General features: G+C 45.8%; 2 protein-coding genes and 1 pseudogene across 9 annotated transcripts; 1 reads left to right on the forward strand and 2 right to left on the reverse strand.

Annotated features, from left to right (window-relative positions):
- The first annotated feature begins 10,020 nt into the window (after positions 1-10,020).
- LOC103650670 (calcineurin B-like protein 6) lies at positions 10,021-54,783 on the forward strand (annotated as a pseudogene).
- Positions 54,784-102,577: 47,794 nt separating this feature from the next.
- Positions 102,578-103,430, reverse strand: LOC100278342 (uncharacterized). The gene is made up of 3 exons (NM_001398305.1): positions 103,177-103,430; positions 102,849-103,028; positions 102,578-102,725 (listed from the first exon to the last, which is right to left on the reverse strand). Exons 1-3 carry the CDS (start codon positions 103,385-103,387, stop codon positions 102,622-102,624), a joined length of 495 nt encoding a protein of 164 aa, NP_001385234.1. The 5' UTR covers positions 103,388-103,430; the 3' UTR covers positions 102,578-102,621.
- A 15,081-nt stretch (positions 103,431-118,511) lies between these two features.
- On the reverse strand, positions 118,512-129,645 carry LOC100274145 (uncharacterized). Of its 8 annotated transcripts, none has more exons than XR_002267810.3 (6): positions 129,461-129,637; positions 121,164-123,344; positions 120,958-121,088; positions 119,483-120,875; positions 119,222-119,335; positions 118,512-119,104 (listed from the first exon to the last, which is right to left on the reverse strand). XR_002267810.3 is itself a non-coding variant. In XM_008674291.3 (6 exons), the coding sequence occupies exons 3-6, from the start codon at positions 123,340-123,342 to the stop codon at positions 119,042-119,044; spliced, it is 2,454 nt and encodes an 817-aa protein (XP_008672513.1). In that variant the 5' UTR covers positions 123,343-123,344; positions 126,430-126,700; positions 129,461-129,645; the 3' UTR covers positions 118,512-119,041.
- Positions 129,646-144,179: the final 14,534 nt, after the last annotated feature.

The following is a 144,179-nucleotide window of genomic DNA, read 5'->3' on the forward strand; positions in this document are numbered from 1 at the left end:
AATATAGTTCTCTTCTTGCAACATGAATACTGTATCCTTAGACCTGAGATTGTCGCATGTTCTCAAGATGTGAATTGACTTACTTAGGGACTATCAAACGCTATCCCGTAACTGGGTAGTTATAAAGGTAGTTTTGGGTTTGTCAGGAAGCATGCTGTGAGGCATGGTCAGTCAAGATGGAATTTGTCCCTCTCTTTGTGAGAGAGATATCTCTGGGCCCCTCGAGTGATTGGATCAAGAAATGCATGGCCGTGCTAGGGTTAAGAGTTAACCATTGAAAGGATTCCAATTCACAGTATCGAGAAAGAGAGGTCAGCTTAGAGCCAGACCAAATATCATGAGACAAAGGGAACAACATGTACGTAATGTCGCAATGGTTTGTCTGATATGATCTTTACGTACACATAGGAGTTGACATGTCTTGCTAGAGGCCACTGTCAATTATTGGGCCAAGTAAGAGTACTCGGGCTATGTCTATTTGTACGTGAACCTATAGGGTCACACACTTAAGGGGAAGGAAGCCTAATTCGGATTAGATCCAAAATTAGACTGGGCTTTAGGGTTAATGATGGGCCTCGGCGTCAGAAGCCCACCATAACGCCTATATAATGAGGGGCGGGGACGCGGTTAAGACATAACCTAATTCGCCACCTGCAAACCAGCAGCCGCCGCTCGCCTCTCGCCCTCGCCAAGCCGCCGTCGCGAACCTAGCAGTTCGGTACGCGGCGCTTCCTCCCTGTACGTGTGGATACCTCGGAGGTGCTGCATCTGGAGCACTTGGACGAACCGTGCGAGGACGTGAAGGACGCCGGCGACTGCACGTCACTGCTCGACGTGTTCGTCTACATCGAGACGTCTTCCGCTGCTCTGCGCGTCTAGTGGTAATTCCATGACCTATAACCGCAGTAGTTCTTGGTATTATGGGGTTGAAAATTTTGATTTGCGCTAGTGTAGCCTCCCCGTATTCCTACACACTATTGCCACCTACTCATATAGGAAGCCAGCAACTAGAGGGGCGCCAGCACCCCCAACAGCAACGCGACTTCAGGGAGGAGTCCAAAGCTCGTACAGTTAACATCACTGTACCAGAATCGAAGCACATATACTTAGGAATATCCTACTTGTAAAGTATTTTTATCTTTTATGCCATTTTACTTTCTGTTTGAGAAACAAGTAATGAAAAACTCAATTTCAATTTCTTGTAATAATTCTGCCTACACAAGAATGAAATATATCTTCTTCATAGATTTATGAAGCTCGAAAGACGACTCTTAAAGGAACAAAGTAGATTTCGAAGCTCAGAAGTGTTCCTAAGGGAATGCAGAGCCAAAATTGACGAAGCTACAAAAAGTCGTTCCTAAGGGAGTGCAGCGTAAGTTTTCAGGTCAAAACTCGTTCCTAAGGGAATGCAGAGCCAAAATTGACGAAGCTACAAAAAGTCGTTCCTAAGGGAGCGCGGTGTAAGTTTTCTGCTCAAAAGTCGTTCCAAAGGGAATGCAAAGCCAAATACCGCCGAAATATAAGGCAAAGAAGTTCAAAAGTCATTCCTAAGGGGACGCAAAACTTATACCGCCGAAATATAAGGCGAAGAAGTTCAAAAGTCGTTCCTAAATCCTAAGGGGATGCAGAACTTATACCACCGAAATAGAAGGTGATGAAGCTCAAAAGTCGTTCCTAAGGGGATGCAGAGCTTAGACTCAAAAGACGTTCCTAAGGGGATGCAGAGTCTTCCATGTACCAGTGTGGGTGTATGTGTGGGAGTTAAAGCATCATCATATTGCATCATATCATCGCATCATTTAGCATAGCATCACATTATACATCATATCGCATCAACAGAAAGACTGAATACGAAGAAAATCTTTGGAAATACTTCGATGGAATGAAAATGTGCTAAGGCACGAAGCAAGCTTCGGGTGACAATTCTATCAGATCTTCCCTAGAAGGGGCTTCCTTCTTTATGAAGCATGAAAAGAAGGAAAGGTGTTTTTTACGTCGAAGGCTCAAAAAGCGGTATGTGTTTCATGCATCGCAAAGAAATAAACTACAACAACTTATATATTCAGTTCAATGTTACATACATCAAATGTTACATAGTTTTGTTACAATAGATGCCTAATCTTCCTTCAATTGTTCCATACATCAAGCATTAGAAAATTATCACAATAAAATCTATTCTTCTCTAAGGACTTTTTCTGCGACTTCAGTTAATAGTTTATCGACGACTTCGTCGATAATGGAGTTTGCCATGCTTATAATGTCCAGTGCTTCCTTCATTTCTGGATCAGCTAGGGGATCGTATGGCTCCGGTGGTGGGGATAGTTCAGCTATAGTAGGTAAACTATTAATTCGAAGCCACAAAGCAATTATTGAAGCTAAAAAAATCAAAAACAGTACCTATGCACCTTTCTCGTTCAGCAGCCTCTTCACCTCGCTTTGCTTCTTCATGGGTGTCGTGGGTGTCTTTTTCATTCTTTTTTATAATTTTGCTGGCCAGCTCTCGGCCACCGTTCACCCAGACATCAGAATAAAACTCCCCGCCCACTGAAGTTGCTTCGGCTGAAGGATCCTTCGTATCGTCTAAGGAGAAGGTAGCTTTAGCCTGGGCTATGGCCTTGACGTGATCACATCCGGCCCTCTCCAGAATAGCTGAGATTCCCCGAGCGCCGGAAAAAGCACAAATATCCCCTCGATCATTCAAGATTTCCTCGAAGGCTTCGACTTCTCCACTTATCCATTCAATAACGCCCTCGGGGTCGCCTTAGATAAAATTTTCTTCAGAAGAATAGGTGCCTACTTTGGAGAAGCTAGTTTTTAATTTCTTCACGCAATCCAAGGATTTTTCAAAACACTTTTCCTTGGATTCGCGAAGTTCTTCAACATTTTTCTCTAGTTTATTCTTCCAATATTCACTAATCTCTTGGTTAGCCTGTGCGAGAGCGCAGTTCTCGTTAGCTTCGGCTAGTTGTCTCCGAAGGTCTTCAACCTCGGCTTTTTGGGCTTCGGCCTGAGCATTATACTTAGCTTCGTCTTCTTTTATTTTACTCACCAATGAAATCAAAATTTTGTCTTTCTCTAGACCTTCGTTTCTCAGTTGAATCACCTCTAAGTGAAGGTTGTTAAGAGCCATTGTACAACCTTCATCTTCGGCGCTCTTTTGTGCCCTCAAGGCATTACTAAGAATTAAGCCGTGCAAAGAATAAGAAAGAATTGAGCATGGCAATAAAATACTTCATTTTCCAACTTCAAAGTTAACTTCTATACCTTTATACTATTGTATGCGAGGCTATTAGCAAGATCATCCTTCGACATAACCGAAAGGCCTTCTTCAAGCTTCGGAAATCCCATACTTTTAGCTATCTCCCGGCAAACAGATATTTCTTTGCTGTCCGAGAGAGAGTACAGGAAATCATCTTCGTTAGTGCCGTTAAACACTAGGGCTCCCTTCGGATATTTCAATTTTTGGGCATAGTGTCTGGCTTCCAGTATTTCTTCTTCGGATATTTTTTCCCCGAAGCATGTCGATAAATGTAATCAACTAGAGCTTCAAGGGCAGAAGATTTTGCTTTTTCTGCCATACCTTGCCCTGCTGTCATGCCGGTATCTAAAGTTTGCTGATCAGCCTTGTCCTCAGGCGCGATGGCCTTCGTCTCAATGGGCACTGTAGGCTCAACTTAGGCTTCGGCCTGGCCCTTGGCAACTTCGGCAACCTTCTTAATAGGAGCAGGGGTCAAGGCCTTTGTAGTCTCCATAACAGCGTCTAGTACGCTGGCCATCTTCCTCCTCTTGGGAGTTGCAGCAGGAGTTTTTTGCATCTTCGACAAATTTGCCTCTGCCGATAGGCTCAGGATTTCTGGCATTTTTACTGTTTCTTCCACCTTTGGCTCTTCGGCCGTATCATCCTTAGCTTCGGCTGGCCCGACTGTAGGCACCTTCGGCACTACAATCGGCTCTTTAGCGCTCTACACAATCGAAGCAGCTTGTTTTGCTTCGGCAGCTGAAGAGGTCCCTTCGCCAAATTCAGGCACTACGACCGGTTCAATATATCGCGACCGGTGGGTCAGAACCTTCACTTTTTTGCCCTCGGCACAGCTGTGGTTGCCGAAGCGCCAGTCTTTCTCTTCTTTCCCTGCCTTCATAGCGGGTAGAGATAATCAGGGTATATGAAGCCAATCGCATCAAATACCCTGTTCAATCTTTTCTTCCCCCGGCCCCCGATGGCTGCAGACAAGGCATCATCTTCGGCCTTGGAATATGTCCCAAGCAGCTCGTCACTGGTAGTTTCAATACATTTCAACCAGTCATCATTTGGTTCGTCAAACTTCTCTCTAAACCCGAAGGTATATTTCAATCGAACCAGGCCACCTTCACTGGATTCGGCAGTAGTTTCCTTCGGCATATCCCAGCTCTCCACAAGTGGCCACACCCTAAAGGATATGTGCTCTCGTGCCAATGAAGGCGCAAACAGTACTAAAAGCCTTCTGGTAGGCTTCAACATCGCTGTCAATTTCCACCTTCGGCCTTCGAATGCCGAAGCGAGACCAGATGGGGCGCTGGATAATTTCCTTGATGTCTTCTCTTTTAATCAGATCATATTTAACATAAAACCACTCCTCCATCCAGGCCCCGAGCCATCTTTTCCGGTATGTTGGCACCAGGTAACTTGCATTAGAGCGGGCAATGAACCCGTAGCAGCCGAAGTTGTTGTGGTATTGCTCTTTGCCAATAGCCTTCGTCTCGTATAAAAGCTCGTGCATACTGCAGAAGCACTTCGCGCTCGGCTCCAGCCCCTGGCTTCTTATAGCCTAGACAAACATCCCCATCCTAATTATTGCTTCGGGGGTAATCTGATGAAGAAAAATCTGAAAAATCTTTAATACCTCAACCACAAATTTGCTTAGTGGGAACCGAAGGCCTGCCTTCAAGAAGCTTCGGTAAATAACAACTTCGTTTTCCTCAGGAGCAGGGGCAGTGCTATCTCCTCCAACTCTGACAATAGACATGTCGCGAAAATACCTCCCTCTCATGACATCAATATGACTTTGTTTGATAGTCGATTTTCCAAAAATAGTATGGCTTGGCCGCCAGGGCCGATCCCTAGAATCTTCATCCCCACTTTCCACGTCATAACTATCACTGTCATCAGAATCTTCAGACAAACCCTCCATGATCTCCTTAGTAATTTTATCTGTGTTCGTTTTTGCCATAGACTCATAAAACCCAGCGATGAAAGGATCCACAACTTTCTTCTCGTCATACAACTTCTTCTCCTCGGTTATTTTCTTCTCTTTAGTCATCTTCTTCTCCTCAAATTTGGAGCAAGCACGCCTTTAAACCGAAGCTCTAAAAGCTAAAAAACAGACAAGAGCTATTGAGCAATAGCTAGAAATTTGAGAAAATAACGCAAATAGCAGAAATAGCGTATCAAATGATGTCGCTGTGGGTTCATATTTATACGCCTAGTGCTTTGCAACTTGGCGGGCCCCGTCTGTCATTGACTATCGCTATTCTAGCGAAGGGAAGGTGTTTTTTCGGACCTTCGGCTTAAGGCCTTCGTTCACGTCGCAGTCTAAATCTGTTGTTATAACAAATTAACACTGCGAGGGGCTACTGTTGGGTTCCTTTGTCTTTCGAAGGTCCTCGAAAACACGACTAACATGTTTCCCAAGTATAATATATGTACAGGAACCTTCGGACATGGGATAAAGTTGTACATGATATGAAGAGCGCGGTTCGGGAGAAGGATGAACCAGTGCCGAAGCTACCCGTGAAAAAGCTTCGGCTTAGTGGTGGAAAATGAAACCGACTTAAAGGGGAAAAGGCTGTCTAGTCCTCGATAGATTATCCCTAAGTCAATAGTAAATGTCAAGGGCATGAATGTAATTCTACACAGGCTGCGTCCTGTGCCTATAAATAGATGAACAGTGATATCGTACTGTTCACGCTGACTTGTATTCACTCGCACGTCACGCTTGGATTTTTGCCTTCTGTCAAGCCGAAGGTATAAATGTAATTTGATAATGTTCATGTTTATTTAGGATAATATAATAAAAATGTTCTGATGATGTCATATGATTACTCATGTTACTTTCCATCTTTCATATGCTTCTACTTTCATTATTATATGCCGAGATGATGAAGGTACGTCCTTCATGACCTTCGTCTGAAGATCATTATATCCTAAAGGAGATAATGCTTTGAAGGACGAAGGCCTTTAATCATTAACATTTTGTGTTGCCTTGTTCTTAATTCATAGCATTTGAGAACAAGTCCCCAACAGATCTAATTGCGTATTCTGATACCGATTATGCCGGATGTAAAATTGACATGAAGAGCACATCAGGGACTTGTCAGTTTCTGGGAAGATCCCTGGTGTCTTGGGCTTCAAAGAAACAAAATTCAGTAGCTCTATCCACCACCGAAGCCACGTATATTGCTGCGGGACACCGTTGTGCACAATTACTATAGATGAGGCAAACACTTAGGGACTATGGCTACAAATTGAGCAAAATCCCTCTCCTATGTGATAATGAGAGTGCAATCTGCATGGCAGATAATCCCGTTGAACACAGCCGCACTAAGCACATAGTCATCTGGTATCAATTTTTGAGAGATCACCAAAAAAGGGGATATCAAAATTGCTTATGTTAACACTCACAAACCAATTAGTCGATATCTTTACCAAGCCCCTAGATAAAAAGACTTTTAGCAAGCTTAGGAATGAGCTAAATATCCTAGATTCTCGGAACTTTGATTGAAACATTGCACATAGCTCATTTATATACCTTTGATTGTGTCTCCTTTATTTGGTACAAATGCATATTTCTTATTCTTCTTGTGCCAAAGCTAAGACTAATATGCTTCCATGAGTATCTCTATGCATAGTCTTAAATTGAAAGTGAAATGGAGGATTCGGTAAATGCAAGGCTTCCACTCAACTCTGTCGGTATCATTTATCCTTTGCCCTCCTCATATACTTTCATTCATATTCAATGGGGGAAAATTAATAGGCCTCTCAAGTTCTTTGTTTTTGGCGATTAATGCCAAAGGGGGAGAACTAAAGCCCAAAGCAAAAGGACCGCACCACTACTCCATTTTCAAAATATTCAAAAACTATTTTCTCAAAAGGGAACAAACTATTTCAATTACAAAAACCCCCTTGACAGGTAAGGGGAGAACTTCTTCAGGAGGAGCCTTTATTTAGCCAAAGGAAAAGCATCTGAAACAGGGGGAGAATTTTCAAAATCTTGAAAATGCCTTTTAAAATCATATTCTTATACAATTGGCTATTTGCAAAAGAATTTGAAAAGACTTTTCCAAAAGATTTGCAAAAACAACCCAAGTGGTGCAAATGTGGTCCAAAATGTTAAAATAGAAGAAAGCAATCATATATACTTAGAAATTTTTTCGGTTGGTTTAAATTCAAAAGTAACTTATGCACAACTATCAAAATTGCAAACTAGTTACATTTATACTCAAGATATTTAATTTGGTTTGTGTTGGCATCAATCACCAAAAAGGGGGAGATTGAAAGGGAAATGGGCTTATACATTTCCTATAATCAATTTTGGTGTTTGATGTCCATCACAAACCACATGGACTAACTAGTTTCCCGAGTTGTCATTTATCTCAGGTGCATAAAGTTCAACATAAACCAACAAATAAAATAAGTTGGGGACTCTACAAAGTTTGGAGCAAAGACAAGTAGAGGTGCTGCTAGTGGCGCACCAGACACTGTCCAGTGCCCAGGCCAAGGCACCTACGAACTGGCCGCTCTTAGGTTTTTCTAGAGTCGCTCCACTATAATTCACCGGACTCTCCGGTGTGCACCGGACATGTCTGGTGAGCCAACAGAGCAACGGTCAACTACGCCCAATGGTCGACTGTGATGTCAAATGAATAGTGAACAGTGTGCAAGTCAGAAGTCAAAGCAGCAAAGTTAGAACGCACCGGACTGTCCAGTGCCCCAAGAGGACAAAGGACTTCAACGATCAACCGCTCCAAACCCCAACGGTGTGCTGATGTGGCATGCATCGGACAGTGAACAGTGCCATGTCTGGTGCACCACCAGACTATTCAGTGTGCCATCGACAACAACCGCTAGAATAGTGGTTGGGGCTATAAATACCCCAACCACCACCATTCAAGCCATCCAAGTGTTTTGAATTCAACATTCAATACAAGAGCAAAAGCATACACTCCAAGACACATCCAAAATATCAAATCCTCTCCAAGCCTCAAAATCAACTCATTTGCTTAGTGACTTGAGAGAGGGTGTTTAGTGTTTCTTTTGTTGCTCTTGTTGCTTGGATTGCTTTCTCCTTCTCATTCTAATTCGTCTTAGTGCTTTGTAAAGCTAGCAAGAGACACATAAGTGTGTGGTGATCCTTGCATGGTCTTAGTGGCCCAAGTGATTAAGGAGAAGCACTCGACCGGTCTGTGTGACCGATTGAGAGAGGGAAAGGGTTGGAATAGACCCGGTCTTTATGGCCTCCTCAACGGGGACTAGGTTTTTTGGAACCGAACCTCAGTAAACAAATCGTCATGGTCATTTGTGTTGATCTACACTCGATTTGTTTCCCCTCCCTTCCTCTCTCTAAAAGTTCCCTTGCTCATATTGATTTGAGTTTGCTCCCAAAGTTATCCGCATTGATTGAGCAACTCATAGTTAGGAGAACTATCTTCCACACTCCAAATTATTTCTAACACTAACTCTAGTCATAGTGTGTGTTAAAGTTTATAACTTTTAGGTTTCCCCTATTCACCCCCTCTAGGCGACTTTTAGATCCAGGGTGAGTTTAGACTCCGCTCAACATGGTCTTCGCTCTACGATCGAGGCTGTGTTCGGTCTCCTCCCTAACACACCTTAAAACAGGGGCACTAACACAATTGCCCCATATGTATTTTCATTAGTTGGATACAAAATTACAACCTACACCTTATTAGAGCCACTTCAATAGTTTTCTAAAAGACTCCTTAAATCAATAATTTAGATAGTTAATCTAAAAACTTCTCTCTAACAACTCTTTAAATGAACTTCTTAAGTTTAGCTATATCTCATCTAACCCCATTTCCTCTCTATATTTGGTAACCATTTACCAGCTCCATAAACAAAAAAAACTGGTTGTATTATATAGGTAATGGAGGTGATTTTTTTACTTGCATAGATTAAAAACAAAACTACAACCTATACTTAGAGAGCTATTGGAGATAACACAATTTTGACTTCCAATGTCATTTAGTAACTCTTTAAAGTTGTGATTTGGAGAGCTAAAATTTACATAACTATTGGATCTGCTCTAAGAGGATGTTTGGTTTCCCTGACTCAAAGTTTAGTCTATCACATCATATGTTTGAATATTAATTGTAAGTATTAAATATAGCCTTTTTAATAAATATATGTTTAATAAATTTGTCTCGCTGTGTGTAATTAATTTTATAATTAGACTATATTTAATACTCGTAATTATCCTTCGAACATCTAATATGATATGGACTAAACTTTAGTTCAGAAAACCAAATGCCCTTCACGGCTAGTTTGGATCCCAAATCCCCTCCAGGATCCCTATCATTTCTCTGAGTAGTAATTTAGTTATTTATTTGGATTTTTCCTTCGGCTTTGTTTAGATACTCTCGTATCCACTTCAATTCGTATTTATTGAGGTGGATTATAATATAAATTAGTTTAAGTTACAGTCTAATCCAGCTCAATATATATAGATTGAAATGAAAACGAGAATTCCAAACAAGACCTTCCTGAGTTTGCCCCCTTCTCTCAAACTAGCTCTCATTGTCACCTAGCAACAACATCCCTATATTTATAGGGAAAAATTCTCTGTATCCTAGATACAAAACCACACATTTAGAACCCATCACATCCATCATTTAGTGAAGTGGTTGTCTTTAATTTCTTTTGTTTAAGCCTACAGATATAAAATTAAGGGCTGCAAAGGTGTGGTTTTGTCTTCCATTTCTAGAACCGCTGACGTGGCACCCCTCCTCCGATGATTCGCTCCTCCGCGTCACGCAACCTCTCACCGCCGTCCGGCCCTCTGTCTCTCCCCACCACAAACAACTCGACTCCATCCACGAGGAGGATCCCGATGAGGTGAGGCCTGCTACGCTTCCGATCTCTTCTTGTGCACGAATTCCATCGCGGCCCGCCCCTACCCGGGAACTCCGATGCGGCGGGAACCCATGGATGCGCCGCTCGCGCATAGAAGCCGGGAGCCGTGGAGATAACGGTGGTTCATGCTTACGACGACGTTTGGGCCTCCAGCTGAGCTGTGATCCGGTGGTCCTTGGCGGGGAGCCAGGGAAGTGGATGGTTTCCTATATTTATGGGATTTTGCTCCAATCGGAAGGGGCAACTTTGTGGGTGGTGTCATTCGGGTCGTGCAAATTGCTCGTGCGTTGTGGTCTTTGGGCAACTTTGTGGGTGGTGTCATCCGGCCGACCGGCCGGGTCGTGCAATTTGCTCGTGCGCTGTGGTCGTCGGTCCTGATCCACTTCTTGGTCTTTTGCAGCTTGGAGGCGTGTTGATTTGGATAGCTATTCGTAGAGTGCGCAATGGTGGAATTTGTTCGACGACTCGCCTCTGCCCTGCTCAAGTGCTGTGATCTTGACATACCCAATCGGCCAAGGGGCCTCGAGGACCCCGAACGTGTAAGGCCTAAAATTGGTAGAAAAAATATATCACAAAATAAAAAAATTAAAGAAATAAAAGTTACATGATAGTGTTTTTAAGAATTTTTGAAACCTTTGAAATTTAGCAGGACATTTTCTTTTCATAATCAATTAAGGGTACTAAACTAGTTAAGTAACCAATAATTAGGTAAGGAAAGGTTGATCTCTTGCCAATGGTTTTGTGGCAACACATTTTATTGAAAACATAAATCAGACCTCCAATTTTAATGAAAACATAAAAATAGAAAATGAGAAAGGGAATTTCAATGAAACCATTTATTCCTCCCATAAATAAATGACAAGGAAAATAATAAATAATAATATTGGAAATAGTAGATGTTATATCTTTGTATAGGGATATGTTCGATATTTGGAAACTGGGGAGTTCAAAACATGAGTTGAATTTGAATTAAATGTAAAGTGAGGAATTAGAATGAGAAAAGAATATAGAAAAGAAAAAGAGAGAAAACTCGGCTAGGCCGTTTTCCTCCTGGCCGACCCACTCACAACCTCTCCGTCGGCCCATATGCTTCTCACGCGCCAGCCGGCCCACCCTGCCTACTCGTTATTCTTTTCCTTATGTGAATGACGTGTGGGGCCCATTCCCCAGCTTCTTTCCCCTCACATGTCCGCACGGGAACCGCTGCTAGGTGGGGCCCAATGGTCAGGATCGTCACCATCCTCGTGTACGAATGAAGATCCCGCGTGCAGGTTATGCAACAACTCTCCATGGATCTAGGAACTTGTTGGTAAGCCTAACAAACCCGCGTATAGAACCCGGAGCCACCCCTCGGCCATCCACAAGCATAAATACAGGGCCCGACTGCCCCCCTCCTCAACCATCATATCACTTGTGCCACCTTTGCGTGCGGTCAAAGACGGAGAGAGAGAGAGACGAGACCGCTAGGGGAAAAGCTCTAGCCACCACCATCCACCAGCGAGGTATGAGTCCCTTCCAAGGTTTCGTCGTGTTCCCCGCTCCTCATAACAGTGTTTTGGTCGGAGTTAGCTCCCCTGGGTGTGGTCAGGGATCTCATCCATGGCGCCCCTATGGCGGGTCGGCCACCGCCGTCTTGGCCTAGAGTCTGATGATGGAGGGGAAACAACAGTGAACCGTTGGATCTTGGAATTGTGGCTCCGATCGGATCTGGCGATGGTTGACGTGGGCCGTTGATCTCGGGCTGATCGGTCTGGATTAGATTAGGATGCCGCTTGGTCAGTGGTCGTAGATCTACTGATGAACGCGCAGGGTTAGGGTTTCAGCGTACCCCTTCGCTCGGTGGATTGAGATCATGTGATGTTGATCCAATGGGTCTGTGAGCATACTCCCCGCGTGGGTTAATGTCAGCCATGGATCATCGATCAGAGGATCCTGACCGAATACCAACTCATGTGTGGGACGATCTAATCAAAGCCCTTGATTTTGAATCTAATGAACGAAAGCTATCGACACCCCTTCGCTGAAGCCGTTTTACAAAAGAGACCCCATATTTGTATCAAATCAACTCGCCATCCATACCTGTTGGAAAACAGTTACATCCGAGCCCTGGAATTTGCAAATTTTCCCCTAGGTTCTTTTGTATTCGTGGCCGCAGTCCAGACAATTAAGAAATCAGTTAAATTAAATGCAGAAATCATTTTAGAGCTATATACCATGTTTGTTTGTATTGCTATGAATAGCAGTGAGGTCACAAGAATATGAAGATCATCCTGGTACCTGGAATCTCGAGTCCCAGGCAAGTTGTGCCCTTGATCACTTCTTTTTAGCTAATAATGTTCGATGTTAATTACTGTGACATGCTTAGGTTAATTTGATGGGACCTAATAGGTTTCCCTAGCATTGTTTATCCCTCACCTTGCAGACAGATGAATTATTGGGTAGATTTGCTATTGCTCTACCTAATTTTGGGAAACTAATGTTTTATTATGATCATGTTCTAATTATGTTGTTTAATTATTGTTCATGATAAGATCATATTGTTAATTGGAACATGGAGAACCACCCGGGAATACAGTCCTACCACAAGGGTGGTATGGGATGCCCTTGGCCGACTAATTAGGAAAGCTAGTGGAGGACTACCTTACTCTAAGGGGCAAGCGCAGTAGGGGAGTGGCTGGTGTAGGGAGGTTCTCGGGCTGATTTTGCTGCGATGGTGGTTAGACGGGGGATCCCTACATTGGGGCTTCCTAGAAACTGTAGCGGGTTTTCTGAAGCTAGTGGAACTTTGTAGAAGCCTCGTAGTGGTACCCTGTCTCGCTTCCTTGGTAATGGTGTATGGGGTCTGATCAACTCCGTGGCAAATGGGTAACATGATATGTGGGTAAAGATGTGCAACCTCTGTAGAGTGTAAAACTGGTATATCAGTGGTGCTCACGGTCATGAGCAGCTCGGACACTTTCATGATTAATTTATGGAACTAAACTTAATTTATCATATGCATTGCATTGTGGGTGTTGATATTAATTTGATCTCTTACTTATTTGGATCGATATCTACTTATACTTAGTAACTGCTAATAAAATTTTGACCAATTATAAAAGCAATGCTCAGCTTTAACCATCCGCTTTGGTAAGCCTTACACTTCACATTATGGAAGATTAGAATTTGGGGCAATTGGCCACACCTCAATTGGAGGGGCGCCTTCTATTATATAGGGCCGGCTAGCCTTGTTTTACAAGGCAAGGATAATTTCCTTGATTTACATCTGCTAACTATAGCAACTAATCCCTGATTTACATCTACTGATTATGGCAACTAATCCCTGATTTGCATGTGCTAACTATAGTAACTAATCTGTTGATTATGGCTATGATATGCCGCAGCATATGGTAAGGAGCTGCGACATATTCTATTTCCTAACACCCGCCCACAGTCGAAGCGGGAGGCTCCCGGACGCAAAGGCTAGATCGAAATTCTCAAAAGAGTGCTGTCGGAAGCCCTTTAGTCATGATGTTGGCGAATTGGAGAGAGGAGGGCACATGGAGAACCCGAATCTCACCAAGGGCCACCTTTTCGCGGACGAAGTGAATGTCGATCTCGATGTGCTTCGTTCGCTTGTGGTGGACGGGGTTGGCCGTCATGTAGACTACAATGACGTTGTCGTAGAAGACAACAGTCGCGGAGGGTAGTTGGATGTGGAGCTCCTGGAGTAACTGTCGAAGCCAGCAGCACTCAGCCACAACATGAGCCACGACCTGATATTCTGCCTCGGCACTAGAGCGGGACACCATGGTCTGGCGCTTGGAGGACCAGGAAACCAGATTGTCACCGAGATAGATGCAGAAGCCGAAGGTGGATCATCGAGAGTCTAGACAACCTGCCCAGTCAGCGTTAGAGTAGGCAGTCATCGTGTCAACAGATCCGGTGCCAATATGAATACCTGAGGAGAGAGTCCCCTGGACGAAGCGTAGGATGCGCTTGATAAGCGCATGGTGAGGCTCGCGTGGGTCGAGCATGAAGAGGCACACCTGCTGAACAACATAGGCCATATCAGGACGAGTCAGCGTCAGGTACTGAAGAGCCCCCGCCAGGCTCCTGTACTCAAATGTGTCCTTCTCTCACAGAAGAACCCCGTCGGTCGCGGATAGCTTGGCGTGAGTGTCAACTGGTGTCAGTGTCGGATGACACTCAGCCATCCCCGCGTGTTGAAGAAGCTTGACAACGTACTGTTGCTGGGAGAGGAAGAGGCCATCTGAGGAGCATGTGACAACGATGCCGAGGAAGTGGTGGAGGGCACCAAGATCCGTCATGGCGAACTCGGAGCTTAGCCGAGCCATAATGCGTTGAAGGAGGGCTGAGGACGAGGCGGTGAGAACGATGTCGTCGACGTACAACAGTAGGTAGGCGAGGCTCGTCCCCTCTCGGAAAATGAAAAGGGACGTGTCAGAGGTGGAAGCGACAAAGCTGAGCTACCGAATGAAGGTGGCGAAGCGCTGGTACTAGGCCCGCGGAGCTTTCTTCAGTCCATACAAGGACTTCTGCATACGACAGACGTGGTCTGGGGCACCAGGGTCGACGAATCCTGGCGGCTGCTGACAATAGATGGTCTCCTCGAGGTGGCCGTGAAGAAAGGCGTTCTTCACGTCCAGTTGGTCAATCGGCCAGGTGTGGGACACGGCGATGCTGAGTACAGACCGTATGGTGGCCGGTTTGACGACCGGACTGAAGGTCTTGTCGTAGTCAACGCCCTCACGCTGGGAGAAGCCTCGGACAACCCAAACCAGCCTTGTGGCGAGCGAGGGACCCATCGGCATGGAACTTGTGCCGAAAGATCCATTTCCCCGTCACGATGTTAGCGCGGGTGGGGGGGACGAGTTGCCAGGTGTTGTTTTCGACGAGGGCCTGATACTCATCCATCATCGCGATACGCCAGTTAGCGTCGATCAGCGCGCTGCGATAGTTCATCGGAATCGGCGATGGTGAGGATGATGTAGTGGCCGCCAGCCCTTCATAGCAAACGCAAGGGATGGCACCCGTCATGGTGCGGGTGGTGCGTGGCGGCAGTGGTGGTGGCGGAGCAGGCGATGCCGCCGGTGCCGGTGAGGGCACCGTTAGTGGTGTTGGGGCGTCAGGAGGGCGGCAGACGTAGACTCGTGGTAAATGGACCACACTGGGTCCAGGCAGGGCAGGTGACCATGCCCGCCTAGCGTCGAAGGAGGCGATCCATGTGATGTCACAACGTCGGGGGGTGGCTGGTCATCACCGAGTGGGATGGAGTGACCATGGGTGGCGAGGAGGAAGTCCCACCTGCAACAATAGTAGAGCAAGGCACCGAAACCATATCCTCGTCGAGGAGAAAGTCATGGGAGGCATGGGAGGAGGCATCTGAGGTGGCTGCAAAGGGGAAAGCGGTCTCGTCGAATATGACATGGCGCGAGATGATGATGCGACGTGTTGATAGGTCGAGGCAGTGATAACCTTTGTGCGAGGGGGGATATCCGAGGAAGATGCATGCCGTGGAGTGAGGGGCGAGCTTATGTTTGGAGGTTGCTTGCATGTTGGGGTAACAGAGGCACCCAAAAAACACGCAGATGGTTATAGGTTGGCGACTGATTATGCAGATGTGTATGGAATGTCATGCTAAATGGAGGAGGATGGGCGTCTATTATAGAGGTAGCAGGCCGTCAGGAGTCCCTCGGCCCAATATGCGGGGGGGGGGGGGGGGGGTAGGGAGGCATGGAGAAGCATGGTGCGAATGGAATTGTTGAGTGTACAGATGATGCGTTCGACTTTGCCATTTTGGGGTGATGTGTAGGGACAGGAGGAGCGGAGGTGAGTGCCTTGAGCAGCGAAGAATTTGGTGGTGGCAGTGTTGATGAATTCAGCCCCGTTGTCAGCCTGAAAACAATTTATGGGAGAGCTGAATTGTGTTTTGGCGAGCGCAGCAAGCTCAACTAAGTGTTGGTGGACCTCTGGTTTTTTAAGCGGAAAACCCAACAGTAGTGGCTATAATCATCCAAACATACCAAGTAATATGAAAAACTAGATAGACTATTGATGGGTGAAGTCCAAACATCACAGTGAACCAGTTCGAAAGGAGCATGAGTTATGGACTACGAAGCGCTGAAAGGTAGACGTGTATGCTTGCCTATCTGACACGAGTGACATAGGGAGCGGTCCACTTTATTACAGGAAACAACATGCAGTTTATTAAGGCGTTCTAGAGTGGCGGGTGCAGGGTGACCGAGACGTTGATGCCACAAAGAGGAGGATGCAGCCAGGAGAGCATGAGGTGGAGCGACAGCTGTGGAGGCAGGCAGGGTGTATAGGTCCCCGTCGCAGTTACAACGAAGAATCACGCGTCCTATCCTGAGATCCTTGACAGAAAAACCATGTGCGTCAAATTCAAAGGAACAACTATTGTCGCGAGTGAATTGACGGACGGATAGCAGGTTGCGGACTATGGATGGTGTGACAAGAATATTATTAAGAGCGAAATTTGTGGTAGGTGTAGGAAGGACGGAGTGACCTCTAGACGTAACAGGAATACTGGTGCCATTACCTACTGTTATTGAGGAGATGGAGGGGGGAAGGTGTTGGGTAAGCATACCAGCCGAGGATGTCATGTGCGTGGAGGTGCTGGAGTCAACAATCTAGTCGCCCTGCAATTCCATGTTCTGCAGAGCAGCGATGAGGCCGGCTGCATTCCAGGTGCTGGTGGAGGTGTTGGAGCCATAAGAGGAGGCCTGGAGCGGAGCGAAGGCGGTATTGACCTGCGGGGAAGGCCCTAGTATACCCGGGTTGCGTCCAGCCTGGGCACCAGGACCTCCAGGGGCACCAACACTCCCCTGATGGTGCTGACCAGGAGGGCTGACGCGCTCTCCAAGGGCCACACGTTCGTCGGTCCAGGGATTGAAGCCCCAGGGAATGCATTTGTAGGTGCTGGTGCTGCTGGAGGTGCCGCCAGAGGAGTTGGGGAAGGGCTGGTGGCCACTCTTCTTGGTGTTAGGACGTTGGCCGCCCTGCAGCTGCCGCTGTTTTTGACCGCCAAGAGAGGAGGCAGCAGCCAGGAGAGCGGTGGTGGCGCGCACTTTTTCCTTGTTTTTCAGGCACAGTTCTTTGAGGAGGAGCTGGTGCCGGGCAGCATCGAGGGTGAGGGGCTGCGTCCTGACAATGTTGTCGGTGACGTTGGAGTAGACCTCGTTGAGCCCTCGCAGCAGGTTGAGGATGAGGTTGGCTTCAGAGACGGGCTGCCCAACATCGCGCAGTTCGTCAGCCTTCTCCTTCATGCGAACGCAGTAGGCGTCAATGGACAGATCCCCTTGAGTCATCGAGTGGAACTCGTGATTCAAGAAGATGGCACGAGGAGCTTTATTCGCCTGGATCACCTCGCCGATGGCCGAGGTTGAGGATGGCGTCGGAGACGGTGCTGTACATCCATCCAAGGACGCAGAAGTCAGCCTACAGCCAGGTCTCGTCGGAGTTTGAGGTGGTGGCGGTGGCGAGATGATGTAGCAGCACAAATTTCCCACAGGTGGCCTGGAACGCCGTCGACCACTTGGTGAAGTTAGAGGGCTTCAACTCAAGGGTCATGGGGACGTGGAGCTTGATGTTGATGGTGGCGAAGGGGCAAATCACGGGGGCAGGGGCTGATTTGGTTGCCATGGGGAGGGGAGGGAGCTGAGGGGAGAGATCGCGAGATTAGATCGGGATCGGGACCTGAGCTCTTGGTACCATGTGTAGAAGATTAGAATTTGGGGCAATTGGCCACACCTCAATTGGAGGGGGGCGCCTTCTATTATATAGGGCCGACTTGCCTTGTTTTACAAGGCAAGGATAATTTCCTTGATTTACATCTGCTAACTATAGCAACTAATCCTTGATTTACATCTGCTGATTATGGCAACTAATCCTTGATTTGCATCTGCTAACTATAGTAACTAATCTGCTGATTATGGCTATGATATGCCGCATCATATGGTAAGGAGCTGCGACATATTCTATTTCCTAACACACATGAGCTCCCACATTTGGTGAGTTCATGCACATTATTCCCCACAACTTGTTGAGCGATGAGCGTTTGTGAGCTCACCCTTACTGTCTCACCCCCACAGGTCAAGAACAGGTACCGCAGGATGAGGCGCATGGAGGATGGTGTGATGAGTTCATAAGAGGTCTAGGCCGTTGTCTCCCAGTCAACTATGTGTTGCTGGATCGTTAATGTTCAGCTTTAACCATCATCTTTGGTAAGCCTTACACTTCACATGAGCTTCCACCTTTGGTGAGTTCATGCACATTATTCCCCACAACTTGTTCAACGATGAACGTATGTGAGCTCACCCTTGCTGTCTCACCCCCATAGGTCAAGAACAGATACCGCAGGATGAGGCACATGGAGGATGTTGTGATGAGTTCGTGAGAGGTGTAGGCCATCGTCTCCTAGTCAACTTTGTGTTGCTAGATCGTTGTCTTCATATGATGTAATTATTTAACTATTTTGTACCATGAGTCATCATATGTGTAAGACTTGGTCCTAGCACACCTAGTGATTATTTTCGCGCCTAGTTCTTGGTGTTCCCGAAACTCGGGTGTGACAGAAGTGGACAAAACCTAGATAGAACTGGATAACACTTACCTACTTACCTTTGCTACTATGATTCTTTCTAAACTTTTCTTAATATTTTCTCATCTACTGCTTCTTTACTGTGATTACTCTTACCTTTTTGCATCTGCATATACATATAGGCATAAAAATGTCCACAATTTCATCTGCATATACATATAGGCATAAAAATGTTTATAAAATAAATAGACAACCTATATTATCTCACCATTAGAATACAACTAGTATCACATATCTATCTCATCTTGACATATTCTATCTTACCTTTGGATATTTACCTTATAAGCCGAGTTATCCCAATTTAGGCATAAAAAACCAACAGATCAAGCCTCACCATGATCCTTTAGTTTAGGACCAGCTACTAGCCTATATGTTTTGCCTGCTTAATTGTTCCCCTTGCAAACTATCTTACCATATGTCTCTAACCCAGATGGTTAATACCAGGAGGGGAGGTGGAATCGATCTACCTGCCAACCACCACAGCAAGAAGATTGCTAACCAACCACGACCAGAAAGGAATCCTCCGAATCCTCCACCGCCTAGGACAGATCCAGTGGTTGCCGCTCAGATGTAGATGATGCAACAGATGACAAACACGATGAATGAAATGCAAGCTCAGATGAGGCAAGAACGCCAGGAAATGCGTCAGGAACGGCTGGAAATGCGTCAAGAGATGAGGCAAGAATGGTTGGAACGATAGCAACAACCACCACTACCTCCACCACCACCACCAGCTCCGCCCAGGGATAAGCACCAGGAGTTTATGAGTCACAAGCCACCTACATTCTCTAACTCCATGGACCCACTACAAGCTGATGACTGCTTAACATAGCTCAGTGCTCTGACAGAGAGAGGGTGCTATATGCATTGGGTCGCCTTACCGGACCCGCTGCGGATTGGTGGGATGCATACGGCGCTGCCCATGCTGTTGTCAACACCATTACCTGGGCAAAATTCTCCACTCAATTTAGGAATTACCATATTCCTGCTAGACTTATGAAGATTAAAAAGAAGGAGTTTCTATTCTTCAAGCAAGGAGGTATGTCCGTAAGCGAATATAGAGACAAATTTATCCAGCTATCTCAATATGCTCCTAGGAAAGTTGAGGATGATGAGAAGAAGCAGGAGCTCTTTCTGGAAGGTTTGATCAGACCACTACAATACCAGCTAATATTACACACATTCCCATCCTTCCAAAGACTACTAGACAAAGCTATTGCTATGGAAAACAAGAGGGTTGAGTTTGGAGAGAAGAGAAGGGCTGCTAACCAGGGACAGGCTGGAAGTAGTACCCGTCCCCGTTATACTACTACAAGTACACATACTCGTGGCAGTTCTGGGCAACAAACTCAACAAACCCAATCTGCTCCTCCTCAAGCAAGCACCCCAGCGGGACCTGTTGCTCCTAATACATCCACAAATAGGTCATGCTTCAAGTGTGGACAATCTAGACACTACGCCAACTACTGTCCCAACAGGGCTTCTTATACTACTCCGGCTCTGATGAAGCAAGGTCAAGCCTCGGCAGGCAAGAGTCAGCCCCTATCTGTTAATCGGGGTCAGGTCAACCATGCAGAAGTAGAAGCTGAACCTGGTGAACCTGAAAACCGAGAAGAAGTGTTGGTCGAAGGTGAAGAAGTTGATTAAGAAGGCAATGAACCACAAGATTAGAGTATATATATATATATTATAGACATATATATAGAAAGTAGTAATTGTAAGACCTAAATGATACCTTAGGTAGTAGCTAGTATTTTACTATTCTAGGAATAATAATAAGGTCTATTTGTCCCTATGTTTTGCTAATAAGTTATGCATCATGCCGAGATTTTTGTTTGTGCATATGTTTTGAGACAAAAAGAGATACATCCTTTTTCTTACTAATCTCAAGGACAAGATTTCTTTTAAGGGGGTAGGATTTGTAAGGCCTAAAATTGGTAGAAAAAATATATTATAAAATAATAAAATAAAGAAATAAAAATATACATGATAGTGTTTCTAAGAATTTTTGAAACCTTTGGAATTTAGCAGGACATTTTCTTTTCATAATTAATTAAGGGTACTAAACTAGTTAAGTAACCAATAAATAAGGAAGGAAAGGTTGATCTCTTGCCAATGGTTTTGTGGCAACACATTTTATTGAAAACATGAATCAGACCTCCAATTTTAATGAAAACATAAAAATAGAAAATGAGAAAGGGAATTTCAATGAAACCATTTATTCCTCCCATAAATAAATGACAAGGAAAATAATAAATAATAATATTGGAAATAGTAGATGTTATATCTTTGTATAGGGATATGTTCGATATTTGGAAACCGAGGAGTTCAAAACATGAGTTGAATTTGAATTGAACGTAAAGTGAGGAAATAATAGATGAATTATTGGGTAGATTTGCTATTGCTCTACCTGGTTTTTGGAAACTAATGTTTTATTATGATCATGTTCCAATTATGTTGTTTAATTATTGTTCATGATAAGATCATATTGTTAATTGGAACATGGAGAAACACCCGAGAAAATAGTGCTACCACTAGGGTGGTATGGGACGCCCTTGGCCTCGCTTCCTTGGTAGAGGTGTATGGGGTCTGATCAACTCCGTGACAAATGGGTAACACGACTTGTGGGTAAAGATGCGTAACCTCTGCAGAGTGTAAAACCGGTATATCAGCCGTGCTCACGGTCATGAGCACCTCAGACACTCACATGACTAATTTATGGAACTAAACTTAATTTGTCATATGCATTGCATTGCGGGTGTTGATATTAATTTGATCTCTTACTTATTTGGATCGATATCTACTTATACTTAGTAACTGCTAATAAAATTTTGACCAATTTTAAAAGCAATGCTTAGCTTTAACCATCCTCTTTGTTAAGCCTTACACTTCACATGAGCTCCCACCTTTGGTGAGTTCATGCACATTATTCCCCACAACTTGTTGAGGGACATACGTATGTGAGCTCACCCTTGCTGTCTCACACCCCCCACAGGTCAAGAACAGGTACCGCAGGATGAGGCGCATGGAGGATGATGTGATGACTTTGTGATAGGTTTAGGGCATCGTTTCCCAGTCAACTTTGTGTTGCTGGATCGTTGTCTTCATATAATATAATTATTTAACTATTTTGTGCAGAACTCCGTTATATATTAATGTTGTGACATTCGTTCCTGTACCATGAGTCATCATATGCGTAAGACTTGGTCCTAGCACACCTAATGATTATGTTCGCACCCGGGTCTTGGTGTTTCCGAAACCCGGGTGTGACTGATCTCCTAGCTAGAGAGACTGTTTGTATGCTCTTTTTACTGAGGCTTGCTCCTACGGAATCAGACTATATGTTCTGCTTCTTGTTTCATATCTGTTGTCGTTCATTTAGCAGTGGATTTTCTGTATTTTGCAGTTATTGTGAATGAAATCGAGGCTGTATATGAGCTATTCAAGAAGAATAGCAGCGCTGTGGTTGATGACGGCTTGATTAACAAGGTCTATAAGTTCTACTAATTTCTTTGAATGTGAAGTGGCAGTGGATGTCAATTTTTTCCATGAAGCCATGGTGTCTGATCACTCCTTGGGGCTTTGGTGTATTATCTGCAGGAAGGATTCCAATTAGCTCTATTTAAGACCAACAGAAAGGATAACATGTTTGCCGACCGGGTATGTCCACTGCATCCTTACATACATTTTGCAGTGAAAACTTTGTTGTCATGATTCCAATGCTCACTACTGAAAACTTCACGTTATTCAGTCTGTTCTTTCCCAATTATTTTGTTCTTTTTGTTTTTTGTCACATTATTTTTCTAGTTGTGCTAGAAAAGGATTAACAGTACAATATTTGTTTTATGAACATTGAGATCAATCACATTATGCCAAGTTGTCTAGGCAAGTTGTAGGACAGCATAGTCCCTAAGCTTTTTAATTTTCTGCCATATGCTCACACTCATGTTTCTGTGGGCATGCATTAAGCTGTTAACACATATTTCGATGTGTCTGCATGTGTAATCACCCACCTGCAATCATTGAAAAGGGGTGCTCAATGTGAACTGTCTTTTTGTTACAAATTCATTTGATTTAAAAAATATGCATATTTTTTGGGGTCGACCTGAAACAAACACTAAGGTATCCTGTTTTTGATTGATTGACTTAGGTGTTTGACTTGTTTGACACGAAACACAATGGAATTCTTGAATTTGAGGAATTTGCTCGAGCCCTTTCTGTATTCCATCCGAGTGCACCAATGGATGACAAAATTGATTGTGAGCCTTCGTGCTTAACTTTTCTCATTCATTTATTTATTCTTGATAATGCTACATAAATGATTGAGTCTCTAGTTACGCCTTTAATATGTGATAATAGTTCAAGATAAGATGTTGAGTAATTAGTTCTTACTAAATATTCATGAAAACACTTCTGGTCATGATAGGCAGTTGGGACTGCAATGCATGTTATGCTGGACATCTTTACAAGAGAATTAACATTGAAACAATCAAAATAGGCATTCATTCCTGATGTGGTACATGGGCTAAATGGATTGCCACTAACTCCTTTTTGTTGTGACTATCAAATAGTTTGTTTGATTTCATTACCTGCTAAGGTTCTCTATGGAGGGAGAAGCTAGTAGACAGAGTATATTAGTGTGAGGCATGCAACCTGCATCTTTATCATGTTGTATGCAAATACAAAATCTTTAGGTTTGGGAAGTTTTCTATGATGAACTATGTAGAATGAGTTTGTAGTTAACCTATTCAGTTTATTCTACTTTTGGAAATTATGCTTGTGTCATACTAATCATTCACTCTCGTGATCTTGTTTTCTATCAACTTGCAGTTGCTTTCAAACTGTATGATCTCAAACAATAAGGTTTCATTGAAAAGCAGGAGGTACCTTCCACTTGCTTATATTCTTAAGAAATCACTTCTTCCGTGCCTGCTCTGCATGTTCCATATTGCACCTATTTTTCTTGCATGTGCTACGCTAGCATGTGCATGGTGCAATCATTCGCCCTCTCAAGTCATGTTCCAATCTAGCATATGATTTTATGGTTGGTGGAAATTTATTTCTCAAGTTGAATTGAACTAAGCTGATGATGTTGAACATCTATGGGTATAAACTGAGGGCCTTGTACACAACCCTTTTGAGGATTGTTCTTATACTTGCTTGGACAAAAGTATATCCCATTTGACATCAAATGCAGCCATTCGCAATGGAAATGTTGTTGTGTTCCTTATTGATTGTCAGGTCAAGAAAATGGTGGTTGCAACACTTGCTGAATCAGGAATGAACCTTTCAGATGATATTGTTGAAGGCATTATTGATAAGGTATATCGAGTATATGTATTTCTGTATAGTGTATATATCTATCAAAATTATGATCAGTTGGTCATATCTTTTGATGTTGCATGTTGCTAGACATTTGAGGAAGCATATACAAAGCATGACGGGAAAGTTGACAAAGAAGAATGGCATAGCCTTGTCTTGAGGCATCCATCTCTGTTAAAAAACATGACCCTCCCATATCTCTGGTCAGTACTCTTGATGAGTTTGCCCTTTTCTTAACAGTTTGAGTTTCTTTCCTGAACTTCTACTTGGCTTCCTATGTGAAGCTCACTAGCTTAGTGTTGCAAACTATATTTGTTTGTTAAACACATAACATACAACATCTGCTCATATTTGTCCATGGTCTAGGAATATGTTGGTTCCTTAGTGGGTGAAAACTATTTTGTTCTATTGCAAATTTTCATGTTATGCTGTACATGACAGGCATGGGATACAATTTTTGTTTCCAACAAGCTTTAATTCAACTTCTGTTATCCACGTGTCTGAATCTTGATTTGCAACTTCTGTTGAGTTTCAGTTCTAGCCTATCTTAACTTGCTTGGTATACTCCATCCCTTTAGGACTTCTTTTACTCCCTCTTTCTATATTGACTTCGGTTTTCTACCTCTACTCTCATTGCTATCACACCTTAGCTCCCACTATGCACTAGTGTATCTAGAGATCTCCGTTGGACATGTCCACGTCATCTCAACTAGGGGTGAATCTAAAGGGGGAGGGGGGCTCCAGCCCCCCCTCCATGAAACTCTAGTGGAGAAAGAGGTGGAGGGTAGATGAGAAGGGAGGAGGAAAAAGAAGAGAAAAAAATTAGCCCCCTACTAGCTTATGTTGCCTCTGTGAGTGGTCACTGTAAAATCAGCCCCCTTTTAGACGTAAGTCCTTTCTTGGATCTGCCACTGATCTCAAATGATGTTGGATAAGCTTTTCTTCAATTGGTGCTATACCTAGCTTATCATTGGACTCGTTCTCTTCTTGTATGGCCACAATCGAACGCAATATACACATTCTAGAACACTTAGTTGCTAAACATGTCTTTTTATAGGCCAACATTCTACCTTACAACATAGCAGGTCTAACCGTCAACCAATAAAACTTGCTTTTTAGTTTCTGTGGTACCCTCTTGTTATATAAAATGCCAGATGCGCACTTGTTATATAAAACGATAGAAGATTGACACCACTTTATCTGCCTACTTCGATTCTATGGCTAACGTCTTCACTAGTATCCCCGTCTCTATATAGCATTGATCCTAAATTTGGGAAGTATCCTTCCTAGGTACTACTTGGCCTTTCAAATTAACATCTCCTTATGTGAGTGTGTCGAAGTCATATCTCATATATTCGGTTTTAGTTCTACTAAGTCTAAAACCTTGAAACTTTAGAGTTTTCTACCACAACTCTAGTTTCCTATTTGCACATGCCCAACTTTCATCTACATCGTCCGTAAAAACATACAAAGGATATCTCTTTATAGACAACATATTATGTGCACCCATGTCAACCTGTGCAACCATGCATCAAGACGTTCAGTGCCGTCCTATTCGTATCCAACGCACATCAGCGAAGGAGTTTTTTTTGGCAAAAACACTCATCTGGTGATTTAACATATATTTTGCAGAAAACCACATGTGTCAGATGTGAATCGGATGGCTCTGAATGTCTGAATGTATGATTGCATAGGTTGACATAGGTGCACATGATATGTTGTGCTCCTTATGTCCCTTGTGACCTTATCCATTATCAAGGCAAAAAAGGTTCAAAGCTGATTTTCGATGTAGTCCTATTCTAATCGGAAAGTTGTTCGTGCTTCAATCACTTGTTCAAATAGTAGTCACAACAATATTGTACATGTTCTTAAGGAGTCCGACATACTTCACTAAAACTTTATATTTGTCCAAAGTCCACATAACATTTTTTTGGTATTACTTCTCTAAGTCAATGAAAACCATGTGTAGGTCCTTTTGCTCAAAAAATGCTCCATCATTTTTCCTATTAAGAAAATGGCTTCCATGGTTGGTTTTCGAGCATGAAACTAAATTGGATCGTAGAGATCCTCGTTATTTCTCTCAGACGATGCTCGACAACTCTCTCCATAACTTCATAGTATAGCTCATCAACTTAATTCTATAGTAATTAGTATAACTTTGAATATCTTCCTTATTCTTGCAAATCAATATCGATATATTTCTCATCTACTCGTTAATTTTTTTGTTCAACCAGAAGATTTGTTGAACAACTTGGTTAGCCATACCATAGCTATGTCCTTGGGCATCTCCTTTTCTCAATTGGGATACCATTAGAGCCTATTACCTTACCTCTTTCATCCTTTGCAATGCCTCTCTAACCTCAGACTTTAGATTTTTGGATGAGTAAAATGCATGAGCAGTCCTCGAATCCCAAACTCAGAAAACTAGGAAAACATGTCTCAAACTTGGCCGACCTGATTCAAAAGCGAATTTGCTCATGACGTGGCGTGCCACGCTAGAGCCTTCCCACACACGTCGTGTGCTGCATGGTACATGCAAGTTCCTGAACTTGGCATGTTGTGTCACTTAAGTCCCCAAACTTTTATTAGTACGCTTAAACGTGGCATGCCACAACGACATTTAGTTTGAGCAAACCTGGTTTTGGGCGATTTTGCACGGGCGACAAAGTTTGGGACTCGTTTTCTGAGTTCTGGGACCCAAGTGACAGGACCGATGATGCATTTTACTTATTTTTGGATCATATGCACAAAGAATCTATTGGTCATTAAAAGAGTCATCCAATAATTGTGTCCTCATTTTTTCCTATTGAACAATTTGTTAAAATGCTCTTGTCATCTATGTCTGTTCTCATCCTCTTTCAGCAAGAGATGCTATGTTTCATTCTTAATGCACTTAACTTGGTTGAAGTTTTTTTGTCTTCTTCGCATAGACCCTAGCCATTCTATATATGTCTTTCTGTCACACCCGGTTTTGGAAGGCAAACCGAATGCGAACCATGTACGTGCCAGGATCAGAAATTCACATACACATCGATTACATAATTGGACATCATCACACAATGGTTGAATTAAATAGCGGAAAGGTACTTGATTACATCAAGATGCCCAAGACATCCACAGAGTCTATTACATAACCATTGTTCAACATAATTATCAAAGTGCGGAATTACGAAACGTAGAAGCTAAGCCTACACAGGCAGCTGACTGGGGGTTTGCCACTAAGAAAGAACTAGAACTCGTCATATTCCTGGAACTCCTCGAAATCATCCATGTTGCCAGCATCACCTCCTAAGCACTGAGAACAGTGGGGACAACCTGGGCTGGGGGTGGTGTGTAAAGCAAGGGTGAGTACACATCAACGTACTCAGCAAATGTCCCGTTTGGCTAAGGTGGACTAGCTGTATATGGAGTTGAGGTCAAGCAGTTGCTTTTAGTTGGTCAAATATTTATAATTATTAGCACAGCCAAGTTTTAGTAATAAACCCAGTTATTACCCAGAAGTACCTCCTCAAAAGAGGAAATACCAGAGATCAGATTTTATAACATCATTGTTAATCATCAACATAATAGTATCCAAAGTTCTTCTAATCAAAGAGGATCTCAAGGCTGCTCTTAACCGTGAGCTCGGCTGATATACCAGTTTTTAACACTCTGTAGAGGTTGTACACTTTACCCACAAGTCGTGATCCCTTTCCAGCCTGGGTTGTACAGACCCGATCTTCACTACCAAGGTGAATGGCCAGGGATACACTACGTAGCCTTTACAAAGACTCCCCTGGTGCATAGCTGCTCGTTAGGTTTCGCCAGTCGTACAAACGTAGTACACCTCCCCAAGGTGGGTGACTAACAAAACCAAATCGAAAGAACCTCTGCACCCCAACCTTGGCAGAGCGAGCACTACGCCCCGGCCCCCATTGACGGCCCTCCGGCAAAGCCAACTACACCCCAGGTTCATCTAATTAATCAGCTAAGGGCGTCCCATTCCACCCTCATGGTTGTACTGTTATCTCGGGTGGTCACTCCACAAACAGGTCCTTACAGAGAGGTACTCAGGAAAAAGGCCTGAGCCCCCTAAGGTATCACAAGATCATCCACATAATCAGGATAACAATATCGTATCATAAATGTTCACATCATGTTCATTGATTAAGTTAAGGCAGTAGCAACATGCTAACCATGATAACCCCAAAAGGTAAACAAGGATAAGTGAATAGAAAGCTAGTCAATCCTTAGGTTTCATAAAGTAATGCGGGACAGTGAATTATAAAATATGTAGGACATAATAGGTCAGAGGACACTTGCCTTCACCAGGTTGTTGCTCAGGGAGGTCTCCAACAACACACTCAGGAATCCCGGACTGCTCGTTGTCTAAATAAAGCGAGCATGCATTCAATACATTTGGAAAGTGCAAATGAACATCACACCAAACATGTACAAACGTTGGAGCACATCTTAAGAAGACATAATACTACATAAGGGATAATGAATTCAAAGTATAACATGAACTACAACATAACCTAACTTCATTTTGGAAATTGATTATTATTTCTCTAAGTGTTACTCACATATACATAACATAGTTCAATTTATTTTATTGTGACCTAAAATTTAGAACAGCGATGAACTTATGTAATACATATTATTAATCTCCCAAGCTTAAACAAGTTTAAATCTCTAAGGTTCTCCTTTTATTTATTTTATTAAATAAATAAAACTACATCTACATTAGTTCTTTTTTAATCAAAGAAATTAGAATGTGCAGATAGTAAATGAAACCATTTTATTTAGATGGAGAATAATTCTATGAACATTTTGCAATTTGGATCACTAAAATTGGAGTTCATATGCAATAGTTATGAAATAAACAAGTTTGGGAATTCAAAATATGAAATTAGGGCTAATTCTGTGATTAAATAAAAGTCCAGGGCTAAGTCTGCAAGATTACAGGGGCCTGCGCGCGAAAACCAGGGACGGTGGGTTGATTTCCAATAAACCGAGGGTCTCTTTAAGAAAACTTCCGCGCGAAGGGGTATCGGGTGAATCTAACCGTTGGATCAGAAACCGACGGTCGAGATTAGATCTGTGGCCGACGGCGCGCGGGGGGGGGGGGGGGGGGGGGCGAGCGCTGACATGTGGGACAGGGAGTGTCAGCGACAGAGGGGGAGAGCGCGCTGACCGAGCGGGCCCAGCGCCAGAGGGAAAACAGACGGCTACAGGGGTCCGAGGGGGTCCGAGCCGTTCGATCAAGATCGAACGGGGAGGGGTCCGAACCATTCAATCAAGATCGGACGGGGAAAATCAGACTGGGAAGGATGAGCGGCTGCGGATGGCGCTGACAGGCGGGCCAGGGCGTCAGGCGCGCGTGCGTGAAGCGGTATCCCGCGGTCTGGGCCGTTCGATCTAAATCAGACGGAGGGGATCAGACCAGGGAAATAGATGGCTGCGGGCGGCGCTGCTCCTCTCCGCGGCGGTGAGGTCGCCGGAGTTGAGGCAGGCGCGAGCTAGGGTGGCTCCAGGGTCGCCGGAGTAGGGCAGAAAGGACGAGGGTGCCACGATGAACTCAATGGCGGGGAAAAGGCCACAAATCCACGGGCAGAGAGGGGAGAACGGCGGTGAGAAGGCCTCGGGCGGGCCGGAGAAACTCCAGTGAGTGATTCCGGCCACAGGGAGAGGACTTAAGGCACGCTAAGGCCTTGGCTGGCTTCAGCAGAGACAGGGGTGACACAGGGAACTACTCCGGTGAACTAGACCGGGCTAAATCGGCTGACCACCACGCGAGCACGGCGGACCGCCGCGGTCAAGCACCAACGAAGGCGAAATTGGACGAACACATGGCGCAATAAGGGAAATTGGGCACGAGAACGGGTGTCTCACCTCGAGGCGGAGCTCGGGGAGGCTTGGGGTGATCTCCGGCGAGCTGGATGGCTGGGAACGCGGGCGCGGGTCTCCAGCGGCGGCTGGCGGCGAGGGCAGAGCGCGAGAGAGGGTGAAGCCGAGCGAAATGAGGTGAGGGGTGTGTGTGGGGCACTGGCGGGGCTCTAAAAAGGGAGCTGGGCGCGTGGGCGGGCGTCGTGGCCGAGAAACCCGGCGACGTGCGCGAGTGCGCACACGCTGGTCCACGGCGGGCGCGGGGAAGGCGGATGTGACACGGAGGGTCCATGGCGCAGAGAGAGAAAAGGGGACGCGCGGGGGCAACGGCTCGGCAGCTGGCGAATCGGGCCCGAGAGACTGAGAGAGAGAGCGAACGGGCGAAGGAAGCTGGCGCCAACAGGTTGGTCCCACTGGGCAGCGAGCGAGAGAGGGAGGGCGCGCGAGAGGAAAACGGCCGCTGACAGACGGGGTCCGCCTGTCAGGCGGCGCGGGCGCGCGGCCTAGCTGGGCTTAGTGGGTTGACTGGGCTGCTTTCTCCTTTTCTTTTTCTCTGGATTTTCTAATTCCTTTTCTATTTCTTTTTCTATAGGGTTTTCAAATCCAAATTCAAACTAGGTTTCAATTTCAAATAAATTCAAAGTTGTGCAACACTTCAAAGAATATTTTAAACTCTGCATGATGCAACATGTCATGACTCATAAGGTTTTGGCAAAAATAAATAATTAACCTCCACTAGTTTAAGCTATTTCTAATCAAAAGGGAAAAAGAGCGAAACAATCTAGAGAGAGAGGAAGCCTAGAGTGAGAAAAGGAAGAGTAACACATGATTTTGGGTGATAATTAGAAAGAAATTTTATACCCCAAAATCAGGGTGTTACAGACCTATCCCCCTTAAAAGAATCTCGCCCTCGAGATTCAGGGTGTAACACCCCTGGTGTTACTATAACTAAAACTTGAGCATGGCATCATGAGCATTGGCATTGCATATGTTTGACACACCTAGAGTGCATTCACTAGGCAAAAATTTCAAACAAGTTGTATTGTTTTAAGTGTTTTGCAAATAGAACCTTGGTTAAGGAACTTAACCCTAAATAGGGATTATAGGGGTAAAACTTAACCCAAGTTAAGAAAACCCAAAGACTTTAGGGTAAAAGTCATAAAATGACCCTAAGAATAAACTTGAATCACTTTTATACCCCTGGGATACCAGAAACCCTAATTGGAACCCTGGAAAACCCTGAAACCAAACCCTAGGGGCTTATATGCAAAATTGGTCCACTTTTGGACTAAAGTGCAAAAACCAAGCCAAATAAGTATCTTAAGTCCTTTGGTTCACAAATATGTGGACTTGAAAGCAAAACCCTAAGTTTTGGGTTTATTTGCAAAAAGTACCACTTGACCTCTATATAGCCTAAGTCTGAAATCAGTGTTGTGAGCACAACTTTGAGCCCTTGTAACTTTCAAAGCATAGGGTTTTTGCCCTAGGTCACCACATCAAAGTTGAAGGCCAAACATAGGAGAACAACTTTGCTTAAAGGTGTGGGCATTGTTGTTAAGGAAAAGCTGAAGAAAATCTCAACCTAAGTTGGACTGTCAGGCTGGATTCATTCTGAAACTCAGCTTTTCAGTGTAACAGGGTCGACTTTGAGCATAAATTCAACCTTGATTTAGTACCCAAATGTGTTCAAGTCCTATAGTCGAGTTGTAGCTGGTATGTAGCACTACAACGTTGATGCAGAGCCTTGGATGAGTTGCTAAGGAAAATAGAGAGAAAATGTGACTTGAACTTGCTCTGTCAGTTGCTCTTTGAAGCGTTCACCATGGTACAGTGTCACGACTGAAACAGATCAGACCGCCCGCGCCCAAAAGATCTCGCCGCCGGTGGCCGTCGCCGTTGATTGCCGTTCGCCGTGATTCGTGCGCCGTGGACACCAGATAAGCATCACCCAGTAAGAATCTTCACCGCTGTGAGCTGGACTCCACTCCGGTGACCCCTCCCGTGCCTCCCCCTCTGCTTTGCGGTGGAGCGATAGGCTCGCCGGAGAACCGCCGCTTCCCGGCATTACGCCGTGTGGCCTAGCTTTCTACCGTGTCACCGTGACTCTCTTGGGCCGTCCCATCGTCGTCGGGGAGCTTGCCACGGCAGTAGCCACGTATTCACCGCGCCACCTTCGTCTTTACCTCCGGCCGCCAGCTCGTCGCGGTCAAATTGAGAGCCACCGCTCTCGGAGTCTATAAATTGAGCCCCCCCTCGGCTTCGCCATGTACTCTACTACCTGTCGCACCCGCTTGCATCCCAAGTCTCCCACCAGAGAGCTTGAATTTGGAATTTTCCCCAAATCCGATTTCCGCCACCGTGAAACCGAGCTCACCGTCGCCAGCCCAATTCCGGTCAGTCCCCGTCCCCTGCTTTCTCGTTTGTGCACTCTCCCATCGTTGTGATGCCTGCCAAACCCTTAATTTGCACGGAGTAGCCTCTGGTCGCCGGGAACGCGTCGGTCTTGCCGCGCTGCTCACGGCCAACGTGGCCAGAGCTCCATAGTTGATAAAGAGCCAAATTAAGTTGGGGGAAACAGTCGTGGGGACTCGAATTTGGTCTCGGCCGTAGCTTAGCGCCGGTCTTAGCCTCAATCGGCCGGTCTGCTAGCTCGCCGGAGCACGGCGGTGCGCGAGCGCCGTCGTGGACTTCAAATTGTGAATAGATAGAAACCGGAGGGTCTTTTTGTGAATCGTCAGTGACTCAGAAAAACAGTAACTGAACCCATCTTCAGTTAGCCAAAACGCCGAGGGCCTCTGCGCAAACTCGCCCCGCGGGCGCGGACACGCGCGCGATTTCGCGCGGATCTGGGCCGCCTGGGCTGAATCCGGCCCAGTTCTATTTAATTCTTTTCCTTTTTCTTTTTCAGGAAAACTTTAGAAATGTGTAGAAAATTGTAGAAAAATGCTAAAATTGTGAAACTAATTTTCCTAGGCTTGTTATTTTCCCTAGAATTTAATAAAAATAAGTTTGTGATTTTTAGTGAAAGTAAGAAATTTTAGGGTATTTAAAGTAGTTAAAAGTCTTGGTTATAGATTTTTAGAAAATAATTGGTAAGTCCTAAAATGCCCAAAATTTTTATATGAGTGTTATACAATATTTAGAAGCCTTGGATAAAGTTTGAATTGATTTGGACCTTGTTTGATCACCAAACCCCAAAACACCCCCCTGCCCTATGAACTCCTTTACCGACTCCGGAAACCCTAAGTTCCCGGAACTCCGTGAAGGAAAGTTGTATTCAAGACATAAATAATAAGTTTATGTTATCTTCGCATCCTCATGAGCATCCCATGGCATCCATTCTTATACATATGTATGGTTATGATTAGAACGTGAGGAAGAAATCGAAGTTACCGAAGAGGAGACACCACCACCTTCGGAGTCTCAGGCCGGGAATCATTTCTACTTTGATATCTGTGGATTTGAGCCTGACTCACCTACTAACGAAGGCAAGCCCCGGTGCATGCAACCCCTTTCCTTATGTTTTAAATACTTTTTGCACACTTAAGTCTAGTGAAATGTGCATTAGGTTCATAGGAGTTACTTGAAACCCTTTGATGCATTGCTTTTCCTTGATATCCTTACCTTTTATAGATACTTCGGTGAAGTATCAAAATATGATTTACAAAAATGCTTAGCCTTGCTTAGATCTTGTGGATAGAGGTTGTCCTCAATTTAACCATGGAGAGGATGGCTTCTACCTGCAAGAATATTTTCATTTAGAGCAAGAGTGGGATCTTACTGCAAAGTTCCCTGTGATGCTCTTTCATCCTAAGGAACAGACACAATCCTAAGGATGGAAATACTTAAATTGAGACTTGGGTTAGGAACAGGTGATGTTCTACCCAGGTTGGTTAAGGACTAACGCGTATGTAGGCGTGCTGACCGAGGACCCTTTAACTGGTCACATGCCTCGTCATGGGTAAGCCTTGCCTCGGGTAGACTAAGGCCGGAATAAGATAACACGAAATGGGCGTGGAGCGGTGGCGAGAGTAGCGTGTACCCTCCGTGGCAAGAGGCTGGACGGTGGTGTAGCTGTGCTCTCGGTTTGCGTGAACCTGATCCGGTCTTAAGAACCCCGGTGGCGGGTTGACATATGCAAAGGTTAAGTGCTACATATGTCGTGTGATTGGAGATCCTCAGCTGAGTATAATCGATTCGGATCGCCGTACCTTCGCGGTTATGAAGACTTGGTCACTTCCCTGCAACCTAAAGTCAGGATGTGAACACGATGGATAAAAATAATGTTGTCTTGATGTGATGTGAAATTAGACTAAATGCAAATGGAGTCTATTAATACTTAATATGACGTTAAAAGATTGAAAGTAAGGACTCACTTTAGTAAGCTACTTCTGCAAAAGTATAAGTTGATTTTTGCTAAAGCCTCTCCTTGACTCCTATTTATCCAGCATACCCTTGAGAGTCTTTTCTTTAGTCGGGTAAGACTTGCTGAGTATTCCATACTCAGGGTTTATCCCTTTGTTGTTTTTAGGTGAGGAAGCGACAAACTTTTGTTGCTTTTGCTCCAAGGTGGTACCAAACGAGGAAAAACAAGACTGAAGTGCGGGAGGACTCGGTCCTCCACTTAGGATCTTTTATTTATTAAACTTATCGGGAGGAGTTTGTGCCTCCCTGGTTTGTATAATATTACTTCTATGCACTCACTTTTAGTCTGGTCTGTAATAACATAACTCAAGCTTGCTTTTGAAATAAATGTAAGATTATGTAATTCGCTTCCGCATTTCTTTATCTCCAATGTTCTGTAATGTCTGCAAGACGGGTGAGACGTTCCTGGTAAGGTACGGAAAGATACCGAACTTGTCAAGTAGTCAGGGGCAGCTACAGGGTTGTCTAAAGTCCGTTGGACAAGGACAACTGTAGGTGGGCCTAATTACTTGGGAGGTTCCGTCACAGCTGGTATCGGAGTGTAGCCCTTCTTTGCAGATATTATGAGGCATCTTCAAAAGAATTTTCAAAAAGTCTTACCTAAAAAATTCTTTTCTCTTCTTTCCTAAGTATTCTGAAGAGTCTGTTTTAAAGACCAGATAGGAAGAGTGCAACGTATAGAAGGTTGAATCGACTAAGGTTGATTCTGTAATTATACATGCATCATGCTAAGAATCTTACTAATAACATTTTTCCCCCTTAGAAAAGATGCCGCCACGTACCAGGCTAACGGCACGCAAGTCTACGGGACCAATTGGGGTGCCTCGGCATCAATTGGCTCCCCGACATGAAAGCAGCAGCAGTGGAAGTAACGACCCCATCGGAGACCTTGAAGCCCGTGTGAGTCGACTTCAAGCAGCGCTGCAACATAGGACTGATGCTTGGGTCGCCGACGGAGATAGAATCAACGAACTGAGAAGGGACATCCGACACTTGCAGGATCAACTCGCTGATCGAGACTTAGCACTTGACTGGGCCGTACAGTCTCGTTTGCTAATGTGTGCTAAGGAAGCAAGGGCTCAGGCCCGAGTTAAAGAACTTAGCTCGACTGTTGATAACCTGCAGGTTTACTGCAATACGTTGCACGAGGAAGTCCATATACTATACTCACAACTACACCCAAGTGAGCCTGCACAACCTGCTGAGGCGGAAGCTGGACCATCTCACGTTGCGGGACGTGCGCTGGGTGGGGAGTTAGACCTTTTTGAGCCCCCTCCTTCTTTGAGGTTGGTTGATGTCTGGACTCCCACACCTGACGATGAAGCCGCCAAGACTACTGGCAAGCAGGAATAAAGGTGTAATAGAAGTAGAGTAGTGTATGGTAGGGTATTGTAGGGTGTACTGTTGTATAATGGGTATTGTATCCTGTTATGTAATATCGAGTCTGTATCATTACTTTTTATAGTAATGTAAAATGGAAGGTTTTCTCTGGCACATTATGTTTACTTCAAATGTTCTTTGCCACAGATGCCGACCAGGACTCGAGGACAGGACGCAGCAGGAACTTCTGGGGGACGGGATGTTACCCCAAACCCACCTCCAGTTCCTCCCATGTTAGCCGAGGCGATTGCCGCCTTGGTGAATGCCACCGCCGATAATACCCGCTTCCTTAGGGAAATGGCGGGTCAGCAGCAGTTCCAGCAGCAAGCAGCAAGAGGTTTTCAGCAAGGTCCCCGTGAGACCACCTATTTGGACTTCTCTGAAACCCGTCCACCTGTATTCGTCAAGGCAGAAGATCCCCTAGAAGCTGACGAGTGGATTCGGGTTATCGAGCAAAAGTTTGGTCTTCTTCGTTGCTCAGAGACGCAGAAGCCGTTGTTCGCCGCACAACAACTCCGTGGTCCTGCCAGTACCTGGTGGGGAAATTTTGTGGCTATCCAACCAGTCAACCATCAAGTCACCTAGGATGAGTTTAAAGCAGCCTTCCGTGAACACTACATCCCCGAAGGAGTGCTGCATATGAAACAAGAGAAATTTATGAAGTTACAACAAGGTGGAGATACCGTCAACCAATATCTCAACAAATTTAATCACCTGTCGCAGTATGCCATCGACCAGGTGAATACGGATTTAAAGAAGAAGAATTGTTTTATGCGGGGACTGAATGATCGGCTACAAAGGAAAATGGCCACATGTATAGATCTCACATATGGAAAGGCTGTCAGCACAGCCTTATCTGTTGAAGCCAAGTACACAAATTCTGGGAAGAATAAGGGATTCGGTGGTGAGAGGCCTAATCAGGGCCAGGCGAAGAAGCAACGGTTTGTGATTCGACCCTCAAACCAAAATCGCACTTTTTCTCGTCCACCTTCATTTCCCTTCAAACAGCCTATCATTATCCGCCCCAACAATACTCCCACTACCCCAAAACAGCCGGGTGCCCCAGGCACTCGATTTCCTGCCTTGCCTAGTTCTTCAACTGGGTGCTTTAATTGCGGCAAATCGGGACATTTTATCAAGGACTGCCCATATCCTAGGCAAAATCAATCTAATGCTTCGCAAGGATCTGGGAAATCAGCTCAGCCTAAAGGAAATGCTGTGGGGAAGAATACAAGGAAGACGGGGCGTGTATATTACACTCAAGTGGCTACCACACCGGAAGGAGAGCCGGTGATGATGGGTACGTTTCCCGTGGCCAGTCACCCAGCAATTATTCTTTTTGATTCTGGTGCTTCACATACATTCATTAGCAAGAAGTTTGTGGAACAACATCATATTGCATACCATGAATCAAAGGAGGGATTTAAAATTCATTCACCTGGGGGACATATTTTTACTAAAGAAGTGGCCTATGGAGTGCCAATAACAATGGCCGGACGGAACTTTCCTGCTAACATGATTGTTCTGAAAGGCCAGGATATAGATGTAATATTGGGTATGAATTGGTTAACCCAACACAAGGCAATTCTCAATACTGAACTCAGAACCGTCAGGTTGAGCTATAACCAAGAAGAGATTCTTTTGACTCTCCCCGCAACCAATCCAGCCAAAGCTTCTGGTAGAGTCTATGAAGCCATTGTACCGGAGATCAAGAATATTCCGGTAGTATGTGAGTTTCCAGATGTATTTCCGGAAGATTTGCCTGGACTGCCCCCTGAAAGAGATGTAGAATTCGTAATTGAGCTAAAGCCCGGTACGGCTCCCATCTCCCGAAGATCGTACCGCATGCCCCCTAATGAGTTGGCGGAACTGAAGATTCAATTACAAGATCTACTGAATAAGGGATTCATCCGGCCAAGCTCGTCCCCATGGGGTTGTCCCGCCATTTTTATTAAGAAGAAGGATCAAACCTTGAGAATGTGCGTGGATTATCGACCCCTAAATGAGGTCACTATCAAGAATAAGTACCCCCTTCCCAGGATCGACATCTTATTTGATCAACTGACTGGGGCGAGGGTATTTTCCAAAATTGATCTCAGGTCGGGCTATCATCAAATCCGTATTCGGCCTGAGGATATACCGAAGACCGCGTTTACTACGCGATATGGATTGTTTGAATACTTGGTAATGTCTTTCGGGCTCACAAATGCTCCTGCCCACTTCACCTATCTAATGAACTCGGTGTTCATGCCCGAGTTGGACAAATTCGTGGTAGTCTTCATCGACGATATCTTGATATATTCTAAGAATGAAGAGGACCATGTTCAGCATCTACGGATTGTATTGACGCGCCTCAGGGAACATCAGCTTTATGCCAAGTTCAGCAAGTGCACGTTCTGGCTGGAAGAAATTCAATTTTTGGGGCACGTTTTATCGGCTAAAGGAATTGCGGTAGATCCTAGCAAGGTCAAAGATATTCTAGAGTGGAAACCCCCAACAACTGTTCACCAAGTCCGGAGTTTTCTTGGACTAGCTGGGTATTATCGCAGATTCATACCAGATTTTTCTAAGCTTGTGAAGCCAATCACGAGTTTGTTGAAGAATGACATTAAGTTCAATTGGTCTTCTAAGTGCAATGAAGCCTTTGAGCAACTGAAAACACTATTGACCACTGCTCCAGTATTGGCTCAACCGGACATCACTAAGCCTTTTGATGTATATTGTGATGCGTCTGGCAGTGGGCTCGGCTGTGTACTGATGCAAAAGGGCCGAGTAATTGCGTATGCTTCAAGGCAGTTGCGCTGGCATGAGGAGCATTATCCAACTCATGATCTGGAGCTAGCTGCTGTGGTTCATGCCCTAAAGATTTGGCGTCACTATCTGCTGGGTAATATCTGTCACATATATACAGATCATAAAAGTTTGAAGTACATTTTCACCCAGTCAGAATTAAATATGAGGCAAAGAAGATGGCTTGAGCTCATTAAAGACTATGAACTGGAGATCCATTATCACCCAGGCAAGGCCAATGTGGTGGAAGATGCATTGAGTCGTAAGACTTCCTGCCACTGTCTTATGGCGAATACCTTCGAGAACACTTTGTGTCAAGAAATGGAAAAGCTAAACCTGGGGATCATCCAACAAGGGACTCTAAATCAGTTAAAGCTTGAGTCAATCATTTTGCAAAGGATAATTGATGCTCAAAAAGATAATCTGGGTATGAAGCACATTCAAGAGAAGATAAAGGCTGGAGTAGCCAAGTGTTTCAAGGAAGACGATCAAGGTGTGATATGGTTTAAAAACCGCATAGTAGTGCCAAAGAACGAAGAACTCCGCCAGCAAATTCTTGATGAAGCACATCTTAGTCGCTATTCTATTCATCCCGGAAGCACTAAGATGTATCAAGACTTAAAGCAACATTATTGGTGGACGAAGATGAAAATCGAAATTGCACGCTATGTAGCTAAGTGTGACACTTGCAGACGTGTCAAGGCCATACACATGAAAACTGCTGGTCCATTGCAATCTTTGCCAATCCCAACATGGAAATGGGAAGACATCAGTATGGACTTTATTGTGGGACTGCCCAGGACGGCCAAAGGGTATGATTCTATTTGGGTTATCGTTGATCGGCTCACAAAGATTGCCCACTTTTTACCTGTCAGGGCCAAATATACAGTAGCCACTTTTTATCAGCCGTATTCTCAGTTTGCATGGTATTCCAAAGACCATAGTGTCGGATCGTGGACCTCAGTTCGTATCCAAGTTTTGGGAAGAACTTCATAAATCCTTGGGTACCAAATTGCTCCACAGTTCAGCCTATCATCCTCAAACCAGTGGATAGACTGAGAGAGTGAACCAGATACTCGAGGATATGCTGCGGGCATGTGTCCTGGACTTCTCACCAAAATGGGATGAATGTTTGCCCCTAGCGGAGTTTTCATACAATAACAGTTATCAAGAAAGTATCAAGATGGCACCTTTTGAAGCTTTATATGGACGACGGTGTCGAACTCCGCTAAATTGGTCTGAACCTGGAGAAAGATACTTCTTTAGGCCTGATATGGTGAAAGAGGTCGAAGAAAAGGTTCAGAGAATTATTCATAATATGAAGAAAGCTCAGGCTCGACAAAAGAGTTATGCAGACCGACGACGACAACCCTTATGCTTTCTGGTAGACGATTATGTCTACTTAAAAGTTTCACCAATGAAGGGTGTATCGCGTTTCGGGGTAAAAGGGAAACTTGCACCCAGATACATTGGTCCATTCCTGGTGCTTGAGCAATGTGGACCAGTGGCATACCGACTCCAATTACCCGAAACATTGTCTGCTGTGCATAATGTGTTCCACGTGTCACAACTGAAGAAGTGTCTTCGGGTTCCTGATCGAACCATTGAAGTGACTGATGTTGTCCTGGAACCAGATTGAACATACTCGGAGCATCCTATTCGAGTTCTGGATCAAAAGGACAGGGTCACCCAAAGAAAGACTCTCAAGTTCTACAAGATACAGTGGAACCAGCATTCGGAAGATGAGGCTACATGGGAAACCCAAGACTTTTTAAATAAGAATTTCCCAGGCTTTCTAGCCTCATGTAAATTGTAAAGCCTGTATAGCTGTTGTAATAAAGAAGTAACCCCCACATTACCCCTGCCTTGTACCAAAATTAAGGAAATAAAAATGTGATGTGTTTCCTTTACCATTACCTACCCTAGGATTTTAATCTCGGGACGAGATTCTTTTATGGGGGGAAGGATGTAACACCCCTGGTGTTACTATAACTAAAACTTGAGCATGGCATCATGAGCATTGGCATTGCATATGTTTGACACACCTAGAGTGCATTCACTAGGCAAAAATTTCAAACAAGTTGTATTGTTTTAAGTGTTTTGCAAATAGAACCCTGGTTAAGGAACTTAACCCTAAATAGGGATTATAGGGGTAAAACTTAACCCAAGTTAAGAAAACCCAAAGACTTTAGGGTAAAAGTCATAAAATGACCCTAATAATAAACTTGAATCACTTTTATACCCCTGGGATACCAGAAACCCTAATTGGAACCCTGGAAAACCCTGAAACCAAACCCTAGGGGCTTATATGCAAAATTGGTCCACTTTTGGACTAAAGTGCAAAATCCAAGCCAAATAAGTATCTTAAGTCCTTTGGTTCACAAATATGTGGACTTGAAAGCAAAACCCTAAGTTTTGGGTTTATTTGCAAAAAGTACCACTTGACCTCTATATAGCCTAAGTCTGAAATCAGTGTTGTGAGCACAACTTTGAGCCCTTGTAACTTTCAAAGCATAGGGTTTTTGCCCTAGGTCACCACATCAAAGTTGAAGGCCAAACATAGGAGAACAACTTTGCTTAAAGGTGTGGGCATTGTTGTTAAGGAAAAGCTGAAGAAAATCTCAACCTAAGTTGGACTGTCAGGCTGGATTCATTCTGAAACTCAGCTTTTCAGTGTAACAGGGTCGACTTTGAGCATAAATTCAACCTTGATTTAGTACCCAAATGTGTTCAAGTCCTATAGTCGAGTTGTAGCTGGTATGTAGCACTACAACTTTGATGCAGAGCCTTGGATGAGTTGCTAAGGAAAATAGAGAGAAAATGTGACTTGAACTTGCTCTGTTAGTTGCTCTTTGAAGCGTTCACCATGGTACAGTGTCACGACTGAAACAGATCAGACCGCCCGCGCCCAAAAGATCTCGCCGCCGGTGGCCGTCGCCGTTGATTGCCGTTCGCCGTGATTCGTGCGCCGTGGACACCAGATAAGCATCACCCAGTAAGAATCTTCACCGCCGTGAGCTGGACTCCACTCCGGTGACCCCTCCCGTGCCTCCCCCTCTGCTTTGAGGTGGAGCGATAGGCTCGCCGGAGAACCGCCGCTTCCCGGCATTACGCCGCGTGGCCTAGCTTTCTACCGTGTCACCGTGACTCTCTTGGGCCGTCCCATCGTCGTCGGGGACCTTGCCACGGCAGTAGCCACGTATTCACCGCGCCACCTTCGTCTTTACCTCCGGTCGCCAGCTCGTCGCGGTCAAATTGAGAGCCATCGCTCTCGGAGTCTATAAATTGAGCCCCCCCTCGGCTTCGCCATGTACTCTACTACCTGTCGCACCCGCTTGCATCCCAAGTCTCCCACCAGAGAGCTTGAATTTGGAATTTTCCCCAAATCCGATTTCCGCCACCGTGAAACCGAGCTCACCGTCGCCAGCCCAATTCCGGTCAGTCCCCGTCCCCTGCTTTCTCGTTTGTGCACTCTCCCATCGTTGTGATGCCTGCCAAACCCTTAATTTGCACGGAGTAGCCTCTGGTCGCCGGGAACGCGTCGGTCTTGCCGCGCTGCTCACGGCCAACGTGGCCAGAGCTCCATAGTTGATAAAGAGCCAAATTAAGTTGGGGGAAACAGTCGTGGGGACTCGAATTTGGTCTCGGCCGTAGCTTAGCGCCGGTCTTAGCCTCAATCGGCCGGTCTGCTAGCTCGCCGGAGCACGGCGGTGCGCGAGCGCCGTCGTGGACTTCAAATTGTGAATAGATAGAAACCGGAGGGTCTTTTTGTGAATCGTCAGTGACTCAGAAAAACAGTAACTGAACCCATCTTCAGTTAGCCAAAACGCCGAGGACCTCTGCGCAAACTCGCCCCGCGGGCGCGGACACGCGCGCGATTTCGCGCGGATCTGGGCCGCCTGGGCTGAATCCGGCCCAGTTCTATTTAATTCTTTTCCTTTTTCTTTTTCAGGAAAACTTTAGAAATGTGTAGAAAATTGTAGAAAAATGCTAAAATTGTGAAACTAATTTTCCTAGGCTTGTTATTTTCCCTAGAATTTAATAAAAATAAGTTTGTGATTTTTAGTGAAAGTAAGAAATTTTAGGGTATTTAAAGTAGTTAAAAGTCTTGGTTATAGATTTTTAGAAAATAATTGGTAAGTCCTAAAATGCCCAAAATTTTTATATGAGTGTTATACAATATTTAGAAGCCTTGGATAAAGTTTGAATTGATTTGGACCTTGTTTGATCACCAAACCCCAAAACACCCCCCTGCCCTATGAACTCCTTTACCGACTCCGGAAACCCTAAGTTCCCGGAACTCCGTGAAGGAAAGTTGTATTCAAGACATAAATAATAAGTTTATGTTATCTTCGCATCCTCATGAGCATCCCATGGCATCCATTCTTATACATATGTATGGTTATGATTAGAACGTGAGGAAGAAATCGAAGTTATCGAAGAGGAGACACCACCACCTTCGGAGTCTGAGGCCGAGAATCATTTCTACTTTGATATCTGTGGATCTGAGCCTGACTCACCTACTAACAAAGGCAAGCCCCGGTGCATGCAACCCCTTTCCTTATGTTTTAAATACTTTTTGCACACTTAAGTCTAGTGAAATGTGCATTAGGTTCATAGGAGTTACTTGAAACCCTTTGATGCATTGCTTTTCCTTGATATCCATACCTTTTATAGATACTTCGGTGAAGTATCAAAATATGATTTACAAAAATGCTTAGCCTTGCTTAGATCTTGTGGATAGAGGTTGTCCTCAATTTAACCATGGAGAGGATGGCTTCTACCTGCAAGAATATTTTCATTTAGAGCAAGAGTGGGATCTTACTGCAAAGTTCCCTGTGATGCTCTTTCATCCTAAGGAACAGACACAATCCTAAGGATGGAAATACTTAAATTGAGACTTGGGTTAGGAACAGGTGATGTTCTACCCAGGTTGGTTAAGGACTAACGCGTATGTAGGCGTGCTGACCGAGGACCCTTAAACTGGTCACATGCCTCGTCATGGGTAAGCCTTGCCTCGGGTAGACTAAGGCCGGAATAAGATAACACGAAATGGGCGTGGAGCGGTGGCGAGAGTAGCGTGTACCCTCCGTGGCAAGAGGCTGGACGGTGGTGTAGCTGTGCTCTCGGTTTGCGTGAACCTGATCCGGTCTTAAGAACCCCGGTGGCGGGTTGACATATGCAAGGGTTAAGTGCTACATATGTCGTGTGATTGGAGATCCTCAGCTGAGTATAATCGATTCGGATCGCCGTACCTTCGCGGTTATGAAGACTTGGTCACTTCCCTGCAACCTAAAGTTAGGATGTGAACACGATGGATAAAAATAATGTTGTCTTGATGTGATGTGAAATTAGACTAAATGCAAATGGAGTCTATTAATACTTAATATGGCGTTAAAAGATTGAAAGTAAGGACTCACTTTAGTAAGCTACTTCTGCAAAAGTATAAGTTGATTTTTGCTAAAGCCTCTCCTTGACTCCTATTTATCCAGCATACCCTTGAGAGTCTTTTCTTTAGTAGGGTAAGACTTGCTGAGTATTCCATACTCAGGGTTTATCCCTTTGTTGTTTTTAGGTGAGGAAGCGACAAACTTTTGTTGCTTTTGCTCCAAGGTGGTACCAAACGAGGAAAAACAAGACTGAAGTGCGGGAGGACTCGGTCCTCCACTTAGGATCTTTTATTTATTAAACTTATCGGGAGGAGTTTGTGCCTCCCTGGTTTGTATAATATTACTTCTATGCACTCACTTTTAGTCTGGTCTGTAATAACATAACTCAAGCTTGCTTTTGAAATAAATGTAAGATTATGTAATTCGCTTCCGCATTTCTTTATCTCCAATGTTCTGTAATGTCTGCAAGACGGGTGAGACGTTCCTGGTAAGGTACGGAAAGATACCGAACTTGTCAAGTAGTCAGGGGCACCTACAGGGTTGTCTAAAGTCCGTTGGACAAGGACAACTGTAGGTGGGCCTAATTACTTGGGAGGTTCCGTCACACAGGGCTGGCTAGAAAAGAGTTCAGCGTACTTGGCTTTCAAATCATCTTCTCTTTCCTAGGTTGCTCCTTCTTCTGAGTGGTGGCCCCATTTGACTTTGCACATCCTGATGGTACTTCTCCGAGTGACTTGGTCTACTGTCTCCAGAATTTGAGTTGGCTTCTCAATATAAGTCAGATCTTCTCGAACTTCAAGATCCTCCGCTGGCAACTGCTCTTCTGGCACCCTCAAGCATTTCTTCAACTGAGACACATGGAACACATCGTGCACAGCTGACAGATTCTCCGGTAAGCTGAGTTGATAAGCCACTTCTCCACGTCTTGCTTGAATCTGATACGGGCCGATATATCGGGGTGCTAGCTTGCCTTTGACTCCGAACCTCTTAGTTCTTCTGATGAGTGACACCTTCAAATAGACATAATCTCCCACTTCAAAACTAAGTTCTCTTCTTCGAGTGTCAGCATAACTTCGCTGTCTGGACTGTGTTGCCTTTAAATTCTCTCGGACCATTCTGACATTCTCTTCGGCTTCAAGCAAAATATCTGGTTCGAACACCTGTCTTTCACCAGGTTGGTCCCAATGCAATGGAGTTCTACAATTCCTCCCATAGAGCGCTTCGAATGGTGACATCTTCAAACTGGCTTGGTAGCTGTTGTTGTAAGAGAATTCTGCATATGGTAATCTCTTGTCCCAACCTATCTTATCTTGCAAAGCACAAGCTCTCAACATATCTTCCAGAATCTGATTGGTTCTCTCTGTTTGACCATCTGTCTATGGGTGGTAAGCTGAGCTGAACTTCAAGTGTGTGCCCAAAGCTTCATGCAACTGCTGGCAAAAATGAGAGGTGAACTGAGTGCCTCTATCTGATACTATCTTCTTTGGAACGCCATGCAAGCACACAATCCGAGCCATGTATAGTTCGGCTAACACTGCACTGTTATAGGTGGTCTTGACTGGTATGAAATGGGCCGCCTTTGTCAAACGGTCCACTACTACCCAGATGGAGTCATAACCAGTACGGGTGCGGGGCAAACCGACTATGAAATCCATTCCGATCTCATCCCATTTCCACTGAGGAATTTGCAATGGTTGCAACAAACCTGCAGGTCTCTGATGTTCTGCTTTAATCCTTTGACAACTGTCACATACAGCCACATACTCTGCTATCTCTCTTTTCATATTGTACCACCAGAATCTTTTCTTTAGGTCTTGGTACATCTTCTCACTACTAGGGTGTATAGAGTATGCTGTCTCATGGGCTTCCTTGAGAATCAGTTCCCGGATTGATTTGATGTCGGGAACACACAGTCTGTCCTTGAACCATACCACTCCTTCTGCATCTTCATGAAAATCCTTGCCTTTCCCATCTATGATCAGCTGTCGGATCTCATTGATCTTCTCATCATCCTTCTAACCTTTCCTGATGTCTTTCTCCAGAGTGGGTTCCAACTCAATTGTCACTCATTGAGTGTTGTTCAGAAATCCGAGACTCAATCTATCGAACTCCTTCGCTAGCTCATATGGCATCGGGTGAGCGACCAACATATTGACTTGACTTTTTCTACTAAGAGCATCTGCAACTATGTTTGCTTTGCCTGGGTGATAATGAATCTCCAGCTCATAATCTTTGATCAATTCTAGCCATCTTCGCTGCCTCATGTTTAACTCTGACTGAGTGAATATGTACTTGAGGCTCTTGTGATCCGTGTAGATATCACACTTCTGCCCATAAAGATAATGTCTCCAGGTCTTCAATGCATCAACCACGGCTGCTAATTCCAGATCATGAGTAGGATAATTCTTCTCATAAGTCTTCAACTATCGGGACGAGTATGCCAGTACTCTACCTTCCTGCATTAACACACATCCTAGTCCGGTATACGAAGCATCACAATATACTGAGAATGGCTTGTGAACATCTGGCAGGATCAGTACTGGTGTCGTTGTCAACTTCTCCTTCAATGTCTCAAAGGACTTCTGGCATGCTGGGGTCCACTTGAACTCAACCTTCTTTGCCAATAAGGCTGTCATTGGCCTAGCAATCTTGGAGAAACCTTCAATGAAACATCGATAATAACCGACCATTCCGATGAAACTCTTGATTCCTCGGACATCTTTTGGTGCTTTCCAGTCCAAGATAGCTGTTACCTTCTTTGGATCTACAGCCAATCCTTCTCAGTTTATAATGTGACCCAAGAATAGGATTTCACTGATCCAGAACTCGCACTTGCTAAGCTTGGCATATAGCTGACAATCTCGTAGCCTTTGAAGTACTTTCCTCAAATGCTCCTCATGCTCTTGCTCATTCCGAGAATATATAAGAATATCATCAATGAACACCACTATGAACTTGTCGAGGTAGTCCATGAACACACTATTCATCAAGTACATGAAGTAAGTTGGCGCATTCGTCAAACCGAATGACATGACCGTGAACTCATATAGTCCATACTTAGTGATGAATGCTGTCTTTGGTATATCTGAGGGTCGGATTCTGAGCTGATGGTAGCCTGACCTCAGATCTATCTTTGAGAACACACTGGCTCCTCTCAACTGATCGAATAAATCTTCAATTCTGGGCAGGGGGACTTGTTCTTGATAGTAACCTCATTCAAGGATCTGTAGTCAATGCACATCCTCTTTGTCCATCCTTTTTCTCCACAAATAGCACTGGGGCTGCCCAAGGCGAGGTACTCGGTCTGATGTAGCCTTTCTCTAACAACTCATCAATTTGCTTCTTGAGTTCCACCAACTCTGGTTCGGACACTCGATAGGCTCTCTTGGAAATAGGGGCGGTGCCTGGAATAAGCTCTATGGCGAATTCAACCTTCCTTTCAGGTGGCATACCTCGTAACTCCTTGGGAAACACATCTCGGAAATCTGATACTACACTGATAGCCTCTGATGGTTTAATCTCCTCAATATGAGCGGTGACTTGGTGACAACTCCCTTTCCTTGGTCCTGACAAGACCAACTCTACTAACACTTCTTCTCCTGATAGGGATACTAACTTCACCATTCTCTTATCAAAACTAAGACTGACTTGATACTTGGTTAACCAATTCATCCCTAGGATGACATCTATAGTTGTATCCTAGTTTCCCATAACTATTAAATCGGCGGGGAACTCTATCCCCCTTATTTGAACCTTTGCACTAGGGCAAAATCTATCAGTTTGGGTCCTTCCACCAACTGAACTCTCATAGGTGGATACATGTGTGCTACTAGTATATTATGTGATTCTACCCATGATGCAGCCACAAAAGAATGCGTTGATCCAGTATTAAATAAGACATTTGCAGAATGGTACTCGACTAAAAACGTTCCTAGTGCCACTCCTGGAGTCTCTTGGACTGTGTCAGCCTCCAAGTGGTTCACCTTTTCCATACTGGGCACGAGGTTGCCCATGGTTGTTGCCTCCTGGCTGTATTGCATTATGCCTGACTGGGGCATTGGGAGCTGGTTGTTGTTGAGCTGCTTTCTTTGGGCAATGATTCGCCCAGTGGCCTTGTTCACCACAGTGGAAACATGCACGACTTCCTCCTTGAGCTGCTTGATTGTTCTGGTTGGTTGCTGGGACAGGAAGATGGGTTGCCTGGTTGCTCTGACGCTGGTATTGACGTCCTCCTTCCTGGTTGTTCTGACGGTACTGCTGCTGCTGAGGAAACTGCCTCTGGTACTGCTGCTGCTGGTTTTGCGCTGATGCTGGTGCTGGTGACCTTGCTTGAATTGCTGAGGTGGGTTGCCTGAGTAGCGAGGACGACTGCTACTCCCAACCTGAGGTCCACCAATCTTGCGTTTCCTTTCCTCCATCTCCCGACACTTCCTTTCTGTCATGATTGCTCTGTCTATCAGATGCTGGAAGGTAGGGAAGGTGTGGTTCATTAGCTGATAGTGGAGGGAATCAACCAATCCTCTCAAGAAGCGGTACTGTCTCTTGGCATCCGTGTTGACATCCTTTGGAGCATAACACGACAGCTACCGAAATTTGTCCTTGTACTCACTGACGGACAGGGGACCTTGCTTCAAGGCGAGAAACTCCTCCTTCCTCACTATCATCAGTCCCTCGGGCACATGGTAGCGACGGAAGTTATCCCTGAACTCCTCCCAAGTGATAGCTTCAGGGTTGGCATGGGTGGCGAGGTAGGACTCCCACCAAGACTGTGTTGCTCCCCTCAGCTGTCGGGGACCATACAGCACCTTCTCACAATCATTGCACTAGGCAGTGTGCAACTCACGCTCCACGGTACACAGCCAATCTTTGGCGTCCATGGGATCAGCAGAGTGGGCAAAGACTGGGGGATGGCCTCTCATGAACTTTGCCCGCTTGTCTCTCGGCACTTGTGGCATCTGGACTTGCACTGGAGGCTGAGGCGGTGGTGGCTGCTGCTGCACTTGCTGCATCGCTGCTAATGTCTGACCAATTGCCTGAACTGCCTGGGTCTGCATCAAGAACATCTGCTCAATAGTCATCAGGGGTGGCGGTGGCAAATGCTGCTGCGGAGCTGCCTCCTCTTGGGGTGCCTGCTGCTCTGGCTGTGCACGCCTCGCACCTCTGCGCCTGTTCTCAGACATCTGTAGAAATCACACACATATATCAAATCTGACTCTGCAGTCTTTCAGCATAAGAAAAGATGTATAGAAAATCTTCATGGCACTGAACAAAGGACCATCTTCACTGATAGCTTCTTAGATAAAGAGGAAAGTGGAAATAAATGGATTACCCAACTAAATAACTGACTTTATTAATAACTACACCAAGTTGCAGGGGATACCCACCCATTGGTGACAATCATTACAAAGATCCAACTTCATTACATGTCCATCATAACAAGCATCCAACATAAGGTAAGCAAATTCACTCTAACTAAGACTGACTAGACTGAGACACTTAACTAAGAATTATTACAGACTCCGACTCCATCGATCTAGGGATCTAAATCTATGCGGGTCCTATAGTCTAGGTACCATAGTCGAAGCGACCATGGGGCGGTGAACGGTAAGGGTGCTGAATCCTGACAGGGGCGGGAGAACCACCATCCAGATAGTGGTGCGCCGCGCATTCAGCACGCAATTCCGCAACCTCCGCCCGAACCTTGCCCAACTCGTCGAGGGCGTGGTCCAACTCTGTGTTGAGCATGGAAACCAAGTTGACCATGCTGATCAGCCTGGGATTGCCCTCACCAACTGGCGAGACAATCACACCTCCAGCACTGCCGGTCGAACGACGAGGATAGTACTTCAGGTCAAGGCCATCAGCTACCCCGCTGAACAACGAGCAATACTGAGAAAGTGCACGTCGTGCTGCATCTTGCATGGCTGCCTCGACAGTATCCCTCTCAGTGATAGAATAGTGCTCTAAGAAGGCTTCTGCACCCCAGAGATCATAGATGGACAGCGCACCAAGCAAGTAGCCTCCCATTGGTCCCGGTATAGCCCACGACGATGCTAGTAGACTACACAATGGTACTCGATAGACCATGTGTGTCGGTCGAAGGCCCGATGCAGCAGAGTATCGAGAGCGTCGTGGAAGTGACACCCGCGAGCGGCGTAACGAGTGATGGGTCTAGCGATCCATCCATCCGGCTCCGGCTCCTCCGAAAGCTCCGTGTCGTGGCTCGAACTGCCCCTGCGTCGTCGTCTCCGTCAGGGTCTCCTCCAGCAGCCGGGATGTCCTATGGTGGTGCAGGGGGCATCTCTGGCTGAGGTGCAGGGGAAGGAGGCCTCTCAAACTCCACCTCCCGCTGAGGCGAGTGGGAAGAGTCCTGCTGCTCCTGCTCCTAGCGTCGGCGCTCCTGCTCCTCGTGCAGGTAACGATGCAGTCTCTCCAGGTGACTGGACTGACCTGACACCGTGCGACGCAGGGGACGCTCTACCAGTCGAGAAGGTAAAAAGGGATCACAGACTTACGTGCAGTGCACTTGATACGAGCCATCTACAGAAGACGTCGTAAGCACAAGAGTAAGAGTAGAACTATGAGACCAGAAAGTAAGCAGAAAGAAAAGTGAGACAAAACTTTTTGAGATAAGTAAATAACATAGAGTTGGTCAAGATAACCAACTTTTGAAAAGACACTAAGGTCAAGGTAAGAGTAGAGGTCTATAGTCCTTAGGTCGACCATTCTAGTCTAGGTTAGCGGTCCTACAGTCAGCAAGGCTTTGATACCACTTATGTCACACCTGGTTTTGGAAGGCAAACCGAATGCGAACCATGTACGTGCCAGGATCAAAAATTCACGTACACAGCGATTACATAATTGGACATCATCACACAGTGCTTGAATTAAATAGCGGAAAGTTACTTGATTACATCAAGATGCCCAAGACATCCACAGAGTCTATTACATAACCATTGTTCAACATAATTATCAAAGTGCGGAATTACGAAACGTAGAAGCTAAGCCTACACAGGCAGCTGACTGGGGGTTTGCCACTAAGAAAGAACTAGAACTCGTCATATTCCTGGAACTCCTCGAAATCATCCATGTTGCCAGCATCACCTCCTGAGCACTGAGAATAGTGGGGACAACCTGGGGTGGGGGTGGTGTGTAAAGCAAGGGTGAGTACACATCAACGTACTCAGCAAATGTCCCGTTTGGCTAAGGTGGACTAGCTGTATATGGAGTTGAGGTCAAGCAGTTGCTTTTAGTTGGTCAAATATTTATCATTATTAGTAGAGCCAAGTTTTAGTAATAAACCCAGTTATTACCCAGAAGTACCTCCTCAAAAGAGGAAATACCAGAGATCAGATTTTATAACATCATTGTTAATCATCAACATAATAGTATCCAAAGTTCTTCTAATCAAAGAGGATCCCAAGGCTGCTCTTAATTGTGAGCTCGGCTGATATACCAGTTTTTAATACTCTGCAGAGATTGTACACTTTACCCATAAGTCGTGATCCCTTTCCAGCCTGGGTTGTACAGACCCGATCTTCACTACCAAGGTGAATGGCCAGGGATACACTACGTAGCCTTTACAAAGACTCCCCTGGTGCATAGCTGCTCGTTAGGTTTCGCCAGTCGTACAAACGCAGTACACCTCCCCAAGGTGGGTCACTAACAAAACTAAATCGAAAGAACCTCTGCACCCCAACCTTGGCAGAGCGAGCACTACGCCCCGGCCCCCATTGACGGCCCTCCGGCAAAGCCAACTACACCCCAGGTTCATCTAATTAATCAGCTAAGGGCATCCCATTCCACCCTCATGGTTGTACTGTTATCCTGGGTGGTCACTCCACGAATAGGTCCTTACGGAGAGGTACTCAGGAAAAAGGCCTGAGCCCCCTAAGGTATCACAAGATCATCCACATAATCAGGATAACAGTATCGTATCATAAATGTTCACATCATGTTCATTGATTACGTTAAGGCAGTAGCAACATGCTAACCATGATAACCCCAAAAGGTAAACAAGGATAAGTGAATAGAAAGCTAGCCAATCCTTAGGTTTCATAAAGTAATGCGGGACAGTGAATTATAAAGTATGTAGGACATAATAGTTCAGAGGACACTTGCCTTCACCAGGTTGTTGCTCAGGGAGGTCTCCAACAACACACTCAGGAATCTCGGACTGCTCGTTGTCTAAATAAAGCGAGCATGCATTCAATACATTTGGAAAGTGCAAATGAACATCACACCAAACATGTACAAACATTGTAGCACATCTTAAGAAGACATAATACTACATAAGGGATAATGAATTCAAAGTATAACATGAACTACAACATAACCTAACTTCATTTGGAAATTGATTATTATTTCTCTAAGAGTTACTCACATATACATAACATAGTTCAATTTATTTTATTGTGACCTAAAATTTAGAACAGAGATGAACTTATGTAATACATATTATTAATCTTCCAAGCTTAAACAAGTTTAAATCTCTAAGGTTCTCCTTTTATTTATTTTATTAAATAAATAAAACAACATCTACATTAGTTCATATTTAATCAAAGAAATTAGAATGTGCAGACAGTAAATGAAACCATTTTATTTAGACGGAGAATAATTCTATGAACATTTTGCAATTTGGGTCACTAAATTTGGAGTTCATATGCAAAAGTTATGAATAAACAAGTTTGGGAATTCAAAATATGAAATTAGGGCTAATTCTGTGATTAAATAAAAGTCCAGGGCTAAGTCTGCAAGATTACAGGGGCCTGCGCGCGAAAACCAGGGAAGGCGGGTTGATTTCCAATAAACCGAGGGTCTCTTTAAGAAAACTTCCGCGCGAAGGGGTATCGGGTGAATCTAACCGTTGGATCAGAAACCGATGGCCGAGATTAGATCTGCGGCCGAGGGCGCGCGCGTGGGCGGGCAAGCGCTGACAGGTGGGACAGGGAGTGTCAACGACAGAGGGGGAGAGCGTGCTGACCGAGCGGGCCCAGCGCTAGAGGCGAAACGGACGGCTACAAGGGTCCGAGGGGGTCCGAGCCGTTCGATCAAGATCGGACGGGGAGGGGTCCGAACCGTTCGATCAAGATCGGACGGGGAAAATCAGACCGGGAAGGATGAGCGGCTGCGGGTGGCGCTGACAGGCGGGCTAGGGCGTCAGGCGCGCGTGCGCGAAGCGGTATGTCGTGGTCCGGGCCGTTCGATCTGAACCGGACGGAGGGGATCAGACCGGAGAAACAGACGGCTGCGGGTGGCGCTACTCCTCTCCGCGGCGGTGAGGTCGCCGGAGTTGAGGCAGGCGCGAGCTAGGGTGGCTCTGGGGTCGCCGAAGTAGGGCAGAAAGGACGAGGGTGCCACAGCGAACTCAATGGCGGGGAAGAGGCCACGAATCCACGGGCAGAGAGGGGAGAACGGCGGTGAGAAGGCCTCAGGCGGGCCAGAGAAACTCCGGTGAGTGATTCCGGCCACGGGGAGGGGACTTAAGGCGCGCTAAGGCCTTGGTTGGCTTCATCAGAGACAGGGGTGACACAGGGAACTACTCCGGTGAACTAGACCGGGCTAAATCGGCCGGCCACCGCGTGAGCATGGCGGACCGCCGCAGTCGAGCACCGACGAAGGCGAAATTGGACGAACACATGACGCAATAAGGGAAATTGGGCACAGGGACGGGTGTCTCACCTTGGGGCGGAGCTCAGGGAGGCTTGGAGCGGTCTCCAGCGAGCTGGATGGCCGGGAACACGGGCGCGGGTCTCCGGCGGCGGCTGGCGGTGCGGGCAGAGCGCGAGAGAGGGTGAAGCCGAGCGAATTGAGGTGAGGGGTGTGCGCGGGGCACTGACGGGGCTTTAAAAAGGGAGCTGGGCGCGTGGGCGGGTGTCGTGGCTGAGAAACCCGGCGACGTGCGCGAGTGCGCACGCGCTGGTCCACGACGGGCGCGGGGAAGGCGGATCTGACAGGGAGGGTCCATGGCGCAGTGAGAGAAAATGGGACGCGCGGGGGCAATGGCTCGGCGGCTGGCGAACCGGGCCCATGAGACAGAGAGAGAGAGAACGGGCGAAGGAAGCTGGCGCCGACAGGTTGGTCCCACTGGGCAGCGAGCGAGAGAGGGAGGGCGCGCGAGAGGAAAACGGTCGCCGCCTGTCATGCGGCGTGGGCGCGCGGCCTGGCTAGGCTTAGTGGGCCGACTGGGCTGCTTTCTCCTTTTATTTTTCTCTGGATCTTCTAATTCCTTTTCTATTTCTTTTTCTATATGGTTTTCAAATCCAAATTCAAACTAGGTTTCAATTTCAAATAAATTCAAACTTGTGCAACACTTCAAAGAATATTTTAAACTCCGCATGATGCAACATGTCATGACTAATAAGGTTTTGGCAAAAATAAATAATTAACCTCCACTAGTTTAAGCTATTTCTAATAAAAAGGAAAAAGAGCGAAAGAATCTAGAGAGAGAGGAAGCCTAGAGTGAGAAAAGGAAGAGTAACACATGATTTTGGGTGATAATTAGAAAGAAATTTTATACCCAAAATCAGGGTGTTACACTTTCTTTCATTCTATATATGTCTTTCTTTCCTAGTACGGTCATAAAGATCCTCGTACGTCCTACCCTTTGTCACACTTAATACACTTATAACTAATTTTGGTCTTCTTTGCTACCCTTTTCTTATTGAAACTTGGACAAAAAATACAGTTCAATCTTTTCTTTTTTGCTTTGCTGTTTTAACTGAATCTGTGTATGTTTGATGTAGCGACAACATTTATTGAAATATTTATCGTATCATGGATTATTATTATTTTTGAACATGGATATCACCACAACGTTTCCAAGCTTTGTGTTCAACTCTCAAGTAGAGGATGCGTGAGGTCCCAGCGTCCAAGGCACCATTCAAGCCCCTGGGCCACCACAGATTAGGTTCTGTGGGGGCGCTAGTGTGTTTTTTGTTTTCTTTAAAATGTAAATTTCATGTGGTGGCATGCGCTGCTTTTGTTTGTATAGTGAGTATTGCTATTGTGTACATAATTGCAGCAAGAGACGTTTCTTGTCATGTGTTTATAAAACGTTCTTCAAACATATTGTTCATCAGAAACTACTCAAAGTAACGACTGAATTGAGTATAAGTGATACCGCAAAAGATGGAGATGCCCTTTGGCGGGATGAGCTCAGTAGCCAAATCTTGGTCAGAAGTAAACAACCTTCTTTGTTGTCCTTAAACGGAGTTCACAAGCTCCAAGCTGTCTAGGTGAGAACCAATAACGAAATCAGCTCGCATCAATAAGGAGATCAGCTCTTCCAAATGCTAGTGTATGAGAGTGGAGTCTTAGCAAGAGCTCTAATGCGTGTAGAATTGTTTCTGCAAGAGAGCTCCCCACGAGTAGCCACCCTCATATTCGGTTTGCACTAGAGTTTTATCACCGAGGAAATTGCAACCTGAGAAATTATGTACAGAACACCCAAACTATGTACAAAAACACCCTTATGGAGACAGTTATCAAAGAGTTTCAAAGGTTTGTGACGTGTTTTTTCTTTTCTTTCAAAACACCACTTGATTCTAAATGCAATAAACCTCTTGTTGGGGCCTTCCTCCTCCGAAGGTCCTAAAAAACGTAACTGACCAGTGACCATATGTCTTCAGCATGACATAGATTATTGTACGAGGCTTCAGCTTCAGAATAGAGATCTTTTGTGACAAGAGTAGAGGTGTAACCCAAAGGTGATAAAAATGGGAGACGAAGCTATAGTCAAGGGACTTAGGCTCGGGTTGATGACGAAGACCAAATTCAACAGTGAGCAAAAAAGGATAAAGACTATTTAGTCCTTAATGTTTCGTATTATAATTGTAGACGGATGGCAAGGACATAAATGTACTTTTACTCGGGTTGCGTCTCGTGCCTATAAATACAAGAACAGTAGCACCGTACTGTTCACGCTGAATTGTAATCACTCTCTCGCATCCTTGCCTTCGAGCAAACCGAAGGTATCACTGTAACGTCTATATTGTAAAGTACTCATTTATATTTTATGGAACACAAATATAAATGAATCAATGAAGATTCAGTTTTCATCTTTACCCTTTCGCATTCCCATTCATATATTAAATAACGAATGTTTGTCTTTTGCGATCTTCGTCAAATGAATATTATCTTCATGTGGAGATAATGCTTCGGAAGACGAAGATCCTTAATCCTTAACGACTGTGTTGCCTTATTCTCAATTCATAGCATTTGAGAACGAGTGGCCAACACCTCTGTCGGAACATGCCTTTCAGGACAGGTAGATCCAACGGGAAATGGGGAAAAGGATTTGTAATGCTAACACGGGGTGTCAAAGCCACAATATTTTCTCTCTGCGCTTTGGCACAGTACGGGGGTATTTATAGGTAATCGAAGGACTGCACAACCCTATCAAGGACATTTAGACCCTCGATTACCTAGTTTATCCCCAAAATATTTCCATGAGGGGAGGTTACAACGAGTCATTACGACATACTTTATTACAGACACGGCCCAACCCACACTGCCCATGTGGCGTCCGGACGCGTGGCCCTGCTACATGGGCTGAATTGCACAGGGGCCTCTCCCTGCTCTGGACGGTGTCCTTGGTCTGTCCGGCGGGGCCTGCAGACACGGACTTCGTCCGTGCAGCGCGAGGTAGATGTCGTCGAGCGAAGGGTGGCGTGTTCGCCTTCGCGCCAACATTTGCCCTCCGAGGGGCCAGTTCGACCAAGTCAGCTGGTGCCAAAGACCACCGTGAGATGGTGAAGACGATGCTCTCGCTCAAAGTGGCCCCGCGGGGGGTTTTTTGAAATGTGAGCATTGATGGACGCATTACTGTTGGACTGTGGGTTTCCCGAGGTGTCGCGTCGCAACTATAAAAAGCCGACCTCGGCTGAGACCGCTGCTTGCTTGCATTTGCGCTGCAGAATCCCTATCTTTTATAGCTGCTCGCCTGCCCTCCTTGCTCGTTCTGCGCTGGAAATATGGCCCGTATCAAGCAGACCACGCGCCACCGTCGACGGTACGTTGCAATGTCTTCTTCCTCATCCGCTGCGAGCGCATCGCCGGCCGCCGTCGTCCGAGGAGACCTTGAGTGACTTGGCGGTGGTTGAGTTGCAGCCCGGCCACACCGTGGAGTTTGGGACCTCAAGAATTTTCTTGGGTCACGTGCTGGAGATGCAGCGACTTGGTTACTTTGGTAACGGTGTCGGGCGGGCCCCCTGTGCAGAAAAGGTCCCCGAGCCTGAGGGCAAGTTGATAGTTTTTGAGGCCTTTTTCGCTGTCGGTCTTCGCCTCCCAACGCATCGATTCGTGGTGGAGGTGTTACGAAGGTTTGAGGTGCAAGTCCACTAGTTGACGCCGAACACAGTGGTGGCATTTGCGAAGTACGTCTGGGCAGTCTCTTCCTACGGCGGACAGCCGGCTATGGAGGTCTTCACCAAAAATTATTGCCTGCATTGGCAGAAGAGGAAGATAGGGGATAAGATAGCCCAATTTAGATCGTGCACCTTCACGCCAAGGACTGGGAAGACTTTGACTGAGGTTGTGGAGATAGTCCTCTGTGCTAGGAACAAGTGGGGTAACTGGTGGGACTTTTGGTTCTATGTGGCTCCCGGGGATGTCGAAGGCTTGTTGAGTCTGCCTCTGGCCATCCTGTGCTCACATTGCTATGTGGCATTTCCTCGATTCGAGGTGGCGAAAGAAGACGAAGGGGCCCTCCGATATGCTGCCCGCCTGAGTGGCGGGCGCGACCTGGTGGAGGAGTTTATTGCCTATGGGGTGTGGCCCTTGGCACATGGTTGGGCGTTGGGCGAAGTGACCCCCCCCGTCGGATGCCTACCCTGGGCGGCCAGATGGTGCGAAGTCCAGCCTTCACAGTGGATCTACGTGGTCCCGATGCAGCCGCGTTTGTGCGTGAAGTCGAGGCCGAGGCCATGAAAATTGTATGGAAGTATGTGCCGAAGACGGATACATTAAGTAGTTGGGACATTCGCGGTTCAAACGTTAAGCTGAACCGTGTTTTTGAGTGAAACCATTTGCCGTATGGTGGTTACCCGGGGGGACTATGCCGACGTTGTTGGCCGCCGGGGGAAACAGGCAATGTCAACGGCCGACGAGGGCCCCTCATAGGACAAGGCTCCAGGTGCGGTCGCTAGGAAAAGGAAATTAGGTACAAATGAGGGGTTGAGGGCTTCCGATTATTTTGTTGTGGATTTGTTGGAGACGTGTGTGGCTCCCGGGGAGACGATGTCTTCACCCGAGCTCCGGGAATCTTCTGCGCGAATGCTGAAGGTTACCGGGGGTCGCTGGCCTAGGAATGTTCTGATACCCCGGGCAGCCGGCGAGGACAAATTTACGTCTCGATTACCTCGTGACATGAAGATTTTGCCTTACGGAAGAATTGTTGGTGCTGTTGTATCGGTAGTGATGGAGAAGGATCACCAAGATGCGTCGCGGAAGCGCCGGGCTTACGTCAGGTTGGCGGACCCGAGGCGCGGGGCAAAGGTGGCGCGGCCCTGTGCGAAGCCTGCTGCCTCGGGTGCCAGTATGCCTCCGCCCGCCGCGCCTACCAGTGAGTGAAGGCCTCCCTCGCCACTAGGCGCTGCTGAGACAGCGGTGGCGAGCACCGAAGTCTCCATGGATCTTTCTGTGGACGACTACCTAGTGGGCGGGGTCGCTATGTTCGATGCCCATTCGGGGCTGGCTCCCGCTAGTGAGTTTTTTATGAGGTCTGCGTTTCCGACTTGACCATGGTGTAGGGGCGGAGTCCGGGCAACTAGCTGTTGTTCCAGCAGCGGTGTCAGCCGTCCCGGTGGCCGCGACGACAGTGGCGAAGGGTGATGTGGGGGGCCCGGAGGACCCGTGGTCCAAGTTCTGCTCCAGCGGCGAGATTGCCTCGGCTGCCGCTGCGAAGGGCATGGCCGCATCAGTTGCGTAGCAGCTGAAATATGTGAGTGTGACTAGTGCTTGCAGTTGTATCGTTTTCGTAGTTCTGGTTTGACAGTCTTTGTGACAGGCGGCTGCCTTCGCTGAACACATTGCTTGAGGGGCGCTGCCTCGGAGTTTTCTGCCGAGAGGCGACAACTTGAGGGGAGAATCGAGCACCTCTGGACGCTACATATGGAGGCAGTCAGGGACAAGTCGGCGGCGGAGAACAAGAGCCGCAACCTGCTTGAGAAGCTGACGGCGACGAAGACGGAGAAAGAAGACCTCAGCCGTCGGCTTGCGGAGGAGAGGGAGGGCACGGAAAAGGCCCGCACAGAGGCCCAGGCTGCCCGTGCTGAGGCTGACGCTGCGCGCGCTGAGGCCAGCCTTGCCCTCAAGCGCACCGCCGACGCGGAGTCGAGGCTAAAGAGCTTGCGCAGCTACACCGAGAAGACAGAGGCCTCCACCCGCGCTGGGGTTGAACGGGCGCACGCGCTTTTCGTGGATGCGTACCGCGAGCTCGGTGCATGAACCATCCCTTTTGACAAGTCTAGCAAGGAGGTGGGCCTTCGCTTTCTCGGGTGGCTGCAAGAGGAGCTAGAGTCGCTCCCGTCTATCGCGACGGGCCTCATGTCCTACGCCTCGCTCGTTACCTGCGAGGTGGCGGTGAATGCCTCATCCCGTGAGGGGTGTAGGCATTTCAAAGTCTTCGATCGGGTAACCGAGGACTTCGACCGTGGAATCTTCCAGGTCAGAGATGAGGTGCTAAAGCGGTCTGCTAGGGCGCTTTACGATAGGATGTGGGGCCCTCACGGCCGTGACACTGTCTGGGAGAGGGCCGACCGAGCATTGACATAGGTATTGTTGTCTCTCTATGCAGTTTTTCATCATTTTTTTTGAAAATTTTTGTTGTCTTTGTAGATGATGAATGATGAGGAAGTCGAGGACTTCAGCGGCCTTGAAAGCTCGATGACACGGGCAAAGGGCGTGTAGACGGGGGTTGAAGGCACTCAGCACCTCAAGCCGGCCCTGGCGAAGACTCTACAGCGGCGGCTGCTCCGGCATAGGTGGCAGGGTCGCATTAGGGTTGTTGGGTTTTGGGTTTCTTTTTGTGATACTGAAGATCGGTTGCTGCTCAGGTTCCAACGTCCGGGCCTGCGCAAGCAACCCCCGCTGATGTTGATACTAGTATTTTGGCGGCTTCGAATGCAACACCCTTTAATGGAAATGTGTCTGAGGGTTCTGAAACTGAGTCGTGGTCCTCGTACGGGGATGATTTTGGGAGCCCTCTTTCATGGATTGAGGAGTCTTAGACTACTTCGCTGCGTTGGATTTGGCCGCATCGGAGTCCCCATCGCAATCTGATGAGCGCGAAGAGTCTGCTCCCCTGGCCAGGGCGATAGCCAAAGATCACCACAGGCGAAAAGTGGTGTCGAAGCACAACGTTGGTGGGATGTCACGAAGTGGGAGACGTCGTCGGATGGGTATGGAGCGATCCCGTCTTCGACTAGATCAGGGTAGTCAACGCGATCTATTGTCCTCGACGTCCGGGACGTATATTGGGGAGGGGGACTTGTGGAATCTATTTGAGGGCGAAGAGTTGAGGATGATGTTGTTTAATTTTCGAGAGGCGGGTCTTATTCCGAAGGCGGAGCCGATGTAACATTGTTGTTGTCCACGCTCTCGTGTTGTGATAGTGAGTGAAAACGCTGCCCTCCCCCGCTTCGCAATAGAGAGGGAGGGTGACAAAATATGATTTGTATTATTCGTGCGATGTGGCCGATGGGCCTTTCGTTTTATGTATGTAAACTACGATGGCATATCGCGTGCTGCATTTATTGCGAGATTGTTTCGATTTGTAATCGTGTTGGCACGACACTTTGGTGGGATAAAGACTTCACTTCCTACGGGTGATGTCGTGCGCTTCTTGCGCATGCCCGGCTGCACCCTTAGGTGGCTTTTGCTCGGACGTGTTTTATAGTAAAGACTTCGCACCCTGTGGGTGATGTAGCGCACTTATTGTGCATGCCTGGTTGCACCCTTAGGCGGCTTTTGCTCGGATGTGTCTTATAGTAAAGACTTCGCACCCTGTGCATGATGTCGCACACTTATAGTGCATGCCCGGCTGCACCCTTAGGTGGCTTTTGCTCGGACTTGTCTTATAGTAAAGACTTCGCACCCTGTGGGTGATGTCGTGCACTTATTGTGCATGCCCGGCTGCACCCTTAGGCGGCTTTTGCTCAGACGTGTCGCACGCGAGGGCAGTCTAGGCTGTCTCTTGCGGTGACTATTTTGTGCGTCGAATGTCGAAGACCATTGCCGCGGTCGTTTTTGATACCCATGACCATGACACTGGCTGGATTGTTTGTGTGGGGGCTTTTCGATATTATATTACATGCCTCCGCCTCGTTAAAAACCTCACCCCCTGGAGGAAAAGAGTGCGGGCCTGAGCGACATTGTTTGAAGAATTACAAAGGCACTTGGGCCCTGGATCTTAAATAAAGAATTTACGTAGGTTATCTATATTCCATGAATGCTCTAGGTCTTCGCCAGATGATGTGGCTAGCCTGTAAGCGTTTGGTGATGCTTTTGTCTTGACTATGTATGGCCCTTCCCACTTTGGCTCGAGCTTGCCTTGGGACTCTATTTTGATGGTTGTTGTGAGTACTAGGTCCCCTTCGTTGAATTCTCTTGGGACAACATTGTTGTCACGCCATGCCTTAGTCTGAGCTTGATACTTATTCAGGGCCTGCAAGGCGAGGACACGGCCTCCGTTGATAAGATCTTTAGAAGTTGATTCGTCGACGTCAGGGATGGCTAATTGATTTGTTCATGGGGATCCATGCTTTAACTCTTGCGGTGTCATTGCCTCGGATCCGTACATCAGATGGAAGGGTGTGAACTCGGTTGCTTGGCACTCTGTTGTGTTCAGTGCCCGTATGACTTTGAGTAGTTGGTCTGCCCATTTGCCCTTTTTGTCGTTGAGGAGCCTTTTCTTGATAGCGCTAAAGATCTTGCCATTGGCACGTTCGACGACACCGTTAGACTGTGGGTGGTAGACAGAGGCGAACACTGCCTTGGTGCCGATGGAGCTGCAGAATTCTCGGAAGTCCTGCTTGTCAAACTGCTTGCCGTTGTCGACTGTCAGCTCGGATGGGACTCCGAACCGGCAGATGATGTTCTGCCAGAAGTATTTCTGCATGGTCTTTGCTATTATTGTGGAGACTACTCTGCCCTCGATCCATTTGGTAAAATATTCGACGACGACGAAGGTGAATTTTAGGTTCCCTTGTGCCGTAGGCAGTGGTCCGAAAATGTCTAGCCCCCTTCGCTGAAGCGATCAGGTGTGGGCAATGAGCTTAGTGAATTGCGAAGGGGCGCCTGAGCGAGGAGAGAATTTCTGGCATGCTTTGCATGATCTAGTGACTCGGTTGGCCGTGCATATTAATGTGGGCCAATAGAATCCCTGACGAATTACCTTGGCTACGAGGGCCCTTGGTCCTGAGTGTGACCCACAGGCTCCGCCGTGGACTTCGCGAAGGATCTCTCGGCCTTCGGTTTCAGTTATGCATTTCAGCATAGGCTGGCTGATTCCCTTTTTTGTAAAGTTGGCCTTCGACTATTGCGAAGTCTCTGCTCCTGTGTTGCAGCCTTTTGGCCTCGTTGCAATCGAATGGGTGGTAATGGCCCTAGAGGTACAGTGTTATTGGGGCCCGCCAGTCTTCGGCTATTATAAGATTGACGATCCGGTGGTCGTCGTCGTCTTGCGTTATTTGCAAGCCTTCGAGATTATGACGGCTGGTGTGCTGATGACATGGTAGAACACGTCGGAGAGCAGGGCCTCGCCTTTGGCTGCTGCTTTGGCCAATGCGTCGGCCTCTTCGTTTTTGTTTTGCTCAACGTGTTGTAGAGTGAAACCCTTGAACTGATTTTCGAGGCCGGACAACGGTGAGGTATTGCATCAGCACGGGCTCTTTGGCTAAGTATTCTTTTTCGATTTGACCGGCAATGACCTTGGAATCTGTTCTAATGATGCATGTGGTGACGCCGAGGGCCCGCAGTTTGCGAAGACCGAGGATGACAGCTTTGTATTCTGCTATGTTATTGGTGCACCTGTCGCACTCTAGAGCGAAGCTGAGGCGTGCAACGTATCTGTATTTGACTCCGGCGGGTGATGTGATGATCGCCGGGGCGCCTGCCCCCGTGTGGCACCATGCGCCATCGCAGTGGAAAGTCCAGACTGTTTCTGAGTGCTCTTGTTGCGGCCCCACGGGTCCTATCCAGTCTACGATGAAGTCTGCCAAGACTTGCGACTTGATTGCTGTTCTGGGCTCGAAAATGATGTTGTACCCTAACAGTTACGCTGCCCATTTTGCAATTTTGGTGGATTCCTCTCGGTTCCTGAACAGTTCTCCCAGACCTCTGTCCGAAGTGACTCGTACTTTGAATGCCTCGAAATAGTGTCGTAGCTTGCGCGAAGCCATGACCACTGCATATGAAATCTTCTCGAGCTCAGGCATGTTGCATTTGGGAGTTGTGAGGACTTCGAAGACGTAGTATACCGGGCATCGCTGATTTTTGCCATCCCTGTCCTGCTCTTGGACTAGTGCTGCGCTGACTGCGTAGTGCGAGGCCGCGATGTAGAGAAGTAGTGGGAGCGAGGGGTCTGGACTTGTCAAGATTGCTAAGTCAGACATGTGTTGTTTGAGCGACTCGAAGGCCACTGCCTACTTTAGGCCCCAGACGAAGTCTTTCGCGCCGCGCGATGTTTTGAGGAATGGCAGGCTTCGTTCGGTGGACTTGGAGATGAATCTATTCAGGGCCACTGGTCTTCCTGTTAGTCGCTGGACGTCTTTGGTGGATTGCGGTGGTGCCATGTCCATGATTGCTTGGATTTTGGTTGGATTGGCTTCGATCCCTCGGTGCGATACCAAGTAGCCAAGTATTTTTCCCTGACGTACCCCGAAGACACACTTCTCTGGGTTGAGTCGTAGTCTTGCGTCGCGCATGTTGGCGAATGTCTTTGCGAGGTCGGTCAGGTGGTCCTCTTTGCTTTTACTTGCTACGACAATGCCGTCCACATAGGTGAAGATGTTGCGGCCTACTTGGTTTTCGATGACCTTCTTGGTGAGGCGAGAAAAAGTTGAGCCGGCGTTCTTGAGTTCCTCAGGCATCCGTGCGAAGCAGTACGTGCTGAAGGGTGTGATGAAGCTAGTACTGGCCTTATCCTCCTCTTTCATGTAGATCTGGTGGTAGCCTGAGAAGCAATCTAGGAGGGACATGACTTCGTAGCCTGCTGCGCTGTCGACAATTTTGTCGATTCGCAGTAGAGGGAAGTTGTCCTTGGGGCATGCCTTGTTGAGGCTCATGAAGTCGATGCACATGCGCCATTTGCCGCTCTTCTTCTGCACCATTACAACATTGGCGAGCCATGTCGGGTAAGCGATTGGTTTGATGAATCTTGCTTCCAATAGGCGATGCACTTCGGCCTTGGCTGCCTCCGTTTTTTCGTCGGACATTTTCCGCAGCCACTGCTTTTTTGGGCACACCGAGGGGTCGATGCCCAGACTATGATCGATGATGGAGCGGCTGACCCTGACTAGATCTAGGGCGAACCAGGCGAAGACATCCTTGTTACGAGTGAGATAGGAAAGGAGTTTTCCTCGTCTCGCGATGTCAGGTCTTCGCTGATTATGACTGTTTGCTTCGAGGTTGCTGAATCGAGGGGTGTTGTCTTCGTTCCATCGTTACTCTGTAACTGGGCGTTGACTTTTTTGCCTTTGACTGGGCGCTGGCTCTTGATGCCTTCGCGCTCTGCTGTGAGGCAGTGAACGTTTCGTTGCCCTGGGACGAAGTCTCTCTCAATGTTGCGTGCTGTCTGTTGGTCGCCGTAGATAGTGATCATGCCCTGTGGGCCTGGGATTTTCATGCAGAGGTAGAGCCCATGAATGGCTGCCTCAAATTTGTAGATCGAGCCACGCCCTATTATTGCATTGTACGGGTAGACCATGTCGACAATGTCGAACGTGACTTGCTCACTACGCGCATTAGGCGCTACACCGAATGACAAGGGGAGCTCTATCTTGCCGACAGGGAATGTGCCCTTGCCGCTGAATCCGTAGAGAGGATTATCTGCGGGCTTGAGGAGGCTATGGTTGATTCCCATATGATCGAAGGCGTGCAGAAAAATGATGTCGGCCTGACTGCCGTTGTCGACCAGCACTTTGTGCAGATCCCATCCTGCTACCGTGCAGTTGATTACCATGGCATATGCGTGTGGAGCGCTGCGCAAGTCGACATTCCTGGCGTCGAAGGTGAGCGGTACATGGGAACACTTCGTTTGCACCACTGGGCCAGTGAGAGCGACCTGGTTCACACTTTGATAGTGGTCCTTTTTCTGTCGCTTAGTGTCAAAGTCCACGCTGGATCCGCCATTGATCATGTGGATGACTCCGCGGTATGGTGGCTCGGCAAAGTCTTCTTGTTTGGGTGCTGGCATTGGGGGGTTGTGACGTGGAGGATTTGGGTGGTGTGGAGGCGGTGGTGGTAGAACCTGCACCTCATGATGGTGATGGTAAGAATGATTGGGTTGGTGCTAGATTTGCTCATTATGGTAGGGTTGTTGGTGGTGTTGTTGGGGGTGGTAAGTGTGCGTGATGACCCGCTGGTTGTCAACTGGTTGAGCTCTGGCCATTCTGTCCTTGGTGGCCTTAGTCTCCGGACAATCCCTTATTGGATGCGCGCAGTCTTCGCCATGAAACAAGCAATATAATCATAGCGGCTGGTAGGTCTGTCCTTTGCCCCTTCCTCTTGCGATGTTGCCACGGCCTTGAGGGGGGTATTCCTGACGGCATGTGGGCTCTTCGTCTGGGTGCTGATTGGCTATGGTGTGCACCTGTTGCTGGTTGTGATTGTCCCTACTGGAGTCTGACTGTGCCGATCGGACCCAAGTTCTGCTGGACTGCGGAGGGTCCTTGGGTTTCCGCTGAGATTCGACTTTGCGCTGATGGGGCTCCTCAGACCTGGCGTACTTCTCAAATAGTTGGTAGAGCTCCTATAGGTGCTTGGGTGGACCCCTGATACAATGACTGTACAGGACACCAGCCCGAAGACCGTTGATGGCGTAATGGATTGTTATATGATCGTCAACTGATGGCAGTTGCGATTTAAGCGTCAAGAATTTTCTGTAGTATTCGCGGAGGGTTTCCTTTTCTTGCTGCTTGCAGAGGGATAACTCGGCCAGTGCATCTGTGTCGGGCCGGTATCCTTGGAAATTGAGCAGGAACTTGTCGCGAAGTCCCTTCTAGGACTCGATTAACAATGGCGGTAGCCTGGTATACCAAGTTAAGGACGGGCCTTCGAGTGCGATGATGAAGGACTTGGCTATAGTGGCGTTGTCCCCTCCGGATGATGCAACGACGACTTGGTAGCTCATGATGTACTGAGCCGAGTCGGTGCTGCCATTGTATTTGGGGTAAGTACCGGCCCTAAAGTTGGTAGGCCAGGGTGATGCTTGGAGCTGCGGAGCCAGAGGACTTCGCTCGTCGAGATAGTTGATTCCCTAGAAAGCGGCAGCTGGGGGATGATGGGGCCACGCTGTGGGTGGAATGGGTCTCCGGCCTGTGTGTTGTGCTGGAAAGCCACTGGCGGTACGAGGGGGCTGCGTTGCAGGTTGTGTGGGCCTTCGCCTTGCATGAGTGCGATCTCTTGTTCTAGCTCCCGAGCTCTCTGCTCCTAATCTAGTATCATCTGTCGCACTTTGGCTTGCATAGTGACTCGTTGACGCTTGGCTTCAAGTATTTCTTTTTGCTTCTACAGGTGGTTGTTTTTGATGCGCGGGGCTCGCAACTTTAGCTGGTCTTCGGCTGAGATGCCTATGACTTCTCCATCCTCTAAGGTGTCTTCGCCTTCTGGGGAAGCGAAGCCTGGTGGTGGTGCTTGCGGTGCGCCCTCGGAACTGCAAGTGCGCACAATGCCATCGGGGGTGGGGTTATCCTGGCGCTGTCTCTTGCTGTTGACAGCTTCATCTTCGAAGGCCTCCTGGGGGCATTGTCCGCGAGGGCTTTGCCTTTCTTCTCCGCCAAGAGTGCTACCTTCGCCGCGTCGTCGATGGGTGCGGCGACCTTCGAGGTTGCTCTCTTGGGGGCCATCTGTAACACTATAAAAACTATCAACTAAAACTATGCATTTAGTTATTCATGGTAATTAGGATAATAATTTTTTTGTTCAAGTGTTTGTTATTTATTTGCATTTTGAATAATTTTTGATTGCGCATGATTGATTATTGCATGTTTAATAACATTTCTTCTTATAGCAAAATCCTAGTAAATAATATAATAATTATTAATCTAAAAATAAATATTTTATTTATAAATAGTTTTGGTATTATTATTATTAACTTTAGGGTTATTTAAAAATGTATTTCGAATTTAGAAAAAAACAAAACAGCTAACCTAACCCTAGGCCCACTAGGGGCCCAACTAAACTACGAGCCGCGCCCCCCTTCTGGCTCCTCCCCAAGCCGCCGCCGCCAGCCTCCGTTCTCCCTCTCTCCTCTCATCTCTCTCTCTCCTCCCTTCTCTTCCCTCTCCCTGCTCTCACCCACGCGCCAGGGAGCCGCCCCGACGCGCCCAGCCCCGACCGGCCGCGTGCCCCGCGCCCTCGCAACCCCGACCGACCCGCGCGCCGCTCCAGCCGTGCGTCCCCAGCCCCGACGCGCCTAGCCGAGCGCGCCGAGGTCCACGCCCATCCTGCACCCCGCGCCTCGGGCCGACGCCGTGACCCGACCGAGCGAAGCCGTGCCCAGGCCAACCTGCCCAGCTCTCGCCCGGATCATGATGTGCTCGACCGTTTCCCTTTCTCTCGCTCGTTGCAACGTAATTCCACGGTTGAAGACCGCCATTAATGGAGGATTGAAGGTGTCGTTCAATGGGCATTCATGCCGGCTACGTCTCTCCCCATCCCTCTCCACCTATAAAAGGATCGGTTGGCCGAACTTCCTCCTCGCCCCTGCTCATTCTTCTCCCCTGCTCACCGCTCTATTGTCGTGCTCGCCATCCTGTCCGCCGCTGTTCATCGACGCCAAGACGCTCCTGCCATCCCTCGCCGCTGGAGCCGTTCACCGTCGACTGGAACTCCGAAGCCGACGCCCCGTCCCGGCCGAACCTCCCTGTCGCTGAGCCCCTGCTCGCCGACCTCCCTCTCTCTGTACACGAAGACCCGAGGTAGAAGAAAGTAATTTAACATTTTAGTCCCCGCCTAAGTGTAAATCGCGCTCAAGTTTTCTGCAGTGCAAATAACTTCAATCTAGGTCCCTAAAATCTTATGTGCTACCCTTTAGTGTCTACGTTTAATTTGAAATTAGCCCCTGCAGCAACAGCTTGGATACGCATTGTATTCTTCGAGTATAAATAAATATTTTAGACTTTGTTAACTCCATAATTAAGTACTAAAAAGCTTTACGTTAGTTTCTATGATTCACACGTTATTTAGCATTATTACTAGTAATTGTTAAATGTGGTTTTGCGAAAGAAGAAATTAAAAATAAAAAATATACATCTCGTATTCCTAACCAAAAGATATGTGATCATTTATCTTTTCTCACAAAACTGATTTAGGTATATATATATATCCAAGATTTATATGTGTATACGCAAGTCTATATTGTTTATGCATACTAAGAAATAATAGAACTTCCAATCGATGTTGAAATGTTATAGTTGTGATCATGTCTACTATAGTCTAAAAAGTAGTTTAATGAATCACATGTTACTTATCTTATAAATAAACATCATATTGTTTTAATATAAATTTTGAGATAAATAGTAAAGGAAAATATAACCCACATCCTTTCCGGTAGAAACACAATAATTAATTGGTTAATTTTCTAGATTCTATAAAGTTTGAATTAGCGTCATATTTATGTATTTTTAAATGAATCCATATAGTATATACTTCCATACTCAATTTGCCATATAGATTCCTCTAGTGTATTCTCGAAACTAAATTATTAGTATTTTACCACATAGCAAATGAGATGATCGTCGATATGTATATACTTATATTATAGTTACAAATCAAGTTTTATTTTTAAATGTCTTCTTTTATAAGTATGATTTGTAAAGTGTATGTTTTATTGTTTGTTGAATGGTGTATGTTTATTTATTGGTGTATGCTTTCTTTTTGTATTGCGACATGCGACATTATTAGAAGTTGATTGTGTGATAGAGGATCCGAATTCGTTTGAGGATGATCCGCAGGACACTTTTGAGCAAGGCAAGTGGATTCTCCCTCTGCATATTCTATTTGTACCCATTTAATGCATATAATAATGTTTACTTTTTGGATATACTGCATAATTTGATGAGATTTACCTAATTAAGGATTTCCTAGATTTACCAACTGTATTCCTCGGAAGTGAATATGGGTCTGATCAACCTAGGCTAGAAGGGAATCGCGACTCATGGGTAAAGATGTGCCACCTCTGCAAAGTGTAAAACTAATATATCAGCCGTGCTCCCAGTTAAGAGCAGCCTGGACTCCTCACATGATAATTGAACTTGAAGATGGAAATAAATCGAGATCCGATGATCTGCCAACGGTTTGCTTAAGTGGTTTCACTTAAGTGTTTTTGATATACTCTTATACTTTTGTATAAATGGGATACTTGGAATACACTTTTATTAGTAAAGTCAGGTGTTGCTAATAAAATATTGACCACTAAAATGCTTACTGCTCAACCTTATCCTCACCTTGTTAAACTTGCATTAATTTTTCCCCCACTTGTTGAGCCCCGACCATAAGTGAGCTCACCCTTGCTAATATTTTGATCAGAGGGTGAGGATGAAGACTTTGATGGAGATTTCGATGATGAACTCTAAGTCTAACGATGTGTCGGTCATCTTCCTGTGGGAGATTACCCATGTTTTTTAATTCCTCCTTACTTTGATGTTGATACTTGTTAAAGATACAATGATTCAGATGATGTAATAAAGTACTCTACTCTCTTTACGCCTTTATTGAATTGTCTTTTGATATATTACACTTGTGATGTCAACATATGTGTGGAAATGGATCTTGGCACACATATGGTATGCGCTCGGTTCTGCCCTTGGAACCGGGTGTGACAGAAGTGGTATCAAAGCATATGCTGACCCTAGGTCGTTAGAATAGTTAGAAATGGAAAGCCTAGTTTGTTCAAAACTTGCTAATTTCATTCTTATAAAATTATTTTATCAGCCTTACCTCTTTAAAATTCAACTGAGTTGACACTTTCTCTTGTAGATGGTTCGTACCCTCCAAACCACCCGGGTTAACACCAGCTACGCCCCTCCACCACGACAAATCCATGTCTACCTAGTGGTAGTAGAGGAAGTTCCGGTGGATCTCCCTCACATTCGAGTGGAGCATGGAGTCATCCTGGAGGACAGCTCGAAGGAACAGCTGTCGATGCCCACCCCGTTGGCAGAGTCACTGGCCTTCGCAGCTAGGTCATCGACCTCGGCACCGCCTGCACCAGTCGTTCAAGCTCCTGCACCCGGAGGTGACGACCCAAATGACTCTAGAGACGACGATGATGAGGATGACGACGACAACGAGGACGAAGAAGAACAAGTCAACGAGGAAGCCAACTACACCCAGCAGGACTACTTCATGGGGTTTGGGCCTATCGTTGAACATTACACATTAATGTTCGAGACAGGGCACTTTCCCAACCTACTGCAAGACGTGCTGCACGCGCTACGAACCTGCGTCCTCCCCTTGTACGAAACAAGGCGAGTGAGCGAGCCTCCCCGGGCTTGCTACTACATTACTCACATCCACGTCAGGGTGATGGATGGAGGGGATAGGGGATTCAGGACTCTGTCTGCTCATGAGTCCCTGACACCGCTATCCACCTACGCTGCTTCGGTCAGCGATGCTGCCAGACGGACCCTGTGGTCTCTCAGCCACACCTACCGGCAACAGCTGCATAACACGAGGTTCAGGCATCTTCCTCTGCGTCTGAGTGGAGGAAGCCAGACCAGCATTGTTCCAGGTGGAGCTGGTGAGGATCGCCTCAACACCCTAGCTGGTGTAGTGGCCGGACTCAACACCGACCTGGACAGTGCCACCCTGGATCTCTCTAGGGTGCATTTGGAGCTGGAGGATGCCCATGCCAGAATTGCAGCCCTGGAAGCCCTACTTCAAGGACGGGATACTCCGGAAGCTCAGGTCCCCGCCATGGCGTTGTCTCCTCCCCGCAAGAGGCTTCGCTATGGGGAGCCCAGATCCATCACTAGGCTACTTTAAATATTTTTTAGTATGATGTAATAAGTTAGTTCTCGTGTTAGATGACGAGTACTCATTTTTAAGTTATCTCTATAATAATAACAACCATGTGATGGTGTTGGATGCTAAGTTTGATTTGGATTTTTGTTTGAGTGCAATGGTCTTATGGAATGATTGCCATAAGAGCATATAAAAAACATAAACTTAAGATATTCCCCTCTAGAATCTTTTCTACTCCCCACTTCTCTAAGAGGTTCACTTTCTAACCAATCAGATGGTGAACGCTCGCCAAGGACCCAACAACAACCGGAACCAGCGTGGTCAACAGATACCACCACCACCACTGAACCCTAACATGGAACAATTCATCGCCGCTCAGATGCAGCTTCTACAGGGACTCACTACATCTGTGCAACAGATTCAACAAAAATCAGCAGAATCAGCAACACCAGCAGCAACAGTAGTATGCACCCCCGGATAGAGATAAGCACCGAGATTTTATGAGCCATCACCCGCCAACATTCTCTTATGCGGTTGATCCTTTGGATGCCGATGACTGGCTCAAGGTCATTGGAAAGAAGTTGGATATCACCCAATGCAACGACCGGGAGAAGGTCTTGTACGCCTCGGGAAGACTTGAGGGTTCCACGTCCGATTGGTGGGATGCCTTCACAGCGGCACACCCCAATGCAGATATTATAACCTGGCAGAAGTTCCAAGGGAACTTCCGTGCTCATCATATTCCCTCAGGAATTATGAAGCTGAAGAAGGAGTTCCTTTCCCTTACTCAAGGGAATATGACTATCAATGAGTACCGTGATCGCTTCACTCAGCTTTCACGCTACGCCCTAGAGGAAGTGGATATAGATGAGAAGCGCCAAGAGCATTTCTTGGAAGGACTGATTGGACCTCTGAACTATCAGCTGCGGAGTCATACCTTCCCTAACTTCCAGACAGTGTTGAACAAGGCAATTGGCCTTGAAAGTAAAAGAAGGGAACTGTCTGACCACAAAAGGAAGTTCCAAGGTCAGTCCAGTAGGAACACCCGCCCGAACAACGCTCAAGGTTTGCAGTTCCGCTCTGGAAATCAGGGTGGAAATAACTATTAGATGCAACGCTCTGGACAACAAGGCCAGAGGAACAATCAAAGTCAGAACCAGCAAAGGAACAACTCTCAGACCAACTAGAGGTCTGGTAGGAGTTCACAGAATCGTCAAGGTGGCGCCGTGAACACGCAGGCCAGAAGCAACAACGCACCAGTCCAACCCAATGGTTGTTTCAAGTGCGGTGAGCTTGGCCATTATGCTAACAACTACCCTAGGCGCAACCAGTAGACACCTCAAAAGGGCAACAATCAGAGGAATGACCAGAACACCCCTGCTCGTGGATCTACTCAGAACAAAGCTCCACAGAACCAGAGTAGAGGAAGGGTCAATCACGTCACAACAGAATCAGTGCATGAGGATGCCGACGTGGTGTATGGTATGTTCCTTGTTAACTCCATACCTGCATCAGTTTTATTTGACTCTAGAGCATCACATTCATTTATAACTGAGTCATTAGAGGAAAAGCATAACTTACCAAAGCACCCTCTTAAGAAGATGTTACACATTAGTTCACCAGGAGGTGACATGAAGGCCACACACTCATGCCTCCATGTTAATCTCAAGATTCAAGGAATAGATTTTTCAGTCAACCTAGTGGTCTTAGGATCCAACGGTATTGATGTGATTCTTGGATGCGACTGGTTGAAAAGTTGTGATGGAGTAATACAATGTGCCAACGGAACAATTATGTTGACAAGTCCTCAAGGTGAAAGAATCCAAGTTAGCATAGACAAGTCAACAAATGCAAAAGGAAATATAGTGGTGAATCATTTGGAAGAAAAGCCCCTGGAAAATATCAAGGTAGTGTGTGAATACCCAGACGTATTTCCGGAGGAATTACTAGGTATGCCACCTGAGCGTGATATAGAGTTTTCTATTGAATTATTACTCGGAACCGCACCTATCTCAAAAAGACCTTATAGAATGGATGTCAAAGATTTAGTAGAACTGAAGAAACAAATAGAAGAATTACTAGAAAAAGGTTTCATTCGCCCAAGTTCATCCCCTTGGGGAGCCCCAGTTCTATTTGTGAACAAGAAAGATGGTTCGAGGAGAATGTGTGTTGATTATAGAAGTTTGAATGAAGTAACTATCAAGAATAAATACTCATTACCTCGGATTGAAGATTTATTTGATCAGATGAAGGGAGCTAAGATATTCTCGAAGATAGATCTGAGATCGGGATATCATCAGTTAAAAATTCGAGCAGAAGATGTACCCAAGACAACCTTCACTACGAGATATGGATTATATGAGTTTTTGGTCATGTTGTTCGGACTGACTAATGCACCGGCATACTTTATGAACTTGATTAATAAAGTATTCATGGAATATCTGGATCAGTTTGTGGTCGTATTCATTGACGACATACTGATATATTCTCCGAATGAAGAAACACATGAAGATCATCTAAGGCTAGTCCTACAAAAGCTTCGTGACAACCAATTGTATGCAAAGTTCTCAAAGTGTGATTTTTGGTTGAAGGAAGTTGCTTTCTTAGGACATATTGTTACTGATGGTGGAATTAAAGTGGACCCAGGAAAGATAAGTGAGATACTAAATTAGAAGTAACCAAAGGATGCGTCCAAGATCAGAAGTTTTCTTAGATTGGCAGGATACTACATAAGATTTATTGAAGGTTTTTCCAAGTTAGTGAAACCCCTTACCTCACTACTGGAGAAAGGTAAAGAGTTCAAGTGGGATGAAGCATGCCAGAATTGTTTTGAGGAACTCAAGAAAAGGTTAACCACCGCACCTATACTGGTAATGCCAGACATTCGCAAGGGATTTGATGTCTATTGTGATGCATCACACCTTGGACTTGGATGTGTGCTAATGCAAGAAGGAAAAGTAATAGCTATGCCTCAAGACAGTTGAGGAAGCATGAGAAAAATTATCCTACGCATGATCTGGAAATAGGTGTCGTAGTGCATGCTTTGAAAATTTGGAGACACTATATGATCGGAAACAAGTGCAAAATCTTCACGGATCACAAAAGCTTGAAATATATATTCACTCAGAAAGAACTCAACCTCAGACAGAGAAGATGGCTTGAGATGATCAAAGACTATGATTTGGAAATACAATATCACCCAGGAAAAGCAAATGTAGTGGCTGATGCTTTGAGCCGTAAGGGTCAAGTGAACAACATCACTACTCATTTGATGTCACGGGAATTATGCTGGGAAATGGAACAACTCAACCTTGGTATGCTCAATAACGTAGAAGCAACGGTTATGGAAGTTGAATCTACGTTGGAACAAGAGATTCGTAAAGGACAAGAATCTGATGAGAAGATTAAAGAAATTAAAACTTTGATTGGGTTGGGTAAAGCTCTAGATTTCACGGAAGATGATCAAGGCACAGTATGGTTTAAAAAGAGAATATGTGTACCAGAAATTGAACACCTACGCCAACTTATTTTGATAGAAGCTCATGATTCAGCTTACTCTATTCACCCTGGTAGTTCAAAGATGTACCAGGATTTGAAGGAAAAGTATTGGTGGTACGGTTTGAAAAGAGATGTTGCTACTCATGTTGCATTGTGCGACGTGTGTCAGCGAGTTAAAGCTGAACACCAAAGACCAGCAGGATTGCTACAACCTCTTAAGGTACCGGAATGGAAATGGGAAGAAAACGGTATGGATTTCATAATTGGACTACCCCGTACTCGGGATGGCTATGATTCAATATGGGTCATAGTAGATAGGTTGACTAAAGTGGCACACTTTATACCTGTGAAGACAACTTACTCTGGAGCCTAGTTAGCAGAATTATACATGTCGAGGATTGTTTGTCTGCATGGAGTACCGAAGAAGATCGTATCGGATCGTGGAACCCAGTTCACCTCGCGCTTTTGGAAAAGACTACATGAGTCCATGGATACCAAGCTAAACTTTAGTTCAGCTTATCATCCGCAAACGGATGGGCAAACGGAAAGAACAAACCAAGTGTTGGAAGATATGCTAAGAGCTTGCGCTTTAAAGCATGGTAGAAGCTGGGATAAAAGATTGCCTTATGCAGAATTCTTGTATAACAATAGTTATCAAGCAAGTCTCAAAATGGCACCATTTGAAGCACTTTATGGACAAAAGTGTAGAACACCGCTTTATTGGAATCAGACCGGAGAAAGTCAAGTATTTGGTCCAGAAATTCTCCAAGAAGCGGAAAAGCAAGTGCAGATTATCAGAGAGAATCTGAAGACAGCACAGTCAAGAAAGAAAAGCTATGCTGACAATAGAAGAAGAGAATTGATATTCGAAGTAGGAGACTTCGTATACCTTAAAGTTTCACCGATGAGAGGAATGAAAAGATTTATGGTTAAGGGAAAATTATCTCCTCGCTATATTGGCCCATTCAAGATTTTGGAAAGAAAAGGTGAAGTAGCCTACCAGTTAGAGCTACCCGATAGTTTATCAGATGTGCATGACGTATTTCACGTATCACAACTCATGAAGTGCTTGAGAGTACCAGAGGAACAGTTACCCATGGAAGAACTGAATGTTAATGGGGATTTGAGTTATTCGGAGTACCCTGTCAGAATTTTGGAAACATCTCGCAGAATTACACGGAGTAAAGTCATTAACATGTGCAAGGTTCAGTGGAGTCATCATTCGAAAGATGAGGCCACTTGGGAAAGAGAAGATGAACTCAGAGCGGAATTTCCCCAGTTATTCTCGGAAGTTTCTTAATCTCAAGGACAAGATTCTTTTAATAGGGGTAGGTTTGTAACACTATAAAAACCATCAACTAAAAATATACATTTAGTTATTCATGGTAATTAGGATAATAAATTTTTTATTCAAGTGTTTGTTATTTATTTGCATTTTGAATAAATTTTGATTGCGCGTGATTGATTATTGGATGTTTAATAGCATTTCTTCTTATAGGAAAATCCTAGTAAATAATATAATAATTAAATAATATAATAATTATTAGTCTAAAAATAAATATTTTATTTATAAATAGTTTTGGTATAATTATTATTAATTTTAGAGTTATTTAAAAATGTATTTCGAATTTATAAAAAAAGAAAAAACAAAAGACCTAACCTAACCCTAGGCCCACTAGGGGCCCAACTAAACTACCAGCCGCACCCCCCTTCTGGCTCCTCCCCAAGCCGCCGCCGCCAGCCTCCGTTCTCCCTCTCTCCTCTCATCTCTCTCTCTCCTCCCTTCTCTTCCCTCTCCCTGCTCTCACCCACGCGCCCAGCCCCGACCGGCCGCGCGCCGCTCCAGCCGTGCGTCCCCAGCCCCGACGCGCCTAGCCGAGTGCGCTGAGGTCCACGCCCGTCCTGCACCCCGCGCCTCGGGCCGACGCCGCGACCCGACCGAGTGAAGCCGCGCCTAGGCCGACCTGCCCAGCTCTCGCCCGGATCATGATGTGCCCGACCGTTTCCCTTTCTCTCACTCGTTGCAGCGTAATTCCACGGTTGAAGACCGCCATTAATGGAGGATTGAAGGTGTCGTTCAATGGGCATTCATGTCGGCTGCGTCTCTCCCCATCCCTCTCCGCCTATAAAAGGATCGGTCGGCCGAACTTCCTCCTCGGCCCTGCTCATTCTTCTCCCTTGCTCACCGCTCTATTGTCGTGCTCGCCATCCTGTCCGCTGTTGTTCATCGACGCCAAGACGCTCCTGCCATCCCTCGCCGCTGGAGCCGTTCACCGTCGACAAGAACTCCGAAGCCGACGCCCCGTCCCGGCCGAATCTCCCTGTCGCTGAGCCCCTACTCGCCGACCTCCCTCTCTCTATACGCGAAGATCCGAGGTAGAAGAAAGTGATTTAACATTTTAGTCCCCGCCTAAGTGTAAATCGCGCTCAAGTTTTCTGCAGTGCAAATAACTTCAATCTAGGTCCCTAAAATCTTACGTGCTACCCTCTAGTGTCTACGTTTAATTTGAAATTAGCCCTGCAGCAACAGTTTGGATACGCAATGTATTCTTCGAGTATAAATAAATATTTTAGACTTTGTTAACTCCATAATTAAGTACTAAAAAGATTTACGTTAGTTCCTATGATTCACACGTTATTTAGCATTATTACTAGTAATTGTTTAAATGTGGTTTTGCAAAAGAAGAAATTAAAAATAAAAAATATATACATCTCGTATTCCTAACCAAAAGATATGTGATCATTTATCTTTTCTCAAAAAAGTGATTTAGGTATATATATATCCAAGATTTATATGTGTATACGCATGTCTATATTGTTTATGCATACTAAGAAATAATAAAACTTCCAATAAATGTTGAAATGTTATAGTTGTGATCATGTCTACTATAGTCTAAAAAGTAGTTTAATGAATCACATGCTACTTATCTTATGAATAAACATCATATTGTTTTAATATAAATTTTGAGATAAATAGTAAAGGAAAATATAACCCACATCCTTTCCGGTAGAACCACAATTAATTGGTTAATTTTCTAGATTCCATAAAGTTTGAATTAGCGCCATATTTATGTATTTTTAAATGAACCCATATAGTATATACTTCCATAGTCAATTTGCCATATAGATTCCTCTAGTGTATTCTCGAAACTAAATTATTAGTATTTTACCACATAGCAAATGAGATGATCGTCGATATGGATAGACTTATATTATAGTTACAAATCAAGTTTTATTTTTAAATTTCTTCCTTTTATAAGTATGATTTGTAAAGTGTATGTTTCATTGTTTGTTGAATGGTGTATGTTTATTTATTGGTGTATGCTTTCTTTTTGTATTGCGACGTGCGACGTTATTAGAAGCTGATTGTGTGGTAGAGGATCCGAATTCGTTCGAGGACGATCCGCAGAACACTTTTGAGCAAGGCAAGTGGATTCTCCCTCTGCATATTCTATTTGTACCCAATTAATGCATATAATAATGTTTACTTTTTGGATATACTGCATAATTTGATGGGATTTACCTAATTAAGGATTTCCTAGATTTACCAACTGTATTCCTTGATTACCCTGGGAAAATACTCTGCTTTGCAAATCGATGCTACCGCTCAACTTAATAATTGTTATGTCACTCCTATTTATGATATTAATGTTCCATAAATGAAATTTGTATTATAATGTTAACCCGATGGTTAAACAAGATTATTGCATATTAATTGGAACATGGAGTGACCATCCAGGAAAACAGTGCTACCATGAGAACTATCATGGCTCTAGTCTTGGCTAAATAACTAGGGAAGTCTTATGTTGTGTGGTGGTCGTGGTCGACCGGAACGGGGGCATCTGGCAAGCGCTTATAGTTCCGGCTCAGGCAGATTGGATACGGACATAGTTCCCAATGCTTTACCCTGTAGCCTGGACTATAAAATGGGTACATTAGGTGTGCTCTATGCAGTTTGAACATTTCCAGCATTTGTGTAATGAGGACTCTAGGGAGAAGCCTCGTAGTGAGACCCTGGCCATTCACCTCGGAAGTAAATATGGGTCTGATCAACCTAGGCTAGAAGGGAATCACGACTCATGGGTAAAGATGCGCCACCTCTGCAAAGTGTAAAACTGATATATCAGCCGTGCTCCCAGTTAAGAGCAGCCTGGAGTCCTCACATGATAATTGAACTTGAAGATAGAAATAAATCGAGATCCGATGATCTGCCAATGGTTTGCTTAAGTGGTTTCACTTAAGTGTTTTTGATACACTCTTATACTTTTGTATAAATGGGATACTTGGAGTACACTCTTATTAGTAAAGACAGGTGTTGCTAATAAAATATTGACCAACTAAAATGCTTACTGCACAACCTTAGCCTCACCTTGTTAAACTTGAATTAATTTTCCCCCACTTGCTGAGCCCCGACCATAAGTGAGCTCACCCTTGCTAATATTTTGATCAGAGGGTGAGGATGAAGACTTTGATGGAGATTTCGACGATGAACTCTAAGTCTAATGATGCGCCGGTCATATTTCTGTGGGAGATTACCCATGTTATTTAATTCTGCCTTACTTTGATGTTGATACTTGTTAAAGATACAATGATTCAGATGATGTAATAAAGTACTCTACTCTCTTTACGCCTTTATTGCATTTTCTTTTGATATATTACACTTCTGACGAAAACATATGTGTGGAAATGGATCTTGGCACACATATGGTATGCGCTCGGTTCTACCCCCTGGAACCGGGTGTGACACCATCGCGGGTTGTTTCTTCGTCGCACGAACGGTGGGCGCCAAATGTCGGAACCTGCCTTTCAGGACAAGTAGATCCAACGGGAAATGGGGAAAAGGATTTGTAATGCTAACACGGGGTGTCAAAGCCACAATATTTTCTCTATGTGCTTTGGCACAGTACGGGGGTATTTATAGGTAATCTAGGGACTGCCCGACCCTGTCAAGGACATTTAGACCCTCGATTACCTAGTTTATCCCCGGAATATTCCCACGAGGGGAGGTTACAGCGAGTCATTTCGACATACTTTATTACAGACACGACCCAACCCACACTGCCCAAGCGGTGTCCGGACGCGGGGCCCTGCTACATGGGCTGAATTGCACACGGGCCTCTCCCTGCTCTAGGGGGAGGCCCTATGGTCTTCGCGGGGCCTTCGTCTTGTCTTGTCGGAGCGAAGGGGGCCGAACAGGCCTCCATATGGACGGTGTCCTTGGTCTGTCCGGCGGGGCCTACGGACGCGGTCTTCGTTCGTGCAGCGCGAGGTAGATGTCGTCGAGCGAAGGGTGGCGTGTTCGCCTTCGCCCCAACACCTCTCAAGTGGCACTAGATAACCATAATACAAACGAGTTTTCCTCCTCTCTTAATAGTATGACTATGTTCCCGATTAACCCATCCATTTTACATCCTTTAATCACCTCATGACCAGCTAAGACAAACCCTACTATTATGCATTTCCCTTGAAACTTTCATCATGCTTTGTTGCCATCTTCAACATGACATCCATGTATCTGAAAGCATCCTTGTGGACTAAGACTTTTAACCTACATATCTCAGATGAATTTTTAGTCCACAAGTGTTGTCATTAGTTACCAAAACCCAAATAAGTAGATTGAGTGGAAAAATATTACAACTCAAAACACAAGAGAGAAGTGATTTTCGCTGAAGTTCAAGTTCCCACTTTGAGCCTTACGTCTCTGTTGAGGTGTCGATAAGAAATTCATAAAGCTCATGCTTGTGCTGGGTCCCTCTCGACCACTTCCCTCTTCTCCATTAGTTGACCTTTTATTTATTGTGGCAACATGACAACCCTCAAAAGGCTTCCCCATGGCTTTCCATAAGCATGAACGGTCACTTGACAACGCCAAGAGTAACACATGCTTCATGAATAGGTTTGGCTTGCTCTCTTTTGCTTTCTAACACCAAATCTCTCAACCCAACTCACTATACTCCTCAAATTCCACAACCTGAGAAAAAGGGCTTGGGAGTGCTCTCAAGGCTTATGATAATCTCTAATATCACCTTAAATCGGTATCCCACTTAAGAGGCATGGGACGAGACATTCACCCCAAAACTAGTCATCAGAGCTCTAAATCAAACCATTGGACCTACAAACTATGGGACTTCAACATCTATGCCACTTGCAGTGAATATGATAGCAAGGTGGAGTGTTGGTTAACAACACCAAGCTCAATGGCAAGAGCCTAAAACCAAACATGATGGCAAAGTAGAGTAGTTAATGACGATGGCAAAGCTGATAGCAAAACCTTGAGCCAAATGTGATAGTAAGGTGTAGTAAGTGAAACTAAAGCTAATTTTGAGACCTCAGGCCGAATATAGTAAGGCATTAGTGAAGTCGATACCAAAGCTGACAACAAACCCTCAATGAACATATGTGATGATAAGGTAGTGATGAGTCATCACCAAAGCTAACGATGAACCCTCGATCCAAATGTGATGCCGATGCGTTGGTGAAGTCATTGACAAAGTTTACAACAAAGCAATTAAGCAAAGTCAATCCAAGTTGAGCGATGAGGCAAGGAAATGTTGTTGATGACATTAAAGATGACGTTGAACCCTCAATACAAACTTGACAACGAGGCGTTGGAGAAATCGACGTCAAAACCCATGTTGAGCTCCCAAACCTAAGGTATTAGTGGGCAAAGCCCATATTTACAAAGATCCCACAACCTATGTTGATGGTGAGCCTTGAGTTAAAGGTACATTGTGATGAAGATGAAGTTATCAATGTTTGAAAGGATCTAGATACCTAGAAGGAGGGTTGAATGGCCTATTAAAAGTTTCTCTACAAATTGCACAAAGATAGAGTGAAGTAGTTAAGCAAATATGAAGCCCTAATAACAACAATTTTGCCTAGCTCTATTTCACCCAAATTGCAAGACTCTACTCCACTCAAGTAGCAAAGTGATAACTACTACTATTACACAAACACAGAAAAGGCTAGAACTACTCTAGTGAGCTAAACTAAAACTAGTTATTTCTACCAAGCAAGCTACAAATACACTGCATGGCTACCACTACAAAAAATTGCTACACAAGAAATATGATCCAATGTAAATCACAAGTGTGAGTGCACAAACCACCAAGGGCAAGAGACAAAAAGATTTATCCTCATGGTTCAATCGCTTTCTGACAACCTATGTCCATGTTGTGGCGAGTCTTAATGTGATGTTTCACATAATAAAAAGTTGGTCAGGATTGATGCTCAACTTGGGTGCCAATAATTATTCAATAAGGAGACATACAACAAGATACATACATTCCACTAGAGTATCTATTTACAATCTTCGTGAGGTGGGATCAAAACCTCTCACAAATCACCAATTAGAGGCAACAAACAATTGCCAACATGCCCTCAATGATCATTGGTGATCCAAACCATCTAGGTGGCTACAACCACCAAGAGTAACAAGAAATCCATAACCAGTAATGAACTAGTTCCATTAGATGCAAAACAACTAATAAAATGCACAAGATCTCTCCCAATCCCACTTTGGATCAAGAAACACACAAAGAGATGAGTAGAAGGTGTTCTTGAGAGCTCACACAAATGTTAGAAGCATTAGAACACCAAGTGAGATCCATAGGGGGCCAACCAACTTGTATTAATAGAGTTCCTTGAAAAACTAGCAGTTGGATCTTGTTGGTGGACTACCTACACAAGCACCAAAAAAGTTCGGTGCTTGATGCATGGGCAAAAATAGAGCGAGGTCTAGTTAGATTGATATATTATATTTAATCTAGATTTTAAAGTCTATATCACTTTCTTTGATGCCCGTGCGCTCGCTTAGTTCAGTCAAACTAGCCATTAGAGAATCCAATGGATACTTCCCTTTCTCTGGTGGGGGCACCTTATTAATCTAGTGACCTCCAAAACATTTCGATGTAGCCACCCGAGAGCTCCTAGCTACCATAAAAAAGATCTTTATATCTAGATTTGCCAACTGATACTTCGTAGATTGACTCTGGTGTCACTGTTTATATGTCACCAATTTTAATAGAGATTCCATATGGAGAGGAATGTTTCAAGAGGAGAAAGAAGTACTAGAGTCACCAATAGACTCGAAGCTAAAGTTGAAGCCCTTGGAAATGTTTCATTAGCATTAGATAGTGGCTTCATTCTTTGATTGAACATTGTCTTATTTATGTCTTCCATGAGAAGGAATTTAATTTCAGTTTCATGTTTAGACAACAATAATATTCACTGTCACATTGGAAATAGAAAGTGCATTATTAAATGCGACAATAGCAATGTGGGTCTTGCCATCAGAAAAGACAAGCTTTCTTTACTTTCCATCTGGGATCATATGAATGGGTTAAAAGCCTCTTCTACTGTGAATGTATATGATGTAACTAGTAAGCATAAGTGAAATAAGAATTAATCGTCATCGAAACTATGACACTAGCTGTCAGGTACCGTAATTAGGGGTACCCCCAATACTCCTAAGCATGGCTGGAAAACATCTTCGAAACAGACCGTAAAGACCGCTAAGTGCGGTTCAAAGCTGAAGCCTCGTCAGCCAAAGGACGCGATCTCGTCTCGCCCGAGCCCGGCCTCAGGCAAGAACAGTAGTCCCGGATGGATTCACGCCTCGCCTGAGGACCTCCTCAGGCAGTGGGCGCACCCCCGGCTCGCCCGAGGCTAAGCTCGGGCAAACCTTGTCGTACACAACCTCGACCAAATCGCCTTACCACCGACCGTATCGCATGCGCATTCAATGCGGGGATCACCTGACACCTTATCCTGACACGCGCGCCTCAGTCGGCAAGGTCGAAATGACCGCAGTCACTTCGCCCCTTTACTGATCGTTTTGACAGGAAAACAGCACTATTCACCCCGTTCCGACTACTGTGCCAACCACCAGGGTAAAACTAACGACGGTAAGTCACGACCTCCCTCGAGTTCAGCCTCGGGCGCAACAGGGAGCTCCGCCTCGCCCGACCTCAGGCCTTGGCCTCAGCCTCAGCCTCGGTAGAAGGTCTCCGCCTCGCCCGACCTCAGGCCTCAGCCTCAGGAGAAGGTCTCCGCCTCGCCCGACCCCAGGCCTCGACCTCAGCCTCGGCCTCAGGAAAAGGTCTCTGCCTCGCCCGACCTCGGGCCTCGCCCTCAGCCTCGGCCTCGGGAGGAGTCACAACCTCGCCCGACCTCAGACTCGGCCTCAGGAGAAGTCTCCGCCTCGCCCGACCTCGGCCTCGGATCGACTGCGCCACAGGGGATACATCATTACCCTACCCCTAGCTAGCTGCCTCAGGCTACGAAGGAACATGACCAGTGTCCCATTTAGATTACTCCGGCAACAGGTAATGATGGTTCCCTGCATGCGTCCATGACGTCGGTTGTTCTCAACTCTCTACGAAGGCAAAGAAACGTCAGGAGGACCCCGGGCCGCAACGCCAGCTACGCTTCTACAGGGCTCAAGCACTTCTCCGCCTGCCATGTTAGTGCACAGCTACACCCCCATATGTACAGCTGGATCATCTCCTTGTATCTATAAAAGGGGATGTCCAGGGCCTTCCCAAGAGAGAAGGCAGAGGGAAAACACGAAGGAGCCTAACTCAGACGGCTCACCTCAAGGCTAAACCCTCTCTCTCGCGAAGCTTGTAACCCCTACTACGAGCACCCCGGTGCAGGATAATATAAGCCTCATCCCCCCTCTTGTGTTTCATCTTGCATCAACCCATCTGGGCAGGGACACGCAGCATCAAATTCACTAGTCGGTTGAGGGTCCTCGCGGGTCCAAAACACCGACAGTTGGCGCGCCAGGTAGGGGTCCTGCTGCGTGTTGACAAACACTTTCCCATTGAGTTCTAGATGGACAATCTTCAGCAGCCTCTTCAGCCTGGGACGGTGCTCCGCTTCGAGAGTCTCGAGTTCATGTCCCGCGATGGCAGCTACGACATGGTACTCCTCCCCCCGCAGCACGACAACAACGACGGTCGTCGGCTCGCCCGGCGGAGGCAAACTCGACGACGACTTCCCCCCGTGGCGGAAGAGGAACACCCAGGTTTGCCCTGCCACCCTCCTCGCCAGAGGAGGAGGAGACGGAGCAACCGTGGCCAGGCAGGAGGCGGCACCTCGTCGGCTGTCGGACCAGAGCGAGCCGATGACGCTGGCACCCCTGCGGGGGACATGTCGGGTGTTGTCCTTGCACCTGAGACAACGACGGGTGTCGCTTCCTAGCAACGAGCCAACCCCAAGCAGACTGATGACGCCGGCACCCTTGCGAGGGACTTGTCGGACATTAGCCTCGCACCTCAGATAACGACACATTCCATCCCCGATGCGACTTCACCACCGTCCATCAACCAAGAGGTACCATCAGTTTTCCACCCTGTTCCCTTTAGATTCAGCTTCGATCCACCAAGCGACCCCACTTCGGTGAGCGCTTTCGCAAGGGCATATCCTGACCTTCCGGGGTACCATATGTGGTCAACTTGGGACTGACTGACGGCTGTCTCAACCTCCAGACCTACGGGTTCCGAGGAAGAAGACGACCCCAACTTCAGTTGGGATTTCTCCGGACTCCGTGATCCCAGTGCCATGCGAGACTTCATGTCCGCATGTGACTACTGCCTCTCCGGCTACTCTGATGATAGCCACAGCCTTGACGCTGAGGGTTACGACCCAAGTCGCGAGTGTTTCCACATCGATCAGGGGGATCACGATGAAGACAACCACCTCGGCATGCCAGGAAATGACGACGCCCCTGTGCCTGCGTCTCGCGTTGACATCCCGCGGGAGCTAGCTGTGGTCCGAGTCCCTACGGGGGGTCAGGGCACACAACTCGAGCAACTCCGCGAGATGCAGGCCAAGCTCGACGAAGAAACGGGGCGACTTGTGCAGCTCCGACAAAACATTGAGCAGGAGTGGGCAGGCCGAGCACTCGTCGGAGGAGCGCGTCATCGGGCCCAGGACGTCCAGCGCCGTATCATTGACGATGTCAGGGCAGGGCTGCCCCCGGCCTTCAGCGAGCCGGCCAGAACCTAGCTGCAGCGGTGATGCTACTTCGAACAATGTCGGAGCCATCCACCACCGAGGGGCGACGTATCCAGGGTGAACTCAAGGACCTCCTGGAAAACGCCGCCGTCCGATGAGCCGAGAGCTTTGCCTCCCGAGGGCGAGGAGGCCCCTCGGAGCATCATGCAGCGTCCTCTCGACGCATGTGCGAGGCCTCGGTCCACATCGAGCACACAGGAGACAGGACACCTGCAGCCCGAGATCGCCTCAGCGACGAGCAACACCGCCGCGACCGTCGAGCCTGCCTCGAGAGAAGGTGCACCGAGGCTACCACCCCAGGCGCGGGGGACGCTACAACAGTGAGGAGGATCGGAGCCCCTCACTCGAACCACCAGGTCTGCGGGTCTTCAGCCGGGCCATACGACGGGCGCCGTTCCCGGCCCGGTTCTGGGCCCCGACAACCATTACCAAGTACTCAGGTGAGACGAGGCCGGAGTTGTGGCTCGCGGATTACCGTCTGGCGTGCCAGTTGGGAGGGAGGGACGACGACAACCTCATCATCCGCAACCTCCCCCTTTTCCTCTCCGACGCTGCCCAGGTCTGGCTGGAGCATCTGCCTCCTGCGCAGATCTTTGACTGGGACGACCTAGTCAAGGCCTTCGCTGGAAATTTCCAGGGTACGTACGTGCGCCCTGGCAACTCGTGGGATCTCAGGAGCTGCCGCCAGCAGCCAGGGGAGTCCCTGCGAGAGTACATCTGGCGGTTTTCAAAGCAGTGCACCGAGTTACCTAACATCACCGACTCGGACGTCATCGGAGCATTCCTCGCCGGCACCACTTGCCGGGACCTGGTAAGCAAACTGGGATGCAAGACTCCCACCAAAGCGAGCGAATTGATGGACATAGCCACCAAGTTCGCCTCTGGTCAGGAGGCAATCGAAGCCATCTTCCAGAAGGACAAGCAGCCTCAGGGAAGACAGAAGGAGGACGTCCCCGAGGCGTCCGTCCAGCGTGGCACGAAGAAGAAGACCAGGAAGAAGGCGCAAGCAAAACGTGACGCCGTTGATGCGGATCTCGTCGCTGCTGCCGAACACAGGAATCCTCGGAAGCCTCCCGTAGGGGCCAACATGTTCGACAAGATGCTCAAGGAGTCATGCCCCTATCACAGGGGTCCCGTCAAGCACACCCTTGAAGAGTGCGACATGCTCCGACGTTACTTCAATAAGGCTGGACCCTCGGCAGAAGGTGGCAAGGACCAAGGCAACAACAAGAAGGGGGCCGACAAGGAAGGGGAGTTCCCGGAGGTCCACAACTGCTTCATGATCTATGGTGAACAAGTGGCAAATGCTTCGGCTCAACACCGCAAGCAAGAGCGCCGGGAGGTCTGCTCGGTGAAGGTAGCAACGCCAGTCTACCTAGACTGGTCCGACAAACCCATTACCTTCGACCAAGGCGACCACCCGACTGCGTACCAAGCCTAGGAAGGTACCCGCTTGTCGTCGACCCCGTCATCAGCAATGCTAGGCTCTCCAAGGTCCTCATGGACGGAGGCAGCAGCCTCAACATCATCTACGCCGAGACCCTAGGGCTCTTGGGGCTCGATCTGTCCACGATCCGGGCCAGTGCGGCACCTTTTCACGGGATTGTCCCTGGTAAGCGCGTCCTGCCCCTTGGGCAACTTGATTTGCCCGTCTGCTTCGGAACTCCCTCCAACTTCCGAAAGGAAACCCTCACTTTTGAGGTAGTTGGGTTCCGAGGGACCTATCACGCGGTGCTGGGAAGGCCGTGCTACGCCAAGTTCATGGCCGTCCCCAACTACACGTACCTCAAGCTCAAGATGCCAGGCCCCAGGGGAACCATCACCGTCGGTTCCACATACCGCCACGCTTACGAGTGCGGCGTGGAATGCGTGGAGTACGCCGAAGCCCTCACCGAGTCCGAAGCTCTTATCGCCGACCTGGATTGCCTCTCCAAAGAGGCGCCCGACGTGAAGCGGCACGCCGGCAACTTCGAACCAGCTGAGGCGGTTAAGTCCGTCTCTCTCGACCCCAGCAACGACGCCAGCAAGTCAGGATCGACTCCGCGCTCAACCCCAAATAGGAAGCAGTGCTCGTCGACTTTCTCCGCGCAAACGCCGAAGTTTTTGCGTGGAGTCCCTCGGACATGCCAGGCATACCAAGGGATGTCGCTGAGCACTCACTGGACATCCGAGTCGGTGCCCGACCCGTGAAACAGCACATGTGCCATTTTGATGAAGAAAAGCGTAGAGCCATAGGTGAGGAGGTCCACAAGCTAATGGCTACAGGGTTCATCAAAGAGGTATTCCATCCAGAAGGTTGTGTGTAGACTACACTGGGTTAAATAAAGCATGTCCAAAGGTTCCCTACCCTCTGCCTCGCATCGATCAAATTGTGGATTCCACCGCTGGGTGCGAAACCCTGTCTTTCCTCGATGCCTATTCAGGCTATCACCAAATCAAGATGAAAGAATCCGACCAGCTCGTGACTTCTTTTATCACACCTTTTGGCATGTATTGTTATACTACTATGCCATTTGGCTTGAGGAATGCAAGTGCAACATACCAAAGGTGCATGAACCATGTGTTCGGAGAACACATCGGCAGAACGGTCGAGGCTTACATCGATGACATTGTTGTCAAAACAAGGAAGGCCTCCAACCTCCTCTCCGACCTTGAGGTAACATTCAGGTGCCTAAGAGTGAAGGGCGTAAAACTCAATCCGGAGAAGTGTGTCTTCGGAGTCCCCTGAGGCATGCTCCTAGGGTTCATCGTCTCCGAACGAGGCATCGAGGCCAACCCGGAGAAAATCGCGGCCATCACCAACATGGGACCCATCAAAGATTTAAAAAGAGTACAAAGGGTAATGGGATGCCTTGTGGCTCTGAGCCGCTTCATCTCGTGCCTTGGTGAGAAAGGATTGCCCTTGTATCGTCTCTTAAGGAAGGCTGAGCACTTCACTTGGACTCCCGAGGCCGAAGAAGCCCTCGGAAACTTAAAGGCACTTCTTACTAATGCGCCCATCTTGGTGCCCCCCGCTGCGGGAGAAGCCCTCTTGATTTATGTAGCCGCAACCACTCAGGTGGTCAGCGCCGCAGTCGTAGTCGAGAAACGAGAAGAGGGGCATGCACTGCTCATCCAGAGGCCGGTCTACTTCATCAGCGAGGTGCTATCTGAGACCAAAATCTGCTACCCGCAAATCCAGAAGCTACTGTACGCGGTGATTCTAACACGACGAAAGTTGCGACACTACTTCGAGTCTCACCCGGTGACTATGGTGTCATCCTTCCCCCTGGGAGAGATCATCCAGTGCCGAAAGGCCTCGGGTAGGATAGCAAAATGGGCAGTGGAACTCATGGGGGAAACACTTTCATTCGCTCCTCGGAAGGCCATAAAATCTCAAGTCTTGGCAGACTTCCTGGCTGAATGGGTCGACACCCAATTGTCGATAGCTCCAATCCAGGCCGAACTTTGGACCATGTACTTCGATGGGTCGCTTATGAAAACTGGAGCAGGTGCTGGCTTGCTCTTCATTTCACCCCTCGGGAAACATGTGCGCTACGTTATACGCCTCCATTTTCCGGCGTCAAACAACGTGGCCGAGTACGAGGCCTTGGTTAATGGATTGCGCATCGCCGTCGAGCTAGGGGTTCGGCGCCTCGACGCTCGTGGCGACTCGCAGCTCGTTATTGACCAGGTCATGAAGAACTCTCACTGCCGCGATCAGAAGATGGAGGCCTACTACGACGAAGTTCGGTGCTTGGAAGATAAGTTCTATGGGCTGGAGCTCAACCATGTTGCTCGACGGTACAACAAGACTGCGGATGAGCTGGCTAAAATAGCCTCGGGACGGACGACGGTTCCCCCGAACGTCTTCTCCAGGGACATATATCAACCATCCGTCAAACTCAACAACGCACCCGAGCCCGAGGAGGCCTCGGTCCAGCCCGAGGTGCCCTCGGCCGCCGAGGGTGAGGCCCTGCGCGTCGAGATAGAGCAGAGTGGGGTTACGCCAAACCTAAACTGGCAAACCCCGTACCGAGAATATCTCCTCCGAGGAGAGCTGCCCCTCGACAAGGCCGAAGCTCGGCGACTGGCTCGGCGCGCCAAGTCATTCGTTTTATTGGGTGATGAAAAAGAGTTGTACCACCGCAGCCCCTCAGGCATCCTCCAACGATGCATATCCGTCGCCAAGGACAAGAGCTGTTACAAGAAATACACTCGGGGGCTTGCGGTCACAATGCAGCACCTCGAGCCCTCGTGGGAAACGCTTTCCGACAAGGTTTCTACTGGCCGACCACGGTGGCCGACGCCACTAGGATTGTACGCTCCTGCCGAGGGTGTCAATTCTACGCAAGACGGACGCACCTGCCCGCTCAGACCCTACAGACAATACCTATCACTTGGTCGTTTGCCGTATGGGGTCTGGACCTCGTCGGTCCCTTGCAGAAGGCACCCGAGGGCTTCACGCACCTGCTGGTCGCCATCGACATATTCTTCAGGTGGATTGAAGTCCGACCCTTAACCAGCATCGGGTCCGAGCAGGCGGTGGCGTTCTTTACAAATATCATCCATCGCTTTGGGGTCCCAAACTCCATCATCACTGACAATGGCACGCAATTCACTGGGAAAAAGTTCCTAGACTTCTGCGAAGGCCACCACATCCGTGTGGACTGGGCCGACGTAGCTCACCCAATGACAAATGGGCAGGTGGAGCGCGCCAATGGCATGATTTTGCAGGGACTAAAACCAAGGATCTACAAACACCTCAACAAGTTTGGCAAGCGGTGGATAAAAGAACTACCCTCGGTGGTTTGGAGTCTGAGGACGACGCCGAGCCGGGCCACGGGCTTCTCGCCGTTTTTCCTAGTCTATGGGGCCGAGGCCATCTTGCTCACGGACTTGGAATATGGTTCCCCGAGGACAAAGGCATAAAACGACCAAAACAACCAGACCAGCCGAGAGGATTCATTGGACCAGCTGGAAGAGGCTCGGGACGTAGCCTTACTACACTCGGCGCGGTACCAGCAGTCTCTGCGACACTACCATGCCCGAAGGATTCGGCCCCAAGGCTTCCAAGTGGGAGATTTGGTGCTTCGGCTATGACAAGACGCCCGAGGGCGCCACAAGCTCACTCCTCCCTGGGAAGGGCCGTTCATCATCACCAAAATTTTGAAGCCCGGGACATACAAGCTGGCCAACGATCAAGGCGAGGTCTACAGCAACGCTTGGAACATCGAACAACTACGTCGCTTTTACCCTTAAAGTGTTTCAAGTCGTTCATGTATCTCGATCCCTTTACATGTATAAATAAAAAGTCTAACTGTCAAGGGAGGATCGGCCTTGCCTCAGCAAAAAGCGAACCTCCCTCGGGGGCTAGAAGGGGGGAACCCCCTCTGCGTCAAAATTTTCCTCAGAAAAGTTTTCTACCAAAACGACTTTCGTGCCTTTAAACTATATCGATAACGGAATCCTAAAAACGAGCTAGAGAGACATTGAACGGCAAGGCCGACCGAGCCGAGGGACTCCTACGCCTCCGGGATACGGATACCTCACTCATCACCTTCCGCGAAAAGTAACTCACGCTCGGGCAAGTGATTCTGCTACCGAACAAGTCCTAACGCTCGAAACAAGAGGAAAGAAACGCAGCTTCATACCATAACACTAAAAATGTTTTGGCCTCAGCAGCCGCAAGAAACATACACATACTTAAAACAAATTGTTCCCTATAGGCTCAGGTGTCGACAGGGGGAGGAGCGGCACCCTCGGCGTCATTCCTACCCGCGACGGAATCTGGCCCGGCCTCGGGCGGTGACGCAGGCGGAAGGAGCTCCACCTCGAAGAAGGAAGCCAATGCCGCACATGGGCCCTCGGCAGCCGCGTCAAGCCTTTGGACCACGGATAGGGCGGCCTCCTCTTCATCGGGTAAGCAGTAGCCCTCGCTGACCCGCTCCAAATCCACATCATAGTGGGAAGCAAGGACGGCGAAGGCCCGCCTAACGCCGTGGTGCAGCGCCCCGCGGAGTCTGCTGCGCACGTGGCCACCCAAGGCCCGCAGGCGACTCTGGGGGGAGCTACCCGAGGGAATGTCGCCGAGGCCAAAGGTCCGGCAGAAGGCCGAGATGGCCTCGGACATGGCCACGCGGTCGGCCTCCTTCTGCTCAGCCGCCTGGGCAAGCGCCTTGCAGTTCTTGACGGACTCGTTAAGAGTCGTCTCAAACCCTGAGGATAGCTGGACAATATTCTTCAGACACGAGGAGAAGAATGAAGCTAAAACAAAGTCACAAAGCAGGCAAAACAAACCTTCGGCCAAGGCACGCTGCTGTGAGGTCATGGCTTGGGCGGACCGGGCAGACCTGACGGCCACGACCAGGCCCTCCGCAAGGGTCCCGGCCCGAGCGGTCACCTCGGGTCTAGAAGGGAGGAAACCCCCTCTGCGTCAAAATTTTCCTCGAAAAAGTTTTCTGCCAAAACGACTTTCGTGCCTTTCGACTATATCGATAACGGAATCCTAAAAACGAGTGAGAGAGACCTTGAACGGCAAGGCCGACCGAGCCGAGGGACTCCTACGCCTCCGGTATACGGATACCTTACTCATCACCTTCCGCGAAAGGTAGCTCACGCTCGGATAAGTGATTCTGCTACCGATGAACAAGTCCTAATGCTCGAAATAAGAGGAAAGAAGCATAGCTTTGTACTCAAATACCCAAATGTTCAGGCCTTAGTAGCCACAGAGAACAAACACACATACTTAGGGTAACTATGGTACCTAGACTTAGGCGTCGGCAGCACCCTCGGTGGTTTTCCCGACCTGCGGCAGATGTCTTGGTACTTGAAGCAGTTACATTTTGCTCTCAGGCAAATACCGTTACATTCCCTTATAAACGGGACCTTGGCTCCATTCCCGCGGGAATGAACTACCTCCACACCAGGGGGGCTGCGAGATAACAGACTCCAAGCGGCTCACGGGCGACCACTGCACCAGCAGCGACAACGACCTCCGCCTCGGGCGGCTAGACAACAGCAGCGATTGCCTCAGGGCAAACGGTACTGTGAAAAGGCCCTCGCCCCCGTCCCCGCATGGGGGGCGAGGACAAGCCATTAAAGCCAAAGAGCCGGAGGTTCGGCCATAGGTGGCGCTGACGGTCTCGTCGGCGGAGGCAACCACTTCTGCAGTGGGAAGCCTCACCTATGGCGACCACCACCTCAGCACCGACGACATCGGCCACCTACGCGTCGACGCCGCACCGGCGAATGGCGGCCGCCCCAGCGCGCACAAGGAGGTCCTCACTCCTGTCCTCGCTACGGGAGTGAGGACAAGACCATCCGGGGACGTGGACACCGCCCTGCGGCGTACGACGTGTTGTGTGACCCCCGGTGCGGCCAGCGGCGCGGGAAGGGCCATAGACGTGGCCGACCTACGCACGGCACGACCGTCGCCCGCGTGGTGGACGGACAGCCACCCCCCGACCAGGCAGCAGGTGGCAGTTCGCCTCCTCCGCAAGGCTGGTGAACTCCCTTCTCCCCCAAATGCTGGAGGAATAAGCGGGTCGCCAGCCCATGCGGAGGACCCGACCGCAACTCGGCTTCCCCTCCCCCCAGCACGAATGATGAACATCCTTGAAGCCGAGGGCAAGGGATAGGCCACGGCCTGGCTCGCTCTTCTCCACCACAAGGCTAACGGTCATCATCCTAGGTGACCGCCGGTGGGGGACTGCAGCCGGGCAGCATGATGAAAATCCTTGAAGACGAGCGATGGCTAGAGAGCGCCAACCCCCACAAGGTCGTGCTCCTCCAACAGCAGCAAGAAGAAGGCAACACCGGTGCGCCCCATCTGGAGGCCTGGGAGATGGAAAGACGCGATCAATGCGAGAAGAGCAAAGGCATGGCTACTGCCCGGGGGATCGATCCCTTTTTAAAGGCAGATCTCCCTACTCGCACCCCAAAGCGTCACGAGCAAAGTCTCCGCCGACGTGCTCTAGGGTTCCCACCCTATGACATGGAGGCTAGGTTCCACATGTCTTACGAACTGACCCGAAACGCGAAGAGGGCGAACCGCCGCACACGAAGCGTGTAAATACCCCGCGGTTAAGCGCTCTCTCATCCTCGCCGAAACCAGCGGTCGAAAAGGCGGACCGCCACGCAAGAAGTGTGCAACCGCACCGCGGTTGTACACCCTTTCAGCTTCATTGTAACTAGCGGTCCAGCATGGGGACCCGGGCCCACATGTCATGTAACCAGCGCACCGGTTACTACGTGCAAAGCAACCGCACCGCCACTCGCGCCAATGCCGCGTCTTCTCGGGACTATAGAACCAGTGCAACGACTTGAGGCAACCCCGCGCATGACCCAACAGTGCCAATTAAGTGCGACGATCATGGGTCAGTCAGCCGCGGGGATAGACGCGACAGTTGGTATGACCATAGGCGGACCGGCAGTAATTGCAGCAATGGACGGACAGAAGCAGCGGTCCAACCACTAACCAGGCCCTGGTCCCACCTACAGGCTCGCATCCTCCCCTGAAGTGGCAGGGGAGCCCTCTCCTACAGCATAAAGACGACACACCCGTGTTCCGTTCCTCGAACGACTCACGCACGCGCAACAGATACCCCGCGAATCGCCCGTCCCATCGCATTAACTCCCTGGCAGGGCACGTGACACCTCTAGCAGGCGAAGCGGGCGCCGTTTCGTCTCCGTCATGATGACCGCCTCAAAAAAGGTGTGCCACATTGTTTAAATTTATATCTTGTTTTCCTTTTCCCTCTCTCTCTCTTGCCACAGGGATCGGGAAAGGGGATATTTCGAAAGGATCCTTCTCAGCGAAGGAAACGGGCCCTGAGCCCTCCTACTGATGAAGGGTTCGAAGGTTGCGCCCTGCGGGGTTCGGCAACCGCCTCAGAGCACTCGGGCTCCGAGCCCTTTACTGATCAGGGGGTCGAAGGCTGGCCCCTTGGAAGGGTTCGACAGCCGCCCCAGAGCACACAGAGTCAGGGATGACCATGGGTACGTCCGTTACATGGCCAAGGCTCGGGCTACGCTCCCGAGGTACCCTAGGACATTTCCGAGACCAGCGGGAACGATTTGTAATGGAATCCCACTGGAGGGAGGCACCGAGCCCTTGGACCCTATCAAATGGGTCCGGGTCCAGCAAATCACATGCAGGTACTTTTGGAGCGCGCCTCTAGGCCACTAGCCAACCCTTATCGAACGGGGCTCGGGCGTCCGCTCGGATCACCCGATAGCAACTCACTAGAAACACCATGTTCGGCGCCCACCGAGGGTAACATGGCGCGTTCCCCCCCCCCCCCTCCTCCTTGCGGAAAGGCGATGAAGGGGCGTACAATAAAAAGCCGAGACAGTCCTCGATCGTCCTCTCGCTCCGTGCAGAGGCTCGGAGGCTGCTCTCGCACCAGGCTACGGCCAAATTGTTGACCACGTCGACAAAACAGCTTGAAAACTTGGAGCCTGACCATGCACCCGGGCTGCGGCCAGGCCACATGAGGGAACAACAAGGCCGACCGAGTAATCACAAGAAGAATTAAGACCTCAGAGGAGTCAAACCACTCCTCCGAGGCCTCGGGGGCTACACCCGACGGGTGCGCTCGCGCGCACCCGTCAGAACAAAATATAACCGAGAAAGGCTAGTCCCCTTGCAAAAAATCCGGCAGAACCTCCAAGCGAGTGCCTACACTCCCTTTGAGGCTCGGGGGCTACTGTCGGGTACCGTAATTAGGGGTACCCCCAATACTCCTAAGCATGGCTGGAAAACATCTTCGAAACAGACCGTAAAGATCGGTAAGCGCGGTTCAATGTTGAAGCCTCGTCAGCCAAAGGACGCGATCTCGTCTCGCCCAAGCCCGGCCTCAGGCAAGAACAGTAGTCCCGGACGGATTCACGCCTCGCCCGAGTACCTCCTCAGGCAGTGGGCGCACCCCCGGCTCGCCCGAGGCTAAGCTCGGGCAAACCTTATCGTACAGCAACCTCGACCAAATCGCCTTACCACCGACCGTATCGCATGCGCATTCAATGCGGGGATCACCTGACACCTTATCCTGACACGTGTGCCTCAGTCGGCAAGGTCAAAATGACTGCAATCACTTTGCCCCTTTACTGATCGTTCTGACAGGAAAACAGCACTATTCACCCTGTTCCGACTACTGTGCCAACCACCAGGGTAAAACTAACGACGGTAAGTCACGACCTCCCCCGAGTTTAGCCTCGGGCGCAACAGGGAGCTCCGCCTCGCCCGACCTTAGGCCTCAGCCTCAGCCTCAGCCTCGGGAGAAGGTCTCCGCCTCGCCCGACCCCAGGCCTCGGCCTCAGCCTCGGCCTCGGGAAAAGGTCTCCGCCTCGCCCGACCTCGGGCCTCGCCCTCAGCATCGGCCTCGGGAGGAGTCACAACCTCACCCGACCTCAGCCTCAGCCTCAGGAGAAGTCTCCGCCTCGCCCGACCTCGGCCTCAGACCGACTGCGCCATAGGGGATACATCATTACCCTACCCCTAGCTAGCTACCTCAGGCTACGAAGGAACAAGACCGTTGTCCCATCTAGATTACTCCGGCAATAGGTAATGATGGTTCCCTGCATGCGTCCATGACGTCGGTTGTTCTCAACTCTCTACGAAGGCAAAGAAACGTCAGCAGGACCCCGGGCCGCAACGTCAGCTACGCTTCTACAGGGCTCAAGCACTTCTCCGCCTGCCACGTTAGTGCACAGCTACACCCCCATATGTACAGTTGGATCATCTCCTTGTATCTATAAAAGGGGATGTCCAGGGCCTTCCCAAGAGAGAAGGCAGAGGGAAAACGCGAAGGAGCCTAACTCAGACGGCTCACCTCAAGGCCAAACCCTCTCTCGCGCGAAGCTTGTAACCCCTACTACGAGCACCCCGGTGCAAGATAATATAAGCCTCATCCCCCCCCCCCTCTTGTGTTTCATCTTGCATCAACCCATCTGGGCAGGGACACGCAGCATCAAATTCACTAGTCGGTTGAGGGTCCTCACGGGTCCAAAACGCCGACACTAGCGTTTAAGCCATATTTCTAGAGTGGACTCAATGATTAATTAAAAAATAAATTCTCCACTCATTAGAATTATCATATTTTAACCAATGAATAAAATACATTAAAGAAAAGTATGTGGAGCAAATTAAGAAAGAGACAACGAGATGCACAAAAGTTTTAGAAATTATTCATATGGACATGTGTGGACTAATGATTTCTCATCATATGAGTATATATATCTAATTAATAAATGATAAAAAGCATTAGATAAGTTTAAGGTATTCAAATCTGAAGTTAAGAATTAGCATGATTTAAATATTTAGATAGTAAGATCAGATCATGGTGGTGAATACTACAGGAAACATACCCCTTATGGCCAAGCTCCTCGACCGTTTGCAAGATTCCTACAGGAAAGTGACATAGTTGCCAAGTATTCAATGTTAGATGAATCTCAGCAGAATAGAGTGGCTAAAATGTGCAAGCACACCTTAATGGATATGGTAAGAACTAAGAAGCATGATAAGTTACTCCACTTTGCCAATTAATTTATGGATGGGGCACTGAAAATCACTATCCATATTCTTAATAGAGTTCCTAGTTAGTCGGTGCCTAAAACACCATATTAATTATGGACTAAGAGAAAGGCATCACTAAATTATTTGCATATGTGGACTATCCGACGGAACCTAATATATTTAACTAAAATATTGGAAAGTTAGAGTCTAAGACAATAAGTTGACATTTGAGGCTATCTAGAAAGATCAAATGGATATTATTTATACTGTCTGATAGATATACTAAATTTGTAGAAACGCGACACTATATTTTTAGAAGATGATATGGTTAGAGGGATCATAGTACCCCAAGGGATTGCCTTGATGAGAAGTGGGTGTGTTCCCCAATTTTAATAAATTTTGAACCTTTCTTCTTGGCAACTGTTGTAGTTGCAACACTCACTGCTATGACACCTATTGTTGATCCTTCAAATAGACATATCATTGTCCTTGAGTATCCAATTAATGGTGCCACAAGTCATTGCCCCAGTAAATGAGAAGCCAGAATAACCTCATGTGGAAAGTAATGAACCTATTCTTATAAGATCTCAAAGGAATAGGAAGTAGGTGATTCCCAATGATTATGAGATTTATATGAGTGAGAATATAGACACCAAGGGCGATCGTACCTCTTTTGAGGAAGCCATGAGCAGTGCTAACTCATCCAAGTGGCCCAATACCATGGAGGATGAAATAAAGCCAATGAGTACCAACAAGGTTTGGGACTTAGTAGAAATTTCTAGAGAAGCCTAATCAGTATGCTATAAATGCGTCTACAGAACGAAACTTGACTCCAAAGAAAATGTAGAAAGATTTAAAACAAGATGAAACATGAATCCAATAGTATTTTACTCCTATAACAACAAGAAAAGTGCTATTGCCAAACACGTTGACATTAAGTATTATATTGTAATGAAGGGTCTAGGATCAAACAATTGACCTTCAATATATACATACAATGCAAATGCTTGTGGATTCACTCGCTAAAGGCTTCCACCCAACGTGTTTAGAAAATACGTAGCCAACGTGAGTTTAATGGAGCACCTATGGTTCTACATTAATAAGTTATAAAATGAAACCATCTTCCTCAAGTTTAAGTTCTTTGCTTTGATAGAAAGGTGTATTATAGTTACTCAGTAGTGTCTAACAAGTTGTAATGCCTTGGTCTTGGTGTACTAATCTATTGAGAAGTGAGAATTGTAAGTTAGGAAACTAAGGAATTAAGAAAGAAAGTTCTAAGCATAAGCAAGCAAGTATGAGATCAAGGGGAGAATCTTGGGTTGATCTCAACCGACTCGATCATGGGACCGAGTCAAGTCTATAACATGTCCTGTTCGGGATGCAACAACCTTTTGGTCGAGCCCCTTTCACATGATGGATAATAAAAGGGAAGAGTCGGTCGGTATGGGAACCAATATTCACCGTTGTCAACTATTTCCCACATACCTAGAACTAATCTAACCTAGTCGTGGTTAGTAAAGGGAAGGTCGCCATCACTCCTCACCGTCTTTGTGGGAAGAACAACTACCCAAAGGTAATCTAACATTTTTATGCATCTAGTGGCTAGTATTAAGGACAAGGTCCCTAGTTTCTTACTACAAACATGTCTAACACATCTCAACAAATTTTAATTCTAGTGATTGAGATGTCATCAAAATGATCAAAATCACTTTATGAATAAGTTAAAGGGTCCATATTCGCAACATCTTGAGAATAAGAAATGTTTATGATTGATAACACGATAACTATTTCAAAAACCATCTCTGATGGGTCCAATTTGACCAGCCCTAAAGGTAATTTGTATAGTAGCGTAAACACGAACCCACATCTGATAGGGCACTAGCTAACTCCTACCTCTAAGATATATATGGACTTTGTAGATCTAACAAAGTTCTTTTGTTTTAGGACAATTGTGGTATCTTGTTGAAGTTTGAATGAAATGGATACAAGATTGACGACTTACTCAAACACATTGAACAAACCTTTGGTATTGCTTTCTTTATGAAAATTAGAGATAGATATGTGCAGGTCTAAAAATTTTGGAGTTAAAGTTGAGCCAAATATGGACATAGAGACAAAGGTATGACCCAATGTCCTAGTTTCTCTTTGGGATAAAAATAAACGAGAATAGGAGGAAAACTTCCTCTATTACCATATTTTCACCGAATATGGGAGCGGGACATCTAGTAATGGGAATTGTTGTGGGATAGATGGGCGATTAAATACGAACAGAAATGTGTCGAAAACGGACAGTAGCTAGAATGTTTTCCAGAATCGCAATTCCTCGTAATGTAATATAAGTCTTGTAATTCAGTGCATGTGCTACGGCAGTGAAAGTTGACTAGAGGGGGTGAATAGACAAGCAGAATTTTTTTCAACAAAAACTAGAAACGAATTGTGTGAAACTGGTTCAATCGGTCTACACGAGTCCAACTAAAAAATGAGATATACAACTGAATTATTCTCGAAATTCACCCAGTTAACTTTGCAAATAGGATGTCCTAGATGATCTATAGGGTTTAAAGTAGTAGATCTGAGAAGGGTACTTCTTAAAATCCACACACCAAAAGATATAAACAATTCTTTCATGGAATGGTGAGAGAACGAAGAACAAGAACAAACACAATGAGCAAGAACACAAGAGACATAAGATTATCACGAGGTTCGGTCACACCACAAAGATGTCCTACTTCCTCGTTGAGGCACCCACAAAGAGCTAGGTCTCTTTCAACCCTAATCCTCCTTTCACCGACCACAAAGGTCAAGCCTACACACTAATCTTTGCTCACATGAGTGGGTAATACAAATTGTCTTGTGATCTTCCACAAGATTTGGAGACTCAAATGCGAGACCTAGTCATCTAGCAGATAGAAGCTCCAAGAGTAATTAATCCACAAAGAACTCGATTTAGTACCAAAGCTCAAATCAAGAAGAGCAAGAAGGATTTGGAGATGAAGCACAAAAACTCGTAGCTCTTCAATCTCACTCAAAGATTTCTCTCCAAAGATTTAAAATGGAAGAGGCAAGAGGTGTGTGAGAGAGAGTGGGGAGTGTTTCTCAGGTTAGAAATGGAGTTCAAGGCATGCTCTTATGTGGAGGAGAGAGGTAGCAGTGAGTATATATAGGTGGGGCTCCAAAACTAACCGTTTGAGACTTCCTGCATGGAGGCCAGTTGAACCTGCCTGAGACCTCGGTTGAACTGGTTTTGACCAAAGCCAAACCAAGTTCAAAAAATCTAGTTTGACTGGAGTCAAAAGTCCAAAACCGTTTGAACTGCCCCTAGGGCCGGTTCAACCACCTTGGCTATTAGCCTGACATACAGTCTCCCAGTCAGACCAGTAGACAGACGCCACAACGGCCGTCTGACCCTAACACCGGTTGAACCACCCCTAGGGCCAGTTCAACCAGTTTTGACGAGAGAGGTTCAGAGAGAAAACCCAAGTTGAACTGGCCCTAGGGCAGGTTCAACTGGTTATAACTAGAGAGCTCCTCAGTTCAAGTCAAGTTGAACTGACCTGAAGATATATTCAACTCAATTCAAGTCAAGTTGAACTATCTTGAAGACAAGCTCAATTCAGTTCAAGTCAAGTTAAACTACCCTAAAGGCAAGTTCAACCCAGTTCAAGTCAAGTTGAATTGTCCTAAAGACAAGTTCAACTGCTTTTGAGCAGGAAGGTTCTCCGTCTCCCAAACCTCACTCCAGTTGAACTCATAGAGTGTCCAAAAGATTTTGTTTTCGAAATAGCTTTTGAATTTTAGAGGCTTGAGCTTTGGAAAGCACCATCCTTTTTTTGGACCCTCCTTGATAGTACGACGATTCCAATACTCAAGTTAAATAAAATATAATTAAGTAAACTCCTTGAGTCATTGGTGTGTCATGTGTGATTTGTCCATGGCGTTGCTTCACAAGGATCACAAACATATTTGTCTCACCTTTTGAAGAAAACACAAATCAATCCTATGACTTGAATCATTTCACCATATATGAGTTCAAATCATGGCTTCAAGTCACCTTACTGATGCATCAACACAATATAACTCTTCAAGGCTAGTTAGTTCATCGACTTAGTGCAAGTACTCTCTTCTTCACCTTAGCCATGGCACCTCAGTCCACAATCCGCCGCTTGGCCTTCACCTTCGCCTAGTCCCTCGAAGCCCTTTCCTTGCTATCTTCACCCTATCAAGACATTCTTGAGTCACATCATATTGAGCATCCATTGAGAGAATCATTTCTTCAATATTGTGAACCTTACCTGAATGTCATCTAGATAAAAATGCTAAGATCAATCAAGCTCTAGTTTGATTCTCATAGAAGCATATATGAACCAACATCAATATGGTCAAACCAATTCACAGTTCCTTATATCCTAGGATTTTAGATTGGCACTTCTTCTCATTTACTTCAATCTCCATCTTCATATTCCTAGCTTGATCATATCAATGCATAGTGATTTTCCATATCTTTGTTCATATAAGCAAACCAATATAAAGACCATATTATATCCATTGTGCATTGTCTCCTTTGATGTATGATTATCTGATTGACGATCTTTTATCTTTTGATCTTCATTGAATATCCATCTCCATATATCCAAACGACCTTACTTATGGAATATCACCATCATTGTTTGGTGTTGATCCGTTATACCTTTCTACCATTGTATATCCAAATCACCAAAACCGACAAAGGGGCTAGATGCACTTTTAGGCTGCATGGCATTGGTTAGACTTATGGAGCCAGCTAAGCAAAAACAAGTAGAGCATGTTGTACTTGTGTAGTCAATACTTAATAGGATTACGATAAAGTGGAAACCAACATCCAACATTGATCAATAAACAATCTATTCTAAATTTCCAACAATAATAACATGTAACAATTATTAAGTTCACGTGTGATAATATAACATATCAGTTTATCACAGATTTGTAATACAAATATCTCCCGTCTAACTTAAAACGAGATAGAAACGAGATTATCCTGGTCAAATATGAGATACTGTAAATATGGGAGAAAACCTTGAACCGTTGTCGCTCCCGTTCAACCTTGTTTTGTTTCCTGTCTCGTTTTTATATTTTTTTCCAAAAAAAATACAAAAATGATCGGTATAAACAGGAATACGGTACAGATCAGGATGAGATTTTCCCGCTCTTTTTCATTATATTCCTTAGTCTCCACCGTATTGATGTACTGTTCGCTGAGCTCTCTTTGCCGAGTGTTTATCGGGCAGGCACTTGGCAAAGCGCCCGATTTCGGTAGTGCCCCTTCCTTGCAGAGAGGCCAATCTCCACTATATTGATCTCCTTTCTTATAGAGGGAGCTAGGGACATCGGAGAGTAGCTTGATTGTCTCCTTAAAATCATGCATCACGGTTTTTTTATCACATGTTGTTATAAAATGGAATAATTTTGGTTTCTCGGATCGCGTGATACTACAGTACAAATACTACATTATTACTTTTTATTCAAACATAGATATACTACATAAGCAGACCGGCGGCCGAAGAGGACAGAACGGATAAATACATGGACGAGGGGTAGGGTATGGATGTCGCGGCGTCGGAGCTGCAAAACGAGTTCATGAGACGATGCACTTGCTAGCAAACGCTACACGTACGTACGCTCAAAGACGCACGTAAGAGCGCGTGCCGGCCGCCATGCAAAAAGGCCGTCAGGATCTGGACTCACGAGGAGGGGTGACGACCGGCGGCGGTGGAGGCAGCGGCGGGGACTCCGGGGACAACGGTGTCGGTGGTGGGTAGATCGGCCTCGGCAGGTGGGGCGGCAGGCGATGACGACACAGAGGGGAAGGACAAAACGGAGGGGTATGGTGGTGTCGCGGTGGCGGAGTCGTCGTCTCCGGAGCTGCTGCAAAACGGAAGCAAATTAAGCTAACAAGCTTGTTATTAATTATCAGCTGCATCGAGTTGTTAGCTAGCAAACGGTCCTGGGACATATATAGGCAGCCTCTATAGTGCAAACACACGAGGAGGTGTTGAACTGCGGCTGAACTCACGAGGAGGTGTGACGACTGGAGGTGGCGGCGGCGACGGTAGCGGCAGCGGTGGCCAACGACAGAACAGACGACCGACACACGGGCGGCCCGGTTCCAGGTCCGGGTCAGGGATGACGCTACGGCACAGGCAGGCGCTGGTGGCCGCCAGCCAGAACGCCACGGCAAGCTGCGCCACCGCCGGGAGGCGGGAACGCCGCTCCAGCACAGCCATTGATATGTATTTCAGAATATATAGACGATGATGAGCTTGTGTTGGGCTCCTCTGTCCGGCCGGCTTCGTGTGGTATTTATAGAGCACCGCCCGTGTTCTCCCCGTCACAGCCATGGGCACATGCAGATGCAGCAGTACGTGCCACTACAGTAGCTAGTGCCCACCGGCGTCGTCGTTAGTGGGTTGGGGTAAACTTTCCAGGTCCACCCTTGCCGGTCAACTCACGATGAGAAAAACTGGCGGACCTATATATCATGTCAACATTATATTTAGGTCTTGTTAGCTCCAGAAAATTTAATAGACTTGATGGGGTAGATCATTAGATGCTCCAGAAAATTATAGAGCTAGAGCTATAAGCGTTTAAAAGATATTTAGATTAGTCATTTTGTTTATTATTTGAATTAAAAATATCTTTAAATTATTTAAATTGATATTACAGCTTCACGTTGCACTACCGGAATCCAAGGCTTTGTCGAGTGTTGTATTCTTTGCCGAGTGCCTTTTGTCGGGCACTCGGCAAAGAAGGCTTTGCCGAGTGCCGCACTCGGTAAAGTTAGACTCTCGGCAACGAGACTCTTTACCGAGTGCTGGACACTCGGCACAGGACGGCACTCGGCAAAGACTAGTTTGCCGAGTGTCAAACACTCGGCAAAGGGGGCTCTCGGCAAAGGGCCGTCAACGGCCGTCCCAAAGCTGACGGTCGTCGGTCTTTGCCGAGAGCCAACGGCTGGCACTCGGCAAAGAGGCTTCTTTGCCGAGTGTCACACATCTAGCACTCGGCAAAGAACTCTTTGTCGAGTGTCATCTCTAGACACTCGGCAAAGTATATTTTTATTTTTTTGATTTTGTCTCCCAAACTTTTTGTGGTATGTTCCTACACTATGTAGACCTACATGTATCATTTGTGGACAATTATAACAGAGTTTCAATCGTTAGTAGATTTAGTTCGTTTATTTGAATTTCTTCGGAAAATTCAAATTTGAACTGCAGGTCACTCGAAACTTGGAAAACCGTGCATGAAAAAATGATATTCGTGGTACTTAGCATAAGTTACGACCGATTTCAGAAGCGTACCGGAAACTTCGAGCAACATGCTCACTAAACATGGCCGTGAACTTGGCATCCACATGTTTAAAAATTGTATAAAACACAAACAAAGTCAGAAAATCATGAAACTTGTCCCCGTGTCATGATATCATATGTATAGGCTGTGATAAAAATTTTAGAATATTTGGAGAAAGTTGTGAGACACTATGTGTAGAAACCTAAGAGATCCACATTGAAACTCTATGATTTCATGTGTAGTCCGGATGACGGGCCCGAGGCCTACACCAACCCCGCCGTCTACAGCCGCCTCCATGACTACACCGCCATGGCACAGGAGGTCCATGGCCCAGACTATAATCCGAGCACCGAGCCGATCGACCCCGATGTGCTCATGAGGGTCGGAGGAGGCAAGAGACATGGGCGGTACTGGATTGCCGACGGGGCAATCGACTCGTCCTCCACTCCCACTCTGTCTCAGGTGAGAGCAAGGAGCACGGGCTCGAGTCCAGCCATACGACCTCGGCACGACAGCTCACAGCATCGCATACAGCAACTCGAGGTTATGTGCTTCTGTAACTCGTCCTTTCTTGAGTTATATACCTTATCTTTGAGTTACTATAACGTTGGCTTGTAATATTACAGACCCAACTAGAAGAAGATAGGAGAGAACGTCAAGAGATGGAGGCGAGGATAATGGCGGAGCGGGCGGCGGCTGATCAGAGGATGGCGGAGATGTTCCAGTACATGCAGAGCCTTGGCGCCGCACAGGGCATCGCTCCGCCACCTCCATTGTTCCCCCCAGTTGACCCTACTCTCTTCCACACTCCTGTGAGTATCAAAGTTGTAGTTAGATGTTTGTAATGCATCTGGTATAACACATGCAATCTCTTCTCTGTGCAGGGCCAATCTGGGGCGGCATCCAACAACCCTCCGGAAGGGTTCAGCCCAACGCAGCCTCGGTCAAACCGCCCACCTCCATGAGTGTTGTGTTTTCATTGTTTTAGACTTCAGAACTTATGTATAATACTTATGTCTGTGTTTGATACTTATGTGAGAGCTTGCGACGTTTGAGACTTATGTTTGTGTTTAATACTTGTGTTGAACACTTATGTTTGTGATGGATATTTATGTTTGTGGTGACGGTTTTATGTTTGTGTTGGCTATTTATGTCTGTGATGATATCTGTGATGTATATATGTGATATATATGTGATATCTTCTGTTTGTGTGGATGGAATACAAAAAACAAATAAAAAAGGTATATACTGGTCACTTTGCCGAGTGTAACACTCGGCAAAGAGGCTCTTTGCCGAGTGTCTGGGTCATAACACTCGGCAAAGAGCACAGACCTGGGCACCGGCTTAGGTTCTTTGCCGAGTGTTATGTCGCTGGCACTCGGCAAAGAGGTCGGCTTTGCCGAGTGTCGCACAGAACACTCGGCAAAGAACCTGACATGGGGACCCTCCCTGGCGGGTTCTTTGTCGAGTGCTGCCTGGAAGACACTCGGCAAAGATAACTTCTTTGCCGAGTGTCACCAGGGACACTCGGCAAAGCCTCCGTCTCCGTCACCCGGCGCCGTAACGGCCGCTTTTCTTTGCCGAGTGCTCTCTGGCACTCGGCAAAGAGGTTTGCCGAGTGCCCGAGAAAAAGCACTCGGCAAAGAAGGCTTTGCCGATGCACTGTTTGCCGAGCCTTCTTTGCCGAGTGTCACACTCGGTAAAGCCTTTGCCGAGTGTTTTTCAGGCTTTGCCGAGTGCTTCAGGCACTCGGCAAAGCACTCGATTCCGGTAGTGTTGGAGCTGTAATCTGGAGCCATTCTAAACACCCTCTTAATTTAGAAGAGAACATATTCGGTGCACATGAGTTTTCGATGTATATAAGTTGCACATGAACTAACAAAGTTTTTTTAAAACAATTAGGAGGCACTAAACTAAACTGCTGCAGTGTATATATGAGTCCCTTATATGTTATGCTATATACTCCCTCCATCCTAAAATATAAGGTGTAACCACTTTTTATTCTTGTCCCACAATATAAGACATGCTCTCTATGCACACGTACATCGATGCAGTGGTATAGAGAGAATTAAATGTATTTATTGGTCTTTAAACCAGAGATGATTACACATTATATACTTAGACGGAGGAAGTATATTTTAAATTTTAGGAGAGGCTCCAGTGAGGCTCCATGGGCTCGAGTCCCGCCCGCCCCAGCGCTAGCTCCGTCCCTGGCTCCGTCTATGTGCCGAGCAAGTGAGTAGAATGAATGATATATGACATTGACCAACACAAAGAAAACTTTTAAATCTAAATCCACACTAATTTCTAGTTTTCATGTTTGTGCCGACCCATGACGTGGTGGTGCCAATAGATTGCTCCTATAGGCGTGCCTAGTGCTGGGAATTGGGCCGGGCCAGGCCAGCCCAGCCCAAGCCCATCGTGCTTCGTGCCAAACAGGTTCGAGCCAGGAAAGCCCAAACAATTTTTGGGCCTTGTCGTGCCAGCCCGAAGTGTAAAAACAGTGGACCAGCCCAGCCCTAAACCACGTCGTGCCTTCGTTGGGCCGTGCCGGCCCAAGCCCGGTCCGTATATTTAACCACATAAAATCAAAATATTATAACCATATAAAGTTCATAGCTTACTAAATTAAAGATATTAAACAATTCTAACATCATTTAACCACATAAACTCCAAATATAACAACAATATAAAGTCGATATCTTACTAAATTAAAGAAATTAAACAGATTGGGCTTAATTGGGTCGTGCCGGCCCAAGCCCGGCCCATCTATGCGGGCCGTGTCGGGGGCCCGACGGGTCGGAATTTGAGGCCCGTCTTCGGGCCGTGCTAGCCCGACCCATATTATGTCATGTCGGGTCGTGCTTTAGGCTCTTATTTTCGGGTCGTGCTCGTGCTGGCCCGAAAACCCCGGCCTAGTTCCCAGCACTAGGCGTGCCATGCTAAATGAATCGACACTAGGCATGACATGATCCACATAGTACATGTGTTAGCATGGCACAAGGTCCAATGTCGTGCCTAGGACACTAGCCCAATATGATGGGCTAGCACAAGCATGACACAGCTAAATTGTTGGCACAATTAAACACAACTTAGAACAACTGATAGCATGTGGATGGCGATTGTGATGTGTGCATGTGATTGCGAAATGTGATTTTTTTTTATGGTTTTAAATATAATAAATCCAGACTAATTTGGTATGAATATTCATGTTTTGAGATCATATTTGTAATCTTAAAGATGTTCTAGATCTCCTAGGCTCTTAAACCGAAATAGTGTCTAGAATAGTATGGATACTACTAGGTGCTAGTGTCATATAGTGCTAGCATGCCACAATTAAGCATTATAATGTCGTGCTTGGACCAATAACTGGTCATATTTATAAACATAGGCATGACACGTCATGGTTACTATTTGTGACGGATAGTGATGTGTCTAATAGTACCCTGTTTTATAGTGCTCGTGCAAGTGTATGGGTCGTGTGACATGTTTGGCCATCTATAGTTGCTCCTAGAGTGCCTTGAGTGGTGAGGTTGTTTTTTAAGCCACATCATGTATCACTATATTTTAGAAGTTAGCTAGAGCTCCTGTCTTGTATATCCAATTAAAATGAAAAATGGGTAGGCATTGCATGTGACTGTTTGCTCGATCGAGTTTCGTGCTTGCTGATAGATATGATTGGTGACCACAATGGTTCATGCGAAACTGCTTGCGTGGCTTTCCCGATGGTCAGTACCGATAGGGGTGGGCAGTGGGCACATCATGGGGCAATTGGTCCGGCCAATCGACTGGGCTACCGTCTACCGATCGGTTGGAGCGGACAAAAGTGGTGGCGTTGGGGTGTACGCGATTGGTACCAATAAATTTATTGAGGCTACAATCAATATCGATCGGGTCTTGCCAGTAACGACAATTAGTAGCTCATATGGACACCCTGATTGGTCTGTTGTTTTATCCATTTGAATTTGAAAAAAGTCCAAAAATCTAAAAAACAAAAAACTGAATATGTCCTATAAATAGGGGATATGGGTGCTTGGATTCATTCACACACTTTCACCTCTAATTCTCAAGCCCTCTTCTTCATTCACACACTTTCGTCTCCATTTTGATTCAGCTGTTTTCAAACCTCTATTTTGATATGGATTCAATGTGGAGTCCCAACTACGAAACGTTCACGGACTTGTTCAATGAGCAATCTCCGTGACGTCCTGAGACCCCTGCCGGTGTGGGGCAAGTCTTGTTCGATGTTTTTCTCCCATCCACCATCGACAAGAGGAAGTTCTTTCCCATCCCCATTTCCTAACTCCTAAACCACTCTTTCCTCACATATATGCTTCTCCTCCATATCCATACCGACCAAGTGTCGATGTTCCTCCTACTATTGATCCTCCAATGAGTAACACTTCTCATTCTAGCACTGATGAAGCCTCTTCCATCGATTTTGTATTTGATTAGGCATATGAAAAACATTAATGTTTATAATATCAAATAGACACCAATGACTCCACGATGTTACAGGTGATTTGTCCTTGCAGGCCTTCTATGAGTTGTTTTTATGCTCGGACATGCTACAAGGCTTTCATCTTAGTCCCAGAATTCATGACCGGCATGTATGGTTCCCTTCCGTGTCAAGTGCCTACTCTTCCAAGTCGGCTTACAATCTTTTCTTTGTGAGGGCTATGGTGTTTGAGCCAGCTGCACGCATCTGGAGACATGGGCGCCTCCTAAGTGCAAGTTCTTCCTTTAGTTGGCCTCTCTAAATCGCTGCTAAACAGTGAGTGGATCGCCTGGCTCCTCGAGGCTTAGAGCACCCTGAGTCAAAGTTGAGAATGTTTGACTTCTCGGAATGTGAGATGTGCACTTATTCTTGGTTGGAGGGAGTAACTATATAGGGTACATTACAAATTTATAGGAGGGCTCCAAGATGACAGGTCAAATTGATCATGTTTAAGCAAATAAGAAGATGCCACGTGTAATTTGTGTGGGTCAGCAAGGTAACTAAGCTAAAGATAAGAGAATTCTCAGTCAAGAAGAGGCTAAAAGAAACAGCGCAATTGATCTCTAGAAAGTGTAAATAAGTAAGCAGAGGAATAACAAAAAAAACACCAACATGCCACCTCTGAAATTACTTGATACCCCTCTCCTTTCTTCAGCAGCCTAGGAACCCAGACCTGTAGGGGGGACAGTAAATAATCGAAGTAGTTCATAGACCATGATAATGTAGGTCTATTTAGCAGCAAGGGTTCTGTAGTAGTGGTAGCAAGGTCAACCGAGAAAAGAGAACTATCAGCATAAACCATTGGCACCTATCTTGTGAGGACAAAATATGAACCAAAACATGTCTAGCTGCACTGGCTACTGTTCTTGTTCAGTGCCATAGAAAAAAGGTATTAACTGATGGAAGTAAGATTAGTGCTTAGATTCTGATAGTACTCTCCTCTATTGTAACAAATTATAAATCAGCAGCAGTGCTACGATTGTGGAGGAATAGAAATCGTGCCGTGCAAAATTAAGCGGGATTGCAAAATTGATTGGTACTTTTTAGTTTACTTACTCCAGGAGGTGCCCAGGGTCTCATGAAAACCTTGACTTTGGAGTGCTCGCAGGTCGAATAAGTGGCTGTGGCTCATCCAATCCAACATGGAGGAAAAGATCATGACTCACCATGCGGTTTAAGAAAAGGAAGGGAAAAAAAAGACACGCCGGGGGTCGAATCAGACTCCACCGTGGACGTGGATTGGTTATCCATTGATTGTTATACGCCACCGCCGCCATCTAACTTTCCTATAAATCTCTCCCGACGACTACGAGGAGGAAGAAGGCTTCGTCGAGAAATACCCTACCGGACGGTTCATCCGTGTAGGCTTCTCTTGCCAAAGCTTTCGCTTCTTCCTGAATCAGATCCGTTTTATATCTGTTATCACTTTACGAGTTTGATTTGACCACATCGTTAGCTGAGGACGATCGATTACGAAATATGAATGCATGGTTTACGTGATTTGCCAAAGCTTTCTGTGAGTGTTCTTTCCTCCATAAAGATACACATGGTTCTCTTTCAGCAGCTCCAGTTTCAGCCTCCCTGGTTGAGATGGACGATGTGACTGGAGATGGTGATCAGCTTCGTGTTTCCGAAGGGTGGATTCCTGCTGAGAGGATACATGGAAGCCGGCGCCAACCCTGTCAACCTGTCGCTAATATTTCCTAATCCACACGGTAATTGCATCCCTGATCAAAGGCAAAAAAAACACCATTTTAACTGTTGCTGTAATGTATACTACTGATCCATCCAACTCTTTCAGGTGGCTTCAATGTTGCAGAGTTCCAGTTGGATGTGGTTCTGTTGCCAAGGAGATGGGCCGAGCAGGTTCAGCTACCACAAGCAAGGGAGCATAGAGATCATTGCAGAGTTGATTGGCGCTTTCCTGCTCGTCCTGATTGAGATCTTGTGCAGTTACCACGCCATGATTCGTGGTTGTATGTTTACTAGTATTACTTTTTGATTTTTCTTTGTTTCAGCGTCTTTTGCATACGCATGGAATCTCAGTTGATAATGACGAAATTCGAAATAGTAGGGGGATGCGCATCGCGTTATCATCCATGTTAACGGTAAACATACGCAGATTTTTCATAAAATTAGAAACTACATGCAGATAGCACCTTTAAAGAGGAAGGCTATTCCCAATCACCCCTTTGCGACGTCAAGGTACGGAGCCGGGCCATGCGCGACAGGGGCAGCCAGCAGGGAGGGAGCCATTCAGGTTGGCTACCGTCAGCTGCCTGACATTAGGAAGACCGAGGTGGTAGAGCGTACATGACACCGGCGTCGTCAGGGAAGGTGATCGGGGGGGGGGGGGGGGGGGGGGGGGGGGGGGGGGGGGGGGCGGGGTGATCGAGACGGGCCCCATGCCTCGGTCTCGAGGTCGAACGTAGATATCAGATCTTGCTCGGTGACTCGGTTCTTGAAGGTGATGGAGTGGTGTGGGTCGAAGCAAAGGCAGTAGACAACCCCATCGATCACCAATTCACCACGCTCGCCGCCAGCAGTAAGATCCGCGAGGCACGGGTGAGGGGACGGCACGCTGCTGCAACGGCCGGTAGGCGGTAACCAACGCCGGACGCGACAGGGGAGCCGCAGGGAGGAACCGTGGTGAGCGTTGAGCCTGAGCGGCCTGTCGGGCCGGCGCTGAGTGGGTGTGGCCGCACCAGCCCAAAAAACCGAGGGCCTCCTAGCCACTGGACGCTAGCAATTTTTTTGTTAAACCTATCTATTCTAGACACAAATACACAAAAAGCGATATACTATCGAGTTATCGACTAGTCTCGTTTATATTGTAAAACTAATGTCTCAGTTACTTATCGAATACTCTATCTGTTTTAAAATAGTATTTAGTTTAGCTCTTAATTTTTATGTTTATATTGATGATGATAAATCCACTAAAGAAGCAAAACAAATTTTATTTTGATAGAGAGAGTATTATAAACTATACATATGATGGTTGCTTCGGTAGAAGAAACTTTTTAAAATTAAATTTTTTTTATAAACTATTTATTGTCAATAATAACTCAAGAGAGGTTAAATGGTTTGGCGATTCTATATATCGAAAAAAGTTGTTATATGAGATTGATCTCGATAATATAAACGGTGACTTTGTATCACAAAATGTTTTTTTAATAATATCATATAATAAGTAAGTGTTTTTTGCTATATTTTATATCTGTTATCTTGTAAACTTTAAAACGGTGCATAATAATTTTTATACGTCAAATATTCGGTTATATATGTATAATTATATATATTTATGTGTGGATGGGGTCTCTATATCGAATTTCGCACTGGGTCCCTGAAAAGCCAGAAACGGCCCTGCCTGTCGTGATGGGGATTCGACAATTCCGGGGCAGAATCGAAGAAGCTATCTGCCACATATATTTTGTTGTTTCAAATGCATATATATTCCGTCATGTTACAAGCTGATTTGATAGCATTTTCATGAAATTTGTTCTAAAATTTTAATTTGACTCCCAATCTTAGCAGATTAGGTAGAGTCCTACGAGATTCTCCTTTATGATGTGTTTAGTTTATGTAATCACTCTATGCTTTATGAGGTCTAAAATGACAATACAAGATAGTAGCCCTTAGAGCTTATTTGGGACTATAGTAAATTCCTAGTCCGAATTTGATAATGTGGTATTTAAGCGTATCATGGTCATTTAGACCAAAATATATTTGAGAGCATATCTAGAAACTCCATATTTTAAACCATGGTTTTTACCAATACCACAACATTTTTTAGGTCTAAAAACTTTGGTCTAAAACAAAGTTTTTTGTTGTCGTGCGACCGCAGTCTCGAGCTTTCTCCTCTCTTCTGTACAACCAAAGTATTGTGTTCCCAAACAAGTATTGGATTAGACTGATGTAAAAAATGACATAGTTGTGTCATGACATTCAGTAAAATGTGATATTATAAACTGTGGTTTTACAAAACAATGTTGTTAAATAGGCCCTTATTATATATACAAAAAAGATGAACCTCACCTGAAGCCACACGTGTGTATGTTAGTGCACCATGAAGTATTATCAACTATATAAAGCTACATTGGCAACCAACTATGCCATGTCCAGTGTCACACCCGGTTTTGGAAGGTAAACCGAATGCGAACCATGTACGTGCCAGGATCAGAAACTCACGTACACAGCGATTACATAATTGGACATCATCACACAATGCTCGAAATAAATAGCGGAAAGGTACTTTATTACATCAAGATGTCCAAGATATCCACATAGTCTATTACATAACCATCGTTCAACATTAATATCAAAGTGCGGAATTACGAAACGTAGATGCTAAGCCTACACAGGCAACTGATTGGGGGTTTGCCACTAAGAAAGAACTAGAACTCATCGTATTCCTGGAACTCCTCGAATTCCTCCATGTTGCCAGCATCACCTCCTGAGCACTGAGTACAGTGGGGACAACCTGGGGTGGGGTGGTTTATAAAGCAAGGGTGAGTACACATCAACGTACTCAGCAAATGTGTCGTTTGGCTGAAGTGGACTAGTTGTATGTGGGGTTGAGGTCAAGCAGTTGCTTTTAAGTTAGTCAAGTATTTAATATTATTAGTAGAGCCAACTTTTAGTAATAAACTCAGTTATTACCCAAAAGTACTTCCTCAAACGAGGAAATACCAAAGATCATATTTTATAGCATCATTGTTAATCATCACCATAAAAGTATCCAAAGTTCTTCTAATCAAAGAGTATCCCAAGGCTGCTCTTAACCGTGAGCTCGGCTGATATACCAGTTTTTAACACTCTGCAGGGGTTGTACACTTTACCCACAAGTCGTGATCCCTTTATGCCTCGGGTCGATCAAACCCTCAAACACTACCAAGGTGAGTCGACAAGGTTTCACTACATAGCCTTTACAAAGACTCCCCTGGTGCATAGCTGCTCGTTTGGTTTCGCCAGTCATACAAACGCAGTACACCTCCCCAAGGTGGGTGACTAACAAAAACCAAAACGAAAAAACCTTTGTACCCCAACCTTGGCAGAGCGAGCACTATGCCCCGGCCCCCATTGACGGCCCTCCGGCAAAGCCAACTACACCCCCAGGTTCATCTAATTAATCAGCTAAGGGCGTCTCATTCCACCCTCATGGTTGTACTGTTATCCCGGGTGGTCACTCTACGAACAGGTCCTTACGAAGAGGTACTCACGAAAAAGGCCTGAGTCCCCTAAGGTATCACAAAATCATCCACAAAGTCAGGATAACAGTATTGTATCATGAATGTTCACATCATGTTCATTGATTAAGTTAAGGCAATAGCAACATGCTAACCATGGTAACCCAAAAGGTAAACAAGGATAAGTGAATACAGACTAGTCAATCCTTAAGTTTCATAAAGTAATGCAGGACAGTGAATTATAAAGTATGTAGGACATAATAGGTCAAAGGACACTTGCCTTCACCAGGTTGTTGCTCAGGGAGGTCTCCAACAACACACTCGAGAACTTCGGACTGCTCGTTGTCTAAATAAAGCGAGCATGCATTCATTACATTTGGAAAGTACAAAAGAACAACACACCAAACATGTACAAACATAGGATTGCATCTTAAAACACAATTAGGAACTACTGAGATCAAATTATAATATGAACTATAACATAAACTACTTTCCTTGGAAATGGATTATTATTTCCCTAAGTGTTACTTACAAGGACATAATCATAGTTCAATTTATTTTATTGTGACCTAAACATTAGACCAGAGATGAATTCATGTAATCCACATTATTACTCTCACAAGATTAAACATGTTTTAATCTCTAGGGTTCCCCTTTTTATTTATTTTATTAAGTAAATAAGAATACATCTACCTTAGTTCATATTCAATCATAAAAATTAGAATGTGCAGACAGTAAGTGAAACTATTTTATTCAGATAGAGAATAATTCTATGAACATTTTTGCAATTTGAATCACTAAAATTGGAGTTCATATGCAAAAGTTATGAAATAAACAGGTTTGGGAATTCAAAATATGAAATTAGGGCTAATTATGTGATTAAATAAAAGTCCAGGGGTCTAATTAAAACAAACCAGGGACCTATGCGCTAAAACAGAGGATGGTGGGTTGATTTCCTAAAACCAGGGGGTTTCTTAAGCAAAACAGCCACGCGAAGGGGGTATCTGGCTATTCTAACTGTCAGATCTAAAACCAACGGCCAAGATTAGATCTGTGGCCGAGGGCGCGCGCGCGGGCGGGCGAGCGCTGACAAGCGGGACTGGGAGTGTCAGCGATAGAGGGGGAGAGAGCGCGCTGACCGAGCGGGCCCAGCGCTAGAGGGGAAACGGACAACTACAGGGGTCCGAGCCGTTCGATCAAGATCGGATGGAGGGGGGGTCCGAGGGGGTCCAAGAGGGTCTGAGGGGGTCCGAGCCGTTCGATTAAGATCGGACGGGGAAATTAGACCGGGAAGGATGAGCGGCTGCGGGTGACGCTGATAGGTGGGTCAGGGCATCAGGCGCACGCGTGTGAAGCGATACCCGTGGTCCGAGCCATTCGATCTGCATCGGACGGAGGGGATCAGACCGGGGAAACAGACGGCTGCGGGCGGCGCCGCTCCTCTCCACGGCGGTGGGGTTGAGGCGGGCGCGAGCTAGGGTGGTTCCAGGATCACCGGAGTTGGGCAGAGAGAAAGAGGGCGCCACGGCGAACTCAATGGTGGGGAATAGGCCATGAATCCACGGGCAGAGAGGGTAGAACGGCGGTGAGAGAGTCTCGGGCGGGCCAGAGAAACTCCGGTGAGCCATTCCGGCCACGGGGAAGGGACTTAAGGCGCGCTAAGGCCTTGGCTAACTTCAGCAGAGGCAGGGGCATCTCAGGGACTAACTCCAGGGGACTAAACCAGGCACAATCGGCCGGTCACCGTGCGAGCACGGCGGACCGCCGCGGCCGAGCACCGGCGAAACCGAAATTGGACGAGCACAAAGCGCAATAGGGGAAATTGGGCACGGGGACAGGTATCTCACCTTAGGGCGGAGCTCGGGGAGGCTTAGCGCAGACTCCGGCGAGCTGGATGGCCGGGAACGCGGGCGCGGGTCTCCGGCGGCGGCTGGCGGCGAGGGCAGAGCGCGAGAGAGGGTAGAGCCGAGCGAAGTGAGGTGAGGGGTGTGCGCGGGGCACTAGCGGGGCTATATGAAGGGAGTTGGGCGCGTGGGAGAGCGTCATGGCCGAGAAATCCGACGACGTGCGCGAGTGCGCATGCGCCGGTCCACGGCGAGCACGGGGAAGGCGGAACTGACAAGGCTGGCCCACGGCGCAGGGAGAGAGGAAAGGGTGCGCGGGGGTAACCGCTCTGCGACTGGTAGCGCGGCCCGCGAGGCATTGAGGGAAGAGGGACACGCGGGCCAGTTGCGCCGACAATTTGGGTCCACTGGGCAGCGAGCGAGAGAGGGAGGGAGAGAAGAGAGCGCACGAGCAGACTGGCGCCGACAGGCGAGGTCCGCCTGTCAGGGGCGGCAGGCGCTCGTGGGGCTGGGCCTGGTGGGCTGGATTGGGCCGAAATGGCTTTTCCTATTTCCCTGGAATTTCTAATACCTTTTCTATTTCTTTTCTCAAGGGTTTTAAGTTCCAAATTCAAACTAGGTTTCAAATTCGAATAAATTCAAACATGTGCAACACTTCAAAGAATGTTTTAAACTCAGCATGATGCAACATGTCATGACCCAAAATGTTTAGGAAAAATAAATAATTAAATCTCCCTAACTAAAGCTAAGTCTACTTTAAAAAGAAAAAAGAGAGAGAGAGTCTAGAGAGAGAGAGAGAAAGCCTAGAGTGAGAAAAGGGAGAGTAACATATGATTTTGGGTGATAATTAGAAAGAATTTTTAGAGGGGGTTGAATAGCAAGGGATTCCTCCTCCATGGATCCCCTCCATTTCTCGGGTCACCATATCAGCCCTAAAAGGTCGATGTCATGAGCATTTTGGCAGCGAGTGCTAGTGGAGCACAGAATGGTATGCAACACATGATTTTGATTAATGGGAGGTCTATAGTATGACATGGGTGTTTGTTGGGACGAAGGATGAACCTAACATCGATGGCCTCAATCGACCCTTCGTAAACCCGCCCACAAACAGTAACTAACCATGACATTGTAGGGCCAGGCAAAATCGAAAACTTCGTCAGCGGGGCCTTCACCCTGGTCTCTACCAACCACCGTGTGAAGGCGACAACTTGACTCCCACCTTGGCAGAGAAGTGAAGGCTCAAACACAAAAAACAAAACAAAATCATAGACTCCGCCGCCCACGACGTTTCAGAGGGTCCGGGTGGATTGCCCCACACGTGATGCGAGGTGTCCCAAGAAGCGAAGGCTACACCATAGTGAAGGCCTAGAAGAAAAGCCTGCGCCGAGACGTCGGTCCATTGCGGGATGCACCAGAGGTTCCATGTTGTAAGTAGGTAGATAGATATTTGGGTGTATTTACCTACCGAGTGTCACCATGACGTGAAATATTCCTAGAATGTAACAAATAACCGAGGGCATAAGTACACTTAAGCTTACCTATTCCTGACTACCTCTATAAATACTCCAGTCTAACGGGACAAGACACGTATAACAGACGTTTTGTCCTACATCATGCTGCATGGTAAAAGACTCGGAAATAGATTATTCATCGCGACGTGACACTGAACCATAGCATGTTGCATGGTAAAAGACGTGACACTGAACCATAGCGTTTGTGCTTCCACGCCGAGTAAAGCGACGCTACCTGCCAGCGCCGATATGAGATTCAAAGACAAATTACCTGGTTCATCAAAATGGCGCCAATGTGAGGTGTATTAGTTAATTTTACTTATGCTCCGTTTAGATGTTGATATTAGAAGGCATAGAATTGAATTGTGCTCAATATCAAATCAGTCATAGTATTTAAATAAGATATAATTTTAATTCTATTGTTTGGATGTCACTGAATTGAAGTTTGAAATTGTGCGGTTTAATTTCAAGCAATAAGAGGGATGGCGCTCTAAATTAGGAGAGAGTTTCTAATTATAGTCCAAATCCAGAGAATTGGATCTCTGATTCTAAATCTCAATTTAATGTGCAACCAAACAATAGAATTTAGAAAAGCTGATGCCAATGTGCAGTTTTGTGCTCCAATATGGACATCCAAACAGTCTACTAAGAAACAGGCATGATAAATATATTTGTAGTTCCAACATCTGTATCTTTCGTTTTGGATGCTATACAGACAATGAGCAGCCAAGCAAGGGCCATATATTTGATAAAATATCTCAAGAACTTCAGGGACACGAAAAGTCGAAACGCTTACCCTCATATTTGCATGGCCTTCATGCACCAGGCTTGGTTCCTGGATAGTGGATATATGACTCAAGCCTTCAACTCTATCAGTGATTCAAACTTAAGACCTCCTTTGAAACTTTGAAACGCAAGAATTTCATAAGAATTAGTTCAAAAACACAAGAAAAACACAGGATTCAGGAAATCATCCTTTGATCCAAAGGAGGCCCGGAAGTTTAGCCAATTGCTTCAACAGCTATTCCAATGGATTTATATGCTCCTAAAACTGAAGTATGTACAGAACATTTTTTTTCATGACCCAGTTTTGCTTCTCAACTCAAACTCTTAAATAAGTATGCCACCCATAAACAGTTACATAATTTACTGAACAAGAGCTGACTGTACCAAAAATGTTGGGAGTCCCTTAAGACCATGCTTCAGTGAATAACCTTCCAAGGTAAAGAACTTTATGGTTGAATTTGGCAATCAGTGTCACGTGGTGAAGTCTATTATAGTGCTCACTGGTTTGTTTAGCTAGCATATAAATGGTACAGACTTCAAAAACAAATTCTTATTTAGTTTCCTACAACATGATGCTTCCATATTCCATACAGTTAAGTGGACAACAGATTTACAATCAGTACATTCACAAAATGGAAGAGAGCAACCTGTTTCTTCTGTTGCTAGGTTGGGTGTCTACTGCCTAAATGAACAAGTCATTCACATACAACAATCAGTAGAACTGATATGAGCTTCAGATATTCACATGTCAATGACACTACACCTTTCAGAAATTTCTTCCACCACCAAATTGTGATGGTGGCTGAACTGTGCCATAAGCAGAATATTCCTGTCACAATTCACAAATTCAGTAAACTTGCTAAAGCAGTACAAGCTGAAAGAATTGAAGCAACTAGGGCGAGACCAATCAGACCAGTACAAAAAAGAACGGGAAATGCTTACTAACATGTAGAGAACTAGACTCTGTGACACTTCCAAGGTCAATCCCATAGTCACAAGGTTCGGGGTCAAAGGCGTTCCGTGACCCAGGATCGACGACCCAAAACGTGGTCTGGCTCACCTAGATTCGCCGCGCAGCCATAAAAGGTTTGTGGGATATTTCAAACAGACGATGAGTGGTTCGTCATACCATCAATCAGTGGTTCTGCGCTATGTTCAGACGAGGAACTGAGAGGATGAAAAAAGGAGGCACGGGCATAGGGTGTACCGGCACGGGAGAGGAGGAAAGAGACAGGCGGGCGCATCCGCCGTCCCCGCACAACCACGGGCACAACCACCTCCATCGCAGCGACGGCCGCTGTCACCGTCGCCGCAGCCCGCACTCGCATCTGACGTCCCTGCAAGCTGTGCATAGCCCTTGCCGCAGGCCTCGACATTGCCGCAGGCCGTGCACAGCCGTCGCCACGTTAGCATCGAGCTCGAGCCATGGATGGGGAGTCAAGGAGACAGGGGTATGATTAGTCACAGGACAGGAGACGAAGAGATAACTTTTCTCCCTCTATTTATATCAGGAAAGAGATTAAGAGTCATTTGTTTTTTCTGGAATATGGATTCACGATAGATTTTCCCTCTCTCTTTTTCCCAAAAACACAAGGTTCACGGCCCTTAATATGTTGAACCGATCCGGGTTCATCAACCCATAGTACTTGAATTCAAGTACCCAATTCAAGATTCACGTTCCGAAGAGGTATACCCCCCCCCCCCCCATCATACCGTACTCTTTCATTTGTCGAACATCAACCCCGATTACCCGTGAACGTTGTGACTATGGTCAATCCCCCAATTGAAGAAGTGAGGGGACAAGAATATACACAATCTGATTAAAAGGACTTGGAATATCTAGAAACTAGACCAAGCAACAACAACAACAAAAAACCTTTTAGTCCCGCTAGAGTTGAAACCCAACAAAAAATCACAAGGTTCCGACACATGGATAGCTATTTTTCATACACTTCTATTCAAGGCTAAATCTTTGGTTATATTTCTTCCCTTCAAGTCTCCTTTTATTGTCTCTTTCCATGTCAACTTCGGTCTTTCCCTACCTCTCTTCTCATTGCTATCGCGCCTTAGAATTTCACTACGCATTAGCGTCATTGGAGGTCTCTGTTGGACATGTCCAAACCATCTCAACCAGTGTTAAAAAAGTTTTTATTCAATTGGTGTTAACCCTAGCCTATCAACGAATATCATCATTTCGTACTCGATCCCTTCTTGTATGGCCTAAACCAAGCTAACCTACAAAAATCCAGCCTTGTTCTTTTGCTGCGAAGTCTGTCTTGATAAATAGTTAGAACTTCGAAGCAAGTTTTGTGCATGTCTTGGAAATTTAAGAATAAAAGAAAAGAGTAAGCAATGATGCCAGGTTAGCTTATTACATGTGTTCATTTGCTTAACGTTAAGAATGCTCATATTAATTTAGTTTACTAGGAACGATTTCTAGTTTCCAATTGTATTTACTCCTCAATACATACCACCATCAACTATGACAAGATATAGAATAAAAAAGCTCAATTAAGCACCTGAGATGCACACTGAGGCTCAGAATGCATATTAGTATGCCCCTGAATCTGGCTTGTTGAAACAACAGTCATGGGATATCCCTAAAAGAGAAGGTGCATGATTCAGTAATTTGGAAGCAGTTAATAAAACAATATTCCTAAAGAAACAAGGTAGGATCATTACCTGGTAGAAGAAAGGTCTACCAACAGATTGGTTTGATGCAATATCTTCTGCAGCAAAATATTGATCTTGATTTGGTGGATCAACAAAAACCGGGTCAGCTGTCTGGGGCAAAACCGCTTGTTTAACATTTCCTATAAAAACAATGATTCTATTCAATCAAACTTAATCATTGCTAAAGCAAGACGAATGCAAGTGAAAGGAGATACTTGAATGTTTCTCTTGCTTAGTTGATTTTTTCTTTCTCTTTTCAACCCTGCTTCCATCTTTCTCTTTCCCCAAGGTATTCATATGCAATCTTTTGAGGTCACACATACTTTCCAGTGATTTTTCTCCATTTTCAAGTGCATCCAGAATTAGTTTTCTTGTATTATGATGACTTTTGCTCTTAGTCAGCAGATCATAAACAAACCACATAGCCCTATTACGGTACACAAATGCAACTTCTGTGCGATCTTGTTCTGCAAATTCATCAACTGGAAATGGATATGTTCCTTTTCTGGCATATTTTGTCCAACGGTTTAAAATATACCTTTCAGGAATCCTATCTACATTCTTGAGAACAAGTGCATTTAGAGCATGTGAACAAAGTATACGCATGGTCTCAAATTTTTTGCAAGTACAGCTCAACTCCATGGTAGAGGTGTTAAGGAAAACTACCGAAACATTTGGACTATTTTCCAGAAGGAACTCAAACTTATGCAATGTTTCATTACACTGAGCTGCCTGATATGAAGTAGCACTACATCCATCTAGAAAATCTGTTTCAATAGACTTATAGACCTTATGTGTGTAAACTTCAGCGGCATGTTGCAAAATTCTGTTATGCTTAACTGTACACTCCGGAGCAGCTTGGTTGCACTGAATGTCCTCTAAAGACTCAGTTTTACGCCAACTCCCTGCAAGTTTATCCAACTCAAGGACAAAAGTGGAAAGCGAAGCTGATTCATCGTCAATGTTGCTCAAAACATTGTTCAAACTCTCATTCCTATCCATTGATTCAATCCCACCATCAAATGCATCCTTATGAAGAGCCGAGCACCATTTATGCCTTTGCTGGTACAGATCAGTGAGCCACGGGTGTTCCTGCATGTTATACTCATGATGCATCATCGCCCATGTTTCATCTAATTCTGCTTCTGACTCACATTCTCTCATGCACTTTGAAAACAAGCTATGAAGTGTTCCAGAATCATTGATACTGCCTAAATGGGACATAAGTTTTTTTTCAATGAGCTGTTGACAAAGACAATGGCGTGTCCCAGGAAGAACAACTTCGATTGCCTTGGAGATAAATTCATTCTGATCAGTAAAGATTGTTTCAGGGGGACGACCACCCACTGACTCCAAGAATGACTTAAATAACCATTCATAGGATGTTAAGGATTCATCTAACAAAAATGCACAGCCGAACATGACATTTTGTCGGTGGTTGTTCAAACCAATAAATGGAGCACATATCATATTATACTTGTTGGTGAGATATGATGTATCAAATATCACAACATCTCTGAAACTGTCATAGTCAACGCGGCTTTTCCCATCCCTCCAGAAAAAATTAGTCATTCGGCCTTCTTGATCTACTTCTACATCCCAATAGAACATACATTGTTCATTTGTTCTGCGCTTGAAATATCCAACAAGGGCCTCACATTCCTTTGGTTCAAGCAGTGTGTAACTACGGATGCTAAGTTGGCTGTGGCATTCTGTACCATCTTCATTTATATGCAAATTATCATGCATTGCTTGAATTTCAGCATTCACCATTGCATTCAGCACCCCAGATTTCGGAACAGAAAGAGTCCTCACTGATCTCAGTAAGTGTATTTCTTCCGGTCGAACTAGCTCATGATTGTGTTCAGGAATTATTTGAATAACTCGCCATTGACCTTCAGAATCAACCCTAAAACGGACCATCGCTTTGCAATTAGTTCTGGTCTCCGGCTTATTAAAGTTTGCTTCAGTAAGCTGTTCATCATCCTTCAAGCCTTCTTTTGAGCAGTAATAATCTTTAGTACGGATGGTTTTGGTTCCAGTAAAGTAGTACTGCTTTCCTTTTCGAACACTAAAGCCCATGCGGTGCCCATAGTCACAGTACAACCTGTAAGCTTCTTCCTCACTATATGCGACTTTATTTCTTAATTCTTCAGTCAACTCCTCACGGCTTGGAATGATAGAATTATGGTCCCTATCCTCTTCTCCATTTCCTGCCAGATCTTCCTCCCTCCCCTGTTCTTGGTTGTCAAAGGCTACTTGTTCCCCATTTTCATCAGTGTAAATTGTTTGGTGCATTTCTCCATTCTCCGCAGCTTCTTGTTCATTATCTCCGACACTGTCAAGACAGATGGCCTCCCCATCAATCTCAATAGAAATGGTAGTACCTTCCATCACTGCATCAAGAAAGGCAATGTATTGGTACAAATGCCAAAGAAGTACGAGAACAGACCTACTACTGAAACAATTGAACCATTTTCATATTTTGGGTGCAACCCCAAAATATAAAAGTACAAGGGAGCAAAGAAGACAAAAAAGTGTGTCGTAAGTGTGGCAAAGGGTTGGACGTACGATGACCTTTACCAATGTTTGAGTATGAAGGAAGGAGAGAATGACATATATATGAGAACTAGGGTCTGTAAGAGGAAGATAAGGGACTTCAGCCAAGTTAGGTGCATTAAGTATGAAATGGAGCACCTCTTGGTGAAAGAGGATGAGATCACACATAGATAGCGAGAGTATTTTGATAAATTGTTCAATAGGAAGAATGGAGACACAACCTTTCAGTTAGATGACACTTTAATACCAATAAACGTTTTGGGCATTGGATCCAAGAATCTGAAGTTAGAGAGATATTGAAAAAGATGGAAGGGGGTAAGATGATAGACACTTATGGTATCCCAATTGAGGCATGGAGATGCCTCGGAGACATAGCTATAGTATGGCTAACCAAGTTGTTCAACCATATCTTCCAATCAAACAAGATGCTTAACGAGTAGAGAAATATACTGATACCAATCTACAAAAATAAGAGAGAGAGATTCAAAGTTGTACAAGTTACCAAGGAATTAAGTTGATGAGCCATACTATGAAGCTACGAGAGAGAGAGAGAGAGAGTTATCGAGCATCGTTTAAGAGGAATAACGAGGATCTCTATGATCCCATTTGGTTTAACACCTAGAAGATCAACCATAGAAGCCATTTTCTTAATAAGACAAGTGAATAACCAGTATAGGGATCAGAAGAAGAACCTACACATGGTTTTTATTTACTTGGAGAACGCATACGACAAAATACCAAAGAATGCTACGTGGTGGGCTTTAGACAAACATAAAGTTCCAACGAAATAAGTTGGACTCTACAAGGACATGTACAACAATGTTGTGACTAGTGTTCGAACAAGTGATGGAGATACAGATGACTTCCCGATTGGAATAGGACTACATCAAGAATCAACTTTGAGCCCTTACCCTTTTGCATTAGTGATAGATAAAGTCACAGAAGACATATAAGAAGAAATCCATCGGTTGCTTTTTGCAAATGATGTAGTCTAGTTGATGAAAGTCGGACAAGAGTAAATAGAAAACTAGAGTTGTGACGGGAGACTTTAGGATTCAAAGGTTTTAGACTTAGTAGAACAAAAACTGAATATATGAGATGTGACTTCGACTAGTTTGGAAGGTCAAGTAGTGACCGGGAAGGATACCTTTCGGTATTTATGGAGTGTTTGAGACTACTCCACTACTTGTTTTGCAAGTCTAATCCACAAATAATTTGTCAAATATATTCAACTCCACCTCACCAACTCCACTGATTTGGTAGAACAGCAAAATAGGTGCTAAAAAATTATTGTTTTGTACCTCCTCATGGAGTTGTGGGGTAATTAACCGCATTGCCATCGTTTACACACTCCCTCCCGTGCTAGTTTGCAGAAAAGAATCATCCATCTGTTTCGAATCGCCTCGCCTCCCATCGCCGCCGCCGCCCAAGACCTCGCCATCGGCCGGGCTCGAGCGGCTCCCCCCACCGCGCGCCTCCTCCACGCCAGCAGGCAGCTCACCCCCGCAGATCCTCCTCGCGGCCAGCCGGTGGGCTCACCCCTACCTCTCCTCATGGTCGATCGGTGGGCTCATCCCCACACACCTCCTCGTGAACAATCGGGTAGCCCACCCCGCCGCTCCTCGATCTGCGTCAGTGAGGATGGAGACTGCTACCTCATGCCTCGCATCGTTCCATCGAGAGAGAATACTGTGTGAGTGGGATGGGACAGATAAACGATAGAGTTGGGTCACCTACATATGGGTCTTTAAAACAAGGATATAAGAGAGATTTCCCCTAAAAATCTATCATTCATGGAGCTAGAGTAAAATGCTAAGTCAAAGTGTTTTTTTATTCCAACTCCACGGTGGAGCTACTCCATGGTCGAGTTCATGGAGTGGAGCTAAATTTCTTGGAGTGGAGCAGTCCCAAACACCCCCTATGCTATAGAGAGACAGGGATATTGATGAAGACGTTAGCCATAGAATCAAACAGAGTGAATGAAGTGGCATCAAACATCTGACGATCTATATGACAAGAGGGTACCACAGAAGCTAAAAGGAAAGTTTTATAGAACGACGATTAGATCTGCTATACTGTATGGTGCAGAATGTTGGCCTATAAAAAGACGACATGTCCAAGAGATGTGTTACGAAATGCATATGTTACATTGGATTTGCAGGCATACAAGAATAAATCGAGTCTGAAATGATGATATATGTGATAGGCTAGGGGTAACACCAATTAGAAAAATAAAAGCTTGTCCAACACCGGTTGAGATGGTTTGGACATATCCAACGGAGACCTCCAGACTTCCAGGATCACCAATGCATAGTAGAATTCTAAGGCATGATAGCAATGGGAAGAGAGGAGGGAGAAAGCCGAAGTTAACATGGAACGATACAGTAAAAGGAGACTTGGGGGATTGAATATAACCAAAGATTTATACTTGAACAGGAGTGCACAAAAAATATCTATTGCCTGAACCTTGACTTGTATTGGATTTTAACTCTAGCCTATCCTAACTTGCTTGGGACAAAAAGGCTTTATTGTTGTTGTTGTTGGGTGCAAACCCCTGCCCACAAACCACCCCTGCCACACACACAAAAATGGTGGGCCCACAGATTTAAGGTTGGTTTTTCGAAATGTGAAGGGCTGTCAAAAGAAATTTAAAACCTAAAGCCTAATATTTGTTAAATATAATATCACATGACAATATAAATATAATACATAAATGAACATGATAAATTTCATAGAATTGAAATTGCCTAAGGAATTGTTAAACATGTAGAACTGTCACAGTTTCACAAATTATTTAACATATTCAAGTAACACGCAATCAGTGAATTAATATCAGCATCTGTTATAGTTTCACAAACATTCACCAATTGCAATCGGTATAATAGGGTGAAACGGAAAAACCAATTTACCAAATTAACTTACAAATTGGCACACCTAGTGTCTCCAATGGAGAATCAACAGAGTACCAAACCAGCTCAGCTGCTCTGCTCCTGCCTCAGGACGGTCGAGGCTCGACTTTTTACCGCTGCCGCAGGCGTCCCAGCAGCCCACCCACGCCCAGCACCCCGGTTGCTTGCCGCTGCCGACTTGCCCCTGGCCGCGGGCCGCCACAGCCCTTCGTAGCCACCCACCGGGAGCCCCAAGCAACGCCCCTGCGTCCTAAGGCCGCACAAGCCCTGCACAGACAGCGTGGCTGCGCCCGCCGCCGATTAGCCGGAGATTCGCCCCTAGGGTTTGGAGTGGAACGGGAGAGACAAGCAGAAGCCGTAGGCGCTGACGCGCTGTTCTCCGCGAAACGCCAAGCCGAAGAGATTGTGTATCTTTGCTCGTAGGAGCATTTCAAATTGTAAACGGAGTTGTATTTTAAAATAATAGACTCTAACATCAAAAACCAGTTTTAATATGGATTCTGTTTCACAAAAATTAATTAAATAAGTCTTTTAGGTTTTAAATATAGGACTATATATGCTGGAGGCATATCCTCGTTTTGTATTTTATTTTTAACTTTTTTATTTTTTAAACAACATGATATATTTAGATATTATTTCTAACTTTTTATTTCTTAAATAACATTGATGTAGAACTCAATTGTTAGAGCTGCAAAAATTTTGTGCTCTAAATACTTTAAATCTAGGTCATATTTTAATTTCTAGGGTTTAAATATAAGAAATGCGCAATCTAAATATGGTGGCATCATTCCTCATCCACCGATGAATGGATATTTTTTTTATTTTCGCCATCGCACCTCCCTCCCGTAACTCTCTGATTTGTTGAAAGAGACCACTACCACACTCGACTAGTCGACTGGTGTGAGATTGTCTTCAATCGTCTCCTCTAAATTTCTCTCTCTATACCTCACTATCCCGCCACGTCAGCTATCTCTCTTCCCCTATATTTCCACCATGTACAGCGGGTCTCTCTAAATTCTTCCCCTATACCCCACTATTAATCATAAAATATTATTTTTCATACATATTCACCCTCTATTATCATTTTTTCCCAACTAAAAACACTGCCGTACACGTAAACCGAGGGCAGGGAGCTCACTGTCACACACCCACATCTGTTTATTTTCTGTAGCCTCCACTAAAACTGTAGCGTGTAGAGAAGTTTAAATGGGGCACCGTTGTAGGGATTTCAACCCCCTAAGCGCTAGTTTGGCAACAAATGGATAAAAAACCTAGGGAATTAATCTACCAAGGGGATTTTAAATGACACCTCAATTCCCTAGTAGGATTTTTTCCACTCGGGTGTATTTCTCGGCCACTGTTTGGCAACCAAGGGACTAAAAACCCCTTTTGAGACAAAATACTTCAGAAAATCACAAAAATCAAAGAAAAATAGGAAATATTTAGAAAAATAAAAAACACAATGAAATATCACTAAAAATCTAAAAAAACATGCACCGGACTTGATCATCTAATATCCAACAAAGTTTAACTTAAATATCATCTAATATCCATCAAAGTTAATCTATCCATCATCCCATCACATAAGATCATCTCCATTCACACGTACAAATAGACAATATAACATATAAACATAGTACAAGTCCCTTCATTATGAACTTTGACACTAGAATAAATTGGGTTTAATTCCTTTTTTACAAGTATCCTACAAGCTACTTTACCATTCAAGGATGTAGTTATGTAAATTGGTTGTCTAATGATACAACATGGACGGATGTAAACAATATGAAGATGTTGCTGCTAACATGTTCTTGGATGGCAAAATGAAGTTGTTGCCACACAATATGTGCTCATGTAAGCTGAAACCAAAATCATAAAGAGATCATTCAGTCCCAAGGGATCCAATACTAGACTACTAGTCTAGACTTGTGGTCTTCCACTAAGGAAACATGTAATTGATTTATAGAGTACAAACGAAAACAATAAGTGCATCTAGCCATTATAATTAAAGTCTGTTCATCAGAATGTGAGTGATGGTGTATAAAGTCTGTTCATCAGAGAATGCATCAGGTTTATATACCATGTTGCTGCAAAGTAAATCAGCAAGACCTGAACTAACGAACTTAAGTAGTCTTTCTGACTAATGAACAATAAATTCTAGGCCATACAATTGCCAGATTCAACAAAAATTCAAGTTATAACTTTGAATATTTTCTTCACATGATTAACGACGAACAATGTGATTAGAATGATCAGCACACATGTAACTAACAACACTCCACTTATGACAGCACTCCAATTATACCTGACAGCAGTCCAGTAAAAAAATGATCAGCGCACATGTAAAAAATGATCAATATTTTCATCTCTGATTAAGCATCAAGCAAAGAATTTTCTTCTCTCAAAAAAATGAAAATAAACTAACATCAGCTTTTTGGTTGCTCGAAGACACAGCTTAGGAAAGGTCCCAAATGTGTGCATTTTTGTGATTTTGCAGAAAAGTAGTATTCCTGCTTTCGATCTTAGGGAGCACCAATACAACTTAAGAAAAAAGTGAGACTGTTTTGAAAGAAATATTTTAAGAAAAAACCAAATGATCCGATGAAAAAGGCTATCTATCCACACTTTCTACACGGGATCCTTCCTAGTTTCCTAGAAACAATATATATCCAATCGATTTTATTACCAGAGTTAATTTTATGACGGTGCTTCCTATTGCTAGTAGCAAAGATAATTTTATGACGGTACTTCCCATTCGTACTCTCCTGACTCTCGATGCTAATATGCGCTAGCCTTGTTTCAAAGGCCTAAAAAAACTGAACTCCTGCTGCCCCGTGACTTAAGCCTGGCAGCCGCAAGCCTCCCAGGCGCAGAGGCCCATGCGGTAGCATAGGCATAGCGGCGGCTGCGAAGTGGGCGCGTCTGGCGAGAACAAACGAATCTGAGCGAGATCTACAAGGTGAGCGAGATCTGCAAGAATCCGAGCGAGGATAAACGAAGAAAACCTAGTAGCAGGGATATGAAGATGTGAGCGGAGCCCTTACCTGAGAAGGCGAAGCTGCTAGATCTGAGCTGATGATGATGACAAAGGACTGACGGCGGCGTGCTCGGAAGAGTTGTGAACAGAGACAGCGTCATGCTCGGGAGAGCTGCCTGATGTCTGGAGGCCGGACCAATATCCCCGCGGAAACATGGCTCAAGGAGTCAAGGGTGGGCCGGTATCCCAGCGAAGCTATCTTCCAAACATGCAAAAAATGTGTCACGTGAAATCTTCCCACGTGGGCCATTGACACAGGGAAAATACCATATTCCCTGCAGGGAATTGGGCTGCCAAACAAGCCCTAAACGGCTACAGGGGTGGGGGAGGCCGAGGCCGAGGCCGAGGCGGGGAACCGTTGAAATCAGTCTGATGCTCTCGCTCGCATCTGTTGCGCCACCTCCCACCTGCTGCTGCAGTGAATGTGGAGTTTCAGCGAACGTTGGGTGCAGTTTCAGTGAGTGTGCAGCTTCAGCTTCAGGTTAATGTAGAATGAAAACTTTAATGCTTCAGCGATGAGTCAATGTGAATAGCTTGTGATTTTATAATAGGAAGCAAGTGTAGAATAGAGAACGAAGTGATTATGGATGGTCATATGTTTATATTAATTTTGAATGGTTTTTATTAAACCGATTCTTATAAAAATAGACTAAAAAGTCAGAGCGTTTAGCATTATGCATCAATTTTTGGTGAACAGAAGCTGAAAAAAAGGTCAAACAAACAGCGCTAAGAGGTGGAATCGGTTTGGCAATGGCGCACAACCTCAACGTGTTGTGGATGAATTTGCCAAGCGGCATGGTTCCATGGTGAATTTAGAGCGGCGGCTATGTTTGGGTCTTGAAGAGAGTTAAAACGCGCGTCGTTGGTTGGGAATGTTGACAACTACGTCACCACGGATCACCAGATCCGCTCCCTTCCCTCCCGTCAGCAGTAGAGGCGTGAGAAGCTGTAGAAGATCTGTCTCCCTTCACATAAGCACGACAGAGGAAACACACAAGACACATGGTATAGGGTTGGGCCTCTGGCCTCTTTCTGATCTCTGTATTATGAGGGGGTGTACAAGTTCCTTATATAGACATGTAAGACCCCTCAAGGGCAAAGCAGGTATTTGCCCACATAACCCTAACTAGGGTTACTTAACACTCCCCCTTGGGCGAATACCGCGACCAACACATGCCTCGTTAAAACTCCGAAAAACTCAGTGGAAAAAATGTGGAGAAAGAGTGCATGGTGATACAAATTGCATTTTTTGCACTTTGTTGCCTCGTTAAAAAAACCTCATGTGATAAACTTCAAGAAAACTCACCAAGGGAAAAAGAGTACAACAACTGTCATTGGGACAGATTTCGATCCTTTGGGATCTAGATTCTATCGAATCTTCTACAAGGGCTAACTTTAGAAATGTGCTCCCCTGATCCTTGCAAAATCGTATCAATAAGGCAAAACATCTTCTTCTAGAAGTATATGCACATAAAGATTTAGCAAACGGATTGCATATCCTTGCAAGGACTATTTCAGGAACTTTACCTCTACTCACTTCTAGGATATACAAGGTAAGTGCACGTATCAATATAAATAAGCCACTTTGACTGACGGTGTTCGATCGACTAGATCTATATATATGATAGAAAGTTCCATAAAGGTTCACATATTGATCATCAAGCTCACGCCTTCAGGGCATAGAATATGACAATTATTGTCTCACGGTTGTGATCAATATAAGCATTCGCTCCCCCTGACGATGACATCTGTTAAAGTCGTTATCCCTCATAACTCAAGCATATTCTTCAAGATATATGTCTCATTGTTCATCTGGAATAACGAGAATGGATGAGGTTGGGGTGCTATCATTTTCTATCTTACACCACAATTTATACATAGTTGTGCAAAGCAAATAACATGTCCTTCAATAGGACTTAGGGGATAATATAGTTGCAATAGTACATATTCTAAATATGACACATCGCTCGAGGCGTTCATCCATTGCAACATCTATGATGGTGTCACAAAAGTCCATCTAAGATCGTAATCCATCAGGGATTTTTCATCGATCAGATACATCGTTATAGTCTGTCATTCTGGCATAATGTGGATGTTTTGCCAGTAACACCTAAACCTTATAGGTTTCTGCCATCAGGGCTTTAGAGGATACCGTAATTCCACATCTAGTAGAAATTACCATGAGTAAAACTCATGGAATGCACATGTGCTTATTCGGTGAACTTCAAGTCCTTTGGTACCTCATCTTATTCCTTTTCGGGTCTGTATGGGTCTTTATCCCTTTATAGGGATTATCAAACTTTGGTGTTCAACACAGACTTTGTTTCTTCTGGATAGGTTCCATCTGGGAACGATAGCCTCAACTAGGAGATATTCTCCCTACATAGGAGAGTGATCATTCATCAGGAATGTATTATTTGGTATAAGATTTATATGTTGCATATTTATAATTCAAAGATATGAGTCCTCCTAGGATCTCATGACGGATCTTCAGAATCCTATTAACTGCATATTTTAATTCATGCCATTTGTCAGATATATTACATAGTGGAACAGTGTTTATTCAACACATACGTGGGATGGGTCTCTCACAAGACCACTTGAACCATCGCATTCACCACACATTATTTCAACAGTGCCCATAAATGTCCGAACTTCAAGCTCGCGACTTTCATTTTGCGATTATTGGTTCAGCCTCGATTGCATTTATCAATGACCCGATAAGAGAGCTTAAAGCACTCGTGCCTAGGACTTTGTTTTGGATCCATTTGCAATCTAGAGGGGCAAGATAGGTGTCGACATATTTGTCTCCCACATTTAATAATGATCTCTGTTATTTCCCAAAATGAAAGATTTATTGTTCCGTATTCCCAGCACAATGATATTGCGCGCATTGCTAGGAATTTCATCATCAAGATGAACCTCTTCGTGAGGCAAATCACCATCAGGGTGAATTAATTGGATGAGAGTTATCACAGACCACGTGAATCTGCAATCAGAACATATGCTTTGACTAAGGCTAATGGATCATATTCGCAGGCATCCCCGAGAATAGATCAAATGCCAATAAGTCAAATGTGGATATGATATTAATCCCGGGTATATACACATCTACATCAGGTAGAAGCATTCAAACCAATATGGTTACTCCTCAACGATTTCTGGCAAACTCCATATACACAGGAGTACACTCTGAACGACGGGTTCAGTTTGGCTTTTGTGCGTTTAAAAGAATATTGAGGCATTACACTATATGGGCATTCCTCCCCCTAATGTCGAGATGTTCTAAAAGCATACAGATAAAATCCCCAACCACAATCATCCAGTTGTGGCCAATGTATGTGAAAGTCGCCTAGAGGGGGGTGAATAGGGCGAAACTGAAATTCTCAAAAATAATCACAACTACAAGCCGGGTTAGCGTTAGAAATATAAACGAGTCCGCGAGAGAGGGAGCAAAACAAATCGCAAGCAAATGAAGAGTGTGACACGCGGATTTGTTTTACCGAGGTTCGGTTCTTGCAAACCTACTCCCCGTTGAGGAGGCCACAAAGGCCGGGTCTCTTTCAACCCTTCCCTCTCTCAATCGGTCCCACGGACCGAGTGAGCTTCTCTTCTCAAATCACTTGGGAATCAAACTTCCCGCAAGGGCCACCACACAATTGGTGCCTCTTGCCTCAATTACAAGTGAGTGTTTGATCACAAGAAAGAATCAAGAAAGAAAGAAGCAATCCAAGCGCAAGAGCTCGAAAGAACACAAGCAAATCACTCTCTCTAGTCACTATGGCGTTGTGTGGAATTTGGAGAGGATTTGATCTCTTTGGTGTGTCTAGAATTGAATACTAGAGCTCTTGTAGTAGTTGGGAAGTAGAGAACTTGGATGCAATGAATGGTGGGGTGGTTGGGGTATTTATAGCCCCAACCACCAAACATGACCGTTGGCTGGGCTGTCTGTTCGATGGCGCACCGGACAGTCCGGTGCATACCGGACAGTCCGGTGCCCCCGCCACGTCACCAGTGCCGTTGGAAATCGACCGTTGGAGTTCTGTCTTCTGGGCCCGCCTTGATGTCCGGTGGCGCACCGGACATGCACTGTTCACTGTCCGGTGCGCCGGCATGGGCGACTCTGACTCTGCGCGCGCATTAAATGCCGTCGCAGGTAGCCGTTGGCGCCTGAAGTAGCCGTTGCTCCGCAGATGCACCGGACAGTCCGGTGCACACCGGACAGTCCGGTGAATTATAGCGGAGCGGCTGGAGTGAAAACCCGAGGATGGCGAGTTCCTGAGGCCGCCCTTCCTTGGAGCACCGGACATGTCCGGTGCACACCGGACAGTCCGGTGAATTATAGCGTGAGTGCCTCTGGAAATTCCCGAAGGTGGCGAGTTCGAGTTGGAATCCTCTGGTGCACCGGACACTGTCCGGTGGCACACCGGACAGTCCGGTGTGCCAGACCAGAGGTGCCTTCGGTTTCCCCTTTGCATTTTTGTTGAACTCAACACTTGGTCTTTTTATTGGCTAAGTGTGAACCTTTGACACCTGTATAACTTATACACTAGAGCAAACTAGTTAGTCCAAAGATTTGTGTTGGGCAATTCAACCACCAAAATTATTTTAGGAACTAGGTGTAAGCCTAATCCCCTTTCAATCTCCCCCTTTTTGGTGATTGATGCCAACACAAACCAAATCAAATATAGAAGTGCATAATTGAACTAGTTTGCATAATGCAAGTGTAAAGGTTGCTTGGATTTGAGCCAATATAACTACTTACAAGATATGCATGGAATGTTTCTTTCTTGTTTAACATTTTGGACCACGCTTGCACCACAAGTTTTGTTTTTGCAAACTCTTTTGGAAATCCTTTTCAAAGTTCTTTTGCAAATAGTCAAAGGTAGTGAATAAGAGTTTTGCAAAGCATTTTCAAGATTTGAAATTTTCTGCCCCTGTTTCAAATGCTTTTCCTTTGACTAAACAAAACTCCCCCTAAATGAGATTCTCCTCTTAGTGTTCAAGAGGGTTTTGATATATCATTTTGAAATACTACTTTCTCCCCCTTGTGAACACAATAGGATACCAATTGATAAATACTCTTGGAAAACACTAAATTTTTGAAATTGGTGGTGGTGCGGTCCTTTTGCTTTGGGCTCATATTCTCTCCCCCTTTGGCATGAATCGCCAAAAACGGAATTATTAGAGCCCTCGAAGTAATGTCTTCCTCTTTGGTCATAAACAAATGAGTTAAGATTATACCAAAGATGAAGTCCTTTTGTTTTCTCCCCCAAAGATGGAGAGTGGCTTGGAGCGACGACGAAGGATGGGTTGCGGAGTGGAAGCCTTTGTCTTCGCCTAAGACTCCAATTCCCTTTCAATATACCTATGACTTGATTTGAAATAGACTTGGAAACACATTAGTCATAGCATACAAAAGAGATATGATCAAAAGTATATAAATGAGCTATGTGTGCAATCTAACAAAAGAAGTTGCGGGAATCAAGAATATTGAGCTCATGCCTAAGTTTGGTAAAAGTTTGTTCATCAAGAGGCTTGGTAAAGATATCGGCTAATTGATCTTTAGTGTTAATGTAAGAAATCTCGATATCCCCCTTTTGTTGGTGATCCCTAAGAAAATGATACCGAATGGCTATGTGCTTAGTGCGGCTATGCTCGACGGGATTGTCAGCCATTTTGATTGCACTCTCATTATCACATAGCAAAGGAACTTTGGTTAATTTGTAACCGTAGTCCCGCAGGGTTTGCCTCATCCAAAGTAATTGCGCGCAACAATGACCTGCGGCAATGTACTCGGCTTCGGCGGTTGAAAGAGCGACCGAATTTTGCTTCTTTGAAGCCCAAGACACCAAGGATCTTCCCAAGAACTGGCAAGTCCCCGATGTGCTCTTTCTGTTAATCTTACACCCCGCCCAATCGGCATCCGAATAACCAATTAAATCAAAAGTGGATCCCCGAGGGTACCAAAGCCCAAACTTAGGAGTATAAGCCAAATATATCAAGATTCGTTTTACGGCCGTAAGGTGAGATTCCTTAGGGTCGGATTGGAATCTTGCACACATGCATACGGAAAGCATAATGTCCGGTCGAGATGCACATAAATAAAGCAATGACCCAATCATCGACCGGTATACCTTTTGATCCACGGACTTACCTCCCATGTCGAGGTCGAGATGCCCATTGGTTCCCATGGGTGTCTTGATGGGCTTGGCATCCTTCATCCCAAACTTGCTTAGAATATCTTGAGTATACTTCGTTTGGCTAAGGAAGGTGCCCTCTTGGAGTTGCTTCACTTGAAATCCCAAGAAATACTTCAACTCCCCCATCATAGACATCTCGAATTTCTGTGTCATGATCCTACTAAATTCCTCACAAGTAGATTCGTTAGTAGACCCAAATATGATATCATCAACATAAATTTGGCATACAAACAAATCATTGTCAAGAGTTTTAGTGAATAGAGTAGGATCGGCCTTGCCGACTTTGAAGCCATTTGCAATAAGGAAATCTCTAAGGCATTCATACCATGCTCTTGGGGCTTGCTTTAGCCCGTAAAGCGCCTTAGAGAGCTTATAGACATGGTTAGGATACTCACTGTCTTCAAAGCCGGGAGGTTGCTCAACATAGACCTCTTCCTTGATTGGTCCATTGAGGAAAGCACTGTTCACGTACATTTGATAAAGCTTAAAGCCATGGTAAGTAGCATAGGCTAATAATATGCAAATTGACTCAAGCCTAGCTACGGGTGCATAGGTTTCACCGAAATCCAAACCTTCGACTTGGGAGTATCCTTTGGCCACAAGTCGAGCTTTGTTCCTTGTCACCACACCATGCTCATCTTGCTTGTTGCGGAAGACCCATTTGGTTCCTACAACATTTTGGTTAGGACGTGGAACTAAGTGCCATACCTCGTTCCTTGTGAAATTGTTGAGCTCCTCTTGCATCGCCACCACCCAATCCGAATCTTGAAGCGCTTCCTCTACCTTGTGTGGCTCAATAGAGGAAACAAAAGAGTAATGTTCACAAAAATGTGCAACACGAGATCGAGTGGTTACCCCCTTATGAATGTCGCCGAGAATGGTGTCGACGGGGTGATCTCGTTGGATTGCTTGGTGGACTCTTGGGTGTGGCGGCCTTTGCTCTTCATCCTCCTTGTCTTGATCATTTGCATCTCCCCCTTGATCATTGCTGTCATCTTGAGGTGGCTCATTTGCTTGATCTTCTACTTCATCAACTTGAGCTTCATCCTCATTTTGAGTTGATGGAGATGCTTGAGTGGAGGAGGATGGTTGATCTTGTGCATTTGTAGGCTCCTTGGATTCCTTAGGACACACATCCCCAATGGACATGTTCCTTAGCGCGATGCACGGAGCCTGTTCTTCACCTATCTCATCAAGATCAACTTGCTCTACTTGAGAGCCGTTAGTCTCATCAAACACAACGTCACATGAGACTTCAACTAGTCCAGTGGACTTGTTAAAGACTCTATATGCCCTTGTGTTTGAGTCATAACCAAGTAAAAAGCCTTCTACAGTCTTAGGAGCAAATTTAGATTTTCTACCTCTTTTAACAAGAATAAAGCATTTGCTACCAAAAACTCTAAAATATGAAATGTTGGGCTTTTTACCGGTTAGGAGTTCATAGGATGTCTTCTTGAGGATTCGGTGAAGATATAACCGGTTGATGGCGTAGCAAGCGGTGTTGACCGCCTCGGCCCAAAACCGATCCGAAGTCTTGTACTCATCAAGCATGGTCCTTGCTATGTCCAAAAGAGTTCGATTCTTCCTCTCCACTACACCATTTTGTTGAGGGGTGTAGGGAGAAGAGAACTCATGCTTGATGCCCTCCTCCTCAAGAAAGCCTTCAATTTGAGAGTTCTTGAACTCCGTCCCGTTGTCGCTTCTAATTTTCTTGATCCTTAAGCCGAACTCATTCTGAGCCCGTCTCAAGAATCCCTTTAAGGTCTCTTGGGTATGAGATTTGTCCTGCAAAAAGAATACCCAAGTGAAGCGAGAATAATCATCCACAATAACTAGACAGTACTTACTCCCGCCGATGCTTATGTAAGCAATCGGGCCGAATAGGTCCATGTGTAGGAGCTCCAGTGGCCTGTCGGTCGTCATGATGTTTTTGTGTGGATGATGAGTACCAACTTGCTTCCCGGCCTGGCATGCGCTACAAATCATGTCTTTCTCAAAATGAACATTTGTTAATCCTAAAATGTGTTCTCCCTTTAGAAGCTTATGAAGATTCTTCATTCCAACATGGGCTAGTCGACGGTGCCAGAGCCAACCCATGTTAGTCTTAGCAATTAAGCAGGTGTCGAGTTCAGCTCTATCAAAATCTACTAAGTATAGCTGACCCTCTAGCACTCCCTTAAATGCTATTGAATCATCACTTCTTCTAAAGACAGTGACACCTATATCAGTGAATAGACAGTTGTAGCCCATTTGACATAATTGAGAAACGGAAAGCAAATTGTAATCTAATGAATCAACAAGAAAAACATTGGAAATAGTATGGTCAGGTGATATAGCAATTTTACCCAATCCCTTGACCAAACCTTGATTTCCATCCCCGAATGTGATAGCTCGTTGGGGATCTTGGTTTTTCTCATATGAGGAGAACATCCTTTTCTCCCCTGTCATGTGGTTTGTGCACCCGCTGTCGAGTATCCAACTTGAACCCCCGGATGCATAAACCTACAAAACAATTTTAGTTCTTGACTTTAGGTACCCAAACGGTTTTGGGTCCTTTGGCATTAGACACAAGAACTTTGGGTACCCAAACACAAGTCTTGGAACCCTTGTGTTTGCCCCCAACAAACTTGGCAACTACCTTGCCGGATTTGTTAGTAAGCACATAAGAAGCATCAAAAGTTTTAAATGAAATGGTATGATCATTTGATGCACTAGGAGTTTTCTTTCTAGGCAACTTAGCATGGGTTTGTTGCCTAGAGCTAGATGTCTCACCTTTATACATAAAAGCATGATTAGGGCCAGAGTGAGACTTCCTAGAATGAATTTTCCTAATTTTGCTCTCAGGATAGCCGGCAGGGTACAAAATGTAGCCCTCGTTATCCTGAGGCATGGGAGCCTTTCCCTTAACAAAGTTAGACAAGTTCTTAGGAGGGGCATTAATTTTGATATTGTCTCCCCTTTGGAAGCCAATGTCATCCTTAATGTCAGGGCGTCTCCCATTATAAAGCATGCTACGAGCAAATTTAAATTTCTCATTTTCTAAGTTGTGCTCGGCAATTTTAGCATCTAGTTTTGCTATATGATCATTTTGTTGTTTAATTAAAGACATGTGATCATGAATAGCATTAACATCAATATCTCTACATCTATCACAAATAGACACATGCTCAATAGTAGATGTAGACGGTTTGCAAGAATTAAGTTCAACAATCTTAGCATGAAGAATATCATTTTTATCTCTAAGATCGGAAATTGTAACTTTGCAAACATCATAATCTTTAGCCTTATCAATTAAATTTTTATTTTCTACTCTAAGGCTAGCAAGAGAAGTATTCAATTCTTCAATCCTAGCAAGCAAATCATCATTATTATCTTTAGGATTGGAAGTTGAAATAATGCAAACATGAGAATCAACCTTAGCATTCAAACTAGCATTTTCATTCCTAAGGTTGTCAATTATCTCACGGCAAGTGCTTAGCTCACTAGATAATTTTTCACATTTTTCTACTTCTAGAGCATAAGCCTTTTTAACCTTAACATGTTTCTTGTTTTCTTTAATTAGATAATCCTCTTGGGAGTCCAAAAGGTCATCCTTTTCATGAATAGCACTAATCAATTCATTTAATTTTTCTTTTTGCTCCATGTTAAGATTGGCAAAGAGAACACGCAAATTATCCTCCTCATCACTATTATTATCATCACTAGAAGACTCATATTTAGTGGAGGAGTTAGATTTAACCTTCTTCCGTTTGCCGTCCTTTGCCATGAGGCACTTGTGGCCGACGTTGGGGAAGAGAAGTCCCTTGGTGACGGCGATGTTGGCGGCGTCCTCGTCGTCGGAGGAGTCGCTTGAGCTTTCGTCGGAATCCCACTCCCGACAAACATGGGCATCACCGCCCTTCTTCTTGTAGTACTTCTTTTTCTCCTTTCTTCTCCCCTTCTTGTCGTCGCCTCGGTCACTGTCACTTGATATAGGACATTTAGCAATAAAATGACCGGGCTTACCACATTTGTAGCAAACTTTGTTGGAGCGGGACTTGTAGTCTTTCCCCCTCCTTTGTTTGAGGATTTGGCGGAAGCTCTTGATGACGAGCGCCATCTCCTCATTGTCAAGCTTGGAGGCGTCGATTGGTTGTCTACTTGGTGTAGACTCCTCCTTCCTTTCTTCCGTTGCCTTGAATGCGACGGGTTGAGCTTCGGATGTAGATGGATCATCAAGCTCGTTGATCTTCCTTGAGCCTTCGATCATGCACTCAAAACTTACAAAATGCCCGATTACTTCCTCGGGGGTCATTTTAGTATATCTAGGATTACCACGAATTAATTGAACTTGAGTGGGGTTAAGGAAAATGAGAGATCTTAGAATAACCTTAACCATTTCGTGGTCGTCCCACTTGACGCTCCCGAGGTTGCGCACTGAAGCGTCCCAATCCTCTAGGACTCAAATGTGATACAATTACTAGTCCCAGGAGGCTAGTAAACACATTTACACATCAGATGATTACAGATCTGCTTAAACGACAAACCTATAAAGGTGGCGAACAACTTTAAGAGTTGGTCCACAACTCGGGACATATCATCAGAGTGGGGCTGAAGCAGCCCGATATACGCAGCGAAGCAAATCAGCGGTCCAACAGCCACAGGCAAGGTTGGGAACAGTCGTAACTCTTACCCGATCTCCTTTTTCTGAAAAAAACAACAAATAAGCAAGGGTGAGTACAAACGTACTTAGCAGCCCACCTTCACTCGCGGAATGGGGAAATCAGATATAATGCATGGAATATGTGGAGCTCAGGATATTTTGCAGAAACAGCAATATTTTATGCAGAGTTGTTTTGAAAAACATTTTGTATTTTTGCAAAGCGCATCCTCTCCAAAAGGAGCAGGAAGTTTTTCAGTATTATAACAAAATCCCCTGGACTAAACCATCCAGGTATCTCAGTAGTTTCCCACTGGTTTTCATTTTCAAAAACAGCTACTGGACTTCCCGTCCACCATAGCTCACGGCTCAACTTGCCGAACCTTTTTAAAAACCACTTTTCTCAAAACCATCTCTTTTTTTGGAAAACAAAACATTAATTGCCATACCATACCAGACTCGTCCATTCCTATGGACACAGACTATTCGAATAGGTTTTCAAACTCTGCGCAGAGGTGTACACTTTACCCACTAGTTCGGCTCTGCGATCCCATGGCCAATGAGACCCGAATCCGACTCTCTTTCTTTCCCCGCACGTCCTAACCTTAACGGTTATCCGGAAGGAGTCAGGCCACCACCATGTCCAAACCGGACAAAACTTTCCCCCTCCTTATCCTCCCGGTGCTCCCCAGCCTTCATAACCCTGGGGTTGGACCGTACGAGTTCAGATTGAGTGACTGCCCACACAGTCTCGAGTGGTTGTACTATTAAAGAGTACAGGTAGTGAAGATGACAAACCGGTCCTTATACGAGGGGATAATCCTTCTGCTCACACCTAAACCAGCTGAGCCATCACCTTAGGCCCTCCCCTAAACCAGGGAGTCCCTGATTATCCCACTCACAAGGTGATAAGGGTGAAAACCCTTCATCATACACATTTTGAAAAGCATTTTCTTTTGAAAACTCACACCCTTTCTCAAATCATTTGTAACAAATATATTAAGGAGTGATTGCGGCAAGCGGCTTGGGTGGCCATAATAACTTGTCACAAAATCATATCATGCATAAAATAACAGGCTGAGGGTTGTGGTTGAAAAACATAGGTAATTTATGCATCAAAGGGATCCAGTGAGCTTGCCGTGCTTATTCGGCGAAGGGGGAAGGGGAGCTCGCGGAACTGGCTTCTGGCTCCACCGCCTGGTGTAGACTTGTAGATCTGGCCTCCAGGAGACGACACGAACGCTCCGATAACTATGCAACATGAACAAGCAAACATACAAACAAGCAAGTATGCCAACAAATATTTAGTATAGTGGTCAGAATAGCGATATATGGATGGGTAGAGTCTTGAGTAGAATCTGTGTCATGTGGTGTTGTGATATTACTAGTGGTGGAGCGGAGGTGCTTACCGGGAGGGTGGACTGGAGGCGAAGCGACACTATGCGTGTAGCTGGCAGAGCAGAGTAACTGAGTGGGTGGGGTGTTTGCCTTGGCTGAGGGTGTTGAGTGTGTGTGGAGAGGGAGAGGGTAGCTAGGTGTATTTATAGCTGGGTGTATGTGGTGTAGCACAGTGAAGTTCACTGTTGGTGAGAATAGTGACGAATGAATCGTCTGACTTAGTATGAACATGAGAGTTATAGGTAGAATATGGGACAAGAGTATTTTGGGAGTCTTCTGAAATATGAACCATGTTTAAGGGATGACATGGCTGGATAGGGAATAGTTTGATAAAAATTTAGAAACGAGAATTATTGGAATCTGAGTTTGGGAGCCTGGTTCGAAGGAATCTCAAAGTTAAGCGTGCTCAACTCGGAGAAACCTGGGATGGGTGACCAGATGGGAAGTTCCCTACTGGAAGGAAAATCACAGTCACCGGAGTTCGTATGATTGGAACATGGGTCTGGCTGGTCTTAGGTGGACTGGACATCATGATGGATGAGTAGTTGAAATTTGGGATGACTAGATGACCGATGAATAGTAACGATGATTAGTAACGATGAATAGTGGCGATGGGAAAGAAATTACAGATATCATCGATGAATAGTAACGATGATGAATAGTAATGATAAATAGTGACAATAATGAATAGTGTATGTGAATAGTAACGATGAATAGTAATGGTGAATAGTAATGGTGAATAGTAATGGTGAATAGTAATGGTGAATAGTGATAGTGAATAGTTCGTATAAACGAACGATGAACGATGAATAGGAACTATGAACGAACGGACGAACGATCGAATGATCGGACGAACGAACGATCGGAATTTCGGCAGCATAACGGCAGGAAAAGATTATTTGGACGAACGAACGTACGAACGATCGAATGATCGTACGAACGAACGATCGGAATTTCGGCAGCATAACGGCAGGACAAAGATTATCTGGAAGAACGATGAATAGGGACTATGAACGAACGATGAATAGGGACTATGAACGAACGATGAACGGTCGAATGATCGAACGAACGAACGATCGGAATTTCGGCAGCATAACGGCAGGACAAAGATTATCTGGAAGAACGATGAATAGGGACTATAAACGAACGATGAACGATGAATAGGAACTATGAACGAACGATGAACGATCGAATGATCGAATGAACGAATGATCGGAATTTCGGCAGCATAACGGTAGGAAAAAGATTATTTGGACGAACGAACGGACGAACGATCGAACGATCGGACGAACGGACGAACGAACCATGAACGATCGGACGAACGAACGAACAAACTAAGAACAGGGGACGAACGATCGAAGAACGATCGAACGATCCTTGTGCTAGTGTGTGCTTGTGTGGAACATGGAGTGGGTGTGTGTGTGGGGGGGGAGAGAGTTGCCATGAAATGGCTTGGGGTGGGAAGAGAGGAGGCCCTTGCCCCTCTATTTATAGCCATGGTGGGGGGATTAGGGGGAGGGATGAGAGGATTAGTGGGAGGATGAGAGGATTAGTGGGAGGTTAGCATGTATTTGTCTTGTATAAGTGTAATTAGCTTGTAGAGCTCACCGTATGACACTGGAGGCATACGTATATGTATGGGCATAAGGAAAGTTATGAAGAAAATATTTGTAGGGTCTTGAAAAATGATTCTGAAGGTATTTCTCAAGAGGAAAATATCCGGAGATACATCGGTGGAATATTTGGGCAGTATTTCTGGAAAGAAATCAAAGGGGGGTTACTGGGGAAATATCTGAGCAGTATTTTTGGAAAGAATTTGAGGGGGATCACTGGGGAAATATTTGTAGGATATTTTGAGGAGGATTTTAGAGAGAATATAGACCACTATAATTTATTTGTTGATATCAACTCGCAAACAAACATTTTGAAATGAAATTTGAAATTCATTTTGAATTTAGGGTGAGTTTGAGAAAATTTCAGAATTTGAATTTTTGGGATGCTACAAATCTACCCCACTTAAAAGGAATCTCGTCCTCGAGATTCGGTTTAGAAGGGTTATGGGTATAGCTTTACTTCAGCTACATATCTTCACTTTGCAGACTCTTCGAGGAGATGGAACTTCAACAAAATCTGGCCTTTGAGGGGCATCCGATTGCTGATTGCAAACGCTGGTTCTGGCTACTCAAGAATCATCTTCAGGCTTCTAGCTTTTGCTTGGCAGCTTGCTTATTGAAGGAGCATAGATGCCAACACACAAACCTTTCTCTTGCGAACTCCCACATGGATTCCTTCCTTGATTGCTCTTCTAGTGCTTCATCAACGGAACTTGGGTGACCACTTCTCATCCAGAAACTTATATGCTTTGGTGATCTGGTCCTCCACAAGCTTGCTACAGGCCTTCTTCTTTTTCTCCATAGCAGGAACTTGGCTGGAACACTACCCCACTTAAAATGAATGAGGGCAGATCTCTTGAATCTTGGGGATTT

Source organism: Zea mays, chromosome 3 (assembly GCF_902167145.1).
Source record: "Zea mays cultivar B73 chromosome 3, Zm-B73-REFERENCE-NAM-5.0, whole genome shotgun sequence".
Taxonomy (NCBI): Eukaryota; Viridiplantae; Streptophyta; class Magnoliopsida; order Poales; family Poaceae; genus Zea; species Zea mays.

Bases quoted from the DNA above. Each gene is read 5' to 3' on its own strand.
- LOC100278342 (NM_001398305.1), bottom strand. From the start codon at position 103,387: ATGGCTGTGCTGGAGCGGCGTTCCCGCCTCCCGGCGGTGGCGCAGCTT. The intron at 103,029-103,176 runs GTGAGTTCAGCC...TCCGTTTTGCAG, and splicing joins TCCAGTCGTCACACCTCCTC to CAGCTCCGGAGACGACGACT. The intron at 102,726-102,848 runs GTGAGTCCAGAT...CTCGTTTTGCAG, and splicing joins GCCGGTCGTCACCCCTCCTC to CTCCGACGCCGCGACATCCA.
- LOC100274145 (XM_008674291.3), bottom strand. From the start codon at position 123,342: ATGGAAGGTACTACCATTTCTATTGAGATTGATGGGGAGGCCATCTGT. The intron at 121,089-121,163 runs GTATCTCCTTTC...TTGTTTTTATAG, and splicing joins TAAGCAAGAGAAACATTCAA to GAAATGTTAAACAAGCGGTT. The intron at 120,876-120,957 runs GTAATGATCCTA...CTTCTCTTTTAG, and splicing joins GTAGACCTTTCTTCTACCAG to GGATATCCCATGACTGTTGT.